Source organism: Eublepharis macularius, chromosome 3 (genome assembly GCF_028583425.1).
Source record: "Eublepharis macularius isolate TG4126 chromosome 3, MPM_Emac_v1.0, whole genome shotgun sequence".
Classification (NCBI taxonomy): Eukaryota; Metazoa; Chordata; class Lepidosauria; order Squamata; family Eublepharidae; genus Eublepharis; species Eublepharis macularius.
In genome coordinates this window covers 188,606,076-188,732,492 of record NC_072792.1, presented here as the reverse complement: position 1 = coordinate 188,732,492, position 126,417 = coordinate 188,606,076, and the positions used below count along the sequence as shown (strand labels likewise).

The 126,417-nt window shown below is 56.9% G+C and overlaps 4 protein-coding genes across 7 annotated transcripts; 3 read left to right on the top strand and 1 right to left on the bottom strand.

The window, feature by feature from the left end:
• Positions 1 to 6,183: 6,183 nt before the first annotated feature.
• On the top strand, positions 6,184 to 26,599 carry TRIM3 (tripartite motif containing 3). Of its 2 annotated transcripts, none has more exons than XM_054973648.1 (12): positions 6,184 to 6,376; positions 7,186 to 7,367; positions 11,490 to 11,733; positions 12,076 to 12,227; positions 12,313 to 12,493; positions 17,073 to 17,796; positions 19,071 to 19,174; positions 19,315 to 19,482; positions 20,574 to 20,742; positions 22,568 to 22,638; positions 25,458 to 25,598; positions 26,255 to 26,599. In XM_054973648.1, exons 2-12 carry the CDS (start codon positions 7,237 to 7,239, stop codon positions 26,405 to 26,407), a joined length of 2,238 nt encoding a protein of 745 aa, XP_054829623.1. In that variant the 5' UTR covers positions 6,184 to 6,376; positions 7,186 to 7,236; the 3' UTR covers positions 26,408 to 26,599. The 2 variants fall into 2 exon arrangements, with proteins under 2 accessions (XP_054829623.1, XP_054829622.1); XM_054973647.1 differs by having other exon boundaries at positions 20,574 to 20,754.
• Positions 26,600 to 42,284: 15,685 nt separating this feature from the next.
• HPX (hemopexin) lies at positions 42,285 to 53,137 on the top strand. The gene is made up of 10 exons (XM_054973529.1): positions 42,285 to 42,390; positions 42,840 to 42,913; positions 44,481 to 44,561; positions 44,851 to 44,993; positions 45,333 to 45,486; positions 47,013 to 47,225; positions 48,538 to 48,654; positions 48,911 to 49,041; positions 51,981 to 52,125; positions 52,756 to 53,137. Exons 1-10 carry the CDS (start codon positions 42,335 to 42,337, stop codon positions 53,022 to 53,024), a joined length of 1,383 nt encoding a protein of 460 aa, XP_054829504.1. The 5' UTR covers positions 42,285 to 42,334; the 3' UTR covers positions 53,025 to 53,137.
• A 12,187-nt stretch (positions 53,138 to 65,324) lies between these two features.
• Positions 65,325 to 87,208, top strand: APBB1 (amyloid beta precursor protein binding family B member 1). 2 transcript variants are annotated; one of them, XM_054973411.1, is made up of 15 exons: positions 65,325 to 65,390; positions 65,933 to 66,026; positions 66,392 to 66,984; positions 69,856 to 70,037; positions 79,887 to 79,943; positions 80,022 to 80,104; positions 80,846 to 80,909; positions 81,395 to 81,532; positions 81,705 to 81,832; positions 83,117 to 83,231; positions 83,989 to 84,073; positions 84,539 to 84,622; positions 84,802 to 84,917; positions 85,852 to 86,028; positions 86,547 to 87,208. In XM_054973411.1, exons 3-15 carry the CDS (start codon positions 66,411 to 66,413, stop codon positions 86,712 to 86,714), a joined length of 1,971 nt encoding a protein of 656 aa, XP_054829386.1. In that variant the 5' UTR covers positions 65,325 to 65,390; positions 65,933 to 66,026; positions 66,392 to 66,410; the 3' UTR covers positions 86,715 to 87,208. The 2 variants fall into 2 exon arrangements, with proteins under 2 accessions (XP_054829386.1, XP_054829387.1); XM_054973412.1 differs by having other exon boundaries at positions 65,377 to 65,390; positions 65,944 to 66,026.
• A 915-nt stretch (positions 87,209 to 88,123) lies between these two features.
• SMPD1 (sphingomyelin phosphodiesterase 1) lies at positions 88,124 to 100,555 on the bottom strand. 2 transcript variants are annotated; one of them, XM_054973511.1, is made up of 6 exons: positions 100,259 to 100,555; positions 92,590 to 93,350; positions 91,262 to 91,433; positions 91,007 to 91,083; positions 89,339 to 89,484; positions 88,124 to 89,251 (listed from the first exon to the last, which is right to left on the bottom strand). In XM_054973511.1, the coding sequence occupies exons 1-6, from the start codon at positions 100,481 to 100,483 to the stop codon at positions 88,842 to 88,844; spliced, it is 1,791 nt and encodes a 596-aa protein (XP_054829486.1). In that variant the 5' UTR covers positions 100,484 to 100,555; the 3' UTR covers positions 88,124 to 88,841. The 2 variants fall into 2 exon arrangements, with proteins under 2 accessions (XP_054829486.1, XP_054829487.1); XM_054973512.1 differs by lacking the exon at positions 100,259 to 100,555 and adding an exon at positions 96,013 to 96,758.
• Between the last annotated feature and the right edge of the window lie 25,862 nt (positions 100,556 to 126,417).

The window sequence follows — 126,417 nt, the reverse complement described above, 5'->3', positions numbered from 1 at the left end:
CATACTAATCTTATGCCTTCCTAAGATGGGGCAGTTGCTGGTCAGGCCAAATGTCTGGTGCCAGCAATCACAGCCGGAGGCGACCGAAGGGCAGGTGCAGCAAAGGTGCCAGGCTCCTGTGTGGCTGGCCCAACAGTTCCTCCTGCTCACGGGGCATGCAGCTGGAGACGTGGCTGGTCTGTTCCAGCTGAGATGACCATGGTCCAGCAGCTGCAGGAGAGTGGCTGACACTAGCAGGTCCGGAGAGTGAGCAAATGGCCGAGCTGCCAGCAGCCCTCTCTGGTCCCTGCAACAGTACGTGGTGAGTGGCAGAACACGGGCAGGGTCAATGGCCTGTTCCCCTTCAGACTCCAGGAAGTGGGATGTTTTGAAATGCTCTTCACGTTATAAAAGAAGAGAAACCACCATCCCTGCAAATAGAAAACCAGCACAACAAACCAAGACAGTGGAGCAGAATCTTTCACCCTGCTGTGCTCATTTTCTATTTGCAGGGAGTTTTTAAATCATAGAATCACTAGAAACAAAGCCCATTGTGGGAAAAAATACAACGGGTTCTAGAAAGGGGCTCTAGAAAGGCAAGCATTCCCTCCTCCTCTGTCACTGATCCTGGCCAGAGAAGGAGGGGGGTGGGCATTGCTGCCTGCTCCGCACCTGATCTCAGCAACGTGAAGGGGTGGTGGGCTTTGCTGCCTGCTGCATGCCTGATACGGGTAAAGTAAAGGGGGACAGGCATTGCCACCTGCTCCACGTCTGATCCCAGCCGGGTGAAAGGAAAGTGGGCATTGCCTTAAGCTCTGTGCCTGATTATGGCTGGGTGAAGGGGGATAGGCATTGCTAGCCTGCTCCAAGCCTGATCCCATCTGGGTGAAGTGGGGTGGGCACTGCCACCTGTTCCCTGCTGGGTGAAGGAAGGAGCAGGCATTACCTCCTGCTCCTCGCCTGATCTTGACAGGCAAAGGTGGGTGGTGGGCTTTGCTACGTGCTCCGCTCCTGATCCCAACTGGGTGAAGGGGTGCGGGCATTGCCACCTTCTCTGCTCCTGATTCCAGCAGGGTGAAGGGGGGCAGAAATTGCTGCATGCTTGGCGCCTGATTCCAAAAGGGTGAAGATGGGGTGGGCATTGCCGCCTGCTCAGCGCCGTATTCCAGTAGGTTGAAGGGGGCGGGCATTGCCACCTGCTCCACTTCTTATCCAGGCTGGGTGAAGGGCAGAAGGGAATTGCCTCCTGTTCTGTGCCTGATCTCACCCAGGAGAAGGTGCTGGGCAGGCGTTGGCACCTGCTCCACTCCTGATCCCAGCTGGGTGAAGAGGATGGGCACTGCCATCTGCTCTGCTCCTGATCCCACCTGGGTGAAGGGGGATGGGCATTGCCACCTGCTCTGCTCCTAATACCAGCTGGGTTAAGGCACCGAACAGACATAGCCACCTGCTCCGCTCCTAATGCCAGTCGTGATAAGGAGGGTGGTGGGAATTACCACCTCCTTTGCTCCTAATACTAGCTGGGTTAAGGTGGGGAGTGGGCATTGCCGCTTGCTCCACTCCTAATACCAGCTGAGTTAAAGCAGGAGCAGGCATTGACACCTGCTCTGCTCCTAATACCAGCTGGTTTAAGGTGGAGGACGGGCATTGCCACCTGCACTCCGCTACTAATACCACCTGGGTTAAGCTGGTTGTGGGTGTTGCCACCTGCTCCACTCCTAATACCAGCTGGGTTAAGATGGGAATGGGCATTGCCACCTTCTCTGCTCCTATTACTGGCTGTGTTATTGCAGGAGATAGGCATTGCCATCTGCTCCACTCCTAATACCATCTGGCTGAAGTGGGCGGGCATTACCACCTGCTCTGCTACTAATACCAGCTGGGTTAAGGTGGTGGTGGGCATTGCCACCTGTTCTACTCCTAATACCAGCTGGCTGAAGGGGGGGTGGGCATCGCCACCTGCTCCGCTCCTAATATCAGCTGGGTTATGGTGTGGGGGGGTGGGCATTGCCACCTGCTCCGCTACTAATACCAGCTGGGTTAAGGTGCAGGGAGGGCATTGCCACCTGCTCTGCTCCGTTTCCCGGCCTGGGCTTCCCACCATGGCATGTTTTCTGGAGTGATATGGTGAGTTACCTGGGCTTTCCTCTGTGGCATCGCCCTCTGGTGGTGAACCAGGGTATAAAGTGAGTTGTCTGAAACACGCTTACTCAATTATATAGTAAGATAGGGTTGGACGGGACCTCTTGGGTCATCTAGTCCTACCCCCTGCCTAATGCACAAAATTCACAACTACCCCCCACACCACCAGTGACCCTTGTTTCATGCTCAGAAGGTGGCAAAACACCTCCGGGATCCCTAACCAAACTGGCCTGTGGAAATTGCTTCTTGATCCCAAAGTGATGATCAGCCATAGCCTGGGCAAGTAAGAAGGGGGCATGCACTGATGTAGCCCATTCTCTAGCAGGACTCAACCTCTGCCATCTGTGGGAGGGGGACTTCTGCTGGGCTTGACGGGGCTGGACACATGGCAGGTTTTGATGCAGAGCGGCAAAGCAGCAGAGGGAGGCAAACAGAGAAACAAAAGGCATGACACTGTGGAATTTGATGGAAGGGGCAGCAGAGAGGAGCCCTCCTGTCTCCAAAGGCAGCCCACAAAGCTCTTTAAGGAAGTCGTACTCCAAAAAGGGAGGCTGAGGAGCTCAAGACGGGGCACCAGAAGTGGTCAGAGAAAGCCAGCCTTTGAAGGACTCCCCCACCCCACCCCCCTATCAATGTTTTGTGTCATTTTAGTGGTTTCAAAGAACAAGAGAAGAACAGAACATCAGAAGCCCGCTCAGTTCAGCCTCTTGTTTCTCACAGCAGCCACCCAGTTGCCCTGGAGAGAAGGGCCGACCAATGGAATGGGGCACAGCGGTCGGCCGAGGCCGTCCCCAGAGGCTAGCGTCCTGGTGGCTTTGGGTGGTGGTGGTGGTGGTTGTGAGCCGGCTTGGGGGCTCCTGGCTGAGGGAGGGGTAGAGGCTCTGCTTCACCTGCTGCTCAAGGGGCAGGAGGCACAGTCTGTGAGGTCACGGGGTCTTTGTGGGGGGCTCAGGGCAGGAAGAAGGCCGTTCGCAGGACAAGGGCTCAAGGAAGGGCCCAACACAGCTTCACAGCCGGCCTTCGTGCTGTCCTGACTCCTGACCTGGGCAGGCCCCAGGTTTTGGGGGGAGTGGTCTATTTGCTTCACAGGGCGGGGCAGGATAGGTGTGTGTGTGTGTGTGTGATGTGCTGTCAAGTCACCTCTGACCTATGGAAACTTTATGAATGGAAGACCTCCAAAACATCCTGTCAGTAACAGATTTGCTCAGATCCTGCAAACTGGTGGATGGGGCTTCTTTTATTGAGTCCAGCCATCTCATTTTGACTCTTCCTGGCAGACAGGTTATTCAGTGGGGAGGGGCTATTACCTGACCTTCATGATAAAGTGATGGTATTGCTCTACTCTGCTCTGGTCAGACCTCACATGGAGTACTGTGTTCCGTTTTGGGCTCTACAATGTGTCCAGAGGAAGGCAACGAAGATGGTGACAGGTCTGGAGACCAAGTCCTATGAGGAAAGGTTGAAGGAGCTCAGAGTGTTTAGCCTGGAGAGGAGACCGCTGAGAGGTGATACGATAACCATCTTCAAGTACTTGAAGGGCTGCCATACAGAGGATGGCGCGGAGTTTTCTCCTGCCCCAGGTCAGACCAGAGGGAGGCCAGAATGGGTGTAGCCAGTTTGGTGTGGTGGTTAAGAGCACGAGACTCTAATCTGGAGAGCCGGGTTTGATTCCCCACTCCTCCACTTGAAACCAGCTGGGTGACCTTGGGCGAGTCACAGTTCTCTGGAGCTCTCTCAGCCCCACCCACCTCACAGGGTGATTATTGTTGTGGGGTAATAATAACACTTTGTAAAGCGCTCTGAGTGGGCATTAAGTTGTCCTGAAGGGCGGTATATAAATCAAATGTTGTTGTTATTATTATTATTACATCAGTGCTTAGTTCTCCTGGCTCCTTCTTACATGCCAAGGGTACGGCCGATTGCCATCTTGGGGTCAGCAATTTTCCCCAGGCCAGTTTGGCCAGGGATCCTGGAGGTATTTTGCCATCTGGGCATGGAGCAGGAGGGGGTAGGAGGGTAGTTGTGAATTTCGTGCATTGTGCAGGGGTTGGACTAGATGAGCCAGTCAGTCTGGTGTAGTAGTTAAGAGGGGCAGGACTCTAATCTGGAGAACCAGGTTTGATTCTCCACTCCTCCACTTGAAGCCAGCTGGGTGACCTTGGCTCAGTCACAGCTCTCTTAGAGCTCTCTCAGCCCCACCCACCTCACAGGGTGTGTTTGTTGTGGGGAAAACAACAACATACTTTGTAAACTGCTCTGAGTGGGTGTGAAGTTGTCCTGAAGGGCAGAATATAAATCAAATGTTGTTGTTGTTACGACCCTGTCAGTCACTTCCAGCTCTCTGGTTCTACGTGAGAGAACCACCGGAGAAGGAAGAGAAGTGTGGGTTGGAAAGGAGGGATGGCCGGGGCAGCGGGGGGGGGGGGGGAGCAGCTGCGGGGGATGCCCCCGAGTGTCTTGTGCTGAGCACGATGCTCATACATTTGCTGCCTTTCAGATGTCCCGCCTCATGACTGTGGCAGAGAAGCAGGAGGGCTGATGACCCAGGGGTCTGGCCACGGCATGGTAAGGGTGTGGGGGGATGAAGAGAGCAGCCCAGATGCAGGCCTGATGCTGAGAAGCGTGAAGAGTCTTAGAAACTCTGGACAGAACGACTGGGGTGTGTCCTGGGGAGGCTGCCATCCCATCTCTTCCCATAAACCAGCCTGCAGTGCAAGCAGTTGGCTTGGGGGGAGGCAGGCCCTGCCGTCCTGCCCGGGAGACTCCCCTGGCGTGGGGCCAAGCGCCTTCTTGGCCTCTGTGCTCTCTGCTGGGCCAAGCAGCAGGGCGGAGCAGGCGAGGCTTCACTTGAGGGGGCAGAAGGAGGCAGAAGGAGACTCTTTTAGGCGCCTGTCTAAAACGTGTCCGTTTCCCCAGGCTTTGGATTAAGGGGCGGTGGGGAAATGGCGGAGGGGTGGAAGATTGGCCCCTGCCCACCAAAACACCAGAACTCGGGGCTCCTCTGCAAAGCCAACTGACATTCTGCCCTCTGCATAACCTGTACTTACGGAACTCAGTGCCACAAGATGTGGTGGTGGTGGTGGTGGTAATGACTTTAAAGTAACAACTGAAGAGGACTCCTGTGCTACCTTCAAGACTAACAGAATTTTTTATCCCAGGATCAGGGTGCTGGAATAAAACACCGCTGGTTTTCAAGGTGCCACAGCAGTCCTCTGTGTTTCTGGTGTAGCAGAGAAACCCCACGAGCCCTCTGGAGCCACCTTTGTGAGAGGACCAGACAAAGGCCCGGGCCGGAGAGGGGCCCGGTAGCGGCTCCCGGCCGCCGCCAGATCTGCGGGGCACATCCATGTCCGGGGCGGGGCGGGCAGTGGGCGAGGCCGGCGGCCTCCCCTCCCCTCTGGGGCCAGCCAGCCCGGAGAGCGGCGGCTGAGGGGCTGCGCCGAGCCCGCCTGCGGGGCGCCGGCAGCCCCGCCCCCGCCCGCTGCGCCAGCGTGCCCCGCAGGGGACACGGCAGGGGCGGGGAAGCCGCGCCCCCCCTTCCCTCCCTCCGGCCCGCCACTCCCCTCTCGCTGCAGCATCTGCCGCGGGTACCCTGGGCCGGGATGCAGTTCCCATAGCAACCGCCCTCGCCGGCCCTCTCCTCGCCCCCGAGCGCGCTGCGCTGCGCTGCGCTGCGCTGGGCTGCGCTGCGCTGGGGCCCCGGACCCCACCGCCGCGCCTCCCGGGAGGGGAGCGGGGCCCGCCTCCGCCCGCCGGCCCCTCTGCTCGCGGCTGGGCACTGCGGAGGGGCGGCGGCGGGGGCCGCGGCTGCTGCGCCTCCGATTCAGCGGCCCGGCCGGGCTGAGCTGAGCTGGGCTGGGCTGCGCGCGGCGGGCGCGACCATTCCGGCGCCGGGGGAGGACGCCGGCGGAAGGGCGGCGCGGCGGCGCTTCCTGGCTTGCCCAGCGGCGGGGTTCCCGGGCCGGCCTGGGCCGCAGCGGGCGAGGGCGCCGGGGTCGCCAGCTTAGCCCCGCGCCGGCTCCGAAGGGCGGCGGACCGAGGTCTCCGGCTCCCCCCCCCCCGCCCGCAGTGGTTCGCTCCGGCCCCGGCAGCTGCGGGGATGCGGTGAGCCCGCCCAGCCCGGATCCAGCGCCGCCGCCGCCGCCGCCCCGCCTGGTGCGGCATCCCGGGCCGTGCAGGGCCCCGAAGGCAATGCCGTCCCCCGCCGCCGCTCGCTAGGCAGCCGCCTCGGCCTCTGCCTCCGCCTCCTCCTCCGGTGAGTGCCGCCGCCGCGCCATCGGCCCCGCCGCGCCGCCATCCCTGGCCGGGCGAGGGCTCCGGGCGGGCGGCGCGCTGGTGCTGGGCGCAGGGCGCGGGGCCGGCCGGGCGCGCTCTCGGCCCCCTTGGCAGGGTCGGGGCGCGGGGCGGCGTTCGGCCGCCGGAGCGCGGGCCAGCGAGGCGCCCGGGGGCGGCGGCGGCGGCGGCGGGCTCCGCTCTGCGGCAGATGCGCGGCCGGGGGCGCTGCGGCGGTCCCCTACGCACCCCGCTCCCCTCTCCCCGCTCGCCTGCCCGGCCCGCAGCCGCCTCGCCTGGCCTGGCCTGGCCTGGCCTTCCAGGGGAAGGGGAGGAGCCGGCTCGGGCGCCCGGCGCGGCCCGGCCCGGCCTGCGCTGCAGACCCGGAAGGTCTCCCGGCAGCTGGGCGGGGGGCGGCGCGGAGCCTCCCTGGCCGCCCGCGGGTCCCCTGGCGCTTTCCGCCCGCGCCGCCGCCGCCGCCGCTGCTGGGCTGGCAGGTGGCGGCGCCTCTCCGCCCCGGCCTCGCTGTGCTGTGCTGCCGGCCGCGGCCCCGCCTGTCCGGGCCCGAAGGCGAAGCCGCAGCCGCCTCGGCCCGGCGTTGGTTGTAGCGTGGCCGGCAGGGGGGCGTGGCGCGCCCGCCCCGCGTATCCCCGCAGCTGGGCACGGGCGGCCGAGAGCCGCGGGGCTGCCGGGGAGCCTCTCTCTCCGGCGCGGGCGGGCGGACGGGCGGGCGGGCGCGGGGCCGTGGCGCTGGGGTGGGCCGGCGCCAGCCTCCGCTCTGCTTCCCCGCAGGCCAGCAGCAGCGGGCGCCGCGCAGGCCGCCGCCCCGCCCGGGCGCGCAGCATGGCGAAGCGGGAGTCCAGCTCCAGCCCAGTGGTGCGGCAGATCGACAAGCAGTTCCTGGTGTGCAGCATCTGCCTGGACCGCTACCACAACCCCAAGGTGCTGCCCTGCCTGCACACCTTCTGCGAGAGGTGAGCCCCCCCCCCCCGCGGCCCGGGAGGCCCTGCGGAGCCCCGGCTTCCGGCACGGCCCTGCCCGCCTGACCCAGGGCGGTAGTTTGTCCAGCAATGCCCAGAGAGGGAAGGAAGCAAGCGCTGGCTGAAGGAACCGGGTTGGGTCACCTTCGCCTAATTCGTGCCTTGGGTTAGGGAGATGGAGAGTGGGCTATTGGTGGTGGTGGTGGGGGGGTAATGGGATGCCTGCCCTGTGCCCCTCGGAAGTCAGTGGTGGAGTGGCACCTCCTGAGGAGGGTGAAGGTGGGCATCCACCGGATCTCTCCGAAGCAGTGGGATCTCGGGCCTTAGAAGCTGTGGTGGGCAAGGCTGAGCTCCTGCTCCGTTGGGCTTCTCCGTGTTGTGATAGTGTCAGGGGGACGGCTGTGCTGCTCTGCAGTAGACGAGCAAGACCCGAGTGCAGCAGCACCTTAGAGACCAGGTAGATTCCCGGGGGTGAGCTTTCAAGGGCCAAAGCCCCCCCATCAGTTTTGTGAGCGTCACTGAAGGCATGTTAAGGGTCTGGTATGGCTGTCGCTAAGGCATCTTGGCATGAGTGGGAGGCAAAGGTCAGGAGCAGGGACGTAACTGGGGTGGCCTCACGAGCCAGAGCTGCATTCTGCCGCCTGCCATGGCTGGCCCAAGAGAGAGAGAGACCCTCTCCCCATTCCCAGGGAGCTCAAGAGAAGGGGTGGGGGCAGCTGTGTCTGCCTCTACTTGATCAGGGCCAGCGTCTGGCAAAGAGAGTTGCCCTCTGAGCTCTGCTGGGATGGCCTCTGGCCTCTCCCCAAATTGTGCCCCCTTTCCTTGAAAAGCTCCAGAGGCTGGGGGTGTCTTCCCCATGGAGAGGGGCTTGTGAGGTTTCCGCACTGCCACTGCAGCTGTTGATACAGCACAGAGGCACCAGAACTTCTCATGGCAGGTTTCTCATGGCAGTTTCCCTGCCCTGGTTGTCCATAGCAGTTTTTTCAAAAAATCAGATTGTCAGTTGACATCGCGCTATAGCGATATAACAGACCAGGCTTTCTGACTTGCCAGGTTTCATTAGAAAGAGTAAGTCTAGCTCCTTTTGTTGCCCGAATATAAGGGGAAAGGCATATCCCCACAATGAGAGGAGTACTGGCTGTTTTAAAAAAATGAAAGTGGAAAGTCAGAGAGCCTAATAGACACATTGTTATAACATCATAATGCTGTTCTTTGCTGATTACACATGCGCACAGTGGTGCCGGGGGCGGGGGGATGACTGATGTGGGGAACTGAGGAAGGGGGAGAGGAGGGAAGCCTGCCATGTGGAAGCTCGCTTGCTGCAATGAGTGCCTTGTGCTTCTCCCAGGGGCTCTGCCCTGCCCTTTTCTCCATGCTGGTGAAGACTTCCGTGGGAGGGGCTGTGCCTCAGAGGCAGAACATCTGCTTGACAGGCAGGCTCAGTTCCCAGCATCTCCAGCTGAAAGGAGCAGGGAGCAGGGGACCCTGCAGAGCTGCTGCCAGTCAGCCCTGGCTGCGATGGGCCGAGGGTCTGACTCGGGAGGAGGCAGCTTTCTGTGTGGCGGCGGCGGCGGTGGCATGGTCGGCTCCCATGGCGTGTTTGCAAGCCGTGACGGTAACATCCTGACTTCCTGGGGCATCCATTGCCTGTGTGCTTTGCGGAAGCTTGAATCCTGCATGGGTTGAGGGCTTGGGCGATGGGAGGCAAGCCCATCACGGAAAGTTTCTGAAGCTGTCGGCAAGTTGGAGGTTCCACTGAATTGAGAGGGGGGCTCCCAGGGTCCCGCATCCCATCAATAGGAGTTTGGGGAGGGGCTGCAGAATGAGGCAGCCACAGGAATGTCTGATGAAGTTGATTGAAACGGCGCTCCCAGGTGACAGTCCAAATGAGGAAAATGAGACTTAAATGATAACAAAGTAACAAGAGCTAAAGCTTTGAAGTTTAGAGTCTCAGAGAGACACATACGGCGGTTATTCTGGTAGTGGTAGGAGCACGAGGTGCGATCCCAAAAGGACTAACTAAACACCTGAGTGATATCAGCACAGGCAGGGTAACGACTGGCCAGTTGCAAACAGCGGTGCAACCTGGAGCGTGCCACATCCTGCAGCAGTGTCTCGCTGACTCCTCCATTCTTGGACAAAATCCAAGTCAATGAGAGACCAAAAATTCCAGCCGAAATATCTGGTGGACTGTGGAAAAAAGAAATGTCGTTATTGTTATTGTTGTTATTAGAGCTTAGGGCAGCAGGCCTCCGGAGAAAATCCCACAGCTGAGAGGCAACCGAACAGGCAAATGCTTCGGCTGTCCTGGTTCCTCTCAGGTAGGCCTGGGAGTGTGACCTAGCATGTACAGGAAGGCTCCCAGAACCCTTCTCCCCCCCCCCCACACACACACACGCAGAGGAGAACGATAACTGAATCGTTGCAAGTGAGATGCCCCCTGAGCTCAGGCCTCTCAAAAGGCCACGGATGCTGCTGGGAGACATTGCCCGCTCTCCCCCACTGTGCCTGACTGTCCCTGGCAACAAGAGGTGCAGTGCAGAAGAGCTTCTCCTGGGCACACCGTTAAAAAGAGCCCTCCCGGACGGTCTGGGGCTCCTGCCACAGTTTTGTCAGACATTCTGCTAGAATAACCACGGAATGTTTCTCTCAGAGACACTGAACTTAAAACTGAGATCTTATTGTTTTGTTATCGTCTAAATCTCTTTTTCCTCATTTTGATCGTCACCTGGGAGTGCCACATCAGTCAGTCTGACCTTATTTTCAACCACAGTAATATCCAGAGTGTGATGTCCTAGCTTCTTATCAGTTTAGATGTTTTAATTCCACAGGGTCTGAACTTCTTCATTTCTATCCGCTTTCTTGGACTTACGTTTCCACCAGTATTTCTCAGACAGTAGCTTGTACTTTTTGCATACATTTCAGTGCAGTATTGCAGCTGCTTTATTATGGCGATTTTTATATTCAGTTTCCCAATCTTACTCCACCCACTGATGAGATGGTCAGCTGTTTCATCCACCTCATTATATTATCTACATTAATAACAACAACAAATTTCATTTATCGCCCACTATTCACTTAAGACTCGAGGCAGGTTACAAAATACAAGAAGCCGTTCAGGAAAGACAGCGTGCTAGGAGTCCGGTTCAAGCCTTTGGGATTGTTTAGCCTTTCTGTGGGATGGGAGGCTGCCCAGAGCCTTTGTGAGGGTTCTTTGTGCTTTTGACAGGCTGGTGTGAGCCTTTGGCAAGGGGTGGATTCCAGAGATACCAGGGGAGGTTTTAGGATCAGCTTCCTTGGACTGCGCATGACTGGGCCTGGCTTCTATCCAACGTGATAACGAGGGCTAGATGCTGGCTCAGGTCCTGGGCACTGCTCTTCTGCTGGGTGCCTTGCAGATATTTTGAGCAGCCAACATTTGGGCACCATGCAGGGCATTGGTGAGCCATCTTTTGGGGCACCTGAGGCCTTTGGGGGCCTGTTCTTAAAAGAGGAGCTGGCAGCTGGGGGTGGGCAGGGGCTGGTGCCCGAGGCATGATGTGGCTGGTGCGTGTGCATGGGCTGTGTTTGTGCTGGGGAGGCCGAGGTGGGGTGGAGTTTGAATGGAAGAGCCACTGGACTGCAGGTCAGTGCGGAAGGCCCAGGGTCGCCTCCTGCTCAGGGGTGAATGCAAATCTTGTCAACAGCTGCCTGCTTCTGCAGCCAGGGCTGGCTGGTGCAAGGCATGTGAAGGGACAGGCAGAGGTTGTGGGGAGTGCACAGTTGCAGGCAGGAAGTCCGTGGAGCTTCCAGGCAGGTAGAGGGTTGGTGCCCCCCCCACTGTGTGCAGCTGTGCTTTGAGAGCCAGCTGGGGGGGGAGGGGCTTCCGGCCCTGGAAGTCTGCAGTTCCCGGAAGGTCCCTTGTTTCCACTGCCCATCTTGGAATCCCCTCACCTTTGTGCCTGTCTCCCGCTCCCTTCATTTGCAGGGTGGGCTGTGTGCTGCCTCCCCCTGCTCCCTGGTCCCTCCCGCGCTTCCTAGCTGCGTCCCCCCCCCCCCGCTCCCGCTGGTCCTCCCTGGTCCCTTCCCATGGGCGCTTGGCCACCTGACCCCTCCCTCTTGCCTGCTCTGCCCCAGGTGTCTCCAGAATTACATTCCGCCCCAGAGCCTGACCCTCTCCTGCCCCGTGTGCCGCCAGACCTCCATCCTCCCCGAAAAGGGCGTGGCTGCCCTCCAGAACAACTTCTTCATCACCAACCTGATGGAGGTGCTGCAGCGCCAGCCCGACAGCGCCAGTCACGAGGATGCCGCTGCTGCCATGCTGGACTCGGTCAGCGCCGTGCCCGGCAAGCCGCTTTCCTGCCCCAATCACGAAGGGAAGGTCAGTGGCTCTGCTGCTGCTGCTGGCGGGTGGGTGGGTGGGTGCGTGGAGGAGGCGTGAGGGACGAAAGCGGGTGTGAGGGGCCCAGTGCTCATCCCATCCCAGTGGGGCCCAAAAGCTTGTGCTTGCTAGTTCTGTTGGCGGGGGGGGGGGCATTGGGGCTCAGGCTTCTGAGGGTGGTAAACCCTCCGGCTCGGAGTTCCTCATCTGTCCTGGCTGTGTGTGTGTGTGTGTGTGTGTGTGTGTGTGGCGGGGAGGGAGGGGGGTGGCGTTCCAGGGCCAGTTCTTGCTGGGTGGGGGGTGGGGCAGATCACTCACCTCTCTCCTTCTGCCCTGGTGCAGATGATGGAGTACTATTGCGAATCCTGCGAGACAGCCATGTGCCAGGAGTGCACCGTCGGGGAGCACCGGGAGCACGTGACTGTGCCCCTGCGGGACGTGGTGGAGCAGCACAAGGCGTCTTTGCGGCAGCAGCTGGAAGCCATCAAGAGCCGGTAGTGTCTTGGGCCAAGGGGCTGGGAGCGGGTGGCTCGGGTTGGAGTCGGCCGTCCTGCTGAGGACCCCCCCCCTCTCCTGCAGGCTGCCTCACCTGGCTGCAGCCATCGGGCTGGTGTCTGAAATTAGCCAGCAGCTGGTGGAGCGCAAGAATGATGCCGTGGCAGAGATCGGGAGCACTTTTGCCGAGCTGGAGAAGGCCCTGCACCAGCGCAAAGGCCTGCTCGTCCGGGACCTCGAGGCCCTTTGCGGGGCTAAGCAAAAGGTAAGCGGTGGTGGGATCGGGGAGGAGAAGAGGGAGGGGGGAGAAGGGCCCTTGGAGCCTACGGCTGTCCAAATCCCACAGTTTAGCTTTTCCTTCTGATTTGTTTAAACCTCTCTCAGCTGCCCACAACCCGTAAAAAGGGAAGATGCAAGCTTTACCAAACTGGTTAGTAGTGTGTAAGCTTTGAGTTTCCTATTGGGTTCTTTTTGGTAACCCTAAAAGAATAATACCACACTTCACTGTAACTTAAGTATAAATCCCCGTTTCCCAGCTGTGCTGATTTGACAGAAAAGATGCAGATGGAACTGAACAACAAACGTTTGTTTACAGAAAGTAAGACGTATAGCAAGTTAAAAGTTAGTGTGGAACAGTCGGGATCACAGAATCATAGAAGAGTTGGAAGGGTCCATACTGAGACCATCTAGTCCAGCCCCCTGCCCAGTGCAGGATCAGCCTAAAGCATCTCTGACAAGTATTCATCCAGCCTCTTCTTGAAAACTGCCAGTGAGGGGGAGCTCGCCACCTCCCTAGGCAGCTGATTCCACCTTTGAACTACTCTGACCATGAAAATTTTTCCCTAATGTCCAGCCGATACCTTTGTGCATGTAATTTAAGCCCATTGCTTCGGGTCCTACCCTCTGCTGCCAACTGGAACAGCTCCTTGCCCTCCTCCAAATGACAGCCTTTCAAATATTTAAAGAGAGCAATCATGTCCCCCCTCAGCCTCCTCTTCTCCAAACTAAACTTTCCCAAGGCCCTCAGCCTTTCCTTGTAGGGCTCAGTCTCCAGACCCCTGATCATCCTCGTCACTCTCCTCTGCACTCTCTCGATTTTGTCCACATCCTTTTTGAAGTGAGGCCTCCAGAACTGCACACAGTACTCCAGGTGTGGCCTGACCAAGGCAGTATAGAGAGGGGCTATGACCTCCTGCGATTTCGACGCTATGGCCCCTTTGATACAACCCAGGATTGAATTAGCCTTTTTTGCCACCGCGTCACACTGACTGCTCATATTTAGTTTACAGTCCACTCTTACCCCAAGATCCCTTTCACATATACTACTGCCCAGAAGTGTATCCCCCATCCAGTATTTGTGCTTCTCATTTTTGTGGCCCAGATGTAATACTGTGCACTTGTCTTTGTTGAATTGCATCCTATTCACAGCTGCCCACTTCTCCAGAGTATTCAGGTCTTGTTGAATTTTAATTCTATCTTCTTGGGTGTTTGCTACCCCTCCCAATTTGGTATCGTCAGCAAATTTAATGAGCAGCCCTTCCACTCCTTCATCCAGATCGTTGATAAAAATACTGAAAAGTACCGGGCCCAAAACCGAGCCCTGCGGCACCCCACTGGACACCTCCCTCCAATCTGATGAAACGCCGTTGACCACCACTCTTTGAGTGCGGTCCTCCAACCAGTTCCCTATTCACCGATCTCTCCTATAGTCCAGTCCACAGTCTTCCAGTTTGCCCATCAGAATGTCATGGGGAACCTTATCAAAGGCTTTACTGAAATCCAGATAAATCACGTCAACAGAGTTCCCCCGATTCAGTAAGCTGGTCACTCGATCAAAGAAGGAAACCAGGTTGGTCTGGCAGGATCTGTTTGGAACAAAACCATGCTGACTTCCCCGGATCACTGAGCGTGACTAGCTCTCAGCTGCGCTCCCTAGAAGTTATACTTTCCCCGCACTGAGTTAACAAGTCGGAACTTGATAGAGTGAGTGCAAATAATGTAGTGGAATTATGCTGTGCTGATTAGAGAGGCAAAAAGTTTTATTTGAGGAAGTTACATACTTGAGGGAAAGGGGGAGAGATAGATCCTGGCTATCTGACTACATCTTGCAGAGAGAGAGAAGAAGTGTGGCAGGAGAGAGAAGAAGCAGGATATTGCCCTGTTTAGCCCAATAGGAGACAAGACAAGGAAATGACCCCCCAGGAAACAAGAGAGAGGTGCTGGTCTCACTGCCCTAACTAAGTGATCCTGGCTGCCCCCTGCATGGGAGGCTCTTCTTCCTTCTTGCTGCTGCAGGACACCAGACATTGCTATTTCCAACAGAACTGAGCCTTAGTTAACAAACACCGAGGGGGATTTTTCTCTGGGGGGGGCGGTCCTCAGCATTTCAGGTCCAATGCAGCCCAATGCAGCTTTCGGGCTTTCTGCTCCGGTTCCGGGCCCCTCCTTTTGCTGGCAGAAATGCTGATCACGGAACCTGTACCCAGAAAGCTAGAACTGGCGGGCCCTTCACAGGGTCCCTTGTTCACGTACCTGACCCCAGAGCCCACCTAAATGCCGATGTAAAGGCCTGACTGTGCTGATACCCTTTGGCCAGGACTGCAGTTCCCCCCTCTGAGGGCAAAAGCTCCATTTTCCCTTCCTAAGGTGAGGGTGGCTCACCCCCTCCCAGCCAGCGGCGTTCCAGTGGCTCCGATCGGCTGGCAATCTCTGGGATTTGCAAACGGCTTCAATCACAAGAGCTCTGGGGGTAGGTGAGACTTTGGGATGGTTGCCACATAAGTCTTGCATTTATTTTTATTTCTTTATTTAAAACATTTATTAGCTACCTTTCTACCTTGCAGGCAGGGCTGGATCTAGGGTTGCCGGTGCCCAAAGGCAACTCAAGTCCGGCCCCCGTGCGTGTGCACAGTGCGCGCGTGCTCTTGGTGCTGCGTGATGATGTCATTTCCGTGACGTCATCACGTGGGGCGGAGCATGCCACAAGCGGAGCAGCAGTAGCGCGGGCAGCTGGGAGGCTGCCCGTGCCACTCACCTGCCCCGCTGAGGGGGTGGTCGGCTTGCCGCGCACTCCCTGTCCTGTGGGGCAGGCGATTGGCGCGGGCAGCCTCCCAGCCCTCCATGCCACTCACCTGCCCCACTGAGGGGGCCGCCAGCTTGCCGCGCGCTCCCTGTCCTGCAGGGCAGGTGAATGGTGCGGGCGGCTACTCAGCCACCCGCGCTGCCACCAGCACGCTCCCGGCAGCCGCGCCTGGCATCCCCTCTTTGGTGGTGCCGGGGGCAGACTCCTCCCTGCCCCCCCAGCCCTGCTTGCAGGAAATCAAGGCGGCTTCCACTATAAATAAAATAATCCTAAAATGAATAAGAACAAATTTTAAAAAAACAGTTTAGGATTGCCAGTAAACATAAAATCAAAGTTAATTAAAAGCAGTCCTAAATAAAAACATCCTCCGCTTCAGCCAGGCGCACCTCCCTGGGGGCTGCCGTTCCATCATCGTGGGAGTGCCACCAGGTCAGCTTCTCTAGCTGATGGGACGGGCAGGAGGGCCTCTGCCTGTGATCATAATTCTTGGGCAGGAATGCATCGGAGGAGACGGTCCTTCAGGTACCCCATCCCAAGCCACGTAGGGCTTGAAAGGCCAAAAGCGACGCTGGAGATGGGCTTGGGAGGGACTGGCAGCCAGAGCAATCGCTGCAATTTCAGGGCCAGGCCATCCTGAGAGCTGGCCCCGGCCAGCAGTCCAGCGGCAGCGTTCTGCGTACCGGCTGAGGCTTTGGGACGCTCTTCAGGGGTAGCCCCCGGTGAGGCTTATGGCAGCAGGAATATTCTACTGTGAGGGAGAGCCAGCGGCTGGGCATTCGGTCTACCTGCAATTTTGCGTTATTTTCAGGGTTTCATAAGCTGGGCTTGGCACTATAGCAGTCTTTAATTATTTGAATTAGGCTGTTGCTTTATTGTGATTTTATGGAATATATTATATTTTAATAGGTTTTTAATTATTGTAATAGTTGTGTACTGCTTTGAGATCTTAATTGAAATAAAGTGGTATAAAAAAGTGAATAAATAGGGCTTCTGCCAAGGGTTTAAGAATCCGTCTCGAGGGACTCCTAGTTCTGCCCCAAAACTTCCACCAGGTGCCTCTGTGGATCCTAAGCAGAGCATGAAGTGAAATCCCACCCCCCCCCTGCTGCCCCACCCCACCCTCAGCATCCAGAGCTTAAGGGATACATTTTCTCTCTGCATGGAACTGTTATTTAAATAACTGCTGATTCCCTCTTTTCTGAATGTGTCCAGTCTAATTTGGAAGCACCCGAACCAGGCAGTGAGTTCTGCCAGTGAACAGACGTCGCACAGCATTGTGGGAGGAAATATGTTCATGAATGCCACGCTGATTGATTTGGGCGGCGGCGGCGGGCGGGGGGGGGGGGGGCTCCAGTAGCAAAAGAGGGAGGATGGTTTTCTCTCAGTCCACCTGCACCTTGCTGCCCATAATTTTATAAACCTTTTCTTTCCTGCACAGCTATCGTGTTTTTCAGTGTAGGAAAAGCTCTTCTACTGGGGCAGTTTCTGCCCCAGCCTGGCACCGTGGCCTCTCCCAGGGCACCGAGGCCTCCCCTGCTGGGGGCTGTCTAGCTGGCTGGCCCCCTTTTCCTGGTTGTGAATCACCACGTGGACTCGATGGCTGGTGCACAGTTCCTTGCATTTGGGGGGTGGGGTGGTGGTGGCTGGGATGCGGTGCCTCTGCTGGGGAAGGGTTAGGGTCTCCTCTCACAACAGGGGGCCCGGGGGAGCCTCCCTGCCCGCTGGCTGCCAGTGCCACGCCCGGCTGTTGTCTCCCCCGCAGGTACTGCAGGCGCAGCTGGACACTCTGCGCCAAGGCCAGGAGAACATTCTAAGCAGCTGCAGCTTTACAGAGCAGGCGCTGGACCACGGCTCCGAGACGGAGGTGCTGCTGGTGAAGAAGCAGATGAGCGAGCGGCTGAGCGAGCTGGCGGGCCGCGAGTTCCCCGAGCAGCCCCATGAGAACGCCCAAGTGGACTACGTGGTGGAGACGGAGGGCGTGCGCAAGTCCATCCTCAATCTGGGCGTGCTGCTCACCACCAGCGCCACTGCCCACAAGACGGTGGCTACGGGAGAGGGGCTCCGCCACGCCGTGGTGGGCCAGGCCACTTCTCTCACCATCACCACCAAAGACAAGGATGGTGAGCTGGTGCGGAGCGGGAGCGCCTGCCTGCAGGCTGAGGTGACAGCCCCTGACGGCTCTGCCGTGGGCCTGGAGGTGCTGGATAACAAGAACGGTACCTATGAACTGCTCTACACTCCCCGCCACGAAGGCGACCACCTGCTCTCCATCCACCTTTATGGCCAGCCGATCCGAGGCAGCCCCTTTCGTGTCAAGGCCGTCAAGGCCTCTGATGTGCCCCCCTCCCCAGACGATGTGAAGCGCCGTGTCAAGTCTCCCAGCAGTGGCCACATCCGCCAGAAGGCAGTGCGGCGGCCCTCCAGCATGTACGGCAGTGGCAAGAAGAAGGAGAACCCCATCGAAGATGAGCTGATCTTCCGTGTGGGTCAGTGCTGGGGAGGCAGGTGGAGCCACCCGGGAGAGGGTGGACAGGCAGGCAGCTCTTGGCTGTTCTGAATATGCTGGGGAAGGGAGCTGAGCAGCCACTCTTTCCCACCCAGCGCATGGGACCGACTCCTGTTGGGCGCCCCTCAAGGGCCAGCTGAGCATCAGGGCTCTGCACCGAGCCAGCTGGGAGTCCAGGGACTGAGCTCTGTACTGCAGATGGTGGAGCCAGCAGAAGGCCAGACGAGGAGGGTTACGAGCACTGGAGGAGCGTTGCTGCCTGTGGCGTTCTGCCTCCTTTATGTGGCCTGTGCATTGTAACTCTTGCCACGGCACCTCACTCCATGGGCCTGAAAAGGCCTCCCTTGTGCCACCTCCCGGCGTCTTGCTCCATTTCAAAAGGGTGTTCGCTCCCCCCCCCCCCCGAGGGCTCTTGCGTTCGTCCTCTTTCAGTTTGCCTTGTATTATAGGGAGGCTTACTTTATAGAGCAGTCGGCCTTCTCTAAAGGCTTACTCTGTGGAACAGTCAGCGCACAGGGGTGGCGGCGGCGAGATAAAAGGGATTCAATATTCTAGATGAGACAGGACTTTTGCTTAACCAGAAGTAGAATTTACGTATCAGAACCTAAGCGGGACGGTTGCAGAGTGCTGGTCAGTGTATTGGTTTCAGATTAGGGTCATGAGCCTGGCGGTTTCGAATTAGGGGTAGATTCTTAACTGTTTGTTCACAGACCCAGCCACACAGGCTAATTTTCTGTTCAGGTCTTCACTAACTGAACGGACGCCCCTCAGCCACGCATGTCCTCAGGCTCCTTCCCCCAGACTCCCGCAGCCTGACAGACTCGGCTCCACTGACCAAACTGTCTCTCCGCACTCCCACCAAAACCTGCTGCTCCCTCCGGCCCTCGGCTCAGGCGCACCTGCCGTCCAGTCGCAGCACGCCTCTCTCGCCCACCCAGCCTCCTCTCCTCAGAGGCCTGCATTTGAAGCCACAGTAACAAATATTCCACCCCCATCCCCACACACATTAAACAGCAAGATGGACAGCCCTGTTAGTCTGTCTGTAGCAGCAGAAAAGAGCCAGCAGTCCAGATCTGCAGAAGGGAGCTGTGGCTCACGAGAGCGCCCGCCCCGCCACGAATGTTGTGAGTCTTACCAGTGCTGCTGGACTCTGGCTCTTTCCCGCATTAAACAGCAGAAGCTCTTTACACGGCAAGTCGTTGTGCTGCCTGCTCATACATGGCCTGAGTTCCTTCTCCTGTGCTTTTCTTGCAGGAAGTCGTGGCCGGGAAAAAGGCGAATTCACCAACCTTCAGGGCATTTCCACCTCCAGCAACGGGCGCATTGTGGTGGCCGACAGCAATAACCAATGCGTGCAGGTAGGGGACCCCCGCCCCGCCCTGCCCCCCCCCGCCCACCCCCACCCCCGGTGGCCCCTGCCTGGGGAGCTCTTTGCACGACTGCTGAGGCCTCCCTGCTTCTCTCTCTGTGTGTGTGTGTGTGTGTGTGCGCGCACCAGGTCTTCTCCAACGAGGGCCAGTTCCGCCTGCGCTTTGGCGTGCGGGGACGCTCCCCTGGCCAGCTGCAGCGGCCGACGGGCGTCACTGTGGACCTCAACGGGGACATTATCATTGCCGACTACGACAACCGTTGGGTCAGCATCTTTTCCCCTGAGGGCAAGTTCAAGGTAAGGAGCAGAGAGGAAGGGAGCGGCCAGACTCTGGCCGAGGGCAGGGGCAGCGCGGACCACAGGCCTTTGTGAAGGACGCTGCTTGTTGAGCTGGGGCGGGCTTCAGGGGCTTGCTGCAGCAGCATCTTCCAGCCCAACAGGACGTCTGGGAAGGCAGGGGCCGCAGCTCAGGGGCGGCGCCTCTGCTTTGTGTGCGGGGGGTCCACGAACTCAGTCCCTGGATCGGGCAGGAGGGGATGGGAAAGAGCCCTCTCTGCTTCCTGCCACGTCTTCTTGAGTTTCTGGAAAGGGGCAGCAGTGCGTTGTCCCCTGGCTGGAGCAGAGGCTGGCAAGACAAGGAGATTCCTTCTGCAGCTTTGCACAGGCCGCAGGCTGGTTTAAACAACGCCCCGAGCACGTTGAAACTGGGAGGCTGATTCGTGGCCACGGGGCCCTGCCGGTTTGGCACTCCCAGGGGCCTTGAGCAAGGAAACCCTGCTGAGTGCCATGTGGAAGGCCGCTCGGGCAGCAAGGAGGCTTCTGGCCAACCCGTTCTGAGGCCAGTGGGGTCGGTCTGTCCCTGTGAAGTCCCTGCCAACTTCCTGATCTGAAGCAGGAAACTGCGGCCAGTCCCTGCAACTGGCCTGTTTAACAGTCCCAGTCAGATTCGAGTGTGCCGGTTTTGCACAAATGGTTCGGGGATGAGGGTAGTGGTGGTGGAACGGCAACACTGCAGGGAGGGTGCGCATGTGGAGAGAGGCTGAGCCACAAAGCCAGCCTGTGCCTTGTCCTCTGGGCCCCCCTGACTGTGCAGCACCTTTCCAGGGTTGCTCTTTTGTCCCCCCCGGCCTGGATGGGTGCGCTGCGTTCTTCCCCGACGTGTCTAGCCCTTGGTGTGCTTTTTACCCTGCCCTTCCACCAAGGAGTTCAGAGCAGCGCGAATGGGCCCCCTTTCTCCAGAGTACCTTCCCAGCCGTCCTGTGAAGGGAGGGTTGGGCTGAGAGAGTCCCTGGCCCAAGCACGTCTGGCCAGTTTCATAGCAACATGGCAACCTGCACGTAGATGCCCCCATCCGTAACCACGACATCGCACTGGCTCTTTCCTCCCAGACAAAGATTGGGGCCGGCCGCCTGATGGGCCCCAAGGGTGTGGCTGTGGACCGCAATGGCCACATCATTGTGGTGGACAACAAAGCTTGCTGCGTCTTCATCTTCCAGTCCAACGGGAAGCTCGTGACCAAGTTTGGGAGCCGTGGCACGTCGGAGCGGCAGTTTGCAGGTACCCTCGATGGTAATACAGCCACAGGTTCCGTCTTGTTACTGCATGCCGTTGGCTTCTGCCGGGGCCAGGCCAGGACTGGGCAGGTGAGTACTCTGGGGCTGCCCAGGCCACGGATCTGGGGGGCTGAGAGCTCCTTCTGCTTCAGGGCTCCTGGTGGATCAGTCCTGGAAGAGGTGGAGGGAGAGCTGGCTTATGCACTCTGCCTCCGTATTCGGGGCTCTGAATTGCCTGCAGGGACTTCTCACGCTCTGCTCTTTCCCACTCGACTAACGGTTCTGCTGGCTGATGTGATCACTAACTGGGCTCCACCTCTTAGGGCTCCTGCCCGTTTCCCTTTCATGGTTAGCATTGCACTTAGGCTGCGTCGACACAGTGATCCTTTACAGGGAAACTTCACTACAAGGCCACAGATATCTGCAAGGCACCCCTGTGGGTGAAGCAGAGAGACAACTTCTTGGCCCCTCCCTGTGAAAACAGTTTCTTGCCCATAGTTGTGCCAAGACCCCTTTGAAACAGGGAGTAACATGCAGAAGAAAACCACAAGGATTTTTATTCACCTTGCAGTAAAACGGATGACACTCTGGATGGCAAATGTTTGGGGCGCCACATTGTGAATGGAGTCATGATGGAGGGCCAGGGCCCCGATTCCCAGCCTCTGGAGCACCCCCTTGCCGCGGGCATCGCTCCTTTCTTGCGCATCCTTTGCTGGCTTAGCAACCAGGGCTCAGGTAGCAACCAGGGCTCAGCCCAGAGGTCTGGCTTGCGGCTCCTTAAAGTAAAACCACAAGTATGGGGGGAAACCACTTTATTCCAGCCTCTCCCATGCCAGCACCACACGACCAGCACCCGGCTGGATTCTGGTTGCATGGAAGAAGGGCACGCTTTGGGGGGAAAGTTCTCAAATGCAGCCATTAAAGGAAGCTTTACTCACGCTCTGCTAAACACATTTAGGACTAGTCAGCAGAGAGGTAGCTGGAGGCAGAATACTAAGCAAAATAACTGCAAGATGAAATGCCAGCTTAGACTGTATTCACACAGAGACTTTAACGTTCCTCACCTTTAGAAAGGGTACAAGGAAAGAGGAGCTTGGCAAAGACTGCCCCAGAAGCTTGGCACGGACTTCAGTCCTCGAACACGAGCTTCCCTTCTTGGCTGGTGGAGCCGGTCTGGGCAGACAGTCTTATTAGCCCTTTCCCTACAGCTTGGAGATGCCTCCGGGAGAACGATCATACTCTGCAGGGGAGGCGAAAAGCTTCCTGCCTGCGGTGCTGGCCAGTCACCCCAAAGTCTTTGATTAGTGCTGTAAGGTGTTCAGGATGGGATACTGAAAACCTTCCCTCTGGGCTGCCTTGAAGCTCAAGCAAATGGTGAGGTGTCATTGGAGACGGACTCCCTCCTAGGCCATCCGTTATCAGACGCGTGACTGTCCTCTTCCTGGATTTACCTTAAGGCTCATTGCTGCACTCACATGCGGTGTGCGTGTTTTTCTGAGGCACATTTTTTCCTCTCATCGCAGTGTAAACTTCCTCAAAGTTTTCCTGGAGTGAGTGTTCTAGGGGGGGCCTTCTCTCCAAGGCTGCCAACCAGGGTGGGATAAATTGTGCCCTCCTGATGCTAGGGGAGATGGAGTGCGCACATGCGCGCGCACGCGCCCCCACCCGCCCCCACCCTCTGTGCTGGTCTCTTCCTTCTGCCCCCCCCGCCCCCTCCAAAGCATCTCTCTCACACCGGCCGGGCCTTCTCCGGTCCTGCTGCTGCTCTTCCTGGGCTCCCCCCTGTCTCCGGAGTCAGCGGTTCCATCCTCCCCGTTGTCTTTCTGCAGGACCTCACTTTGTTGCCGTCAACAACAAGAACGAGATTGTGGTCACTGACTTCCACAACCACTCTGTGAAGGTAAGAGCAGAGCACGAGGCCTCTGGAGCCCGGCTGCCCCTTGGAGTGGCCTGGCAGGGGGAGGTGGGGGGCTGCCCTCTGGGACTGCAGGCGTTGCCCTACGCGCGCACTGCGGTGTGTGTGCATGGGGCGGGGGGTGAGATTGGCACAAGGTGCAAAGTTTCATTCCAGAGAAAAGGGCAAAAAACCTGACTCTGTGCTAAGCTACTTTTGTGGGGACTGGTTTTAATACATCCCATAATAGCTCGATCAGGAAACGTTCCTGAGAAATAATCACCTCTGACCTGAAGCAGTGAGCCTCCCCACAAAGGACAGCCTTGAAGACTGAGCGAGAATGGGGAGCTGGGGGGGGGGGGCAGGTGCCAGACTCTGCCGGGCAGCCCCGCCCTGACCCAGGCTGCCAGTCAGTTCGTAAGTTCGTCTGTGTACGGCGGTTTTTTAAAATGTATGTTGAATAATTTTCATGTTATGTTCAACGCATGTACAGCTGAATGTGTGATTGAAACCCCGCGCTGACTCATGTACTGGTCCCCAATTTTCTTTGTGAAGTGACCTCACGTTGGCACTTCCTTACAAACAGATATATATGTGTGTGCATGCAGGCAGGATGTGTGTCTGTTCGCTGTGTCGTGTGAACAGGGTTTCTGCAGGGCGCCAGAGAAGCTCTTGTGTGTGACTTTGCCCCGGCATCTGCTGCAGTGCTGAGAAAGTGTGACTCGGGGCTTGCAGAGTGCCAGACACTAGAGGGGACGTGAGATCCTGGCTGCCCGTGGCAGAGCAGCCGCCTCGTGCATCTCCCCCCCCCCACACACCGCAAAACGCATGGGGCCAGTTCCACTCTTGGCCGTTGGGAAGGTAAAAGCCATTAAAGCAGCGGTCAAGCGTATGGTCCAGCCACTCTCGACAAGGGTGGTGGACAAGCTCTTTCCCGGCCAGTCAGAGGACAGGGTCGTGGGCTTGGTGGAATGGGGCATCTGGCTTGGCCTAAGGCGGCTTCCTGTGTCCGGAAGTGTGTCCCGGAAACGCTGCCGCTGTGATCGATAATGGTGCAGAGAACTGCACTTGAGAGCTGCACTTGGGGCCTGCCCTCCAGGGGATAAACGTTGCCCAGCAGGACAGTGCGTAGGCCAGCCAGATTCCTGAGATGCAGCAGCCCCTTGTGGTCAGGCCAGACCGCAAAGCTCCCCAGCCCCAGGCCCTTTCCGGCTCTCTCACACAGAGGAGTTTTATTTTGACAACCCAATGCATAAGAACGAGCCCCTTGGCTCAACGGTACAAAGGTCGGGATGAGGCCTTCCAATGAAGCCCGTGGGCAGGGAGGGCAGGCGAAGCTGGAAGATCAGGTGCACAGAACGGGGACAGTTCTAAGACTGCCAGAGTCAGCTGAGAGACGGACAGAAATGTAGAAACGTAGTGCTGGAAGGGATCCCAAGGGTCATCTAGTCCACCCCCCCCCCCCGCACAATGCAGGAAATCCACAGCTATTTCTCCCCCAGTGACCCCTGCTCTAGGCCCAGAGGAAGGCAAAAAACCTCCCCGGCCAGTCTGGCCTGGAGGAAAATTCCTTCCTGACCCTGAACTGGTGATTGACATTATCCTGGGCATATAAGGAAGGGCCGTGGGAGCCGAGCGCGGGCTCATCCCTTCACGCCCTCCCTCCTGATCTGAACTATCATTACTGTCAGGTGGCCTGTAAGGAGCAGGCCCCCTTCCACCGTAATCAGAGTAAAACTTGGGTTCAGGCTTCACGCCTGCAAGAGATCTTCCTAGGCCTGTTTGCGGAGAGAGGCGCGGCCACCGTGAATGAGCTGCGCCTGCATTCCCATCCTTTCCGGGGAAAGGGGCCTCGAGAAGCCCAGTGCCTGTCTAGCGCTGCTCTCGGGCTCTGGCCATCCTCCCTAAACTTTCACACTTCGGTAACGTCCAAATAAGTAACGAGCCCTGATTGGTTCCTTGGGTGAGCTGATGGCCCCCACCACTGCGAAGACGCTGCACTGCTTCTGGGCGGTTTATCTCTTTCCACCATTCTATTCTGCCTTTGGACGCTGTTCAGTTCAGTTGTGACCAGCTATGCTACCTGGTAACCACTGCCAGCAACCAGCAGCCGAGAGCAGCGCTAGGCTCTGGGCTTCTCAAGGCCCCTTTCTCAGGAAACGATGGGAATGCAGGCACAGCTCATTCACAGTGGCTGCGCCTCTCTCCGCAAACAGGCCTAGGAAGATCTCTTGCAGGCGTGAAGCCTGAACCCAAGTTTTACTCTGAATATGGTGGAAGAGGGCCTGCTCCTTACATGGCCATATAACCTCTTCTCAAATGCCTCCAAGTAAGGGGAGTCCACCACCTCCCCAGGAAACCAGTTGCACTGAGGAACTGCTCTTGTTCGTAATAAAGATGGCCAAGAGTTGCAGGAAATAGGGCTGGCTACGAGGGCTGATGTGCTGCCACTCAAAACCCTGACGGAGAGAAGACTCAGGATTCTGCATGAGAATGCACGGAAACCAAACCAGCTTTCCCAGCCCTCCCTCATCAAGCCTCTTCCCTGACTCAGATCGCTGTCTGCAGAAAGGGAATATCTGTAGAGCAGTTGTTACCCCATCCTGAATTGCACGTGTGCTATGAGATGGAAGAACAGTCCGGCACCCCCAGAACTCCCTTGCACGAGCGCTCGGGCACGGACTCAGGAGCCCTTGGGGGGGGCAGTCTGTGCCTGGCTGAGCCGCGCACTCTCCTGCTCCTCTTCCCAATGCTCATTGCATGGGAAGGGGAGGAGGTGCTGGGCCGGAGAGTGCTCCGCCAATCATGCTTGTCCGCTCCCCCAGGTGTACAGTGCTGATGGAGAGTTCCTCTTTAAATTCGGCTCCCATGGCGAGGGAAATGGGCAGTTCAATGCCCCAACTGGTGTGGCCGTAGACTCCAACGGGAACATCATCGTGGCTGACTGGGGCAATAGCCGGATTCAGGTACTGAGCTGGGCTGGAGAACCGGCTTGTGCTGACCTGGGGAGAATCTCTCTGCCTGCCCGCCCGTTTGACAGGTTGTGTCTGAAGGAGGAGGGGTTAAGGGTCTGGCGATCAGGAGGGCAGCCAGTGGCATCACCCCGTGCCATCACTGGCGATGAGGAGCCTTTGGCAAGGGCCAGGAAGCCCTTGCTCTGGGCCGGAAGCTGTGCCCGGGCCATGGGGTAGCAAGCATACCCGGTTCACTGTATATTGTGGAGCCCTTCCTTTAGTCAGCTCCGAAGTCCACCCAGGGGCCCCACATTTTTATAAGAGGGGGAGAGGATTTTCTCTGTCCAGCCTCTCCTCTGAGTTCACAGCTGTGTCAGTCTCTGGAGTCCTCCCCAGAGGTGGTGTTTTTCTGAACAAGAGCCCCCCCCCCCGTGTGTAGCCTGTCCCCCACAGGGAGGGTGTTCCCTCCTCTGCCCCCTTTCCAGCTTTTTGAGACAGAGTGGCCGGAATTATACGGTGCGTTCAAAATGCAGCCGCACCGAAGGCGTTCCCGCCCCTCTTCTCCAGAACGTTGGCCAGGGCAGGAGCCGTGCCACCTGGGGCAGGAAGTGTGGCGGCACGCCATGCCTTTCTGCCACGATTCCTCACTCCAGTTCCTCTCTTTCCAGGTTTTCGACAGTTCTGGTTCCTTCCTGTCCTACATCAACACTACAGCAGACCCCTTGTATGGGCCCCAGGGCCTGGCCCTCACCTCTGATGGACACGTGGTGGTGGCCGATTCCGGCAACCATTGCTTCAAGGCCTACCGATACCTGCAGTAACCCTGGGGCTCAGCTGGGTGGAGGTGTGGCCAGGGGGTCCTCCTGCATTCCCTCTCCTCTGCCCATCCGCTGGCATTACAGGGGATGGGATTGGGGGTCCCCGGAGTGGCTTGAAGGGGCCCTGGCAAGGGTGTGTGAAGGTGCCAATTGCTGATACCGAGGCAGCTACACATTTGAGTTAAGGATGCTTCCGGGGGGGGGCAGGGGCGGGGGCGGGGGGCGGGTGTGTGTGTGTGAGGGAGCGTCATCCGCTTGGCTTCTCCTGCAAGGTGACCTTAATTTTGCAGTCCCCCCGGGGGTGGGGGGTGGGGGGGTGGGGTGGCTGGTTCTCGTGTGGGTGTCGCAGCAGCCTGCCGGCACAGGGGTCCGTGCTTCTTCTTTGCCTCTCCCCCCCCCCCAATGTCTTTTCCCAACCTGGCTTTTTTCTGCACTTTATTTCTGTCTGGGGGTGGAGCTGAGGCCCTTCCGCTCCTGCTCTGCCCTGCCTGGCTCAGGCTTGCTGAAGAGGCCCCATCATGGAAGCCAGGTTGCTGCAGAGAGGTTGCAGGGTGCGGCCCCTGGTCCAGGGGCCGATTCTGGGCTGCGTTCCCAAGATTGTCTCTCTAGAAGTGTGGGGGGGGGGCAGGTTTGGCAGGCTGGTTGCTTGCCCTTTTTTGGGGGGGGGAGGCAGGATTCCAGCTGGGCCTTCCTGACAGATACCCGCTTCATATCAGCTACACTAGGGGTGAGACCCCCCCCCACACACACACACCAGCGTTCCCGAGGAGTTGTGCTGCCGCAGGTGGGTGGAAACCCTGCTGCGTGCTCCACTTGGTGGGGGGCTTCCAAAGTCTCTCTCTCCTTACCACCACTGTGAGCGAGTGCGGGGCTGGCGCCCTGCCTCTCCCTGCTCCGCCTGGGCAGCGTGGCTCATTGCCCTGTGCAGGCAGCACTTCCAGGGGGCTCTGCTTTCCCCTCCATCGGCCAGTTCTCCCTGTCCCTGGGCCAGAGCAATCCTCCCGGGGGGGGGGGCTCTGAGCCAGCGGAGAGAAGGGCGGCCTCCAGTGACGCACTGAGGGTGCAGCCAGAGTGCCTGCGCAGGTGGGGGCTCGGGTGCGCTTGCTACCTCCTGGAGGCACCTTCCCTTTCAGCATTCTGCGGGGGGGAGGCGTGTCGCTGTGTCTGTTTTTTCCCTTTCTTCCCCGGATCTGTTCCAAGCCAGCCAGCCTTGGGGTTGTCGCCTCAGCACTGCTAGCCACTTCCCCGTCGTCCTCCAGGCTGCTGCCGAGACACAACCCACGACCCTCTGCTCTCTGGGCCTTCGACACACACTCCCGGCTGCCTGGGCTGGGTTAGGCAGCCCTCTGCAAATGAAATGTATGTAAAAATAATAAATAAAGTATTCTGAAATTAATTCTGCGTTGCCCTTGGGGGTGTTGCTGAAGGGGTCTGGGGGTCTGGCGTTGTCGCCTCTCCTCCGTGCCTCGCCCTCCAGCCACTTCCTCCGTTTTGAGCAGGGGGCCACATCTCCCGTCACGGCCAGGCTCAGGCAGCTCCTCTCGAAACACGAGGCAGAGGCAAACTCGCTCGTTCAGTGCCTCTGTGCCGCCACCCCCTCCCCGCATACCTGGCTGGCACTGGGGAGGGGGGCTGCATCCTGCCCTTCCAGGTGACGGCTGAATGCCCTCAGTCGGGAGTGGCAAGGCCCTGCCCAGGGAAGGGTGGCACCTGCTGCTGGTGCGCCGGGCTCCTTTTGCAGCACGCTTTTGCTAAAGGAGGCTGGAGCGCGTGGGACCCGAGGACTGCCTTCCCAAGAGGTGGCACAGCCCGCTCCCCCTGGGCAAGTGTCCTGGTGGGTGAGGTGGCTGGCCGGTGGCAGTTCTTGCTCAGCAGCCTCCCGCCTTTGCCTGGCATTCGCTGCCTTTGGGCTGCTGCTTGAATGCTGTCCTGGGGAGAACTTTAGCAGTAATCTTAGAAGGGGCCTTCCTGTATGAATTCCCCTTTTCTCCTGGGAGGGGCCTCGCTCCATCCACATCACAGGCTCGCTTTCCTGGTGCCAACAGGACCTTTCCTGTGGTGGCACCCTGGTGGTGAGCCTTGTTGTTCTACGATGGAGCCTAAGAGGGAAGGTCGAAGAGCTGGGCCTGCGTACCTGGAAAAGAGAAGGCGGAGGGGCAGATCCAAGCACTTTCCCAGGCAGCTGGGTGGCTGTTGGGCTGGGGGCTGGGAGGCCCAGGTTGGAAACCCCCCCCCTCCGCCATGGAAACTCCCTGGGTGGCCTTGGGCCAGGCCCACTCGCCCTCGGCCTGCTCTACCTCACAGGGTTGTGGTGAGGATGAAGAGGGGACTGATGGAAGCCGCTTTGGGCCCCAGTTCGGGAGGGGGGAGGCAGGGGTATGCATGAAATAAACAGTTTGTTGACAGTTTTCCTTTCTCATGGAGACTCAAGGTGGGCTGCAGGGTCTAAAGCTACAATCAGACAGCATCAGACGACCAGTGAGCAATGCAGTAGGACTAGGATGACAGAGTAATAATAACAACAACGACGTTCGATTTATATACCGCCTTTCAGGACAACTACTCAGAGCAGTTTACAAAGTGTGTTGTTGTTATCCCCACAACAATAGTCACCCTGTGAGGTGGGTGGCGCTGAGAGAGCTCCGGAGAGCTGTGACTGTCCCAGGCTGGAGAACTATACAAGCAACAGACTAAGGCAAGGTATACTGTAAACAACGCAAACAGTGGATTGCAAGGTGCAAGGCAATGCAGTAAAAGCAGGTGCCCTCTGCCGTTGTTACTGCCCTGAACTGCAGTCCTGTTCCATGGGAAAGGTGTCCTCCTGGACTGTTGGTTCCACGGCAGCTGCATAAGAATCCAGATTCCAGAGTGATCTCAGCGGCAGCGTTTCATTCTGCAGGACGCACAAAACAAAAGCGTGGAGGAGGCTCTCTGCATAGAGGGATGAGGGCAGAAAGAAGGGGGTGGAAGGAAGGAGCCCTCAAGCTCTTGGTTTTGTTAAGGAGTGGCCAAAGCAGGACGATGGTTGACCCCCCCCCCCGCACTCCCAAAATGGTGACGGAATGGGAGCGGAGCTGGGCCGGTTGGCCACAGGCGAAGCGCCCCTTTCAGGGACCTCTTCCTCCCCACGCCCACCCTCCTTCCCTCTTGTCCCCTTCAGGCCTGGGGCAGGCAAGGGCCTTAACTGGCTGCCACCCTCTGGTCCTGGGGCTTTACTGGGGAGGACCCAGAGCCCTCCCTGGCCCAGGCAGCCCTCTCTTTGGTCAAGGTGGGCCTTGATGTATGGTCGAACTTGAGGCTTGAAGAACTCGGGGAGAGTGAACAAGGAGTGACTACATAGGAGAAAAGTTAAGAGAAACGGGGCAGAACGAACATAGGGCAAAACGCACACAGAAAGAAGCCAGCCAGAAAACAACTGAGCTCCTTGTTGTGCCTGCCTTACTTCGGCCCTACACGATTGCGATAGCTGGTCCAGGAGGCCAGACTGGCCCTGCTGTGGGGCGAGTGATCAGCTCCCTCCCAAAGTGTTGCTCAGAGTTATTCAGGCCGGCTTTCGGGCAGAGGGCAGAGGGCTGGGCTGATCAGAAATGGCTCAAAGAAGTGCTTCGGTGAAGGGATAGGGGCTGGAGACCTTTGCTACTCAAAGGGGCCGTCTGTGGACCAGTGCCGGCCCCGAGCCTTCAGGGGCCGGTCTGCGGTGAGTGGCGCTGGTGTGGGTGCCGCTGCCACCGCCTGCCCTGGCCTTTCCGCCCAATGGGAGCTGCTGTTGAGGCAAAGCCTGCTCTGGTACTGCGGGGCAGGAGAGCCCCCCCCCCACGGCCAGAGAGTAAGTGAGTGAGCCAGAGACCGAGCGGCTAGTGCCGGGAAGGAGGCTCCACAAGGGTGGCTGTGCCGCAGCCACCACAGCTTCCGGGCCTGTGTGTTGGCAGCAGCAGCACCAGGCAAGGGTCGCCAGCCTCCAGGGAGGGCCTGGAAACCTCCCGGCTACTTAGCTCAGTTCCCCTCAGAAAACGGTGGCTTTAGAGGATGGATTTTAAGGCATGCTAGCCCGCTGAGGCCCCTTTCCTCCCCAGCCCTGCCACCCACAGGCTCGGCTCCCAGATTCTCGAGAATTTCCCAGTCCAGAGTTGACAGCTCCACAAGCCCGGGGGAGGGCTGGGACCCACCATCCGGCCTGCTGCTCCCTTGCAGGAGGCGGTGATGGGTCCGCCAGCCGCTGGTGAGCTCAGCGTGCCAGACAGGCAGGAAACCAAGGGGGCTGGGCTGGATCCACCTTCCTGTATGGGGAGGGAGGATGAAGCCCCTCCGGCCTCCGGCTAGGGTTGTTTCTCTTCTGCCCACTTCTCTCTCCACCGAGGCTCCTCCTTTGAGAGAGGTGGGTTAGAAAGGTTTTCAATCAGACAGGATTTCCCTTCTGAAAGTTAGCTCTTCTGCCCTGTGCTGCTTCCCCTCCCTGTTCTCTACGTTTCCTGCTAGTCCTTCCGCCATTAAGAGCCTGAGAGTTTAAACCATGGAAGGCAAGTTGGGAATGGGACCCTCCTGGCACCCGAAGCCGCCTCATACCGAACAGCCGGGTTGGCACGGAGAGGAAGCAGCTCTATAACAACAACAACATTTGATGTATATACCGCCCTTCAGGATGACTTAACGCCCACTCAGAGCGGTTTACAAAGTGTGTTGTTGTTATCCCTACAACAACAAAACACCCTGTGAGGTGGGTGGGGCTGAGAGAGCTCTGAGAGAGCTGTGATTAACCCAAGGTAACCCAGCTGGCTTCAAGCGGAGGAATCAAACCAGGTTCTCCAGATTAGAGTCGCGTGCTCTTAACCACTACATCAAACTGGCTCTCTGCGTTGGCTCCGAGGTTTCACGCACCATTCTTATCCCTGATCCTTTTAGATGGAGATGCAGGGACTGAACTCAGGGCCTTCTTGCATGCAAGGCACATGTTCTGTCGCAGAGCCCCAGTCCCTCCCCGGCTAGTTCGATTGTGGAGTCCGGTTCCTAAGGATCCCAGTGTATGTTTGAACACTTATTGAGCTGCCACACTCGAAGCCTGCCATGGAGTCCATGTCGTGTGTTGTGACCTTTTCCACAGTCTGTTCTCTTCTTGAAAAGGCTCTCTTCATTTCTTGAGTGTTGGCGTGAGGCTCACACCTGAAGATGTCAAGTGTGCATGGGACCAATAGGGTTCTGCAAGCCCAGCAGGTATCCTTGCTGGAGAGCAGAGAGCAGTCGCAGCTCCCTGGGGAGAGCTTGCTCTGGGTAATGTGTGAAGCAGCCCTTTCCCTTCTGCATTCTGTGGCTTTCCCTCCCACCCACCCCATTTTGCTGCTTGCGCAGGCTCGCTGCCCTGTCCCCAACAGGCCGGTTTGCCTGCCTCTCAGTTTCTTGAGTCAGCTCAGGACTCTGAGAGCCAAGCTACAAGTGACGCCTGACACAGGTTGGACACTTGTCAGCTTCCCTCAAGTTTTGGTGGGAAATGTAGGCGTCCTGGTTTTACAGCTCAGCTCTCCATTACAGCTGCAAGACCAGGATGCCTACATTTCCCATCAAAACTTGAGGGAAGCTGACAAGCGTCCAACCTGTGTCAGGCATCACTTGTAGCTTGGCTCTCAGAAGATGTTCTGCCAGGCTTATGAGGGCTGAGGCGGACGAGCCACCCAACCGTCCTCACCCAGATAGGGGTTGATGTGTGCCAACTCTTCACTGGCTGAGTTTTTAACCACCCTGCCCTGTGGGCCCGAGGGGCTATGCTATGTAGAGCGCAAATATGAGCTGCCCTGTTATGTTTAAACAATGTATTTTATGGTTGCTACCAATGTTTTTGAATTGTTTTAAATTTTTGATGTAAATCCACTCTGAGCTTGCTTGCGGGGAGAGCGGACTATAAATTAAGTTAATAAATAAATAAGCTCAGTGGTGGGGGATGAGCTACTCATCAGCAGAACGTGGTGCTGAAAGGAAAAGAAAATTTCCTAGCTAATCATAAATGGAGACAATTCGACTTAAGAATGGCTATGGAAAGAACCACAGAATTGCAAGAGTACATTTTGAAAGTGGTAGTACCAGGGTTTTTTTTCAGCCAGAAGGCAGTGGAACAGAGTTCCGGCACCGCTTGAAAATGGTCACATGGCTGGTAGCCCCGCCCCCTGATCTCCAGACAGAGGGGAGTTTAGATTGCCCTCCGTGACGCTGGTACAGAGGGCAATCTAAACTCCCCTCTGTCTGGAGATCAGGTGGCGGGGCCACCAGACATGTGACCATTTTTGCTGAGGGCGATTTAAACTTTTAAAAACTATCCCCTTGTTCCAGCTTATCCAAAGTGACCTCATTGGCCCTGGGAGCATGCATGCACTTTGCGCGTGCACATGTGGTACCAGGGGCACCACTTCTTGCCAAGAGTTGCCCCCTGTGCTGACAACCCACTGAGTTCCACCACCTCTTTTCCCAGAAAAAAGCCCTGGGTAGTACGACATAGTTGCGCTCCTCTTTCTGGAGGGTGGGTAGGTACCGTTGAAGAATTCTTTCTGTTTCTTCAATTGCTGCCAAAGTAAATGTCAAGGGATCCATCCAGAGAGGAGCAAATCTGGGCACCTCCAAGAACTGTGGAGAGTTTTTTTTCTTAGGAGACCTCTCTAACTGTGACAGATCAACGTGGGAGACTTCCAATAACCTTCAGTGAGATTTTAAATATCAATGAAATGTGTGGATAAAAAAAATTCATTCAGCAAGCAACAGTCTTGCCCCGGTGCTGATTCTGAGTGCGAAGGAATTGGCCCTGGCGCAGCACCACTGCTCCTGGGTAGCGCCAGGAATGACATCCTCAGCTGGGGACAGGATGGCACGTGTGCCAGTCCCCCCAGCCTGCCTCCTGGGCAGAGGCATACGCATTGCTGGGAGCGTGCCTGCTATAAAGATGGGCAGCCGTGTTAGCTGCGTCTGAAGAAGTGAGCTGTGGCTCATGATAGCTCCTACCCTACCACTAATTTTGTTAGTCTTACAGGTGCTACTGGACTCTTGCTCTTTCCCCCCCGGCTATAAGTGCGCCCCGGGCAAGGCTATCGATAAAAAGACCTTTTGTCTCAAGCCATTAGCACTCACTTACACCTCGGGTTGCTTGCGAGGTGGAATCTATGGCCATATACCCTGCTGAGGTCCATCTCCTCCCCGACACCCCCCAGATCGCCAGGAATTTCCCAACCTGGAGTTAGTAATCCTACTCCAACCTCACGGATGGTCTACTTCCTTGTTCTCGTTGAAATCACTGAACTCTCCTATCTTGTACTTTGCCCGTCTCAGCAGGTTACTGGATCATATCTATTACTCCGACCTCGTGGTTCCTCCGCTTCCTTAGTCTTGCTGAGCTCACTGAAGCTCCCTGTCTGGGACCAAACCCCTTCAGCCTCGCAGCAGCTGGTTTTCTGGCTCCATGTCTGCCTCCTCAGCCTTAGGGCTGGCTCACTTTCCAGGCCCCTTACCCCTTGGCTGAGACCTGTTTTGGGGGGGCAGCTGTGTTGGTCTGCAGGAGAACAGCAGGTTTGGAAGTCCTCCGGGGCACCTGAAAGCCCACCAAGATTTCCAAGGTAGAAGCCTTTGTCAAATATGGGTGGGGGAGTGGAGATCCCTGAGCCTTGATGTCCCATCCAAAGGAGGGCAGAGCATTACAAGGGAGGGTGTCAGGATGTGAAGGTCCAATGCAGCTTGATTAGAGCAGAAATAAGCGTCTGCAGTGAGAGAAGGGCCCTGACCTGGCTAGCCCAGGTGAGCCGAATCTCATCCGATCTCAGAAGCCAAGCAGGGTCCGCCTTGGTTAGTCTTTGGATGGGAGACCTCCAAGGAAGACCAGGGTCGCAGGGGCAGGCGATAGCAAACCACCTGTTAGTCTCATACCATGAAAACTCCACCAGTTAAGCCAGCTGTGACTTAAGTGCACACACACACACACACACACACACACACACACACACACACACACACACACACACACACACACACACACACACACACACACACACACACACACACACACACAGAGAGAGAGAGAGAGAGAGAGAGAGAGAGAGAGAGAGAGAGAGAGAGAGAGATAAGGATCCCAGTTCTCTACTCATCCTAAGTCTCTAAACCATTGTCGAGTAATGACTTCCTCACAAAAGGAATAAATAACTGGACTTAAGCATATGCTTAAGAGACATATCTTGTAAGTTACAGTGCCAACAATTATAACATGATTTTTACTGAATATATTGCAGCTTAAGATCCATAGCCGCAGCAGGCATAAGGGGTACGAGGCTTAACACAGCGCCCCGTTGCTTTGGCAGAACTGGACGCTCTGGCTCACTGTTCCATTCACCTCTCAGACTCTGCGCATTGCGTTTATTAACCAGCATCAAAGAAGTATCGTAGTTCTCATTTTCTGTGTTGATTCAACGAGAGTTTCCAGAAGTGAAGGAGATTCTGAAACACTCAGAGCTGCATATCTGAACATCAACAAATGTTGCAATTGTAAATATTGCCATTGAGCAAAAGTTGGGAGTTGATTGGTTGAACCTGAGCCCAAGTTAACAAAAGAGATGCCCAGGGGAAAATCACTGCCTTTCCCCCAGGCCGGTTCCTCCGCATTCCAGGTTCCTTTGTACCTCTTCGATTACGGCCCACAGGTGTCCACGCAAGACCTGGGCTGCTCTTTCAAACTCTCAGAGAATCTGAGAGTACCAGGAAGTTAGCCTTTGGACAGGTGTATGAACCAGGTCCCCCAACCTCCTAACTCTGGACGCTGGTAACAGCCCCCCCTGCCCCCCCCTCCACAATCAGGCAGGAGGGAAGTACTTGTCCATTGAATTTATGAGCCTTTTCAGTCACTGGGTTCGCTCTGAGGTGTCCCCACGCTCAGGCTATGAATTCCAGGCACAGGTTTAAGTAAAACTCAGTGTATTGACTTAAGAGTGTTGCCAAGCAGAAAGCCCTCCAACACAAGCAACATGTATAAAACAAATGAACTTTACCGTTGCTGGCTAAAATCTGCTTACCCAAACATACAGGGCTGGCTACCTAGCTTCTCTGACTGGCATCTTCACTTGTTTTTCACCTGGCTACAGAATGCAAGCCCCCTCTCATGCCATGCAACACGCTGAGGCATGCTGAGACCATGAGGTAGCCTGCAGCTTCCAACTTCTCTCTCCCCTGATGGGGTGGAGTCCGTCAAATGGAGTAGAATCGAAGGGAACTGGGTGGGCTGAGCAGCCATTTTTTCAGGCCATAACTCAGGAGCCAATCAGGGCAAAGCTGTTAACTGGCATTTCAGTGGGTACGGGGAAACTGGGGAGTGCAGACAGGGCTCCCTTAGAGCCTCCCCAGGTCGAATCTCGAGGGAACAGAGACTGCTCCGCAGGGGTTGCCAATCGGCTCAGCCATACGCTTTGCACTAAGCCAGAATCCCCAACACTAGAGAGGCTCTGGACCTGAGTTCGGCCATTTGACCAGAACCTGGGCTTGGAAATAGTGAGTTCCTTACAACGGGCCCTTGTTTGATTCCTTAAAGCAAGGCCCCTGCCCTGCCCTGACCCCAACCCTAGTTCAGAAGCCCCCCCCCCCAAAAGCCTCCATGGTTATCCACAACCACCCAAGGTACCGCTTCTCCCCTTTTTAAAGCGAAGGCTCTCCCCTCCCCGTCCATTAGCGCTCCAGGGGCTCTGATTGGCTGGCCAATCTTTGGGCTTGCTTGAGGCCAAGATCCCAGGATGGGTTCAGAGGCCAGGAGACAGGTGGGACTTTGGGCTGACTGCCACTCACCCTTCGAGCGGGGGCTGCTGGCCACATGGGTCAAAGGATTTTCCCGTCACATGGCTGACGGAGCGGGCCAAGTTGTTCTCACAGGAGGGGCAAAGGGACACGGCGAGCAGGTGCGGCAGTCTGGGAATGCACCTCTGGGAGTGCCGCCCTCCGAGCGGGACTTCAAGCGAGTGACCGGTGGGCTCTCCTAAAAGAAGAGCTCTTGCAGGCTCACGTGATCACCATTTCAGCAGGACGGAAGTGCAGGAGAGGATCTAAGAAGTGGACGTGGAGAGCTCTGTGATGAACAAAGGAGGAAAAAGGAGATGTTCAAGAAACGGAGGGAAGGGAATGCATCCAAAGAAGAGTATCTAGGGGTAGCTAGGCACTGTAGGGCAGCCATCAGAGGGGCCAAAGCTCAGGCTGAGCTGACAACAGCCGGGGGAGCTTGCCCCAACAAAAAGACGTTCTTCAGATCGTGAGAAGCAAATGAAAGGTGAAGGGGGGCGATACCTCTATTGCTGGGAGAAAGTGGAGAAACTCTGTCAGAAGACGCAGAATGCAAAAAGCTCGCTGCCTATTTTGCCTCAGTTTTCTCCCTGAAGGAGAGACCAGGCCCAGCAGAGACGGTAGGAGGCAAAGCATGGCTTTGGGGATGCTGGCTGAAATGGGCAGAGAAGTTGTGGAGAAGCACCTTGCTGCACTAGATGGGTACAAATCCCCTGGGCCAGATGGGGTGAACCCGAGAGAGATTAAAGAACTTTCAAAAGAGCTCGCAGACCCTGTGCCAATCATCTTCCAGGCCTCTTGGGGGACAGGTGATATGCTGGAAGACTGGAGGCGGGCAAACATCACCCCAGTCTTCAAGAAAGGGGAAAAAGACGATCCTGGGAACTACAGGCCAGGCAGCCTCCCCTCTGTCCCAGAGAAGACACTGGAGCAGATGTTAAAGGCATCAAGCTGCAAGCACCTGATGGACAACATGGAGATACAGGGAAGTCAGCATGGATTTGTCCCCGACGGGTCCTGCCAGACCAACCTCCTCTCCTTCCATGATCAAGTGACAGGCTTACTGGATAACTGTCGACGTAGTTCATCTGGATTTCAATAAAGCCTTTGACCAGGTTCTTCATGATGTCCTGATGGGTAAATTGGAGGACTGTGGACTGGACTCTAGGATGGTTAGATGGGTAGGGAACTGGCTGGGTAACTGCACCCAAAGACTAGTCGTCAATGTATCACATCTGATTGGTGACCGGTAGAGTGCCGCAGGGCTTGGTTCTGGGCCCAGCGCTTTTCAACATCTTTATGAATGATCTGGACGAAGGTGTGAAGGGATTTCTCATAAAGTTTGCAAGTGACACCAAGCTGAAAGGACTAGCAAACACCCCTGAAGACAGGGATAGAATTTAACAAGATCTGAACACGCTGGGAAAATGGACAGATCTGAATGAGATGTGATTTAACATGGATAAGTGCCAAGTTCTCCACCTGGGTATATTGGTGGAGAGGAAGCTAAATATGAGCACTCAGTGTGATGCAGCATCAAAAAAGTCGAATGCAGTCTTGGGCTGTATCAACAAAGGGATAACCCCCAAATCACTGGGTGCCATTATCCCATTGTATACCATGTTGGTCAGGCCCCAGCTGGAGTATTGCGTGCAGTTCTGGAGGCCTCACTTCAAAAAGGACGTTGACAAGTTGGAAAGGGAGCCGAGGAGAGCAACCAGGATGCTCAGGGGCCCAGAGACCAAGCCCTGCGAGGAGAGACTGAGGGACCCGGGAACGTGCAGTTTGGAGAAGAGGAGGCAGAGGGGAGACAGGATTGCTCTCTTCAAGTGTTTAAAAGGCTGTTGCTTAGAGGAGGGCGGGGGAAGCAGTTCCTGTTGGCAACAGAGGAGAGGACTCGAAACAACGGGTGTAAACTGCCGGAGGGAAGGTGCTGGCTGGATGTTAAGGAAAACCTCTTCACCTTAAGAGTAATCCAGCAGTGGAAGCAGCTGCCTGGGGATGTGGCGGGCTCCCCCTCATCGGCAGTCTTCGAGGAGCAGCTGGATGAATCCTTGTCGGGGATGCTTTAGGCTGTTCCTGCACTGGGCAGGGGGTTGGACTGGATGGTCTCTGAGGCCCCTTCCAACTCTAGGATTCTCGGATTCTATGACTTTGAAAAATCTCCCAGGCAAAGAAAAGGACTGGTTGGCTTGGAGTCCTTGCTCGAATGTCATCAAAGTGCCACTGGGCATATTCCCAATGCAAATGGGTAATTTTACCCCAGGTAGAAGAAATTTACCTTTGATAGAGGTAATTTGAAATGTGGCTGCTAGGCTAGTATAGTGCCATAGCTCAACACTTGAATTACAATTAGATAACTCCCCCCTCCCCACAATAATCTGGGACTTTGAAGGTGAGGAGCGCCCCCCCCCCATTTGGGGAAACCACCACTGGGGGGGGCTATATTGCTCTGGCCACGCCTCTGGCCACGGAGTGTTGCCTGGCATTGCCGGGATCCCCTAATCGCTCTCACAGAGGGGGCTGGCTGAGGTCCGACTCCACTGCCCATAAAGATCTGGGAGCTCCGGACCTTTTTTGTCCCCTCTTTGAAACAGTGTGATATCTGGAAACCCTATCTAGGTAGTGCCCAAACTAGCAGGCACTAATCAATAAATACCTATGATCCCTGATTCGGGCATTTCATGCCAATACAGCTGCTGGAATTAAGGTCAGCCCCACAGGCTCTTTAACAGAGGAGTGGGGGGTTTGACAAACAGGGATGTGTTTCGGCCCCTTTGCTCTTCAATCTGTTATTTAAATGACACAGTTCCAAGTTTGTCAGGCCCTGAGTTCTTTCCACCATCTTGCGGGAGGGTTTTTTTTGGAAAGTATTGATTCTCCTACATGCAGATAACATGCTGTTCGTGCCGGGGGGGGGGGGGGCGGGGAGCCCTTATTTCTGAAAATGGTCTGGCAACACTCCAACTGCTGGCGATCACTTTCTGCCTGCCCTCCCTAAAGCAGCTCCTTTTCGATGGATGAAACCCACCGGGTTGGGATTGCTGAATACCGGCGTGTGGCTGTGCCCATTTTCTAGACCAGAAAGCTGAGCAGGTCCAGCGGTAATCCTGTGGCAGCCTGGAAGATGCCCATGGCAGGCAGTGGTGCTCCCAGTCCGTGCAGTGCCCAGGCCGATTCGCGAGAGCGCAGGAGTCACCCTCGCGAGCCGTCTGCTGAGGGGCGTGTCTCGTGTCATAAAGGGAGTCATGACAAGTGCTGCTTTGGGGAGGACTTTGTCCTTTGGATGTTCAGAGGAGCGTTTGCTTGGGAAGAGAACAGATAACCCTCACAAAGGCAAATAGTTCCCCTTTCAGCACGAACTAACATTACTGAATTGATCAAGGAACAGTGTCAGAAGTCCCACAGCATCTACTTACAAAGATGTTGGTGTAGCATGCCAGCAAACAACCAAAAAATCAAAAATGGGGGGAGGGGGGTGAGAGTTGCCGTTGGCTGTTCCCGTTGGGGGCAAGCCTGCCTCAGGGGCAAGCCGGGGGTCCTGGGAGCCAGAGAACCATCCCTGCATACTAAGCAAGGCTGTGTGTGGCCCACCCCTGGAATGGACCCTCCAAGTATTCATAAGACACCAGCAAGCGTGGTACAAGAATCGCACCAACATTCATATAGACAGATGAAGCAGAAGTTTCATTGTTCCCTTAAGAGCAGTTTCTGGTGGTTGCATTTGTTCTTCTGCTCTTAGAGACGGCTTGAAATAGGGGCTAGACGGTTCATGGAGGAGAGATCCCTCAGCAGCCGCTAGCCAAGGCGACTCAAGGGAGCTTCTGTATCTGGATGCGGGGCTGGGTGGTGGCAGCAAGGGAGGGTCTCGGCCTCTCTGCCCTGCTTGTGGTTGGCCGCTGGGTGAGGCAGGATGCTAGACCAAAAGGACCCCCTGCGGTCTGACCCAGCAGGGCTCTTCGGATGTTTGAAGTCCAGGACTGAGATTCTGTAGACATCTGGGGTCCTTTGGGGTCTTTCAGGCCATTTTAAACGTGGGCCTGTCTTTTGTCATGCAAGGCGTCTGCTGCGCACCCAGTAAAGGATGGCCCAAGAGGAAAAGACTCTGGCTTGGGGAGGGAGGGCAGCTTCCCAGGGGTGAGTGACATGCAGTGTGGTGAAAGGTGTGTCCTAATCCCCCCCACTGACCAAAGAGCAGCCCCCCCCACTCTGTCCATGGCTTTCCGGAAGCCCGTCCTTCTGGGCAAGGAACCAGGGCAGGGTCAGGGACAGCGTGGCCATGGGAGAGCTCCCTCTGCTATTATCCTGCTTCCACCAGTCCCTTGGCAACCCTCCAGCTTCTCCTCGGGTCCTGCCCAGAAATGTAGCTCTGGCCTGTGGGTGCAAGGGAGGGCATCCAGCCTGCCCCCTTCCCTTCCCCTGCAGCTGCAACAGCATTTGCATTCAGGCTTGGGGGAGGGGGACCTTGCATGTAGAAAGGGTTACAATAGATCAAGTGCAATACAGACTGCTTAAGATATGTTTTTATTTTGTTTTTATTTCACGGACACCCTGCTTTTCTCCCCAATGGGGACACAAAGCGGCTTACATCGTTCTCCTTTCCTCCATTTATCCTCACAACAGCCCTGTGGAGTAGGATAGGCTGAGAGTGTGACTGGCCCAAGGTCACCCAGCCAGCTTCAGTGACAGAAGGGGGATTCGAATCAGGCTCTCCCAGATCCTAGTCTGACACTCTAACTCCACACTGCCCCCCTTGTCATGCAAGGCTCTTGATGAGCACCAAGCAAAGGGTGCCCTGAAGAGGGAAAGACTAAGGATGTGCGCTTTGGGATTCTGATTCGGGTATAATACCCGAATTGGACCCGATCCGTAAAGATTCGGAAAATCTGAATCGGGGCCAGCATGATTCGGAAATCCCGAATCAAAGCTTTCCGAAGCATTTGTAATGCTTCAGAAAGTTTCGGGGCTGAGTTTAAAGGGCCCCACCGCTGCTTGCAAGCAGCGGCGGGGCCCTTTAAACATCAACCCACCACCAGCCCGGGAGCGCCCCCACCCGCACTTACCTTGCTGTCAGTGACAGCGGTGGCTCCGGCCCTCCCCACGGCCCTGAGGGGCCGCGGAGCGGCGATGGAGGTGGAGAAAGCCCTTCTTGCCCCTCAAATGGCCACGGTGCTGCGGCAGCCATTTGAGGGGCAGGAAGGGCTTTCTCTGCCTCCTCTGGCCCTTCCTGCCCCTCAAATGGCCGCTGCGGCAGTGCGGCCATTTGAAGGGCAGGAAGGGCCAGAGGAGGCAGCTCTGGTCTTCCCCACTGCCCTGCAGGCTCAGGAGGTGGTGCGGTGGCAGAGGAGCCAGCTGGCTCCAGGCTGTCGCAGCCTTGTGCTGCCACCGCTGCCCAGCTGATGACCCTCCCGCTCTCCCTATGGCCAGGTAAGTGGGTGGGGGTGGAGGGGTTGCCCCCCCTCACTTCAGTATGCTCTAAATATTTATGGAGCATACCAAAGTGAGTAAAATACCATAATTCTGAAGCGGCTTGCTGCTTTGGAATTATGGTGTTTCCGAATCCCCCCCCCGCTTCGGGTAAACCCGAATCTTTTTGGGATGCACAACCCTAGAAAAGACTCTCGCCTGGGGAGGGGGCGAAGGTAGGCAGGCAGGCAGACAGGCAAGGGCTCCAAAGCAGCCAGCATCAATCCTATGGTTGTGAATCTCTTACTCCCGAGTTATCCCAGCCCACTTGGTCTTCCTTCCCTTCCAGCTTCATGTGTCGCTGCTCTCTGGGATCTCCTCTTTCAGGCCAAGTCCAAATATTTGCCTTCCAAGATCAAGGGCTTCTCGGAGTGTGCCTGGAAGAGCCGGGAGTCCCGTTGGTCCCAGCCAGTGCCGCTCTAGCAGGGAAATCACAGCCAGATTTCTTTGCGCCGCCAACAAAGCTGAAATGGCATGAGGAGACCAGACCCCCCCCCCCAACCCCTCTGGTCTGGTGCCCTCCCCCCACCTGCCAGCCCCACCTCCAGAGAGAGCAGCGAAAGGCCGTTAGCACACAACGGGCTGCCCCCCAGGTGGATTGTGAAAGAGGGGGTTGCGCAAGGCCTCTCGCTCTCCCTATAAAAACAGCAGCCCTTGCGGAGACCTGCCTGCTCAGCTGGCATCATGCTTGGCGCTCTGTGCTTGGCCTGGTCCTTGGCCCTGGGGCTCTCCTACCCACAGTGAGTTCCCTGGCAGGGGCTGTGAGCGGGGGGGGGGGGCTGGGCTGGGCTGGGCTGGGCACTGCGGCACGAGTGAGACTGAGCTCCAGTGCTTGAAACCCGGGGCGCACCTGGCTCTGTGTGCCCAGCTGCAGAAAAGACTCTGGCCAGCCTCCAGAGGGCAGGAAGGCAGCCAAGGAGGAGGAGGCAGGGAGGGCAGGGTGGGGAGGGAGCAGCAGAGACCCCTTGGGACAGCGCAGTCCAGTGACTCGCTTCCCTTGCCCCCCTGGAGCCTCTGCCTGCCGTTGGCCCGTGTGGGTGGGAGGGGCTCTGCCTCTGGTCAGGGAGGCCTTCGACCCCCGCCTTGCCCAGGGGAAGCAGCGGCCACAGACGAGGTGCGGGGGGGGGAGGGGTCTGAAGTGGTAGAAGCCAGATGGGCACAGCTGTAACCGGAGAGCTTCCTCCGTCAGGAGCCATGGCAGAAACCTCAACGCCACAGGCAGTTGGCACCACCTGGGCTCAGCAGGGACACTCGATGAAGCAGGTAAGCCCCCCCCTCTCATTTGTATCCCATTTCCCCCCCTTGGATGTCAGATACGTGTTTCTGGAGCTCCTTCTCCCATTTATCCTCACAACCACCCTGTCCAGTATGTCTGAATGCGAGCAATCAGTGTGAGATTACCCAGCAGAGGATGGCTTTCTGCTCTGGTCTCCCAGCCCTCTAACCACTGCCCCATACTGTCTCACTAGGGACCCCCCCCCCCCGCCCCACTGCAGCCTGTCCTGGACAAGCTGCGCCCTCTTTATTTCACAGCTAGATCTTTGTCCTGCCCTTCCTACAACTGACCCCCCCTGCTTGTCCTCTCCTTCGCTACTCCTTCATCATATCCCTGCTGGGATCTTCCCCCCCCCCCCCGGGCCTCGGCAGGTGTAGCCCCCATGCTCTAACTGCTACTCCCCCATCCCCTTGGAGTAGACATGGCTAGGCTAGCAGTGACAATGGTCTGGCTTCCCCTGAGGCAGCAGTCATATTCTCTAACGTTACGTTGGTGACCATATGGAAGAGAGACAGCATGCACCACCATGCGCCACAACTCAGAGCCAAGCTACAAGTGACGCCTGACACAGGTTGGACACTTGTCAGCTTCCCTCAGGTTTTGGTGGGTTTGTAGGCATCCTGGTTTTACAGCTTGGCTCTCCATTACAGCTGCAAGACCAGGATGCCCACATTTCCCATCAAAACTTGAGGCAAGCTGACAAGAGTCCAACTTGTGTCAGGCATCACTTGTAACTTGGCTCGAATCCCTCTGATTCTTGGGAAGGGGGGGGGCTTCTTGCCATGGTGTATTGTGAAAGACCAGCACCCCCACCAATGTGGAAAGCTCTCCTGTTTGTGGGCTCCTTTGGGGGGGTCGCTTTTGCCCTCCTCACAGGTTTGCAGACCCCATTCCCCCAGCCCAGCCCAGCCCTTCCTGGAAGAAGGTTTGCAAATTGCTCTCACTCTGTTTTTTTGGAACAACACGTCCAATGGATAGTAACAACAATAACAATAACAACAGCATTACATTTATATACCACCCTTCAGGACAACTTCACGCCCACTCAGGATGGTTTACAAAGTATGTTGTTATTATCCCCACGACAATCACCCTGTGAGGTGGGTGGGAGCTCTGAGGGAGCTGTGACTGAGCCAAGGTCACCCAGCTGGCTGCAAGTGGAGGAGTGGGGAATCAAACCCGGCTCTTCAGACCAGAGGCCCACTGCTCTTAACCACAACACCAAACTGGAGAGAAGAAGGGGGGCTTGGCTGGTGCCCAGGCACAGCCATCGGGGGTCCCCATGCGGCACCCATCCCTGCTTCTGACCTCCTCTGCTCGGGCCCTTCAAACTTTGCTTGGCTCCACTGGGAAAGAAAAAAGTGGACCCTCTGGAGGCACTGTGGATGTGCGTTCTCTTTGCACTAGTGTAGAAGATAAGCCCTCCCCCTATCTCCTGTGCCAAGCAGGCACATTGGAGAAAGGAGGGAGGGAGTTTGGGGCGGGGGTGGGGGGCGCTATAAGTGCAGCAGGGGGGGGGGGACGTGGCGCAATTCTGACCGGCCACTTTTCCAGAGGTAGCACAGCGCTGCGCAGACGAAGGGGGTTTCGATGCAGTCACACTGGACGAGACGGGCACCATGCTGTTCTTCAAAGGTAACAGGAGGACAGTGGGGGGGGGGGGAGGCACTCTTACTCTGACCCCCCCCCCCTTCCTAGCACAGCCCTCCCTTCCCTGGGGTGGCTGAGAGGTGTGGAAAGCTTGTGCCGAGGCTGCAATCCGAAGTGTTTTTTCCTGCGAGGAAGTCCCCTTGAGCCCCGTGGGGCTTGACTCGGAGGGCCCTTCAGAGCCTGTGTGTCGGAGTCGAGACTAGAGGGCAGGCGCTCCTGGGCACACGCCTTGGCACTGGCCGCCTCCCTCCTCACTGGCCCCCCCTCTCCCAAGGGGACGTCGTCTGGAAAGGGTTCACCGGCCCAGCCGAGCCCATCAACGCCTCCTGGCCTGAGATCCACGGCCCCGTCGACGCTGCGCTGCGGATCCACCGCCTGGACCACCCTGACGTCCATGACAACGTCTTCCTCTTCCGGGTCCGTGGTCCTCTTTGCCTCCTGCTCTTCACGGCCGCAGGGTCTTTCCCCGTGATCTTCCTCGGGACAGGAGAAGCCTCAGTCCCCTGGGAGGAGGGGAGGGGTTGACGCTGGGCTGCCCCCACAGCCGCCGCCCCGCCTTGCTGGGCTCCAGACGGGCCTTGGGCTCAGCCGCCTGATGACCACACCGGCCAGCCTTTGCAGGGAGGGGGCTACAGCTCCAGGCGGGGAAGCGAACGGGATTGGTTCTCCCGTGCTGAGCTGCGTGGTGCGTGAGTGAGTGTGTGCGTGGGGGGGGGGGGGCGATCCATGCTGACCGCTGGCCTGGCTGCCTTGCAGGGCAAGAGGGTCTGGGCCTATGCCCAGGGCAAGCTGAGGGGCGGCTATCCCAAGCTCATCGAGAAGGAGTTCAAAGGCGTGCCTGGGGACCTGGACGCAGCCGTGGAGTGCCACCCCAAGGAATGTGCAGCGGAGACAATCCTCTTCTTCAAGGGTAAGGAGGAGCACAGGAGGAGGGGAGGCCCACAGGGGCTCTTCTTTGCCCTGTAAGGCAAGGGGGCGGGGGGGGTGGGGGAGGGCGGAGCTCAAGCACAGGGTTCTGGCAGTGGGACCCAGCCAGGCAGTGCCAGGGCAGCCGGCAAACCCAGGGACTGGCCTCCGTGGTGCCACAGCATTCCCCCTACAGATGGCCAGCAGGGGTCCTACATCTGTAAGTCCAACGGGGTCAGGCAAACGGAGGAGCCAGTAAGGTCCCCTCGGGCCCTGTAGGTCAGCTGCCACCTATCTGGCCCGCCTGCCTCGGCACCTGCTCACTCTACGCCAGTGGACCCACCATGTGCTGCCTGGGGCTTCCTCCCTGTCAGGCCACTGCAGAGGCATTCATGGTGACTCTGGGGCCCTGGGCAAAAGTCCAAGGTGGGCCCCAGCACCATTGCCCCCCTCTACCGCTGCCCCTCCCTGTGCCAGGTGGGTGGGTGCTGTCCCTAGAAGCTGCCAGCCTGAGCCCCGGGTGGGGCAGGCACAAGCAGTGGGAACCTGCTCTTTTTCTTCTCTTCCCCAATGGAGGTGGGGGGGGGGGGCGCCATGGGCAGCTGGTGTCCCCCCAAGCATGGTGCCTGCGCAGCTGCCACTGCTGCCCCTTAGCTGTTGTGGCCCCTCAGCTGTTGCCTTGGCTGCCGTCTGTGAGGACAGCCATGCGAGAGGAATGGAGCCCCCGTGCTCAGAGGCAGCATGCCACTGACTGCCTCTTTGCCCTGCTTGCAGCCTTCCCGGGGTTGGCCAGCCAGGGGGACAGCACGCTGGGCTGGGGGGCCTTTTGGTTTGATCTGGCCAGACTCCTCTGAGGGTCCTTGTCCACCCCCTGGCTTGTCCCAGAGCACAGCAGAAAACGTTCAAGGCAGGCACATTTCTCAGCTTCCTCAGCTGCTCCTTCCAGGGCTGAATTTCTCATGCACTGGCCCTTTAAGTGGCCCGAGGGCGGTTGCGGGGGGGGGGGGGAGGCCTAGTCACAGCAGTGGTGAGCGGCTCCTTTGGCACTGCCGGCACCGTGGCAACCGCGTGGCTCCTCTGGCTCCGGGGTGGCTTCTGCCCCAAGGCAGCACTCGCAGCTTCCCCCCAGGATCCTGGGATTTGTCGTGTCCTGGGTGCGCTCAGCATTCCCTGGGGAGTTGTGTCCCCCCCGCCCCCCCCCCCGGGCCACTGCTTATTCAGCCTGTAGTGCAGACGGAGCCTGGAAGAGATCCCCACTGCAGGGGCTGTCAGGCCCAGCGCGCCCCTTGAACACGGGACCCTGCTGCTCTGGGATTTGGGTTCGCTGCCTGACCACCTGCCTCGTATTTCTACCTGCACCGGTAGAACTCAGTCCACACTCCTCCTTGCCGGGCCAAACGGAGCACTTCCTTGGGTGCTTGAGAAGTCCAGACTCCCTCACCCATCTGAAAACCCTGGAGAGGAGGAAGGGGAAGAGGAAGGGGAGAGGGAGACGACTCATGCCCGGGTTTGTCCCCTCCCCTTCCGCAGGCTCCCAGGTTCTCTCCTACGACCTGAAAACGGGGGTGCTGAAGGAACGGGAGTGGCCTGCGGTTGCCAACTGTTCCTCCGCCGTGCGCTGGCTGGAGCGCTACTACTGCTTCCAGGGCATCCGGTTTGTACGCTTTGACCCTGTCACAGGCAGTGTGCCTCCCCGCTACCCACTGGATGCCCGGGACTATTTCATGCGTTGCCCGGGGAGAGGTGAGTCATGGCTGCGTGTGGTGCTTGGCCAGGGAGTGGGCGTCCGCTCGGCATGCAGAAGGTCCCGGGTTCAGCCCCTGGCCTCTTTGTTCGAAAGCAATATGGCAGACCTCTGTCTAAGACCCTGGAGAACTGCTGTCAGCCAGAGGAGACCTTGAGAGGCCAAAAGAGCCTGGCCCAGAAGGCGGCCGCTTCAGGTGCGCATGTCTTAATGCGCTCCAACGCATCGCTGCCCTTGGGTGCTTCTCCTCGGCATCTGGCCTTGTGTCATCCGTAGCTGCAGGTGTGCCTGCAAGCCCTCCTCCACCCCAAGCGGCAGCTGCACGCATGCACTGGTGGGGCGGCTGGGTTCTCAGCCTCGGGATCCAGCCCTGCTCTCCTGCTCCCATCTTGTGCCAATGACATGCCACGGCCATCCTCCGTGACAGGCCAGGGGATCTCTTAGAATGACCCCTGACTCCAAGGCCACGGAGACCAGCTGCAGCAGCTTTGGAGGGCGGACTCTCTGGCGCCATCTCCCTGTTGAGCTGCCACCTCTCCAGAAACTGCACCTTGCAAGGCACCCCCCCCCCCCGAATTTCCTGAAGTTTCCTAAAGTGGAGCTGGCCGCTGGATGCTGAAGTGCTTCCAGGCTCCATGCAAAGCGCTGCTGCTGCCGCCAGGGCTCCAAGTGGCTTGGGTCCGGGGTGGGCCACGTTTGCCCGTGCACATCAGCTGGCGTTCTGTGGGTGGCTGAGGAAGCATCACTCCTTGCAGCCCCGCTGGAGAAATCTGACCAGGAGGAGCCACCCGAGGGCTGCCCCTGCTCTGGCTGACCCCCTTACCCTGGGGAAGGTGCCTCCTTCCTGTATCCACGGAGAGCCGTTTTATTCCCTTTTTATGTCTGGATTGTTATGGCTTCTTGATTTTCATATGTTTATGCTGTTACAATTTTATCAGGTCTTCCTTTGTGAGCCGCCTCTAGGCAGCATGCATTTTTTTCTAAATAAATAGATAAACAGCCTTTTGAAGTTAAATTTTGTCACCAGTGTGGTAAGTTTTCAATGGCTGCTGCTGTCCATTTTTAACTGTTTCATAATACTGTAAGCCGCCTAGAGAACAGGAAGGTTCTCGGTGCCCAGATAGATAAGGCATTGCACAAGGGGAAAGACGGTGGGTTGCTGGAGCCACCGGCCGATCGCAAGGGCCCCTTCCGGGCGCCTGTGGAGGGAGCTCTTTCTCCAGGACCCTCTCTGGGGCGGGCTCTGCTCCCTGGAGTCTGGGACGTCTCCAGAAAGGTCTCTGTCTCCAGCGCCTCTTTCCACCCTGACAGGCCACGGCCATGAAGTGCGTCCGAATGCCACTGTCAGGGCTAGGTATGACCGCTGCAGTGGACAGCCCTTCCAGGCCTTCTCCTCGGATGACTCTGGCCGAATCTACGCCTTCCGGGGTAAGCAGCGCAGGCACATGGGGCAAGACACCAGCCTGACAGTGGCAGCAAGTGACTGTGTGTGTGGGGGGGGGAAGGGAAGTGATGCCTGCCCTGGCAGGGGGTGGGGTTGAGCCATTTTCTCCCTCCCAAATCTCTAGTCTGGTGTGTTGGGGGTGGGGGGTCGCCTGCTGCACTCACCATCACTCCTATGCGTGTGCGTGCAGCCCAGCCGTCCCTTGTGGCTGGAGGCCCCCATTTCTTTTCCTCCTTACAGGGGGGCTGTATTTCCGCCTGGACTCCCACAGGGACGGCTGGCATCCTTGGGCTCTGAGCCACACCTGGAAGGAGATGCAGGGCGAGGTGGATGCTGCGTTCAGCTGGGAGGACAAGCTCTACTTGGTCCAGGTGCCTGTTCGGGGGAAGCGTATGTGGGGGTTCTGGGGGGGGGCAGGAGGTGGGCCGCGCAGGCTGGCTGGCATCCGAGGTGAGCAGGAGCTGGCGCTCTTGAGAGGGGAGGGGGCTCACCCCAATGTTTCATGGCGCAAACCGTCCCGTGACAAAGGCCTTCTCTCCCGGCAGAGGGATTGCTAGGACTTGGGGGCTTCTTCGCATTTTTTTGTCGTTTTTTCCTCCATAGTTTGAAACACTTGCTCCCCCCCCACCCCCCCACCCCCCGTGGAAGGCAGGGTGGCCAGGAGGGCTTGGCATTGGCCACTTAGTGTGGGGAAGTGTTTGGCAAAGTCAAGGCCGTTCGGCAGCTACAGGCCTCGGAGATGAGTTCCCAGGGGGCCACGGAGGGTCCTTGCAAGGGGTAGGACGAGGGCGGAGCCGTGACTGAGAGGAGAACCTCTTTTGAATTGGCCCCCCTGATCTCAGGAAGTTCTGGCCAGTCTCCCGCCTCCCATTCTCGGGCACGGAGGCAGAGCGTGGGGTGGCTTCTCAGCTCCAGGGGCCCTTGGGAGGGCCTGGACTTCTGGCCCCACGTCCAGCCGGCTTCAGGCCAGGGTCTGGGGCAGAGGCTGCCGTGGCCACCTTGGCTGATGGCCTCCCCCAGGAACGAGGGCGGGGTGGCCCTGCCGGATCTCCCAGTGGCCTTGGATGCTCTCCACTACAGCATCCTGCTGAGCCAGCGCTCCACTCTGGGGCCGGGGGGGGGGGGTTTCCATGCAGGGGTGGTTCGAGTCCTGCCTGGGAGGTCTGTCTCAGCAGCGGATGCGGGGGGTGGGTGGGATTCCAGCTCTGCCCCTTGGCCATTGGGGGGTTCTGCAGAGTTTGATCTTATCCCCCATGCTAGTTAACATTCTTGGGGCGTCAGTGTCACCAACATGCAGGTGATACCCAGGTCTATTTAATAACAATAAGATTTGATTTATATACCGCCCTTCAGGACGATTTAACACCCACTCAGAGCGGTTTACAAAGTATGCTATTATTATTCCCACAACAACCGGTGAGGTGGGTGGGGCTGAGAGAGCCGTGGCTGACCCAAGGTCGCCCAGCTGGCTTCAAGGGGAGAAGTGGGGAATCAAACCCGGCTCTCCAGGTTAGAGTCCTGCCACTCTTAAGTGACTGGCCCAAGGTCACCCAGCTGGCTTCAAGGGGAGGAGTGGGGAATCAAACCCGGCTCTCCAGGTTAGAGTCCTGCCACTCTTAAGTGACTGACCCAAGGTCACCCAGCTGGCTTCAAGGGGAGAAGTGGGGAATCAAACCCGGCTCTCCAGGTTAGAGTCCCGCACTCTTAACCACCACACCAGACCGGCTCTCTATTTTTCTTTCCCACCTAATTTCAGGGATGCTGCTAATGTTTTGAACTGGTGCTTGGAGTCAGTAATGGGCTGGATGAGGCGAACAAGCTAGAGCTGAATCCTGCCATGACGGAAGTCCTCAGGATTAGTGGAAAGGCAGGCCAGGATCTTGAGATCTCTCCTGCCTCGGATGGGGTTATATTTCCTGTGAAAAGCCGGGTTCACAGCTTAGGAGCGCTGCTCAGCACATCAGCTGGCTGTGGTGTTTCGGGGTGCTTTTGCCTTGCTTTGGCTGTGCTCATTCCCGGCTCAGTCAGACCTAGCTCCAGTGACCCAGGCTTTAGTTACATCTAGGCTGGACTACTGCAATGCACTCTGCTTGGGGCTCCCCTTGAAGTGTAGTCGAAGGGTGTAGCTAGTGCAGAATGCTGTGGCTACACTGCTGGTGGGGGCCCGTTACAGGGAGCACGTGACACCCAATACCACAGCAACTACAGCGGCTACCAATCCGTTCCTGAGTGCAATTCAAGGTGTCGGCTTTGGCCTTTAAAGCCCTACGTGGCTCAGGAACAGGTTATCTAAGGGACCGTCTTCTCCCATACGTTCCCGTCTGGGCGTTAAGATCAGGGGGACGCCTCCTGACTGCCCCATCAGCTAAGGAAGCTCACCTGGGAGGAACGCGCGGGAGGGCCTTTTGGGTGGCCGTCCTCGAGTATGGAATAGAATCCCCGGGGAGATGGGCCTACCCCTTCTGTCGATCTCCAGGAGGCAGCGGAAGATGTTTTTGTTTAGGATTGCTTTTAATTGTTTCTATGTTTGTTAGCAGTCCTAAACTGTGTTTTTAAACTTTTTGTTTTATGATTTTTTAAGAAATATCATAAGCTGCCTTGAGTTCCTGCAAAGTAGAAAGGTGGTTAATAAATTGTTTAAATAGATGGAGAGGCAGGCAGGCAGGCGCGCTGCCCCAGGGGCGCTTCTTGACTGGTTCACAAAGGGGCCAAGCAGAGGAGCAGCCGCATTCCCCAGGTGGCTCCAAATGATTCGATTCACAGTACTGAAAACCAAACTGCCAAGGGCTCCAAAGAGAGCCCCCCACCCCACCCCACCCCACCCCGTGGCTGGATAGGCAGCTGCGTGACAAGTGAGATTCACGTATGAAGCAAAAACACCTCGACAAGGTGCCAACATTGGCGGTGAGAAGCCAGGAAGGAGAGACGGGCGCTGTGCCAGCGCATGAGAATATCGACGACTCAGCGTTCTGCCGTAGGGAACAGGGCCACTTCCACGCACAGGATTCATAGGAAAGGGAATGAAAAGACCACAGCCAGGCCCATAATTCGAGGTGCCTCCCTGTGGGCAGTTCCGCGTGCAGTTCTTGCCACCCCGTCACAAAAAGCTTCTTGTTGATTCAAACGAGGCCCCCATTGGAGCCCCTTTGCTGTGAGCAACGACTAAAGCCCCGCAGGCTGCTTCTCTGAGCACCACAAGGACTTGCAGAAGATGCGGCAGGCAGTCTGGAGATGGCGGGGGGGCCGGCAGCGGCGCATTTCCCACTCTGGGGAGCCCCTCTGCTGCCACCCCATTTGCCTTGTCTTGCAGGGTTCCCAAGTGACCATCTACCGATCCGGCCAGGGCTACAGCCTCGTGGAGGGCTACCCCCGGCCCCTGCAAGCGGAGCTGGGGGTGGCAAGTGTCGATGCTGCCTTCACTTGCCCTCACTCCCACGATCTGTACCTCATCCAAGGTACCAAACGAAAGAAGGCGGGAGGGTTAAGAGCACTTCATTCCGAACATGAGAGTGGGGGGGGGGGGTCTGGCCTGCCTGGATAACCCCCTCCAACGAGAGCCCTTCCCTCCCGCTCCAAATGCGCAGGGGGTTATGCAGTGCAGAGGGAGGGGTGCTGGCTCAGGCCACAGGCAACCACTTTCCACAGCGGCCCACCAGATGCCTCCAGGAAGCCCACAAGCAACGTGGGAAGGCCAGCACCCTCCCCTCCACTTTGCCAGCCCCCCCCCAGCAGCCGCCCCTGAACCAGCTACCGTTGCCAGTAGCCTCTTGAAGGCCCAGCTCCCGTGCCTGCGTCCAATCGCTTCTCTGTGCATGCTCAAAGGACAAGCCTCGGCTGGCAGGGCGGGTGCGTTTCCCGGACATGGGGAAGTGGACAGGAAAAATGCAAGGCCAAAGCTGCGGCAGCCCTCCTAGGGAGAGACGTTCCACAACCGACGGTGGCGCCTGGTCACACCAGACCCAGCTCCCCCTCGGCCCTGTCGTCATGGGACCCTCCCTGGTAGAGCTTGCAGAGGCTGGGGCTCAACCACCGGGCTGACAAGGCGCTCCAGTTCCGTGGTGGCCCTGATACGATCTCTCCAACAGGAAGCCTCATGCAGCACGTGGACCTGCTGCAGCGCTCTAGAGGCCCGGACCGCACGCTGACACCCCCCCACTCCCGTGTGGACGGCGCCTTCTGTACCGCCAAGGGGGTGTACCTTTTCCAGGGATCCAGCTTCTACCATTACGCCAGCGTGAACGAGCTCGTGACTGCCGCAGTTCCTGCAGCTGCCCAGGACACGGCTACCACCTTCTTCCAATGTCCTGCCACGGGTGGCGAGGGTGGTCCCCAGCGTCCGCCACACCAGGGTTGAAGGGGAGCCTACCCACATATACATGCACGGACTCCACCCCAAGGCTGGCTTTTAGTTCTGTATCCACACAGAGAAGCCAATAAACCTGGGCCTGTGGCCCGCAAGCAGTGAGAGCCACGGAGAGCTGGATTTTTGTTCCTCCCAGGGCTGAAAGCTCTGAGAGGAGGAGGGAGCCAGAAGAGCGGGGGCGGGTGGGGGGGGCTGGGGGCTGGACCCCAGCACTGGCTGGTCATTTAGGGAAACGGAGTTTATTCTTTCAGCTAGACGGTCTTGGGTCAAAGACCACCAATGTCAGCAAAGGGGCGGGGGGGGGGCACGCGCGGTGGGGAGGGCACAGCACACAGACACACTGTTCAGCAAAAGGCTCTTTTATTGGGAGGGCTGCCTGGCTCCATGCCCTACAAACGCCAGCTGTTTCTGCCGGGCACTCCTTGGCTCCACAGGCGCTCAGCCAAAGAGGCAGACGGTGCCGGAGGCCAGGCGATGGCGGTACTCGTGCTGCAGGCTAGCAGCTGGGGGGAAGCTGGTCTTCATGACCAGCTTTCCAGGGACCACCAGGAGGGTGACGTTGGGCCCCAGCCCTTCTGCCAGCTTCTGCAGCATCCGGCGGGCGAGATAGCCAGAGGCACGGGCAGGCTCGGCCTCCAGGCTGGCATAGACCTCGGGGGGCGGGTTGGGCAGCTTCCACTCCAGTTCCCCAATCAGTCGGTTGGTGCGGGGCCTGTCCAGGGCTGAAGGGTTCTCTCCATAGCAGGCCACGACATGGAGGCCTGAAGGGGCCCGGCTGGCCACAAAGTTGCCCTGGGCCAGCACCTCCTGGGTCCCCCCCTGCCCCTCCCCCTGCCAGGACATCACGGCCCAGCGTAGCCAGTCGTAATTTTCCTCCAGCTTCCTCAGCACACTGGCCACCAGATCAGCAGGGCCGGGGGGCTCCGGTCCACAGACAGCCTGGTCCAGGTCTTCCTGGGCTTGCTCTCGGAAGTATTGGGCGCAGTGCGCCAGGGCTTCTTTCATGCGCTGATGCAGGGCACCCACCCGCGCGTCCCACACCCCCAGCAGCAGGGCCGGGTGGCGCTTCGTCAGCCCCGCCTCGCTCAGCAGGCACAAGAGGCCCGCGCCCACCACGGCATTTAGCTTGTGGCACAGCCGGGCCACCTGGGGGCGGCGTGGGCGGTGGCGCTGCACGGCCTGCTCCAACAGTGGGTGCTGCAGGGCCACCACCGAGTTGCCCTGCACGCGGCGCCACAGGCTGAGCAGCCGGCGTTCCAGCTTGTCGCGGGTGCACGACTGCAGGAAGAGCTCTGTCTCGCGGGGGGCGTGGGGGGGCCCTGCCCGCACGGCCAGGCACAGTTGCCCAAACACACCGGCCACACAGTCCTCGCAGGCACCCAGGCCGCCGTCCTCCAGAAGGCCCGGCCCCCCCGCCAGCTCCTGCTCCAGCAGCTCCAGTTCCCGGCAGACAAAGGCCCGCTCTTCAGGGGTGGCGGTGCCTTGCAGCTGGGCCACCAAGCCCAGGCCCAGGGAGTGCACCGACTGCAAGAAGCCGACCGGCTCCAGGCACTGGGAGAAGAGTGCTGCCATGCCAGCGCCTGCAGAGAGAGAAGAGGACAAGCAGCTGAAGGCAGCGGTGCCTGTGGGGGAGCCCCGCAGGAGGGCCCCAGGAGGGGAGAGGAGGGAATCCACCCCCGCCCCCTCTGTCCCCTGCACACGCACGCCTGCACACAAACACGCACACCCTCCCTTGGGCAGCATGGGGAATTCCCAGAGATTTGGGAGTGATGTCTGGGGAAGGCAGAGTTTAGGGGAAAGAGGTAGCTCAGCAGGGATGTGGTGAATCCTCAAATCCTAGAGCTGGAAGGGACTCCAAGGGCCATCGAGGGACAACACAGGCCGTTCACAGCTTCTCCCCCCACTCCCTCAGTGGCCCCTGCTCAACGCCCAGAGGACAGCAAAGAACCCCCAGGATCCCTTGCCAATCTGGCCAGGAGGAAAATCAATTCTGGAACAAGATCTTGGGGTATGGATGGATAGGAAGCCAGTCTGGTGTAGTTGTTGTGGGGATAATGATAGCATACTTTGTAAACCGCTCTGAGTGGGTGTTAAATTGTCCTGAAGGGCGGTATATAAATCAAAATTTGTTATTATTATTATTAATATGAGCATCTGGTTGCATCTGACGAAGAGAGCTGTGGTTCTCAAAAGCTTATGCTACAGTGAAGGTGGTTAGTCTTACGAAAGACTTTTTACGAAATATGAGCACTCAGTGTGATGCAGCAGCAAAATAAGGCGAATACAATCTTGGGATGTATTAACAAAGACCTGGCATACATCTCCTTTTTGGTTTTGCCACAGCAAAAGGACTCCTTTGAATTCACTTGCTGAACGAGTTCTGGGGCCAAGCCTCAATGCGCAGCTGCTCAGGCAAGGCCACGGTTTCCAGGAGCCCTGCGGCAGAAGGGGGGACTTGGGAGCCAGCCAGGTGAAGCGGCCCGAGTGGCGGACGAGCGCCTGGAGACCAAATCCTGCTCAGCCACGGAAGCTCACCGGTGACCTTGAGCCGGTCGCTCCCCGTCTCAGCCTGACCTGCTTCGCTGAGTGGTGGTGGTGGTGAGATTAGGGAGGAGGAGGAGGACTCAGGCCCGTTTGGGTTCCCCACCAGGGAGGAAAGTGGGGCATAAATGAAGTAAAATAAACTCCCCCCCCCCGCAAAGGAGGCGAAGGGAGGCACTGGCTTGGGTGGCCTTTAAAGCATTTCATTTTCTTGACTTCATTTATAGCCCCCCTTTCTTGCTGAGGCTCAAAGTGGATTATAAACTAAAAATAAGCAGTACGAAGTAGAAAAACAGCTTCCAACCAGCAGTGCAGTCGGATGAGAATTACAGCGCCGGAAAACAAAGCAGCCGGGCTCTCCTCCTGGCCATGCTGCGTGTTTTCAGGACTGGGCCTTTGGTGTTCCTGTTGTAAGCCTTGGGTCTTCCTTTAGCATGAGAGAAAGGCGGGGAAGAGAGACTTCAGGGCAGGCCTCTCAATAGCAGGTGCTTGGAATCACGAGCGGGGAAAGAGAAGGCGAGAGGAACCTTGGAAGTGAGGCCAGGGGCCATGAGAAGGGGTTTTTCCAGGTGTGTGTGTGCGGTGTAGGTGGGTTAAGAGAGCTTCATAATCCTGCGTGACCAGACATGGGCCGTTTCCACACGGCTTACTGGCCACGGAACGTTGCATCGAGCTCCCGGAACGGCAGCATCTTCCTGGCATGATTTCGCACGAGAACCGTTCTCACACAAAATCGCGCCCGGAAGACGCTGTCGTTCCGGGAGCTTGGCACAATGTTCCATGGCCAGTAAGCCGTGTGAAAACAGCCCTGATGGGACGGAACTTTGGGGCAGCCAAGTTTGACTCCCCGGCTCTTGAGCAAGCTGGGATGGTTTGGCGGGGGTCCCTGCTGAGGCCTGCTTCCACAGACCCCTGGGCTCGGGCACAGCTCTGCCCCTCTGAGGCATTGCCCTTCAGGGCAGGTGCTACTGAAGCTTTCCGGGTCTTGAAGGTGACTCTCCGGTTCTTCAAGGGCACAGGCTCTGGCAGGGAGCAGGTGCTGGCGCCAGGCACAGAATCCAGCCTGGCGCCGGGGGAGTCCCTTGGAATGGAGTGGACCAAAGGCAAGAGAGGAACAGAAGGGCTGCCCGGGTGGAGCGTTGCCTCAAGTCACCTCTCTGGGAACGAGGTGCAGAGCGGGCAGGGCCCCTCGCAGAAGCTGCACCAGGCCAGCAAGGAGTCTCTCCGGGGCAGAGGGCAAACGTTGAAGCCAACAGCCAGAACGGCGTTCTTTAGTACAGGGAATGGGACTACGGCGATGACCACGTGCGTTCCGCCTTTCCACCCAAGTATGCAAGGCACCTTCAGCAGACCTCCCAAGGACATAAACAGCCGGACAATCCCACAAAGTCCAGCAGGCCGGCACCACTCAGGGGAACGCCTGCGGGTCTCCAAGCAAGGTCTGACCAGACCCCTAAGGGACACGAGGGATGGGGAGGGAAAAGGGAGCCCCCCAAGATGACCCAACCTCCCGCTGCCCTCTGCCTAGCCTCTGGAGGAGCACCTTCTTGGTGACCCCACTGCCAGAGAAGCCCCCCCCTGGGAAGTCATGCCCAGCTGTGGCTCTGGAGGGCAGATGCTGGCCCAGAGTCTCCAGGAAACAAGAGCACTGAGATCCAGGAGGAAGCCAGGCACCTGCGTTTCCCTCTGGAGCCAAAAGTGTGTGTGTGTGTGTGTGTGAGAGAGAGAGAGAGAGAGATCCAGTTGCTCTCTTCTTACCCTCCCCATCTGTGAAAGGGCAGAACAGAACTGGATCCACCGGTGCCCCCCTCCCCAAGGCCAAGCTGCAGCGCTTTGGAGTACCCCCCCCCCCCAGCCGAGACTTTCTCTACCCCTGTAAGGCAGATGCAGGCCTGCATGGAGGGGCTGCCTTACCTGACGCCACGGACCGTCCAAAGAGTAGCAGCCTCCTGCCTCCGGCCGGACTCAGATGCCTGCCTGCCTGCCTGCCTGCCGCTGTGGCGCTCCCCCTGATATGTCTGCCCTTATCTCTGCCCCGCCTGTGGCAGGCGCCTGCACGTGTCCCTGCAGGGACAAGCTCTGCCCCTTGCCAAAGAAGTGAAGGGAGGACTGAAGGTCCTGGCCTGGGCCTGAGCACCCTTCCGGTGGACTCATGGGCAGGCCACACCAGGTGCTGATCTTGGGGTGGAGCCCTGGGCCTTTCCCCTGATCTCCGCCCAGGGTCTTCACCCTCTTGCCAGCAATCGAGGGGGCTCAGTTCCTCCCGTGTGTTGCAGCTCCCCGTTACGAAACCCTTTCCTGAGGTTTTGGGCCCCCCCACTCAAGGCCCCCCTAAATCCCACCCCGCCTGTGTGCTTGGTGTTTGGCAGGGGGGTTTTTTCTGGGTAAAGAGGTGGTGGAACTCAGTGGCAGAACTCAGGACCGCGCAATGACATCACTTTGGGTCAGCTGGAACAAGGGGAGGAGTTTTTACAAATTTAAATCGCCCTCAGTGAAAATGGTCACATGGCTGGTGGCCCCGCCCCCTGATCTCCAGACAAAGGGGAGTTTAGATCACCTTCCACGCCGTGGCGCAGAGGGCAATCTAAACTCCCCTCTGTCTGGAGATCAGGGGGCGGGGCCACCGGCCATGTGACCAATTTCAAGCAGTGCCGGAACTCCATTCCACTGCGTTCCTGCTGAAAAAAAGCTTCGTATCACCAGGTTGGGGCGGGGGGGATGCTTGGGTGTTAGTGTTTGTGCGAATGGTTGGCAGCCCAGTTTCAGCCCAGTCACAGAGCACTTTGCCAGACAAGTTTTATTAACTAGTTAATATTAATTAACTTATTTTATTAACTAGTTAATATTAATTTAATTTGTTACCTAGCATACAGGAAAACCAACACAGATAACTGGGAATTAATCAAAACTTGAGACGTTATAGAGCACTAGAAGAGAGCCAGTTTGGTGTAGTGGTTAAGAGCAGCAGGACTCTAATCTGGAGAGCCAGGTTTGATTCCCCACTCCTTCGCTTGAAGCCAGCTGGGTGCCCTTGGGTCAGTCACAGCTCTCTCAGAGCTCTCTCAGTCCCACCCACCTCACAGGGTGTTTGTTGTTGTGGGGATAATAATAACATACTGTGTAAACTGCTCTGAGTGGGTGTTAAGTTGTCCTGAAGGTCAGTATATAAATTGAATGTTATTATAGAAATAGGTCCCAAAACAGAGTAGGAGCTTCAGCTGACCTCGACCTTCCTCTTCTGTGGAATGGGCTCAAGGGCAGCAGACACTTCACAAAGGGGCTTTCCAGCTTGGATCAGCTTCAGGCTTTGCTGCTCCGCATCTCCTTGTCCTTCTCGGCCCGCTTTCCCTCAACAAGCTGGCTGTTCTAATCCTTCGCCTCCAAGCTGGGATAGACTCTTTGGGACCAGTCGTAAGTTGGGGGGCTAGCACTTCCCATTGAACCTGCACTATCCAAGCCCCCAGGTCTTGCGCTGAGTGTGCGTTCTATGACGGCAAGTTGCTTCCTAAAGCCAAAAGAAGAGAGTAACTCACTAAGGGATCAAAATTCTTTTTTTTTGAAAAAAATTTTTTATTGGGTTAGAACATTATTTTTACATTTACATTCAATTTTCCCCAATTTTTTCATCTCTAACCCCCTCCCTTTCCCCCCCTTTTTGTTGACTTCCAACAGCTTTCCCACCCTTTGTCCCCTTTCCCTTATTTTTATTAGCTTCCTCTATCTAAAACAAATATATATTCTCCATTATTCTAAGCAGTACATCCTTGACTATTTTTAACATTGTATGTCCAAACTGTAAGTCTTTGTTTCCATCTTAGATAAACAATTTATCCCATTTTTCAATTTCAAATATTTCTATATATCATAAACCATATAGATCATACATTCATTTATATCAAACAATTTGACTTATTCTCTATATATTACTCATTCTATCTTTTTGTAATAATTCTATATATCTCTCATCACGTAATCAATCAATTTGACCCATCTATATCTTCAGACATTCAGTTTGGTACAAAACTTACCAAAAAGAAAGAAAATATTGTTAGTTAATCAATCCTTATATTTAATCCTTATAGTTAATTATTTTCTCTATGTTCTATTTATTAACCTGTATATATCTATATATATATCAATCTATTAATCTGACTGCTTATTAATTCACATTTATCTCTTCTCCCCCCGGTAAAGTCTCCCCCCTCTACTTCAGTACTTCAGTAGTTCTCAAACTGCCACAGTTTTCCTCCCACCTCCCATTTCTTCTCCAGGTATTGTTTCAGCTTCTCCCAGTCTGTGTTGAACTGCCCTGAGTCCAGATCTCTCAGTTTTCTTGTCATCTTGTCCATTTCAGCCATATACAGCAATTTGTAAGTCCAATCTTCAATAGTTGGCACTTCTTGTACTTTCCATTTTTGCGCATACAAAAGTCTAGCTGCTGCTGTCATATAAAATATCAACATCCTGTGTTGGGCTGGAATTCCCTCCATTCCCAAGTTCAGTAGCAGGAGTTCTGGGTTCTTATTAATTTGAAATTGTAAAATTTCACTCATTTCTCTTATTATTTCCCCCCAGTACTGCCTGGCTACCTCACACGACCACCACATATGATAGAGGGAGCCCTCATGCTTCTTACATTTCCAGCATTTATTAGAAGTATTCGAATTCCCTAGCGCAATCTTCTTTGGTGTCATGTACCAACGATAGATCATTTTGTAGATGTTCTCTTTGATATTAGTACATGTCGTTATCTTCATTGTAGTTTTCCACAAGTATTCCCATGCCTCCATTGTTATTTCTTTATTAAAGTTTATAGCCCATTTCACCATTTGTATTTTAACTATCTCATCCTCGGTATACCACTTCAACAGTACTTGGTATACCTTGGATATTCTTTTCTTATCTTCTTTAAGAAGGGTCTGCTCTAGTTCCGAATTCTCTATTCGTATACCTCCCTTTACAGAGTCCGAATTATATAAGTCTCTGATCTGTCTATACTGGAACCAGTCGTAGTTAGGTGATAGTTCCTCTTGTGTCTTTATTCTGAGTTTGGATGCTTCAGTTTTAGTTATTTCTTTGTACGTTAAACATTGTTGTTCATTATCAACAGCTCTCGGGTCTATCACCTCATACGGAACCACCCACAAAGGAGTTCCTTCTTGTAAATAAATCCTGTACTTCTTCCAGATTATGTATAAACTTCTCCGAACAAAGTGATGCAGGAACATCGAGTTGACCTTTACTTTGTCATGCCATAAATATGCGTGCCATCCAAATATTTTTTTATATCCCTCTAGGGCTAGTAGTTTCTTGTTCTTTAATGTCATCCATTCTTTCAACCAAACTAGGCAGATTGCATCATGATAAAGTCTCAGATTGGGCAGTTGCATTCCGCCTCTTTCCTTTGCATCTTGTAAAACTTTCACTTTCACTCGAGGCTTCTTGCCTGCCCAAACAAAATCTGATATTTTCCTCTGCCATTTTTCAAATTGTTTAGAGTCTCTGATGATTGGTATTGTCTGTAGCAAAAACATTACTCTTGGTAACACATTCATCTTAACTGCTGCAATCCTGCCCAACCATGACAAATTCAGTCTATTCCATTTAATCAAGTCTCTCTCTATCTGAGTCCATAGTTTTTCATAATTGTTTTTGAATAGATCTATGTTCTTTGCAGTTAATTCGACTCCCAAATATTTCACTTTACTTGTTACTTCACAATCCGTTGTTTCCATTAACAATTGTTGTTTCTGCTTAGTCATGTTTTTGCATAGTATCTTTGACTTCTTTTTGTTAATGAAGAAACCTGCCAAGTCTCCAAACTCCTTGATCTTATCTATCACTCTTGGCATGTTCTCCAATGGGTCCTCTAAGTATTCTAGAGGACTAAGGGATCAAAATTCAATTACTACCTATGTAAACTTTTTATGAAGTGCAATAGTGCCAAAGTGCTAATCTTATTACGTAATTGGGTGTGTTCGAGACGACTGACTAGTTTATTCTGGCGCAGGCTGAGTCAGGGCAAGTCTTTGTGGCCTCTGAAGGACCCACAGGTCGGCTCCACTCTCCCCAGCCCCAACTGGGCCGGGGCCAGTGACGGGCACGCCTGGCTGGCCTGCACTCCGCCTCCTAACCTTCCCCCCAAGCCTCCATCTGCTGCAGGGGGTGAGGGGGCGCAGGGGAGGCAGCGTGGCTTGCCTGCTCTCCCCCCCAGCCTTCCTCCTCCAAGCCCTGATCTGCCGCAGGGGGAGCCCAGTTCTACGCGATATGGCTTTGCAAGATGAGTAAACCTGGCCTCTGGACCCAAGGAGCCCAGGCACTGCCACCTACTCTGCTCCTGATCCCACCTGGGTGAAGGGGGGTGGGCATTGCCACCTGCTGTGCTCCGAATACCAGCTGGGTTAAAGCAGAGAGGGGGCATAGCCACCTACTCCGCTCCTAATGCCAGTTGTGATAAGGAGGGTGGTGGGAATTACCACCTGCTCCACTCCTAATACCAGCTGGATGGGGAAGTGTTGTTTACTGTTCACGCACCTTGTTGTTTAATATACTGTAAGTTTTTGTATGTAAGTTTTGATATACACTAGGAGTCTCATTGTATAGAATATATTTTTGAATATTATCACTGGGTGATTTGTTGTGATTACTTCTCCGCAATTTTTCTTTTGTTGCTAGCTTGCTTACTGCGGAGAAAGCCCCCCCTTCTCTTCCCCACTCCTAATACCAGCTGGGTTAAGGTGGGGAGTGGGCACTGCCACCTGCTCTCCTAATACCAGCTGAGTTAAGGCGGGGGTGTGCATTGCCGCTTGCTCCGCTCCTAATATCAGCTGGGTTAAGGCAGGGGCAGGTATTGCCACCTGCTCCGCTACTAATATCAACAGGGTTAATATGGGGGGTGGGCATTGTCACCTTCTCTGCGCCTAATACCAGCTGGTTTAAGGTGGAGGACAGGCATAGCCACCTGCTCCACTCCTAATACCATCTGGCTGAAGGGGGCGGGCACTGCCACCTGCTCCACTACTAATACCAACTGAGTTAAGGTGGTGATGGGCATTGCCACCTGTTCCACTCCTAATACCAGCTTGCTGAAGGGGGGGATGGGCATTGGGTTGAAGCTGGCTGAAGGGGGGGGATGGGCATTGGCTCCTAATATCTGCTGTGTTAAGGTGGGGAGTGGGTATTCCCACCTGCTCCACTCCTAATACCAGCTGAGTGAAGGCAGGGGTGGGAATTGCTACCTTCTCTGCTCCTAATACCAGCTGGTTGAAGGGGGGAGGGCACTGCCACCTGCTCCACTCCTAATACCAGCTGAGTTAAGATGGGAGTGGGCATTGCCACCTGCTCTGCTCCTATTACCGGCTGTGTTAAGGCAGGAGATGGGGATTGCCACCTGCTCCACTCTGAATACTGGCTGGGTTAAGGCAGAGTGGGCATAACCACCTGCTCCACTCCTGATCCTAGCTGGCTGAAGGGGGCGGCCATTGCCACCTGCTCCGCTCCTAATACCAGCTGGTTGAAGGCGGGGGGGTGAGAATTGCCACCTTCTCCACTCCTAATACCAGCTGGTTGAATGGGGGAGGGCATTGCCACCTACTCCGCTCCTATTACCGGCTGTGTTAAGGCAGGAGATGGGGATTGCCACCTCCTCCACTCTGAATACCAGCTGGGTTAAGGCGGAGAGTGGGCATAGCCACCTGCTCCACTCCTGATCCTAGCTGGCTGAAGGGGGCGGGCATTGCCATGTTCTCCGCTACTAATACCAGCTGGGTTAAGGTGGTGGTGGGCGTTGCCACCTGTTCCACTCTTAATACCAGCTGGCTGAAGGGAGGATTGGCATTGGTGGGCATTGCCACCTGTTCCCTCTCGTAATACCAGCTGGCTGAAGGGAGGATTGGCATTGGTGGGCATTGACAAGGAATAGAAGGCTCCATCCATCTCCAGTAAGTATATTAAGGTTATTAATCTCTTGGATGTTTTCTCTTCACAGGTGGCAGGAACACAGCAGGGCACCAACCCCAACGACCTGCCCAGGGGCTGGCTAGTTAGGAGCGTGTTTCACGGAAACCCTTCACCAGGAGTCCACCATACATCCACACAAACACGAATTCTCTTGAGTGTCTGTGTTGGCTTCCCATTCATTACACCCCTTGGAGCAAGAGCTGTTTGGAGCACACCCAAGGGATCCAATTCACACAAATTGCCCCCTTTGCCATTTTCATGATTAGCAACTGCAGCCTGGGGTGGGTGGGCTCTGGGCAGGCGAGGGACCTCGGTGGTCTATAATGCCCCGGAGTCCACCTTCCACAAGAGCTATTTTCTCCAGGGGGAACTGAGCGCTGAGGCCTGGAGATCAGTTGTAACTCCAGGAGATCTCCAGTCACCACCTGGAAGTTAGCAACGCTGACCCATTAGCCCTTAAGAGGCGCTGAGGACTCGTATCCAGAGGGCAGAGCCAACTACTGCAACTTTGGACAGATTCTGGGGTGCAAGGCGTCCCCTCGGTCCTCCGGGACCAGGGCCCCTCGCGCCCAGGCGGCCGCCTTTCCCTGAAGGGACCTGCGCACGCGCTGCGGCGCCCCAGCCGCGTCCCAGCTCGCTGCTCACTCGACGGTCTCTGCTCCCGCCCGGTCGTCAGTGAAGCCCCCTTGCTCAGCCCCGCGGGTCGCCCAGCCGCCAGCCAGTGGCCCTGGGGCCGAAGAGGCAGGCGCCGCCGCCCTCCCAGCACGGGCACCCGGAGGGGTCCCTCGCCGCCGCCACTGGCGAGGGAGGCCCCCGCCGGCCCGGGCCTCTCCTCCGGGCGTCTGCGTCGCCCCCGCGCCCGTTGCGAGCGCTCCCTGCTCGTGGCCGGCGCCCCTTCCGCGGACCCGGAATAGAGGCGGAGGGTCTCCGTTTGTCTCGCCGGGGCTTCTTCGTCTAGAAGCCCGAGTGCAGAATGGTATAAGCCGCCTTGTCGCTGGCCCGAGGCCCAGGCGCAGCTTCAGCCCTGCCTTCTAGGAAAAGGGCCGCTGCAGCCCGGCGAGGGCCCTTCCTCGGACTGCCGCCACAGCCGCGCAGCTTCAGCCAAGGCCGCCGGGACGCTGTCATGCTCCCTGGGGGAACCTTGGCGGGCGCCCGGGCCTCCCTGGGCACCGCGGGAGGCCTGGCCTGGGGGCTCCTCCTGGCCCCTGAGGCTCGAGGGGCGCCCCCCGAGGAAGGGCCCACTTGGCTGGCAAACGCCCTGCCCTGCGCGGGCGCCCCCCGCAACCCTGCCGAGCTGATTCCCGGGCCGCGGTGCGCGGGCGGGAGGGCGGCGGGAGGCTCCCCCGCTGGGCGCTGCCCGGGGCCGAGGAAGGCGCCCGCCGAGCGGCCCCGGCGGTCTGCTCCGGCGGCGTCCCAGCTGCCACATGCCTCGCCCGCCCTGACCCGCCCCGCCTGCCTCGGACCTGCCGCCGCCGCCGCCGCCCGGAGCGTCAGCGGGAAAGGCGGCCCGGCACAGCGCAGCAAGCCGGCAGCTCCGCGCGCCCCCGAGCCGAGCCGCACCTCAGGCCGGCCGCAGAGGGGCTGGGCTTGGACGGGGCGCGCGGCTCCCCTCGCCCCCTTGCCGGGGCGCGCCTCTCGCCCCCGGGCGCCACGGCTGCCCCGCTCCCGCCGCCCTCCAAGCCCGCGCCCCTTCTGCCCCGGGGGCGTCTGCAGGCGGCGGCAGCGGCGGCTCCTCCCCGCGGCCCCCTCCCTGCCGCCGGGCGGGGCTCGGTCGGTCTCGGAAGCGGAAGCGACGCCTCCCCCCCCCGCCCACAACTCCCCAGCCTCGCAGCAGCCCCGCCGCCGCCGCCGCCGCAGGTACCGCGATGCGGGGGGGGGGGAGGGGAGGGGAGGGGGCTGCGCTTGCATCGGCCTCGACCCCCTCGGCCGGCTCCGGAGAGGAGCCCCGGCCTGGCCCGGCCCGCGGAGGCCCTGCGGCTGCGACGTCGCCCGGCCAGCCCCGTCCCCCCGCAGCTGGCAGGGGGGGTCCCCTCGCAGCCGCCAGCCGCGGGGTCCGACTGGGATCGCAGCCCGGGCGCGGCGCCGGCGGGGCGGGGCGGGGCGGGCTGCTCCAGCTCCTCCGGAACGCGGGGCTGACGCGCCCGGGGGCTCCCGCGGGAGGGGCGCGCGCGGCGGAGGCTCCGGGGCCCCCAGGCGCGCGCCCCCCCCGCTCCGAGGCCTGCGCTCGCTCGCGCGCCGTTGCCCTCCGGGGCCGGCGGGCAGGGCTGGTGCCGGGGGGGGGGGGGAGGAAGGGCAGCGGGGGCGCCGCGGCCTGAAGGCGGCCGGGCGGGGGCGGAGGAGGTGGCCCCGCTTGGCCCCCCCCGGCGCGCTGACCCTTCGCCTCCCGCCTTCCTCCCCAGGCCGCCTCCAGGCCGGCCCTCCCGCCTCGCTGCGCTTCTGCCCGAAGCATGTAGCCGCCTGGCCTCCTCTCCAGCTCCAGCCCCCCCAGGACAGGTAAGCGCCGCAGCCGGGGGGGGGTGCGAGGAGGGGGCTGCAGAGCATGTGCAGAGAGCGCCTGGCCAAGCCCTCTGGAGCCAGGGGGCAGCAGGGCAGCGGGAGGCGGGCAGCTCTGGACACAGCCTGCTGCTCCTCCTCCTGAGGAGGGTGGCTCAGCACAGCCTGTGGGCGGGAAGGGCCAGTTCTGAGGCAAGGGAGCTGGCCTTGGCCCAGTCACAGGCCTCCGGAACCTGCTTTGGCTCGTGGGAATAGTGCTCCTGAGCATGTGCAGAATGCCTGGTCCCCCAGCTGTGAGCGTGCGAGAGTGCGCAAAAGCGTCTGCTGCAGGCCTGCCCACAGGTGCCTGCTGTCCTCCCCCGCAGGGCCGGTGTCGCGCCCCCCATGTCAGGCTCTCTGAGCAGGAGGAGTGACCTGGCCAATGACAACAGCCGCCTGAGCATGAGCCTGGCCTTGGCACCGCCCGCCGGAGAGGGCCTGCCCCATAAGGGGCACTGCGGCTACACTGCCTCCGAGCTGCACAGCGTCCTGGGCCTGCCGCCCCCCGCCGAGGAGCCTGCCAACACCAAGTGGGTGAAGGACGGGCAGAACCAGCTGCGGCAGGCAGCAGAACGTGGCCGCGACCAGAACCGCAATGAACTGAGCCTCCCCACGAAGGAGTTGAGCACCCTGCTCATCCCACTGCCTGACGAGGAAGAGAAAGATGGAGAAGACGAGGAGGAGGAGGACGAGGAAGAGGAGGACGAGGAAGAGGAGGATGAGGAGGACTCCACGCCCGTCCAGAGCGAGCCCGTCACGGAGTCTGAGCAGAGCTCAGAGCGGGCTCTGCCACGCGGGGAGCAGGCGCGCAGTGCCAGCCTCCTCTTTGGGATGCGCAACAGTGCTGCCAGCGACGAGGACTCCAGCTGGGCCACTCTCAGCCAGGGAAGCCCCACGGGCAGTTCTCCGGACGAAACTGGTAAGCGCTGGCTGGAAGCGGCTTTCTGCAGGCGTTGCCAGGGGAGGCAGGGGGTGGGCAGGGGTACGCAAGTGGCTGAGCGGCAGGGAGGGGCAGGGGTCTGAGGGTGTTTAGTTCCCTGGAGCTGCTCCCTGGGGAGGCCCCCTGGGCAGTGCGTCCAAGCTCCGGAGCTGGGCCCTCGGGATCCCAAACGCTCCTGGGCGTGCGGCTGCATAGAGCCTGAACTAGGCCTTGTGTTTTCTCCTGCCTTCTGCCCACCCCCCCCCAGAGGATTTGCGATTGATGCTGCAGACGGAGGCATAAATGGATCTCCTGCTCTGTCGAGGCCTTTCCTCCTTGGGGAGGGGGCTCCCTTTCGCCCTCTAGCCCCTTTCTGTGGGCAGAGCCTTTCCTAGCTCCACCCGCCCCTCCTCGTTGCCGGTTTCAGGCCCCTCCCTTCTCTTCTGTGCTGTGGAGCTCCTGGCACACTGCTGGTATTTGCCCCCACCCGCAAAACATCATTCGCCCACCCAATGGCTGGATCCTGGCCGGGCTAGACAGGACTCCGCCTACCTGAACTGACGCCCACTTCCTCGCAGCCAGGTGGCAGCCGTGGAGAGCTAATTTCTCAGGCACCGGGGGACTTGATTTGGATCTTGATCCCCTGGGCAGGGGAATGGGGGCTTCCGCCTTCCCAGCATGCTGGCAGCCCCACCTCAGAAGAAACAGGGACCTCTCTCCACAGCACGGCAGGAGTGGCGGTGGGGCAGAGGAAGGCGGACCTTCCCTCCTCCTGCGGTCCCAATCCAAATCAGGCACCTGCGGCACCTGGAGGGTTAGTTGCCAGCCGCTGCCCTCTGACGGAGTGGCCGGAGAGTGCGGACAAAAGGCCAGGAGAGAGGGGGAGGCAGAGACCTTTTGCAAAACAGCTGGCTCCGGGTAGCTCCTGCAAGCAAGCCAGGTTGCATGAGGCAGGGGGAGGGGGAAACTCGCAGCCAAGTGAGCCTGCCTGGCAGGGGGCCCGTTCACCTCCCCAACCACCAGGAAATCGCTCCACCTAACCCAGCTTGCAGGGCTTTTGAGAGAGAGAATTGGGGAGGGGGCACTGTGTACTCTTCCTTGGACTCTGGGGGGGGGGAGGGTAAACATGTCATCCGGCCTTAGGGCAATGGAGGGGAAACTGAGGCTGGCCAGCAGGCGACAGATGTTAAGGCATTCTTTGTGTGGGCAGCACATGCCTGGTCAATGGCTCTGTTTGTGCCAAGGCCTGTGAACGGCGCCAGGGTGAGGGGAAACCGCTGCCTGGACGCCCCAGCTGCCTCTGGGGAGCTTTCCCGGGAGGGCCTGTGCCCCCCATACCCCTCCCCTGCCTTCCTGGGCTGGGCACAGAAGAGTCAGCGTTCCTCTCTGCCCCGGCAGCTGCAACGCCAGCCTGGGTGCCCAGCTACAGCCTGATGCCCCGTGGCGTCCTTCCCTCTAGGGAGGGTCTGCTGAGCAGGGGTTCTCCCCTTTAGCCGCACAAGCCCCAGCTGGATTTATGGCCCCCTCCTGGCCAGCTCAGCCAGGTGCCCCGCTCTCTCCTCCCTCCTCCCTGTCCTACTTGGTCCCGGGGGGGCGGGGGGGGCGGGTGCTGTGCGCCTGCGCAGGCCTCTCTTGTCCAGGAGGCTGTTTAACCTGGACCTGGAAGTGGCACCCAGGTGGTGGGGACAGACAGTTGGTAAAGAAGAGCCAAGGCTGGGTGAGCTGGGGAGGGGGGGCTGTGTTGGGCGTAGGTGCCCCTAGCAGGGTCCTGGCAGAGAGGCAGGAGAGGAGGCACTGTTCCTGGAGGTGGGGGTGAAGGGAGGCAGAGCCCTTGGGACTCGGACCCCAGATTGAGAGCAGCAGCCCCCCTTTGCTGAGAGGGGAGCTGCGGCGTGGTTGAGAGCGTGGTTGTCCTGTACCTGTGGCACTGCCCCCCTCCCCCCCCCCCGATCTGGAGGCAGTGAGATAAAGAGCGTGGCGGCTGGACTGGGTCTGGAGAGGGCGGTGTGGGACGAAACGGGTGTGTGTGTGTGTGGTGAGGCGGGGCCACGGGCCTCTGGGTGGCGCAGTGCACGGCAAAGACCTGTTGCTGGCTGTTCTCCTGCTGGACTCCGGCCCCGGTAGGCTCTGGGGGCAGCTGGTGCTTTAGAAGTGTGTACGGGGTGGGGAGGGGGGTCAGAACTGCCGAAGTGGAGATTTGGGTTAGATTCTAGCAGGACTTCAAAGAGCCTCCTTGGTGCTGGAGGGGGAGGGGGAGAGAGGCCGGGCCCAGGGTGCGCTTCTGGCCTCTCCCTGCCTCCTGCTCCCCTGCCAGGCCTGTCGCCATGGTGGCGGAGGTTGGGTAGCAGCAACTCCCCAGGCTCGGAGCGAGCGCGCAGCACCTGGTCCCGGGTCTCCACGGAGGAGAATCTGCAGGTTGGGGCCAGGAGGGGAGAAGCTTCCCCCCCCCTCCCAGTTGGAAAATCCAGAAGGCCCCCCCCCAGCCCTCTCTGCCCCTCAGACATGGCTAGGGGCTGCCTGTCCTGTTTTTCAGAGGCATTCGATGCCTGCAGTCTGTTCTCGCCCTCCAAGAGAGCTCCCCGTACCAGTCTCTTTCAGAGTTAACGCAGCGGGGGTGGGGAGCAACCTGTGGGACCCGCTGAAGCCACGAGGGCTGGCAGGCTCACGCGAGAGCGGGGGAAGTCCCGTGTTGTGGGGAGTGGGCACCATGGTCCCGGCTGTGCAGAGCAGGAAAAGACCCTGCCCCATTGCTTTCCCTCTGGTCTGCCCCAGGGAGTTGGAGGGAGCAGGCAGAGGGTTGCCTTGAGTCGTGAGTGACCGGGGGGGGGGGCGCAAAACACACCCCCAGCCATGGCTGCTTTCTCTCCGCAGACTCCTTCTGGCTGTGCAATTCACTGGAGACGGACTCTGATCTCCCGGCAGGATGGATGCGGGTGCAGGACACCTCTGGCACCTACTACTGGCACATTCCAACGGGGACCACCCAGTGGGAGCCTCCCGTAGGGAGTGGAAGCAGCGACTCTTCGGCAAATACCCCCTCCAGGGAAACGCAGGTGAGGGGAAGACCCGGGCCCTCCCCGTTGGTCTGCGGACCAGAGGGCCCCCCCCCCTCACAAGGCTGTGGCCTCTGTTGCTTACTTCCTTGAGGGGGAGCGGAGGCCGCAGCTAGCAGATCGCTGGTGTGTGCCTGTGGGTGTGCAAGTGATGGGAGGGGTGTGCCCCATGGGCCCTTCTGCCACCCTCCCAGGCTCTGTGGGAGGGGCTGTTTTGAGCCGCTCCTGAGAAGCAGCTGCCTCCCCTGTACCCCCAGATCCTGCCCCAGTGCACGAGGAGCATCTCCCGAACTGAGCTGCCCGTGGGCCGCGGGAGGTTAACACTCGGGCTCTGGGGTCCAACAGAGTCTGAACTTGAGCAGGCTTTTAACGTGGTTGGGTTTTTAGAAAATCTCTGCTCTGGGGCTAACAAAAATAATAGTTCTCAGCAAATTATCCAAGTGAAAAGAAAGCTAAAAATATAAACCAAAACTGAATTCCTAAGTAGAAGCTTAGTCCCGAGTCCCCCCCCCCAGTCCCCCCCCCCGAAGGCTTGCAGCCCTTCGGAAAGGTGCTTGGGCGAATCTGGCCGCAAGGAGGGCCTGGAAGGTGGTCATGTTGGGCAGGGCACCCTCTGCCTCCCCAGAAGAGCTTCCCCTGGCGTCCGTGCTCTGGCTGCGGAGTCCCAGTGGAGGTCGGCAGCCGCCATGGTAATGGGCAGACATACTCCTCGAAGTCCCTGGGGCTCTGGGGGGCGGGGGGAAGGGTGCCAGGCCCTGCTGTTACTGGGACGGGACTCCTTGGCGGTCGGCGCACGGTAGAGCTTGCCGGACCTCAGCACAGAAGACCCGGGGTGGTTTGGGATGAGGCAGGAGGCGGGGGGGTAGAGGTTGCCAGGTCCAGGTTGGAAATTCCTGGAGATTTGGGTGGTGGAGCTAGGGGAGGGGCCTTAGTGGGGTTTAGAGCCCCACCTCCAAAGTATCACTTCCTTTCAAGGGAAACTGAGGATCACCAGTAAGTCCGGGAGATCTCCAGCCACCGTCTTTGGACGTCTCCCTACTTGGGGAGTTCAATCTGTTTGCTTTCGGGGCTTACTCGTGGTGTAGTGGAGAAGGGCATACATGCACCCCCACCCCCAAATAATAATAAAAAAATAACAACTGCACAAAAGAGAGAAGGGTTTGCGGGGACTCGCCTCAGGGAGGCATGGCCACCTCTGGGCACGGTCTGGAGTGGGAGGAGTAAGTAAAAGGAAGGAACCAAAGGGTCAGTATTCTCTCCCCCTCCCCTCTGAACAGCAATATTCCCCCCCCCCCCGCCCCTCTGAACTGAGAAGAGGGAAGGGGGACGACGGGGTCCTGCAGGGGACCAGACAGCTCCAGAAGCTGAAAATGGGACAAACAGACCCCACACTTGTACAAATAAAACTGAATTCCGTGGTACTCCAGGGAGCGGGGCCACCCCAGGATCCAGTTGGGTCTGACTGCTGAAGTAGACCCACGTCCCATCTAGGCTAGAAGTGGATCTCAGGCGAGGTTCCTTATAAAAATTCACACACACCCCTATTAATGTAGGCTAGTATTAGTTGTTGTAGATTTCCCGGGCTGTATGCCGTGGTCTTGGCACTGGTGGTTGATATGCTAATCTTATCTGTAGGGCTATTGTAAGATGTTGGGTAATTAGTTAGCCTGGTGTTTTTCAGGACTGGAAACGATGCCGTATTCATTCTTAAACTCTCTTCTTTCCTGTTGAAATTGTGCTTGTGCTTATGAATTTCAATGGCTTCCCTGTGCAATCTGACAAAGTGGTTGGATGTGTTGTCCAGTAGGCTGGTATTCATTGTGCACTTCGAGCCTCAGGGCCCTAACCCTTCTGAATTTTTCCCTCTAGGATGCATTTAAGGGGAGCTTGCATGGTGGCTCCACCCCAGAGCTAAGCACACCTTTGCCAACTGGATGTAGAAACGTTTAGGCATGTCTGGGTGAGCTAAAAGCGGGAACAGAGCTAGCTGCGCTTTCTCACGGCTGGCTTTAAATGGATTTCAGACTCTGCGCATGCTCAGAGGCTGGGGCAAATTCGTAGCTCTGTGGCAGGGAAGCAGGGTCTCTGCTGCTGCCCTGAACATTCAGTTGTGTTTCCTTTGCTTAGAGGACCTCAAAAGTTCTATCCTTTGGAGTCTTATTACACACCACACTCGTGTTTTTTCAAACTGGCATTTGACAGGGCTGTCTTTCTAGCTGGATTTGCACCTTACATAAATTCACTCAAGGGTTGCTCTCTGTTTCTTAGGGAAGTTTCTATTTTCAACTCCTGATTTCCTTATCAAAACCTTTCTTTCTTTCTTTCTTTCTTTCTTTCTTTCTTTCTTTCTTTCTTCCTTCCTTCCTTCCTTCCTTCCTTCCTTCCTTCCTTTCTTTCTTTCTTTCTTTCTTTCTTTCTTTCTTTCTTTCTTTCTTTCTTTCTTTCTTCCTTCCTTCCTTCCTTCCTTCCTTCCTTCCTTCCTTCCTTCCTTCCTTCCTTCCTTCCTTCCTTTCTTTCTTTCTTTCTTATTCTTATTAAAGTTCCATGTCCAATGTAGGCTTTTTACTTGTTCTCTTTTGTTCTGCCAATTTGGGGAAGTCTTTGGTTTTGGGTCCTGGGTGCGAAAGACGATCTTTCCCTTTTCTCCTTTTAAGCTTCCTGGAGGTTAGAGGCTAAAGCCTCCGATCTTCTCCATGTCTCTATCACTAGCATTGGCTGTGACAAACAGGAGCGGAGAGGGTTAACACAGTCACTGGGCTTTAAGGTGGGACAGGATTTGACTCTCTTAAGGAGGTCTGGGGGAGGTCAGAAGTGAGCCATGTCTCTTAAAGATCTCTTTGGGTCCTGATTAAAAGACTTTGTTCTAATTTTGCCAAGTTCCTGGCTCCCTTTTGGCAGCCAGTCAGTTACGCCTGTGAAGTGGCCCCCAGCCACCGCGAAGTCACAGTCCCCTGGAGAAAGAGGTCCCAACTGGTCTGTAGTTCTCCCAGGCGTCAGTGACAGACCAATGCGCAGTTTCTCCAGCCGTCTGGGGCCCCTCTGTTATTTTCCTTGGAAGATGGTGTTAAGGGGAGCTACGGGGGCATTTCCGATATTCTGAATCATCAGAGGGGGCAGTCGGTTAAGGCAGGAGTAGACATGCATGTCAGGAGAGCGAGCGAGCGAGAACTGGCAAGTCGCTGAGAAGGATGGGGGCGATCAACCCCCCCATGTCAATCCCAGAGTACTTTCTAGACTCTCCAGCCAAACACAGCGTCTCTCCTGATACCCCAACTCTTTGCACCTCATTTTTGGGGCAGCCAGAAATTCAGCTTCCTACCTTGCTTCTAGGGCAGTTACTCTATCATGGGTGGCCCTTGGCAGTAACATTGGAGCCTAGCTTTCCTTTCCCCGGTCACTAAGTCATTTCTCTCAGTATGCATCCTCTCAGCCTCTCTGCTGCATGCGTCTGTCTCAGCGTTACTCCACCCAGCTTCACACACACACACACACGCTTACACCTTCATTCATACACACAATCAGCGGTCACATTCAAGTTCATCCACAAATCTCTTACAACACAGACATCCTTCTCTCTCTCTCTTTTTCCCTATATTTTTTCTCTGCATCTAAGTTTATAATCGGATAATACCTTCCAAATTGCTCCATTAAGGTGTTCAAGGGATCAAGCATTCTAAAGGATGAAAGATCCCATGGATTTCCCCTTTGCTTGTTTTTGTCCAGTTGCTTTACACTGGGGTTGTTCCTCAATTCTCCTTCCATATTCTAATTTTCTCTTCCTGTCAAGTTTACCTTTTGCACTAGATATTCTAAAATCCAGGGCACTTAAACTTCTTTAGGGAATTCTACGACCCGTTAGGTGTGAACTTAATTAAAACATGTTTGCCCACAAGCACATGAAATATTTCTGCTGGCAACCTCTTTGGCTCCTGTGCTTGCTCATCAAACCCCCAAGCCTATTCTGTATATACGTATATTTTCTTTTTCTATCCATTTCTCAGATGCGTTCAAGCTGGGCTGTGCCTGAACATTTCAAAAACAGGTCTAGATGGGAGAGGATCTTCCCCCCACTCTCTCTACGTGGCTCTGTTCAACCCTTGGGGCCCTTAAGTCACCCACGGCAGCCTCCTGGCCAGCGAACCTAGACAAACAACCGTCACCCAGGGACTTTTTAACTCTTAATGTCACTGTCCCGTAATCTTACAAGGGGGGAAGCATGAACTTACGGGAACTTCGGAAGGAGGAAGGTACCAGACTGAGAAACTTGTCCAATCAAAGGGGTAAAGAACTCACTTCCCAGGGTTTCCAGTCCCTGGCTACATACAGAATCACAGAATTGTATGGAAGGGGCCATACAGACCTTCTAGTCCAACCCCCTGCCCAGTGCAGGATCAGCCTAAAGCATCCCTGACCAATATTCATCCAGCCTCTTCTTGAAAACTGCCAGTGAGGGGGAGCTCACCACCTCCCTAGGCAGCGATTCCACCTTTGAACTAGATAGACCTATTTAAGTGGCCCGTCAGGCAAGATTTACCTGGAGCAGGCAGCTTGGAGCAGACCCTCCCCGACAGCTAGCTCAGTATTTCTAAAGGGAACCAGCAGGATTCTTTAGTGTGTGTGGGAAGCAGGCCTATTCCAAGCCTGTTCAGATAGAGATGGTTCTAGCAATCAGGATCATATATGCAGGAGGCAATCCATGCCACGGCAAGTCGCCACGCCCCAGGGCTTCTCGCAGCAGCACTGCCCCTATTGCAGCATTCTCTGGCCAGGGAGGTCTATCAAGAGCAATCCAGGCTTACAGGACCCTCGAGGAAGGGATGTACGCACGCACGCGCACACACACACACACACTTATTGGGCTGTTGCTCTCAGAGCACTGCCACTGAAGATCATAGAATAGAATCGTAAGAGCTGGAAGGGGCCATAACAGACCATCTAGTCCAACCCCCTGCCCAGTGCAGGATGAGCCTAAAGCATCTCTGACAAGTATTCATCCAGCCTCTTCTTGAAAACTGCCAGTGAGGGGGAGCTCACCACCTTCCTAGGCAGCCGATTCCAGCTTTGAACTACTCTGACCGTGGAAAAGTTTTTCCTAATATCCAGCCGGTACCTTTCTGCATGTAATGTAAGCCCATTGCTTCGAGTCCTATCCTCGGCTGCCAACTGGAACAGCTCCTTGCCCTCCTCCAAATGACAGCCTTTCAAATACTTAAAGAGAGCAATCATGTCCCCCCTCAACCTCCTCTTCTCCAAACTAAACGTTCCCAAGGCCCTCAGCCTTTCCTCGTAGGGCTCAGTCTCCGGACCCCTGATCATTCTTGTCGCTCTCCTCTGCACCCTCTTGATTTTGGCCACATCCTTTTTGAAGTGAGGCCTCCAGAACTGCACACAATACTCCAGGTGTGGCCTGACCAAGGCAGTATAGAGAGGGGCTATGACCTCCTGCGATTTCGACGCTATGGCCCCTTTGATACAACCCAGGATTGAATTAGCCTTTTTTGCCACCGCATCACACTGACTGCTCATATTCAGTTTACAGTCCACTCTTACCCCAAGATCCCTTTCACATAGACTACTGCCCAGAAGTGTATCCCCCATCCTATATTTGTGCTTCACATTTTTGTGGCCCAGATGTAATACTGTGCACTTATCTATGTTGAATTGCATACTGTTCACAACTGCCCATTTCTCCAGAGTATTCAGGTCTTGTTGAATTTTAACTCTATCTTTTGGGTGTTCGCCACTCCTCCCGATTTGGTATCATCATCAAATTAAATGAGTAGCCCATTTACCCCTTCATCCAGATCATTGATAAAAATATTGAAAAGCACCGGGCCCAAAACCAAGCCCTGTGGCACCCCACTGGACACCTCCCTCCAATCTGATGAAACTCCATTGACCACCACTCTTTGGGTGCGGTCCTCCAACCAGTTCCCTATCCACCGAACTGTCCTATAGTCCAGTCCACAGTCTTCCAGTTTGCCCATCAGAATGTCATGGGGGACCTTATCAAAAACATACCCACTTCTCGATCTTGCCAAGACCGGGACTTTGCTTGAACATCTTCTCACCATAAAAGGCATCTTTCTGCAACACGAGAACTCTAGACAGAGGGCGGATCTGCACTCCCGAGCCCAAGAGCTCTCCCCTGCACACTGCATGACTTGTTAGCTCCAGCTTAATAACAGTTCTAGAGCCCTTCATAAAACCCATGTCCCAGGGCCTGGCAGTTGGATCGAGACAAATGGTGTTTGTGTACACAATTTGTAGTAAATACTACATTTTAATACTTTTATAGGTTAGCTTGACCCTCTTAGTTCATTCTCCTTTGGGGGTTGAGTTTTAAAACCCTTTTCCTTTTGTTTTCTAGACAAGTGGACCAGGCCCAGGGAAGGGGGCCTAGTCCCGGTCTACTACTCCTTGGTCCTCCTCTCCAGGAGGGCGGCAAGGGGGAAACGAACTTGAGGGAACTTCGATCTGCAGCTCGGCTGGGGTTTGGCAGAGCGCAGGGGAGAGCGGGCTTTTGGGAACCAAACTGGACTTACTGGTCAAGTATACTTAATCCTGGCTAGTTTTTGGAAGAGAGGGGCTCCTCCTCTATGACCGGGATAATTGCTAACCCTGTTTAAAACAACACTAGGCAGCTCGGTGGTTGATTTCAAAGTTAAGCGGCTCCGCAACTGAAATTCAAACTCTTGCAGCTATGAGAGAGGCCTGTGTGGACCTCTGAGCACCTGGAGAAACCCTGACCCTGACTCCTAACAGCTGGGTCTCTTAATTTCTACAACGGAGAGGGCTGGGGAAAGCTTTTCCTGATTATTCCCACCCGTAAGATAGACCGAAAGGGAAACGTGGGAACAATTTCCAGGGAGTCAAATGGGTAACGGTTCCCTCCCCAATCGAGGGATGCTAAAGATGCACGCACACAAGAATCACAAACAGTCTGGAGAGCGCCTGCGGGGAGAGTTCCCTACAGCTGTACATTTCTAGAACAGGTGCTCACAACACAGGGGTGCCAGAAAAGTACAGGACGCTGCCCGTGTTCCCACCATTAATCTGTTACTGGAATGGGACTCCTTGCGAGTAAGAAGGGGGAATTAGTGGCCAGGAGTAAGGCTATATGAGAGGATAACAAGCGAGACCTACACCAATGTCTACGGGGTCCTCTCCCCAAAGAAACTGTGACAAGACAGATGTTCCTCCAAGCAAAGAGTAACTTTATTCAGAGGAGAAAATGCATGCACGCAAGAAGCAGTAAACTGTTGGCACAGGCACACACAGAGTCCTAGGAAGTTAGCCAGAAGAGATTGGACTAGAGGGGGTGGGGGGGAGCAGTCCACGGAGGAAGAGAGCTTCAGACGTCTTGCATCTTCGGCCAGGGAGGAGGGCTCTCCGCTGGAGGAACGTGTAGAGTTTGAGTGTGGCAAAGCCCTGGTTCTTATAGGGCAAATCATGTTTTGGGGCTGGGGAGCCCCTTCGGCCCGTTGAGACAAAAGACCGTAAATGTCAGTTCCTGAGAATGACAAAGGTTTTAGCACCTTTGATTGTTGCTACCCGGAGTGACGAAAGAGTAAGATTGGGGTTTCCTGTTGTTTGACAAAGAGACGATGGCTCATTAATGTCCCCGGAGCTGGGCCATATGAATTTACATGTCGCCAGGAAGAAATTCACAACTTGAATCACTCCCGGCCCTCGGCCTTTGCATTCGCATTCCATGCATACTTTATTCTCCTGGGCAGGACTCGGAAACGGCTTTGTCCATCCAGCTGGAATCTCCCTGATACAGACCACGCTGTATTCATTCAGGGGCTCTCTGGTTTTTGTATCACGGGCTGTATTAAACATGGCGGAGGCTGGGGTCGGCTGCTCACCCGCGCCTTTCCTGCCTTGGCAGTCTGGTTTCTCAGGCGGCCTCCTAGAAAATCCAGAACTCTCATCTTACTAAGGAAGTTTTTTAGTTGGTGAAGCACTGTCTCCTAACTTGATCGAAACCTCAGTTATCGGGGCTGGTTTTCCACCCACATTCTGCTTTGGCTGGCACAATGAGGATGGCATCAAAGTGGCAAGTGAAGGGACTGGCATGGCCCCGTGGATCTGCCCTCGTGCCAGCCGGCGGGCAGGCCTCCTTCACGTGGGACAGCCCTGCCAATAATCAGCACCTTTTTGTGTGTGAACGGAAGTGCAAGAGAAGCGAACAAGTCCGGGCTTTCCCCTTCTTTCCCCAAATAGTCTGAGCAGGCAGGCGTGCCCGTGGGTGGCGTGCCCGTTCCGTGCCACTCGCTGATGGATTCGTCGGAGCTGGTCTCTCGCTGAGCAGTATTGCCCAGCATCAGGGGCTGAGATGAAATAGCAGGTGGGCGGATTACTGGATTAATCTGGGGGCAGGATCAGGCCACCCCGAATCCATTTGCCATCCTCTGTTGAGCGCTGGAACAGGCGGCAGCTGTTTCTAGAGCCGGCGCTTGGTGTGATGGGCGGCTTCCCCTCTCACAGAGCGTTCCTGCTCTGGGGGCCTCAGAGGAAGTTTGTGTCTTTTGCGGAACTTGCCATTCCCTGCCTCCCATACAGCGTCCTTTGTCCAGTCAGAGTAGCTGGGCTGATCGTGGCTCTGCGAAGGCTTGTCTTTCGGCATTTGAGAGCGCCCTCCAATTCCCTTGGGTGGTAGGACCGAGGATTACTCTTGCAGAGACACAACGGGCCGATCCCTCTGAGAGCTGGTCATTCGGCAGTATCGTTGCCTTGGGTGGAATGAGACGGTCAGTGCAGAATCACTTGCCTATAGAGGCTGATTGGAAAGCAACAAGACTGGACCAGTTACTCATGCAGAGATCCAGTGGATGGGCTCTCTGTGGGAGCTTTCATTGTGTGCTTTATTTATTTCTTACATCTGTTAGTTTGGCATAGTTTCTCATAGTCTGATAATATTACCCTGAAGAAGACAACATATGTTCGCTAGTTGTCAGCCAGTGGCAGTGGGTTCCAAAGGACTTCGGAGCCAGGCCAGTCATGCCTGCTTCCTTCGGGTTAATGCCATTTAATGACAGAAAACGGAGGTCCCCTGGCTGTTCTCCTGGCGAGTTGCAGCATGTCGCGGGGCTCTTGCTTCTGCCGACTTGGAGCCGAGCCCTGCTGCGCCTTTTCGCGGTCTCTCGTCAGTCAGTCTTTCCCCAGCAGGCTCTTGGCTTCTGCTGGCTTTTGGCTTGAGTGAGGCCCCTCCGCTTTCCTACAGCGTGTTGTTCTATGACTGGCTACTAGCAGTTGCCCGGGCAATCCTGGCGAGAGCCCGTAAGGTGGGCCAGGGCAGAGGAGGCGGCCTGGGGCTGATTGCAGGAGAGGTGGGCTGAGGCAGAGGCCCTTCGCCAGGGAGGTTTGCCTGCCTCTCACTGCGGTGGGGACGCCCCCATTGAAAGCATCTGTGCGCGTTGCAGAGGGAGAATATGAGCTGCTTTGCGTGGATGGTGGAGTCCTTTCGGTAAGACCCTGCCTGTGTGCAAAGACCCATAGCAGTGGGGGGAGCGCTCTTTGCCTCGCTGAAGTTGAGTGGGGGAGAGGCATCTCTGAGGACCTCTGGTGGGCTCATTCCTTGGGGATGTTTGAACCCTGGGCTTTGTGCTGCAGCAGCTCCCGGCTGTGAGGGGTATGAGAGTCCAGCTCAGTGTCTGCAGTGTCTGAAGGAAGGGAGGAACCACTCCCTGGGGGAGGGAGGTGAGCACCCCCCCAAAAAAACCCTCCTCTTAATCCACATGTGCGCAGGCATTCCGGTGGGGAGTGGCGGCAGGGGTGGGGCTGCCTCTTGGTGCACTTTTCAACTGACCTCCCCCCCCCTTTCTCCCTCTGCACATCTTGCAGCTGACTTGGATGGATTTTGGACAGGCTGGGCACTCTGAGGACCCCCCCTTCTGGAAGGTGAGCTGCTGACACGAGGGGTGGGGCACGTGCGTGTGCCACCCTCTGCTCATCTCCTCCCCTTTGTGCTTGTCCCAGGATGTCCCATCAGGAGAGGTGACCCCTGAGCCCCAGCTGGACAAGAGCCAGCCCCCATTATGCTTGGGGTCTCCCAGTGCCAGGTGAGTGGGGGGCACAGGACACGGGCCTGGAACTGGGGACCCACGCAGACTGAACCCAGCTGTTGTGTGCGTGTGTACATACATGCGTGTGCACGCACGTGCCTGGCGTCTCAGGAGAGGAGGACACAGCCATTCATCGGGGGAGGTTTGGGGCTTGTAAAGGGACGTGGGGTGTTTGTTCAGTGTTACGAATGCAGCCACGGAGGCCATTCCCTAGGTGGCCACTGGAGGGTGCTGCTCTGCTTTCCAGGACCCGTATCCTGCCACCTCATTTGGAGCATTCAGGCCCAGAGGCTGTCTGGGGTCCCCAAATGGGGGGTTCTTGCAGGGAGAAGTGGCTGTGTCTCCTGGGACTGCCTTGTGCAAAGGAGGAGGCATCCAGACCGGGCAGTTCCTTGCAACCGGAGGCCGCGTGCCCTTCCTGGAGGCCCTCAAGAAGATGCGTCTCCACCTGACGGAACAGGAGCGGGGAGGTGGCGGGGGGCCCAGCAGCGCCACTCGGCGACCCAGTTGCCGAGTCAGCTGGATTTGGGGCTCTTCTCCCTCCCTCCCTGAGTTACCCCAAGGGGCTTCTCAAGAAACGGGGGGGGGGGGTGTCAACCAGCTCCAGAAATGTTGAGTGTGTGGATAGTTGGGGGGTTGCTGCTTAGCAGAGAGGGAACTGCTCTCTGCACATGGTCTGAGGCAATTCTGGTGGCCGAGCCTGGTGCAAATGAATCTGCCTGTTCTCTTGTCCCCCAGCTCTTTCCTGGGAGAGGAAGGTGACACAGCTGCCGCATCCCTCGGCCTCAGCCAGGGGTCCAAGGTAGGGGGAGCTGCCTGCCCTCTGTGGCTGTGCCGCTAGGAGGCAAAGCCCCCAATGCCGTGCCGGTGCGCGTGGTCCAGGTCCCCCACCAAACAGCGGAATACTGAGACAGCCCCAGGGAATGGGCCGTGCGCCCCCTGAAGGAGAGGAGGGGGTGTCCTGGCCAGGAGCGGGGGGCACAAGGCCCTGCGGCCCCTCCCCGTTTCTCCCAGAGGCCCAACGATGCTCCCTCCCGCTGGGGTTCACTCTCCCACATTTTCACTCCACTCTCCCTTCAGGGGGAGGCACGTGGTGCTCCCACCCTGTTTTATTCTCCCAACATCACTTTGGAGGTGTTGCAGGCCCCCTGAGCTCCATGGCTGGGCGGGGACTTGAACCTGCGCAGAGGGGGCCGAGTCTCAGTGCGGCCCCTGGGCCTCCGTTCGTGGGCAAAGAGTCCGTGCCCCGCCTGCCTCACCCTTGTCCCCCGGCCCCTCTTCCCGCAGTGCTTCTCGGTGTGCTCTCTGGGCTGGGTGGAGATGTCTGAGGAGGAGCTGGCGCTGGGCAGGAGCAGCTTGGCCGTCAACAGCTGCATCCGGCAGCTCTCGGCTCAGAATCGGGATCTGACCGGCTCCTGGGCGAAGGTGAGCTGCGCGTGGTAGGGGGCCGCAGACCCCCCGCGTTCCCATTCCCCATCGGCAAAACTGGAACGATTCTCCCGCGCTGTTCCTGCGGAGGCCTGCTGAGGAGCAGCCAGGGCTCTGCTGGGGAGGCCCCGTGGCTTCCCTCTCAACGCCCCCCTTCTCCTCCCTCCAGGGCAAAGCCATGCTCCTGCTGCTAGAGAAGGAGGCCCTGCAGCTGCTGGACCCCGAGGGGGGCACCGTCCTGCACAGCCAGCCCATCAGCCACATCCGCGTCTGGGGGGTTGGGCGGGACAGTGGCAGGTCTGTGTCTGTTTGCGGCTTGTGGGAGCAGCGCAAGGGTGGGGGGGGGTCTGCAGGGAAGACTTCCTGGGAGGGAAGTTGCACGGGGGGGAGAAGTACCCTTCCGCCACTGCTCTTGTGCGGTCCACGACAGAAGCCACGCAGTCTGGGATATTGTCTGGCTAGGCCCCCCGGCCCCTTGCACCGCTCCTGGCAAGTGGGAAGGCTGGTGCTTTCGGTGCCCTTTGGGATTCTTCACTCGGGGCTATTGGAAAGCCCGGCTGGACCAGACTGTCAGTGGCCCAAGCAGTCCAGGGTCCCATTTCCCCGCCACCAGCCAGTTGCCTGGAGGGTGCAGAGGCCGAGACCCTCCCCTGCCGCCGCCGCCACCTCCTGCGCGGGTGCTCAGAGCTTTGCGGCCTCTGAAGATCTCTCCGTGGGCAGCAGCCACTGCCTGCCCGCCCCGCCCCGCATGTATTGCCCTTGCATGGCCATCTGTGCTTGTCATCAGCGCCATGCCCCCCCGCCCCGCCCCTGCAGTGAATTGCACAGTTCTATTACTCCTCGAGTAAAGAAGCGTTTTCTTTTGTCTGTCCCGAATCCCCTTCTTTGAGTGCCCCCAAGCACTAGTTTTTGGAGAGGGAGGCAGCCCACCCTCAGTCCGCTTTCTCTACCCCAGCATGTAACTTTCCAAACCTGCAGCACGGCACCCTCCGCTGCGTCTTCTCCCAGCCGAAAAGCCCCGCGGCCCCTCAGGCTTTCCTCACAGGAATGGGACTGTGGTTTCCAAGCGCTGTTTGGGACGCGATGAGCCAAGCCCCCCCCTTGCAGATGTCTCCGGGAGCCCTTGCCGAGGCGTCCCCACTCCAGTCCTCTCTGGGGCAGAGGGGGCTTGGGAAGGGGGGGGCAGCCTTGGCCAGAGGGTGAGCTTGTGGGGGCTCCCTGCGGTCTCCTGCTAACCGTCTTCTGTGTCATCTTCTCTCTCTTCCCCTCTGCTTTGCTTTGGGACTCAGGGAGAGGTACGTCTCTGGGCGTGCAGCTGGAGGGGTGTGTCCCCTGAAGTCTGGGGAACGGTGGCTGAAGTTTGTCAGTATCACAGCATCTCCCCCCGGTTTGGGCCCAGCTATGCCAGAAAGGGCGCGTCAGGGGGGTGGGGGTGGGGGGTGGGGGGTGGGGGTGGAGAGTCTTAACCTCCTTGAAGTACATTCGGTTGATCCCCATGTTCCCTCACTGGGGGGTGGGAGGGGAGGGGTCCCTCCGGCTGCTGTATGTTTCTGAACTGTGCCACCTTCTCACCCTGCCCAGGGATTTTGCCTACGTGGCACGTGATCAGCTGGCCCAGATGCTGAAGTGCCACGTCTTCCAGTGTGACACGCCCGCCAAGAACATCGCCACTGCGCTCCATGAGATCTGCTCCAAGGTGACGTTCAGCCCCTCCCCTCGCCCGCCTCCAGCAGCTGCTTGGCCCCCACCCCCAGGAGCCTTTGCCCCCCTTCAGCCTCACAGTGAGGGCCCATCCTGGGGCAGGGGGCAGGGCGGGGGGCAGGCGAGGAGTCTGCTTGAGGACTGACCCTGAGAGCCCCTTCCCAGGGCGGACGCCTGGGCAGGGAGCTTGGGCCTCCCTCCCCCTCTCTGTGAGAAGGGCTGGTTGAGTCTGGTAGTGGCGGCGGCAGTGGCAGCAGCTCCGTCTGCTGCCCGTCAGCTCCAGGCTCCCCTCTCGGATTCCTTCCCTCCCGTCCTGCTGCTCCAGCCAGGTGGGGCCTGTTGGTGTGGGGAGGGCCCGGTCTCCTGCTGCCCTAGAGCCGGTATTACTGAGTGGGTTGTGTGGTCGGTGGGACCTGATCGTGTGGGCAGGGCCTTTGGAGGTGCCAGGCCTGCTGGCATCATGCTGGACCCTTGCCTCCCCTGCCAGAGGTGGGGTCGGCTGGCTGGGAGATGCCGCCTCCGGGGCTTTCCTGGGCGGCACCTTCTTGCACCGGGGGTATTGGTTACAGGAGCGGCTCGTGAATCGCTCTGCTGCTGGCTTGTCCTCCGTTGCCTGCGGATTCGCCCTTTCTGGGCGCGTTGTCGTAATTACGGTTTTCAGCTTTTGTGGATTTGCCACTGTGAAAACTCTCACAAAAAGCAGGTTGTTTGTATTTCGAAACTAAAAGGAATCTGTCTGTTGCTCTCCCAAGATCATGAGCGAGCACAGGGGTGGCCATGCCCCGCCCAATGGGCTGTCGCTGGATCACTCTAAGTTGGTGGAGGTCCCCTTCCAAGGTAGGGGGTGCTGGGCCTTGAGCGGAATGGCTGTGCAGCGGACGGCTGGGGTGGGGCAGGGACAGCCCTTGCCTGCCTCCCGAAGGCTGCAGAGCCCACGTGGAGAGCAGGGGAAAGGGGCTCACCCTCTCCCAGTGGGCTGCTGGGGGTGGGCCGAGTGGGCAGCCTCCTGTGGGACGTTCGGGGGCTCTTTAGGGCTGCAGGTGGACTGGCTGCCGGGCGTTCTCGCTGCCCCCCACGTGTCTTCTGTGGAAGGCTGTGCGATGGGATGAGCATTGCATGGGCTGGTCGGCGCCGAGGGGGCTGTGTGGATCTCCCCATCTCTGGGCCCGTAGATGCTTGCGTGGCTGATCGGGGTGCCAGGGGAGGGGGCGGCGACTGTGCCGAGGTGCGTGTGTGTGTGTGTGGGGGGGGGAATGCTTTTCCACTCCTGCTCATGGCTGCCTTCCCCCCCCCTTCCCTCAGTTGAGTTTCCAGCCCCCAAAAGCGAGTTGGTGCAGAAGTTCCAGGTGTATTACCTGGGCAGCGTCCCAGTGGCAAAGCCTGTCGGTAAGTTGAGTGCCTGTGAGAAATGGGGGGAGGGGGGGCTGCAGTTTGGATGACAGGCAAGGGCTCAGGGGAGGGAGCAGGCAGGAGGCTGCCGGGAGACCCCAAAGGGGCCCCTGAGAGCTGTGGGGTGGGGGCCCTCAGTGGCCCCGCCGTGACCCTCACTGTGATTGGCTCCCCAGGCATGGACGTCATCAACGTGGCCCTGGAGAGGGCTCTGGCAGTCGGCCGCAGAGAAGAGTGGACACCCAGCCAGGTCAACGTGGCTCCGGCCACCCTCACCCTCCTGCACCAGCAGGTGAAAGGGGCCCTCTGCTGCCTGACCCAGTGGGGGGAGGAGCCCCCTGGCACAGTGAGGGTCAGGGGTCAGGTGCCATGCTCGACAGGAGGGGCGACTGTCGGCCCATGGACCCTCCCTGGCAACTGCTGGAGGGCATCAGTGCATGCCGTGGATGACCTCTGTGTGTGTGGGGGGGGCCCCGCCTCCTGGGCTGCTGCTTTGATTGACCCTCGCGCTATCCCTTTTCTCCAGCGCTTGCCACTGTGGTACAGCGACACTATGGAGTCCTGTTTCCCAGCGCTTACAGAGGTCCCTTCCATTCTTGGGTGCGGTTGGGGCGGTCCTTTCCTTGGGTTCGTTTCTAGTGCCAGAGCTGGGCTCGCCCCCAGATTCCTTCCCGAGTCCTCCTGGCCTTGGGATGGGAAGGTGCCTTTGACCAGCCTGGGGGCTGTCGTGGCCAAGAGCAGGAGGGGGAGCCCCCCTCCCTGGCCGCGAACTGGGAGGCAGCAGTGGCTTCCCCGGCAGAATCGCCAGAGGTGGCCACGGTCACACCAGAGAATCTGGCGCAGCTCCTTTCGGCACTCTTTGCCGGGTGGCATCACCAGCCTTTTGGCTTCCCTTTTCTGGGGTTTCGGGGCCAAAGGGGGATGCAAGTTCAGAAACACAAACGCTGCCGCCCCGAACCAAAGAAAAATGAAAAAGGGCCCTACGGTTCTGCTCTGTGTGGGATTTGGGTCGAGGGCAAGCCCCCTGGGCTGGAGAGGAACCTGGTTGCGGAGGAGGAGGGGCTGTGGGCACACGATCCTTGCTAGCCGGGACTGGCCGTCTTTGCACGGGCGCCCGGCGTGAGGATGTGGGTTTGGGCCTGATCTTTTGCTGAGGAATGGCGGGGTGGGGCCGTCCCCTGCCTGCGCCTGCCTGACTCCCCTCCCTCCCATCTCGCTCCCTGCAGACAGAGGCTGTGTTGTGTGAGTGCCGGGTGCGATTCCTCTCCTTCATGGGCATCGGGAAAGACGTCCGGTCCTTTGCCTTCATCATGGCTGCTGCGCCTGGCAACTTCCTCTGCCACATGGTGTGGTGCGAGCCCAATGCCGCCGGCCTGAGCGAGGCGGTGCAGGCAGCCTGCATGGTGAGTACCCCCCACGCCTTCCTTGGCCGCGAGCAGCCCAGTCGCCCCGTGGAAGCGGGGCGGAGACATGCCCTTCCCTCCGCAAGGGCTGTAGACTCAAGCTGGCTGCTCTGGCGATTTATTTCTGCAGCGTTCCTGGTGTGTGGTGAGACCTGCCAGGGTGTAGTGGCTAGACGGGGGTCTGGAAGACCCGGGTTCGAACCCCACTCTGTCATGGTGACCTTGGGCCATCTCTCTCCCTCAACCTCCCTCACAGGGTGAGGAGAAGGCTGCAAGCTGCTTTGAGTCCTGGCTGGGGAGAAAGGTGGGGTCTAGACAGCAAAGTAAGACACAGAAATGTAGAAAACCCTGCTCTACGGTCTCTAGGAGACAAGGCCACGCTCGTTTGTGTGGGGGTAAAGATTGTGGCGCCTGTGCCCACTTATTCAGTGACGGTGGGAAGGGGGCTGGCCCGGAGCAGCCGTTTCCACTCTGGTCTTGCATTCAGCCAGCCCCCCCCCCCCCGCCTTCTTTTGCAGCTTCGGTACCAGAAGTGCTTGGATGCTCGGCCCCAGTCCACCAGCTCCTGCCTCCCAGCGCCCCCTGCTGACTCTGTGGCCCGGCGCGTGGGCTCCACCGTCCGCAAGGGCGTCCAGACCTTGCTGGGGACCCTGAAACCCAAGCACCAGGGGGCTCAGACACCGTGAACAACCAGCGGTGGAGCTGGCGCCCCCCGTACTGAATCCCTGGATGAGGCCAGCACAGTTGGATTGGCTGGGCAGCCCTCCCCCCCCCCCCGCGTGCTCTCTCCATGTGGAAGGATGTGTGTGCAAGGTGTATATTTATGAGGTATGAGTGTGTCTGCGCAAGTGAGAAATGTTCATGCTACCTGCTGTGAACGGCTGCCCCCCAGCCCCCGGCCCCCCCCACAACATCGAGGGCGTCTGTGCCACCTCCTAGGACACCTCTGGGCATCCTCTGCTGGGCCTGACCCCCACCCTTGCTGTGGGCACCTGAATTAAGCTGAACAAAGTGGCATTGGGGCGGGACGGGGGGGAGAACCTCTTCCGTCCTGGGCTGTATGGCTAACACAGAACGGAGCCCTCACCAGGGGCGGGGGGGGGGGGGAGCTGCCCCTCTCTCTGCTGTAACGAGAGATCTTGGTGTTGTACTAAAACCATCAATAAACTCGGTTCCCTTGCCTCGGCTTGCTGCCTGCAGTTATGCCACGCTTTTGTTCTAGGCATACGGAGATCATCTCCTTTCGGCAGGGCACCCGTGGGTGGGGCTGTTTGCAGGAAAAAGGTTTATAGGATTGGGGTAGTGGGGGGTTTGCAACTTCTCTCCTCGAGACAGAACTTGGATGTAGTTGATGGGGTGAGGGGGGGGTCACAGGCGGGCACTGCAGCATCCGTTTGACCTCCAGCGCCTCCCCCTCAAAAGGCGCCCAGGAAAAGCTCGTGGGAGAGCAGTTGGCAGTGGAAGCAGACCGCACGAGGCCAAGGGTTGGCGCAGACACTGGCTGTGTTGGTGTTGTTACAAAGCGCGCCCTTGGTGGAGGGCAGGCGGCATGCTCCTGGCCACTGGCCTCCCAAGGCCATCGGGCTAAGCCATTCTGCACATGAGAGCGCCAGGCCCAGCACACCTCTGGGGCCGCTGCCCCCACAAGTCGCCTGGCTGGTGAACTGGGTGCCCCTTGGGCCTGCCCCTCCCAGCTGGGCATCCTGCGTAAAGGGGGGGGGGGGAGAACAGACTTGTGCAGTGAGGTGTGAAATTGTGAAGATGCGCAGCAGAGGAATTGTCCGCAAGAAACAAGCCCGCCAACTCTTGAGGAAGCGTGTGGGGCTGACGGAGCTCCGCGAGAGGCATTCCCTCCTCCTCCAAATGCTGGGAACCTTGTGTTGTGCTCAGTTGGGGGGCAGCGTGGTTTGACAGCCAATGAGGAAGGGCCAAATCGCTGAAGAAGGCAGCCCCACTGAACTTGGAGCAAAATAGCTACATGGTGTGAGCGATGGGACGGGGGGAGGGCATCTTGCCAACTTTCTAATTCCGAAAACAGCTGGAAGAACGCGAGACTAAGTGTTGTTCCCACAAGCAGCCACAAGTGAACCCTCTCCAGTTTGGGGACATGGATTTATTATAAATACAGAGGGATCGATCGCTTGGGTGGCTGCTCACTTGTGCTGGGAAAGAAGCAGCCACGCCCTGTACATGTGCAAAGAGTTACGGGGTCCCACACTAGCAGGCTCCACAGATGTGGGGCGCAGCAACTTCACGGGGTCCCAGAAGCCACACGGAGCGAGGGGGATTCCTTAGACCACAGGATGGTGACTTTTGGGCGAGTTGGGGGGGGGGGAGTCCATTGCTTAGCCAAAACCAGGCAAGGACTGCCACAGGAGCAGAGCCGGACCACGTGACGGGGCCCCACGGCCACCCGAGCTGACCAGACACGGTGCTCCCCGAGGCAGACGGAACGAGGGCTGCGGGGTGTGTGTGTGTGTGTGTGTGAACCTAATGCAGCCAAGGGCCCTTCCTCCCCTCCGCTGGCTGTCTCAATCAGGCCAGACTTCCAGAGAGGAGTGGACGTTCTCTCTTGCTCCGCTTTGGTCTGGGGAAAGAAATACTGCTCTAGGAATGCCGCAGCCCATTCATTCACTGCGCTGCCAGCTATCGGACAGAAGAACTCAGCGAGCCCTGACTCCCTCTGGGGGTGGGGGTGGGGGTGGTGGTACAGGCTCCCCCCCATTAGGAACGGGGCACCACTCCAGGCGTGGCCCTCAGGCAGGTGTCGTCCATTTCCTGCTGCTCTGAACAGGCCGAGCAGCTCCCTGCCCTTAACAAAACTGCCGCAGCCGCCACCGTGCCTGTATTTCGTGGAAGGGCAACTCGTGGCTCAGGGACTGGCACAATCGAGGGTCCCCAGCCCGCCCCGTGCGGAGGGCACACAGCAGGGCCACTTTGCAGGCATCACGGCAGGGCTGACGGGGCGGGTGGCCCTTGTACATCAGGTACCAAAATCGCTGGAAGAGGCGCTCATCAACCTGGAACCGGCGCACCAGTTGATCCCAGTCTGCGGGGAAGGCGGCAGAGAAGCCGTAGGTCTCCCGGGCCCCGTAGAGGCGTTGCCAGCGGGGCACAGCGCCTGGGGCATTGGCCTCCGTCAAGTTCAAGATGAACGTTTCGTGATCCAGCACCATGTGGGAGCTGCCTGGGTAGACGCCATCCAGCAGGTAGACCCGGTACCCTGGAGGGCAGGAGGAGGCGTGAGTGGGACCCCTTTAGCAGAGGAAGCCCCTCCCCACCAGAAAGGAAAGGGCAGCCCCGCCCTCACCTGGGTTCAGGCTGACGAAAGTGGTGACGCTTGGCGCCACAAAGGCCACGCCCACTGGCCGGCTGAGCGTCTCCTCATCATAGAACATCTCAAATTCATCGACATGGGTGTGGCCAAAGAACTGCCCAGCCACAGTGCCCTCGTACCTGCAAGGGGGACAGGAGTCAGCCGGGCCCAAAGGCCCTTCCCCACCAAGCTTTTTGCCCCAGCATGGGAAACTGAGGCAGGACTGACAGCCCACCTACTCTTACTGGGGGGGGGCGTGCTCATCGCTGGGGTGCCAGGGGGCATCTGGCTGCAGGAGGCAGTGCCTGTGAGTGGGGAGATACGCAGCTAACTTGCCCCAAATCTGCTCCAGGCTCTGTGCTAATGGTGGTTTGCTACAGAGAGTGTAGGCTTAATTTTCCAGAGGACTTAACGTGGATTACAGGATTTTCAAGGCCATTGATTGGACGGACATGCATGGACATGCAAGCCCCGCCCCTGGCGACATGGCCGTATTCAGATAACGCCCAGACCAGGCCCCAGTCCGGAAGCCAACAAGGAGCTCTGTGCTCCTGCCCTCAGGGGTTCTCTGCCTACTCTGCTCCTTTTAATTGGTTTTAATTGCTGCTTTATGATTTGACGGATGGCTCAGCCAACCCTCAGCAGAAGATTTTCGGCTAAACATGAGGAAGAACTTCCTGACAGTGAGAGCGGTCCCTCAGTGGGACAGGCTTCCTCGGGAGGTGGTGGCCTCTCCTCCTCTGGAGGAGATTAAGCAGAGGCCGGAGGGCCACCTGACAGCAGCGCTGATCCTGGGAACCTGCTGGGCAGATCACGTGAGAGGGAGGGCTGGAAGGGTCGCGTCAGTCCTGAGTTCTCGCGGCCCCTTCTTACACGCCCAGGGTGAGGCCGATCATCACCTTGGGGGTCAGGTAGCCATTTCCCCCGGGCCAGTTCGGCTGGGGATCCTAGTGGTGTTTTGCCGCCACCTGGGCCTGGAGCGGGGGGGTCAGGGTTGCGTAGGGGAGACGTCTGTGGATTTCCTGCATTGCGCAGGGGGGGTTGGACAAGATGATCAGCCCCTATGATTCTAAGATACGCGGACAAATGAAACTATTTTCAAATTGCCGCAGTTCACTGTGCAGGTGGGGGAATCCCACACCTGAATGCTGCCCCACAGAACACTCCCAGGACTCCCACGTGTCCAAGAGAAGGGTTCTGGCCCAGGGCATTCGGCAAGGCATGTCCTCCCCCTAGGCTGCAGTCTGGAGCGGTAGAGGCCAGGAACGCTTCCACCACATCAGATCAGGGCGAGAGAGCGGGCCAGCCCCTCCGACCCACAGACCTTCCTCCGCATCGTCTGCTTGGAGAACGGACACCGTGACCCACCCCTGTTCCGTGGGCTGGAGGTCTGCGACTGCTGCCGCCACATTTCCCAGGCTTGCTCTTCCAAGGGCAAGTTGCAGTGAGCTGGGCAAGAGGGTCCTCTCCTCCCCGAGAGCTCAGGAACCAGGCGGGACCCTCCCCGCTTCCAAGATGCTCCCGTGTGCTTTGGGGCCAAGCAGGGCTTTGAGTCTTGGCCTCCTGGCTCCTGTAGCCTAGAGGAATAGAGGGAGGCTGCCACCTTGAAGGGGTCGCCGTACCCCCTGCCCAGCCCCACACTGCGAGCAGAGAGCTCCTCACCTGTTGATGATGCGGTAATAGTTCCAGCCCCAGCTGCGCATGCAGTGAGAAGGGGGGATGTGTCCAATGATGTGAACCTGCAGCAGACAGAAGTTGGTGAGGAGGGGGTGGGGCGGGAGGGGGGGAGCAGCACCCCCCCCTCTCCTTTTGGAGGCTGAGCCCCCTTCAACAGCGATCCTTCCCGGCCCCTCCCTGAGCCAGTCCAGCAGCCGCGGCCAAATCGCTGGCCCCGTGGAGGAAGGGAGGGGGCCTTACCTTCTCGCTGCTCTCCTCTGCCCCCTGGAGGATGTTCACCAGCCACTGCAGCTGCCCAGCCGGGTCCGTGGAATTGATCAAGAGCCAGAAATTCGTCTCGGAGCAGAAATTCATGTTGAGTGAGACCAGGCGGAGGCCGGGCTGGATCCGGAGGGTGTAGAACCCCCCCAGCCTGTCGCAGGAGAGCCAAGACAGAATTAGGGGCCAGGGGCCACGCAACTATCCCTCGCCCCTCAACCTGGCCAGCCTCTGAGGCAGAAAGCCCTCCGGAGAAAAGGCACCACACAGACCACTGCTGATCTCTCCGGATCCCACCGAAACGACGTCAGCATCCAACGCTACGTCTCTCCCGCCACAAGATGACAGCAGCAGCACAGGGCACGCGAGTCACTCCACTGCGCCCCAGCCTGCCCTGGTTACGGGGGACAAAGGGGGTCCCCATCTGGAAAGACCCACACGAACAAGCCTCCCTTGCGAGCTGCCACGGCTTGCACGCTTATCCCTTGGTTACGGGAGCACTGCAGGGGCAGCCACAGAGGTGATGCCGTGGGCTTCAAGAGCGTCGCAGGCTCCTTGTCAATGAGGGCAGCTCAATGGAAAGACAGACCACCCACCTCGCCTGGCTTGCAAGAGTTTTGAGGGGGCTTCTCTCAGGACCACGGAGAGCGGCTGCCAGGCAGTGGAGGCCTCCCTCACAACGGCCCGACTCCTTCACCCCTTACGAGGCTTGGCTTCCACCTGTGTCAGGGCAGCCCCCCCCCGCCTCCCCCGCCCACTCTAGCCTCACCACCGGGCTCCCTTCTGCCAGGGCCGTCCAGGCGGGCAACCGCCTTAGTCTGTCGCAGCAGAACAAAATTCAAGCCCAGGAGCACCTCAAAGACCAACCCCATTCTTGCAGGCATAGGCTGCCCCGACCCAAAGCCCACTTTGTCAGATCCAAATGAGAGCGAAGGGCCGCCAGCCCTGCCGTCCAAGTCAGCAGGTAAGGGGGGGGGAGCTCCAGAGGCCCTTCTTTGTAATGACCATCCCCACTTCCGACCTGTACAGAAGAGCTGACCGATCTTCGTTCTTCTTTGTATCTGAGGAAGTGAACTTTGACTCACAAAACGGGTATTACACCCTGGAGATTTCTCTTGGTCTTTAAGGGGATCCTGGGCTTCAAACTTTATTCTTCCACCTAGACACGCCTTGCACAAGGGACGACCCCCCCCCCCGTCCAACTCTGTTCTGCGCAAAGTGCCGTCCTGCCGTATTCCCCTCCTCCCCCCCTCCCTGTAGAGTGCCACAAGGGCCCCACCCACGGCCCCTACCCAGCGCCCACAGCTTACCTCAGCGTTGCCAGGGCCTCCGGTGGCAGCCACGCACTCCAGGCAAGGGCCATGGCATCGTACAGCCAGGCAGAAGACTGGTTCCCAGACACGTATGGGGGAGGGAAGGAATTCACGGGCACGGACTCGTGGTTGCCCACTGCTGGGTAGACAGGCAGCGGCCCCAGGTACTTCTGGATGAGGGCAGTGACCGTGCGGAGGGCGTACAGCTGGTCTGCCCGGCTCTGTTGCCAGACATTGTGTGCCGGGATGTCTCCAGTCCAGTAGGCCATGTCGTAAGGCCCGGAGGCTGCGAGGTGCTGCAGCAGGTTCTCCAGGGTGTGGAGGGGCAAGTCACACCTGCTGTAGGTGCCCCAGAAGCCGGCCCCTGCCCCCCGCGGCTGTCCCCCCCGGCAGCACAAGGGGTCTTTGCAGGTGGGGTCGCTGCCGGGCAGGTAGGCCTGGTCCCAGTGCAGGTCGGTCAGGAAGAGCACCCGGGCGGTGGGGGCGCCGGGCGGTGGGGGCGCCGGAGGCTGCACAGGGGGCTTGGGCACGGCAGGCAGCGTGACGTTCCAGTCGGAGTAGATGTCCCAGTGGCCACAATGGGAGCCCACCAGCAGCCCACAGATCTCAGCCGGGCGCAGGATGGAGCGGGTCCAGGCGGTCAGCATGTCCTGCTCAAAGAGCTGGATGATCTCCTCACACACCTCCGTACGAGCCAAGTGCAGGTCCACGCACACACTCACGGCCAGGTGCTGGATGCGAGTCATGCTGGCTTCCAACTGCAATGCAAAGCAGGGGGACGGGAGAACCGCACATGAGTGCCAGGCAGGAAAGTGCGCAGCAGAGGATCTTACCGGGGGGGGGGGGGAGAGAGCCTCTGCGCACACGGCACCCCCATGGCCCCAGCTCTCAAGCGCTCCGGCAGCAAGGGCTGGGAAGGAGGCCTCTCTGCCCCAGTCCCTGGAAGTCAGCCACTGCCAGTCTGTTTCTAAGAAGAAATCAAACCCCCCCCCCATTTCTAAGAAGAGTCTTGCTGGCTCAGACTGGTGGCCCCGCCTCAAACTGCAGCCTCCCAGCACTGGGATTCAGCGGTTTCCCTTTAGCCACCATGGCCAATAGCACAGGGAGCTCTCTCTTCTGTAAATCTGTCCAGTCCCCTTTGGAAGCTGCCCGTGCCTGAGGCCACCACCACATCCTCTGGCAGTGAGTAAAGAAGCATTCCCTTTGGTTTGGCCTGAGGCTACTGCCCAGTGGCTGCACTGGATGCCCTCAAGGTCTAGTGCTGTAGGAGAGGGAGGAAAAAAATCTCTGTCCACTCTCTTTACCCCATGCAACCTCTACCATGCCCTGCCCCCCCCCCGTCGTTCCTTTCCTAAACTGACTCTTCTACAGACCCTTGCAGGAAAGGGGCTCCAACCCCCCCGCCCCCCGCCCCCGCCATCTTGCTTGCTCCCTTCCGTGCTTCTTCCAGTTCTGCAATGGCCTTTTTGAGATACGGTGACCAGAACCACACCCAGTATTCCAAGCGAGGCTGCACCACACCGGGGCACTGTGATATCGCCGGCCCTTTGACTTCCCACCTTTCCTAATAATCCCCAGCACAGAGACGGCCTTTGTCCCTGCTGGAGCGCACGTGGCAGGCGCTGGCGCTGAGCCATCCAGCAGGACCCCGTGCGTCCTCTCCCTCCTGGTCGCAGCCAGTTTGGGCCTCTGGGCCTGGGGCAAAGGCGCACTGCACGCTCCCCTCCTCTGGGCAGCTCCTTTCCTAGGCCCCCACTTTTGGGGGGCGTGGCGCCTGATGGCCTCCACTGTGCCATGGTGTGGGTGGGAGGGTGGCAGTTCACCTGCCCCCCCTCCCCAAACACCAAGGGCTGCTGTTAAAACACACCCAGGCCCCTGTTCAGCTGCGGGGGTGGGAAGGGGAATGGCTGAGCACCCACTGGACGGTGCTGATGCCATCACAGGATGGCAAGCTGCAAGTAGAAGAGGAGGTTGAGGGGGGACATGATTGCTCTCTTTAAATATCCGGCAAATTCTTCTTCCATTTTCCCTTTTAATATTATTGTCAGTTTGTCCATTTCTGCTGTTTCCATAATCTTCCCCACAAAATCGAGAGGGTGCAGAGGAGAGCGACGAGGATGATCAGGGGTCTGGAGACTGAGCCCTACGAGGAAAGGCTGAGGGCCTTGGGAATGTTTAGTTTGGAGGTTGAGGGGGGACAGGATTGCTCTCTTTAAGTATTTGAAAGGCTGTCATTTGGAGGGGGGCAAGGGGCTGTTCCAGTTGGCAGCAGAGGGTAGGACGCGAAGCAATGGGCTAAAACTACATGCACAAAGGTACCGGCTGGATATTAGGAAAAACTTTTCCACGGTCAGAGTAGTTCCAAAGTGGCATCAGCTGCCTAGGGAGGTGGTGAGCTCCCCTTCACTGGCAGTTTTCAAGAAGAGGCTGGGTGGATATTTGTCAGAGATGCTTTAGGCTCATCCTGCACTGGGCAGGGGGTTGGACTAGAAGGTCTGTATGGCCCCTTCCAACTCAGCAAGTCCTCCAGTCCAACTCTAGCCTTCCTGTCTTGAAAGACCCCCACCCCGTCCCCCCAGGTCAAAGAAAAGTGAACTGACTTGGCCAAGGGGCCAAAGGGGAAGGCCGGGGGAGGCGGGGGGCGGCGGGAAAAGAGTGCTTGAGATGGATGCCGTTCCAGCAGCGCGGCTCCAGCCTAAGGGCCACTTCCTCCCGAGGCAACAGGGCTGGCCTGCACAGCCTCCTTGGAGGCTTGATGCCAGGGGGCATCAAGAGGGAGCCGCCAGCGGCTGTGCCGGGCATACAGGGATCTTGGGAGGGGGGGGGGACGCTGGTCCTCTGCAGGCCAGTGGGGTCCTCCCCCCAGTTTCTAACGAAAGGAGGAGCTCTGGCTCTCGAAAGCTCCTGCCCTGGGAACCTCGCTGGTCTTTAAGGGGCTGCTGGAGCCCAATCCTGCTCTCTTGCCCGTGTGTTGGTCTTCCATCCCCTCCCTAACAAGCTTTCTTTAAAAAAATCTTTTTATTCGTAGGGGGTTTGCCTAAAAATATGGAAAACAAGAAGCAACAGGAAAATTGGGAAGAGGTGAAAGGTCAGGGGCAGCGACCCTTGCTTGGCACGCAGAAGGTGCCAGCCTGGTGCCAGGACTGACCGCTCTCTGGCGGAGACCCTGAAGCACTGAAACAAGTCCATGGAAGCCATACCACACGGGGGGGGGGGGGGTTGGGCCAAGGCTTTGGCAGGGCACAAGGCGGCTCGGGAGGGAGGGAGGGAGGGAGTCCAGCACGCGGGACAGGAAGCAGCGCAGGGAGGAAAGTGTCGCACAGAGGGAAGTCTGCGCTTTGAGGTGCCAGTCAGAGGAGGGACTTCCTGTCAGTAGGGAAGTGTGTGCGTGACGGGGGACAGGTCAGGGGCGGAAGAAACCTGCATGAAAACGAGTTGCTTCCTTCGTCCTCCTGGCTGATGCATCAGATACGCAATTCTGTAAGGCAGTCGGTGGCCTTGAATCATTGCGAAAGCGCAAGAGTAGCACACGGCGGGTGTGGCGTGGCAGCAATTATCCCACTCTGATGAAATGCGGCTCCGGGAACAAGTAGCACGAGGCACTCCCCTCCCAGCACAGCTGCACCCCCTCCCCGGTCTGCAATCTCAGCGGGGGAAGATGCCACCACCCAGCCCAGGCTTCAGGGAACAGCTCTGGAATCTCAGCAGGGAGTTATTTCCACGGATCGGCCTGGAAGGACCTTGCCCAAGAGCGTGGGCACCTTCCCCACAGACAGAAGAGAAGCTCTGGATCAACATGCCAAGCGTGCCACGGGCACCAACATTCCTCCCCCGGACGGGTGCAACAGAGCTGGTTTCCAGAAGTGGGCAGAGAGGCAACACGTTAACCAAAGAGCCTGGGACAATGTTCCTAGCAGGAAGGGCTTGCGGGGGCAGAGTCCCTTTGCATAAGCAGGCCGGCAGGAGCTGGAGGGACAAAGTCCCCCCTTCCCCAGGAGGCCTCTGTCCACAGGCTGCTGCCCGCCTCCCACCTGGCCAGCCACCAGTTGGGGAGTCCAGGGAGCAAAGCCCTCAGCCCTCCTCACTTTCCGAGCAGCACAGCTGGATGTATAGATGGCGAAGCTAGCCAGGCCACTGGCCTCCGGTGCAGTCCACCAGTTGCTTCCCGGAGGACCAAAGCCAGGGCAAGTCAGTGAGTGCCCCCCCCCCCCGCCAGATGTCCACCCCTACTCTGCAGAATCTGGTGGCTGCCCTAGTCCGGAAACGGTGCCACCCACAGCCACCACGTCCTGTGGCAATGAGTTCCCCTATTGCACCAAGAGATTTTCCTTTACTTTGCCCTGAACTTACTGGAAGATGCTGGTGCTTTGAGAGAATCGACATTCTCTCTATTCCCACACCAGGGCGAATCTGAGCCCCAAGACTGGGCCACTCACACAAGACCGCTGGGAAGATAGACTGGAGGAGAGGAGAAGGGAGGGGGCCACCCCCGCCCCTGCCCTGCCCTGGCAAAGAGCCAAGAGGCATTTGAGCTGGTCCCTCCCACTCTCTCTTACGCGAGGGGAGCCTTCCCTTCCGAAGCAAGAAAGGCACGACCGGCTCTTGCTGTCCAGAGGCCCTTTTCTCTCTCTCTCTCTCTCTGTATATATATATTTACATTTATATATTTCTCTCTGTTTTTATTGTGCTTTTCAAAATTGTCAGCTGCCTCGGTGACCCAGATTGGGCAGAAATGCTGTAAATAAACCCATAATAAATGACAGAGAATGCAACCAGAACTGTACTGCCTCATTCCAGTGACATGTGTGAAATTCAGCAGACCCTCACCGACCGTGCAGGGAAAAACAACAAGCGGAGACAAACAGAGGAAGGTCCAAAGTCTACTCCACACCAAAGTCCTAGGAGAGGCTGGGCAGGCCTAGTGGATTTCCAGAGGCTGGAAAGAGGCCTCGCTGCTGAGGGAGGTGGGGGCCTCCTTATTTATCAGAGATAAGGGGGAACATGAAGTTCTCTCGAGTGGGGAGGGGGTGGAGGCTGCAGCCATCGCCCTCCCTATTTCCACGAAAGGATATTTTTTCAAGGGGGACAGAGGGTGTGAGATGGGGTCAATGCCAGGCTCTGCTGACAAGCCACAGTCTTTATGGGGCCACCCCCTGACGCGGCCTGTTTATCCAGCAGAGCGCCCTGGAAGAAGAGGAGGAGGCCCTGAGTGTCCACTTGCTTGGGGACAAGTCCTACGGGCAGGAAGGAGTTGAAAGAGGCCCCTCCCCCCCAGGTGTCTCGGTGAAGGAGGCAGGTAGAGCCCAGCCCACGGCAGGCAAGGCAGGCATGTTTGGGGAGATGCCGAAAGCGCCGATAGGAAGCCGTGCAAACAGGCGGAGGAGTCAGAGCGGCAGGCAGCCGCGGGAAAACCTGCCCAGCAGCAATCCTTTCCTACTCCTAACTCTTCCCTGCCCTGGAAAGCCGGTGATCCTGGAGAAACCAGACTTGTGCAAAACAAACACAGCCTCTTGCCAAACATGCTGAGCCACACTCCAGAGCCAGAGCTGTGGGGCGCAAGTCACACTTCTTGCGCAGCACATCAGTAAGCAGAAGTCGTCAGCAGGGACTGAACAACAGAGGGCTCTGCAAAAGGCCACAAATATTTACTTACTTAGATACTTCTACTCCACCTCTCTCCCCAAACCTGCTTACAGAACTTCTCAGCTCCATTTTATTCTCATCCCCCCCCCCCCGGAAGTAGATTAAGCTGAGAGCGCATGACGGGCTCAAGGTGCCTGGATTGCTTCCGTGTCAGAGGGGAGCTCTGGACCGACATCTCCCAGATCCTAGTCCAGCGCTCTCATCATTACCCCAGACTGTCTGTCACTGGATCCCATCCTATCAACCCCTCTGAGCCAAGCCTCTTCAATGGCGCCGCCATATGCAGAGGACACCCAGTCCCCGAATACTGATGCGGCAGGCGGAGAGCTGTAGCCTCCAGGCACGTTGTGCGGTCTTGCTCAGGTTAATTACTTTTCCACAACTTGTATATTGCTCCGAATTTACTGCTTCACTGTGATTAATATTAAGCACCTTGCACTTTAAACGTCCAAAGAAAAATAGGAGTTTTCTGTTTGTTAAGAGTTAAGAGTGTTTCTTTGACTGCACGGTGCTCTTTAAGCTATTTTTGGTTTGTCAGGCCTCCTCCGCAGTAGCTTTTTGTTCTCCCTCTGGCTTTACTACGCGGAGCCCCTCTCCGTATTTCGGCCTCCAGGCACCTGCCTGCCTGGCTGCTGTTTGTTTGTTTGTCTGGCTGCTGTCGTCAACATGGTGCTGGCCCGGCAGGGCAGGGCGTGCCTCTGAAAGCGGCACCATGGCAGGAGGCCGGAAGCCCTTCTGCGGTCGCTGAATGCAAAGAGAAGTGGCTCACAGCGAGCCTGAAACCGAAAGAGGGAGGAAGGAAGCGTCACAGGTAATTAGCAGTTTCCTCTCTCTCACACACACACACACACACACACACACACACACACAGCGGTTCTCCAGCTGCAGCAGCCTTAATGGAGCACTGGGGAAAACCAAAGGCTGCCCCTTCCTCTCTCCCAGCCAGCAGCACAGCCTGGCACACGGTTAGCGAAGCTGCTTCCCATCAGGGCCCTCCTTCACGCCAGTGTGGGGTGGGGTGTGTGTGTCTCTTGGTGGGGGGCACTGATCCCCCCCCCGCCCCCCCGCTTATGCCTGGCCCCGGCCAGCCTCGCCTGCGTGGCTGCTGTTTGCAGGGCGCTCCCCCCCCACCCCTGCCTCCCTCCCCCCCCGGCCTTGTCTGCTTGGCAGAGAGATCTGCCACGCCCACCTCCTCCCGGCAGGAGCTGCCCGGCTGCTGCCACACTCCGCCAGTCGGTTTCCCTGGCCAAAGGCACTTCTGCTGCTGACGCGGCCCCGGATTCGAATCCCTGCCTGCCAGCAAAAGCGCTCTGCTCGGCGGCAGGAATGGCTGGCACCGGCGCGGCCCGACGCCTCCCCAGCGGCAGGCCGGTGCCTTGTGGGTAGTGACGGGGAGCCGCCAGAGGTGAGCAGGGAGAAGCATCCCGGCCAGGCTGTTGGGAGGGCCCGGCGAGAGGGGTCCCGCTTGCGACCCGGCAGCCGGGCACGGTCCCCTCCGGGGGGCGCCAGTCTGCCGTGCGGCCTCGCAGGGCTTGCCTTGACAACCGAACCGCGAGACCGCGCCGGGAGCGCCCAGCGGCCCAAGTCAGCCCCCTCGGCCACACCGTCCTCGCCCTGCCTGCCCCCGCTGGGCTGGGCGCGACGGGAGGGCAGCGGGCTTATGCCGCGCGGCGGAACCCGGCCCGCTGGGGCCGCAGAGCCCCTCCCAAGGCGGGCTGGACGAGGCAGCCAGGGAGCCACCCGGGCAGCGCGAAGCGGAGGCCCTTGGCGGGACCGGTGTTCGGCTGGCGGAACTCACCGCCACGAGGGGCGGCGGGGGCGCTAGAGGCCGGCCACGAAACGGGAAGCGGGACGAGACGGACTCGCCTCGGCCAGAGCCCGCGGGGCCTCCGGGGCTCCGACCCCGGCAAGCCCCGCCAGAGCCCCGGGCCAGCGGCGCCCCCCTCCCCGGGCCAGGCCCTCCCCTCCTGCGAGGCAGGACGCGGCCCGGGCCCCTGCCGGCTCCCCGCGAGGGCTCACCCACCTCCATGCCGGCGTCGATGGCGGTGAAGATGAGCTTGCAGGCGGGGCAGCTCAGGTTCCTCCAGCCGAAGCGCGCCCCGGCCAGGGTCAGCCGCCGCTCCAGGGCCGCCGCCGCCGCCGCCGCCGCCTCCGGGCCCCGCCCCGCCAGCGGCCCGGCCAGGGCGGCGGAGAGCGCCAGCAGCGCCCCGGCGAGCGCCAGCAGCGGCCCGGCCCCGCGCGCCTCCATCGCCCTCGGCTCGGCGCACAGCTAGCGGCCGCCGCGCTCCGTTCCGCTCCGCCGCCGCGAGTGGCGCTGCGGCCGCGTGACCCGCCGAGCCGGCCGCCCGGCCGCAGACGCCGCCTCCGGGCGGGCCGGGCGGGCCGGCGGGCGGCGCCCTTCCTCCGGGCGGCGGGGCGCAAGCCGGGAGGCGGCCGCCCAGCCCGCCTCCAAGATGGCGGGGCGCGCCGCCTCCCTCCCTCCCTCCCTCCCTCGCGCTGGGCGGGCTGATGGGCGGCCGCCCCGGCGGGAGGGTCGCCACAGGCCCCTGGGAGCGGGGCGGCGGCGGCGGCGGCCTCCGGGCGCTTCGCAGCCTGCAGTCGGAGGCGGCCGCTGGAGCACAGCTTGCCGGAGGCCCTTGCGAGCGCCGGGCCAGGGCGCCCTCCAGCCCCGTCCTGCGGCGGCCCGGGCCGGGGCCTCTCCTCGGGGTTTCCCTGCTGCGCCTTTGACTGGCGGGGCGGGATTCCCCCTCGGAACGGGCCGGCCGGAGGGTCGAGGGGCCGCGGGAGGGGCGGGCGGAGGGGCTCGTGCTGGTCCTCGCCCCGGGCCTGGCCGGAGACGCGGCCGCGGCTGGTCTTTGCCGGCCGGGAAGTGCCGCAGAGCCGTGGCGCTCTCTAGCGGGCCCTGGGCGTTGCCAGGAGAGGCGGCCCGAGGAGACCCGTCTCGCTCTCCGCCGACGGGCTGAAAGGGCGAGCAGAGCTGCCGGCCGGCCTGGCTCAGGCGGCTGGGAAGAGCCGGCCGCGCGGCCTTGGCCTTGGGAGCTCGGGGCCGAGGGGCGCTCCCCGCCGGGCCGCACGCCTGCCGAGGCAGGAAGGCACACGCGGGCCCGGGCCTGGGCCTGCTTGGTGGCGGCGGGCGCGACTTCTTTCGCTCGTCCTTCCCAATTGTTTGGCGTCGTTTCCGCGGCGGGAGAGAGGAACGCGCTTGAAGGGACGTGCAAAGTTGCCGGCCTCGCCGCATCCGTCTCGCCCCTGTTCGGAGAAAGGCTCCGGCCTGCTTCAGTCTTTGCTTCCTTTGTTTCCATAGTTTATTTTTCCTTTCCCTTGCACACCTTTGCTTGTGCAAGTCAGCTGGCGGCGGGTAGAGGAGCCTCGCCCTAGGCTTTCCATTGGCAGTTGTATTTTATTTGTAGTTTTACTCAGTTGAGTTCATTTTAGTTTGGAGATATTTTTAAAGAAACTGATATTAAATTAATTAGGCGTATTAATTGTCAACTAATTAGTTACTGATATAACTATACTGTATTATATTTAGGATAGGGAAGGAGGCTGCCCTTTTAAGAATATGGCCCCTCTGAGCAAGAAAGCGGAGGCGAAGGCCTTTTACCCGATGGCCTGTCCTGTGCTGTGGCCGATACAAAGAGATTCCAGAGCCTTTCCAATGAAGCCCCTTTGGCAACTAGTCATGTTTCTTTCTGCCTAAGATCGTGTTAAGGAAGCTTCAAATATCAATTGCCCTTTATTCCATAGATCCAGAGGAGTTAGCCATGTTAGTCGGTAGTTGCAAAACAGTAGCGTCCAGTAGCACCTTTTAGACTAACCAACTTTACTGTAGCATAACCTTTCGAGAGCCCCCTCCGCTAGAGGGGAAGATGTGGGGAAATTCTTTTTATGTGTAACTTGAACTTTATCAAACCCCCCTCACCCACCCCCCACATTGTTTAAAAAATGTCTGAGAACAAGTAGGAGGGGAGAGGAGAAGCGAAATGCTTTCGAAATCAGACCCAGCCATGCAGATTGCCCTTTCTGCTAAAAACTGCCCCTTGGGGAGGGGAGGGCAGCGATCCGGAGGTCTCAAATGCCAGGGAGGATTCGTCCTGCGGCTTCAGGAGGTGAGGTGTCCGGTGGGGTGCTGCAGGGCTCGGTTTTGGGCCCGGTACTTTTCAATATTTTTATCAATGATCTGGATGAAGGAGTGGAAGGGCTGCTCATTAAATTTGCTGATGATACCAAATTGGGAGCGGTAGCAAACACCCAAGAAGATAGAATTAAAATGCAACAAGACCTGAATACTCTGGAGAAGTGGGCAGCTGTGAATAGGATGCAATTCAACAAAGACAAGTGCACAGTATTCCATCTGGGCCACAAAAATGGGAAGCACAAATACTGGATGGGGAATACACTTCTGGGCAGTAGTATATGTGAAAGGGATCTTGGGGTAAGAGTGGACTGTAAACTGAATATGAGCAGTCAGTGTGATGCGGTGGCAAAAAAGGCTAATTCAATCCTGGGTTGTATCAAAGGGGCCATAGCATCGAAATCGCAGGAGGTCATAGCCCCTCTCTATACTGCCTTGGTCAGGCCGCACCTGGAGTATTGTGTGCAGTTCTGGAGGCCTCACTTCAAAAAGGATGTGGACAAAATCGAGAGGGTGCAGAGGAGAGCAACGAGGATGATCAGGGGTCTGGAGACTGAGCCCTACGAGGAAAGGCTGAGGGCCTTGGGAATGCTTAGTTTGGAGGAGATTGAGAGGGGACGTGATTGTCTTCTTTAAATATTTGAAAGGCTGTCATTTGGAGGAGGGCAAAGAGCTGTTCCAGTTGGCAGCAGAGGGTAGGACACGAAGCAATGGGCTAAAACTACATGCAGAAAGGTACCGACTGGATATTAGGAAAAACTTTTTCACGGTCAGAGTAGTTCAAAAGTGGAATCAGCTGCCTAGGGAGGTGGTGAGCTCCCCTTCACTGTCAGTTTTCAAGAAGAGGCTGGATGAATACTTGTCAGAGATGCTTTAGGCTGATCCTGCACTGGGCAGGGGATTGGACTAGATGGTCTGTATGGCCCCTTCCAACTCTATGATTCTGTGATTCCGGGAAAGCCCCTCTCACCTGCCCCTTTGACCTGCTCGGGGGGGGGGGTGTGGGGTGGGCAAAGGAGATGGCACAGGGAGGGGGTCTCTGGTGGATTTGAGCTGGAGGCTGAAGGAGCTGAGCGTGGCTCCTGAGCAAAAGCACAGCCATTTTTTTTGCTCGCTTGAAATTCTAAACAGCTTAGTTGCCTGTCCTGGAATGTCACTGTGTAGAGAATAGCTTAGACAGCAAGACAGTAGAAGCAGTAAACACAAACTGGCTGAAGCTAGCTAGATGAGGGAGGTGGGGAAGTTCCACGGGAGCGGACAAGCAAAAGGCTTGCCTCTGAACCGAAGGAACAAGGTGGGAAAGATCCTCCCACTGGACAAGTGGAGGCTGGAGGCCTGAACCATGACTAGAAGGTGGGGGAACTTCCTAATAAGCCAGGGCTTACTACGTTAGAGAGCCTGCCTTAACAGGGGATCTAATTTAGGCACGTACAGAGAGAGGGACAGAGGAATGGTGTTTTGACACATTTCTTTTGGGATCCCTTGCTCAGATCTGTTGTTGTGCTTAAAAGTAGGACTGTGAACATTTTTTTAATCAAAAAGAGTCCAGTAGCACCTGTAAGACTAACCAATTTTATTGTAGCATAAATAATAATTTGTACAATAAAATTGGTTAGTCTTAAAGGTGCTACTGGACTCCTTTTGATTTTGCTACCACAGACTAACACGGCTAACTCCTCTGCATTTTTTTTTAAAAAACCATTTTTAAAAATTCTTAAATGCTGGTCGTTGTTCTCTGTACCACACAGGCGTCCATTGCTCAACCAGGCTATCTATAATGGCCACCACAGGTAGGGGGTGCTCTGTAGGCAGTTTGCCTCAGTGGTGCATGCGCGTCAGGCAGTCCTTGGGATAACCAGGTGCCGAGTAGCAGGCGTCTGGGGCAGGGTCTCAGAGCGGCAAGCCTGCATGGGGGAGTGAGCAGTCTTGGCCCTCCCCACAGGCAATTCCCACAAAGGCCAAGTGGTGGCAGCAGGCTACAAAAGAGAAGGAGTGAAAGCCCCTCTGAGGCTGGGGGCACGGGGAGGGCGGCATGAGCCAGAGCCTTCCACTGATTAACCCCAGACACCCAGAGGGCAAGAAGGGGTGGTGCTCAGAGGTCGATGGGGCTGTTCCGCCACAGTGGTCTAGAGGCGCAAAGATCGTGCTTCAGTGTGCCAAGAGGAAAGGCAATCATAGCAAGGGGACTCACTGCAATTCACTTTCTGAGATGCTCTTTCAGAGACCAAAAGCTCCGAGCTCATAGTCATGTTCAGTTCCTGGGGCTGGCTGCTGGCACCGCAGAGAAACCCCTTCTGAGGATGTCGTAAAGGAGACTGCACCTCTCTTCAGTATGCACAAGGCGGCACGAAACAGTAAAGGGACGCATATCTTGGGCATCAGCTACTGGGACAGAGCACTCTCCCGTCCAGGCGAGGGCGGAAACAGGTTGCAGGCACTTTTGCTGCAGATGGTGTCCAGGCCAGCCAGCCGTGGAAAGCTGCACGTTCTCTGGGCTGAAATACCTTCACTTACTGAATTCAAATATTTATACTCCACCTTTCCTTATGGCGTAAGGCAGCTCACAAATTCAAATTTAAAACATGCAGAATACGATAAAAACCTCACAAGCCCACCCCCTCAAAATTCTTGCATTTTGCAACCCTCTCTGGGGGTTCTCTGCCTACTCTGCTCCTTTTAATTGGTTTTAATTGCTGCTTTATGATTTGACGGATGGCTCAGCCAACCCTCAGCAGAAGATTTTTGGCTAAACATGAGGAAGAACTTCCTGACAGTGAGAGCGGTCCGTCAGTGGAACAGGCTTCCTCGGGAGGTGGTGGGCTCTCCTCCTTTGGAGATTTTTAAGCAGAGGCTCGATGGCCACCTGACAGCAACGCTGATTCTGGGAACCTGCTGGGCAGATCACGTGAGAGGGAGGGCTGGAAGGGTCGCGTCAGTCCTGAGTTCTCGCGGCCCCTTCTTACACGCCACTTTGAGGTCAGGTAGCAATTTCCCCCAGCTTGGCTAGGGATCCTGATGGTGTTTTGCCATCTTCTGGGCATGGAGCTGGGGTCACTGGGAGTGGGTAGGTGGGAGGGGGGAAGGTGGCTGTGAATTTCCTTTATTGTGCAGGGGGTTGGACTAGATGACCCTGCAGGTCCCTCCATCGCTATGCGTCTATGATTTTGAGGTTCGTTACTGGGAACTGGCTGCAGCAACAAAACCAGGCTCAGCTGTGCAGAAAGTGTCGTTGGCTGAGGGCTTGTAAGGAGGGAAACCAAGAACGGAGCCCCCCCGGCACAAGCCTCTCTCTCTCACGGGGGAGGGAGGGAGGGAGGGCAGGCTGGGAGGGGCGGGCGTCGCTACAGGAGCCTGTTCCAGCCAGCAGATGGCGCTCTCGGCTGCAGGATACAGGGCGGAGCAGGCCCCGCACTTCCTCTGTCACCCAAAGGCAGGCTGGTTCGGCCCGGGAGTGGGATCTCTCCCTTGTGGACTGGGGCAGGGGCGGAGGAAGGCTCCTGAAGCAAGAACCGGTGCTGGGCAGCTGCTGTGAGTCCCACGGCCCGCGGCAGCAGAGCGTCTGCAGGGCCACCGAGCCTGTGCCACCAACGTTCCGATGCCCCAACAGACTGGAAGGTGCCTCAGGGTGCTGCACTGCCCACAGCTGGACTGGGCGTGGCACCTCAGTGGCACACTCGTCCAGATTAGGGGCCGGCCCTGTGGAACGTTTGCCCACTTGAGCAGGCTCTGCCCATAAACATCTGCCCTTCTCTCATCATGCCAAGCCGGGGTGTTTTTTCCCGGGGTGTTTTTCCTCAGCCAGCTCAGAAAGCTCTACCCGTGTATTTCCTGAGAAGTCGCCACTGGAGAAGAACGTTGTGGCCGGTGATCGTCCGCTCCCTACTGGGCCCTTTCCGGGCAGGGCAGTGGGGAGGGGGGTGGCAGAGCAGCTCCGGGTCTCCCTGCTCTAGAGCCCCTTTGGTTGGGCTTCAGGCCGGGCTGTGGGTCGGAGGCAACGTGGTGGCATTCGTTGTTGATCTCCCTTTGAATGTGGACAAGGGCTGTGCTTTGTTGCTGTTGCTGGAGGTGGTGGACGTGCCGTCCTGCTGAGACATCTGGGGATAGAAGGAGCTATCAAGGGATGTGCTCTGGAGTGGTTTAAATTGTCCCTTGTGGGTTCGACTCAGAAGGCTGGTTGTGCAGGAGACCCGTTGTCAGCGCTGTGGGGACTCACAGACTCCAGTTTCATGTCTTTGAGGTTGGGAGCCATCAGTAACTTGACGACACGCAGCTGCTTATTTCTCCAGAGGTCCTGAGCCACCGCCCGGCTGCTGTGTTTAGATGGCTGAGGGTGAACAAGCTGAAGCTGGATCCTGACAAGGTGGTGGTGGTGCTGGCTGGGAAGGCCTCGTGCAGCCTGCATTTGGTGAGCTTCCGCTAAGCCTTGCGAAGGCAGTTCCAAGACTGGGAGCTAGACAGGACACACAAAACGAAAATACTAGAAAGGGGGACCACAGTGGGAAACCAGGATTGCCAAAACACACACTGTGAATGTGAGACTATGACAATTCGTTGACATCACCAGCTTCCTTAGTTTGTTACACAAAGAACTAAGGAAGCTTGTTTCGGTGTCTGTGTTAACACATTACAAACCCGAAATGGCATACAAAGATATTTCATAATCTGCTGTGATCCTCAGCCAGAAAGGTGGGCGAGAAATGAAGTAAATGAGTAAGTAAATAAATGTGGAGGGGAAATGCAAGCAGGGGTGTCCCTTCCACGACCTGCCGCCTCACCCCACACGCCTAGGCAGCGCACTCCACTGTGTGGCTGGAACAAATTCCCAGCTCTCTGGAAAGCTCCCCTGCCTGGGAGGCCACAGCTTCTGGAGCCCACCTACTGGCAACGGCTGCCTCCGGCCTCCGGCCAGGCCAGTCAGGCCTAGAGGCCTCGCCACAGAGAGAGTTTCGCGGGCTGGAGGGGCCAACCGGCCCTGGTGGTTGCCCAGCTCAGCCGCCTTGGCTGGGGTGCTCTTCTCTCTTGGCAAGTCAGTTTGCGTGGGTGGGAGCCGTGGCCACTGCAGGCCAGAGAGCAGCACATCAGAACGTGAATGACGAGGGCAAAGAGGCCCCTGTAGAGGCGGCAGGGTTGCCAACAGGCCAGGAGAAAAATGCCCTGTGGCTTGAGGGGTGGAGGCAGGGAGAGGGCAGGGCCTGGCAGCAACACCCCAGCCTGCCTCTCCCGAGGAAGGGCCAGACCTTCCCCTCCGATGCCCGGGAGCTGCTTGGGTTGCCGCCTTGGAGGTCTCTGCTGGGCACTGCCAGGCCGGGGGGGGGGGGGGCGTTCTCGGGGTGGCTGGCCACAGGCTTCTTCTGACTCCCCGGGCTGGCTGGCCCCGCGCATGGTAGCCTCTGCTCCTCCTGGAGGTGGTGCTGGTGGGCCGTGGCCGCTGGCCTGCAGTGGGATCCCCCCTGCGCCGCCGCCACCCCAGTCCTTTCTGCCTCATGTGGAGAGATCTGGCCCATTGCCCCCCCCCCCGCCCCCCCAAGCCCTTGAGAGGAGCCAAGTGGGAAGCGCCGGCAGGCCAGGAAGGGGCACCGGGGCAGCCCCTCGGCCGACACAGTCACTGCTGCCTCTGGCCCATAGCCTGCGGGGTGGGGGTCCAGAAGGGCAGGGGGGCCCTCTTCCCAGGTGCCACTGCCCAGCCCATGCACACCTGCGCAGTTGCCAGGGCCCAGGGCCAAGGTGCTTCCATGCCACCGTCTCCCAGGAGCCCTTGGGCCTGGCAACCCTTCAGGCTGGCTGCCTTCTTTGGCTCTGGTGGCATTTTTCATTTTTACAACATTTCTGTCCGGTTTTCCTCCCTGATTAGGACCCCGGCAGCTTTTCAGATTGTTCTCCCCTCCCCCCTCCCGTCCTCACAACAACAGTCTTCTAAGGTAGATTAGGCTGAGAGGGTCACCTAGTGATGTCATGGCAGAACAGGGATTCGGGCCCAGTCTTCCCACTCTGGCCACTGCACTGCAGGTCACCGGGGGGGGGCACGGGGGGAGTCTCTGGAGCCAACAGCCAGGGCTTGGCAGTGGTGCTGCCACAGTGTTGTTCTGCAGGCCCTGTTCCGGGCAGCCTGCTGCCTCCCCTACCCACAGGAGCTCCCGTTCATGACCCCCAGCAGGCACAGTGCCAGGAAGCCTCCGGGTTCTTTGCCAAACACTGGCCAAAAGAGGGAGCAATAGGAGCTGGTGAGGACTGCAGGCTGGCGGGGGGGGGGGGGGGCGGGGGGAGGTAGCCCTTCAGGTTAGCAGCCCACCGGGCATTTCCCCAGCGACTGCCCCCCCCCCCCCTCCGCAGCTCCTGGATGTGCTGAAGTTGCGCCGGGAGTCAGGGAGGGCCAGATCTGAAACTGGACCCGGGCCACGCCAGAGGTTCTAGCAGGGCCAGCCTCATGTGCGTTTTGCCAATACCCCCCACCCAACCCGGCCGAGGGCTCAGAGCAAGCCACGCCCCAGCAATAGATGGGCACTGCTGTGGCAGGGGGCAGCTTGGGCTAGCCCACTGGCCCAGGCTCGTGGTGAGGAGCATGTCCAAATTGGGGGGGGGGGGCGTGCATCTGCAGCGTCTGAGTGCTCCTGGCCCCGTGGCCACTCCTGGGCAGCCAGATGGCAGCCGTGGGTGCCTCTGACCAGCTGGGGTTGGTTTGCCCGCTGCGTCCAGTCCTGGCTCGGAAGGAGCAAGCCACAGTTACACCCTGGTAACATCCAGAGTAGACCACTGGAAGCTGCCATGTGTGAATCTGACTTGGAAGTGTGTTTGGAAGGAGGAAATGGTTCAAAATGCAGCTACCAGGCTTGCCGAGGGTGGTTGGTTGGGAGGGCACGGCTCTCGTTTCTGGGCCCAGTTCTGAGTGGTGATTGCAACCCAATTTGTGTGGGATCGGGGCAGCCCCTCAAGGATTTCCTTTCACCCTCAGTTGCCCAGGCAGGCCCTGAGAGTCACTCTGAGTGCGCCTCTCTCAACAGAAGTGCACTTTGTGGTTCCAAGCGTGTGTGTTTGGGGGCAGGGAGTGTCCTCTGTGGCTGTGGAATTCTTCTCCAGCATCCCTCCCTCCCTCCCTCCCTCCATGGAAATATATACAGCCTGCCTTGCCTTGTGGCTCCAGGAGGCTCACATTTCACAGGTACAACATTACAATGTAAAACTAATAGACTAACTGCCCCCCCCCAATACCCATTCCCACAAAGATGGCTGCAATTTAAACCCTAAGAGGAACGGCTGAAGAGCCTGGGACTTTTCAGTTTAGGAAAGAGGTAACTTAGTACGGACATAACAGGTTTATAAAATGTTGCATGAGCTAGAGAGAGTGGGCAGAGAGCACGTTCCCTACCTCTCCCAAAATACGAGACCTCGGGGGGGGGGGGCATCCAATGAAGCTGACGGGCAGGAGATTTGGGATGGACAAAAGGGAATACTTCACATGAGGCGGATGTCCTGATGGCCCCAGGCACAGACAGCTTTACCGGGGGTTAGACAGATTCATGGAGGAGAGGTCTACCAGGTCTACAAGCACCTCCGCATTCAGAGGCAGCAAAGCTCTGAATCCGCGTGCCAGGAGGCGACTTCAGCAGAAGGCCTCCGGAGGACCTGCTTGGCCTCTGCTGGACGGAATGGACCACTGGACTCATCCAGCAGGGCTTTCCTGAGGTTCTTGCGCGGGATCTCTTTCTGCTACGTGCTGCAGCCCTTTGGACATCTCTGACCCCTCCAGACAAGACTGATGCAGAGGAGTTAGCCGTGTTAGTCTGAGGTAGCAAAATCAAAAAGGTGCTACTGGACTCTTTTAGACAAGACTGAGACACTCATGGTTGGGGCGAGTGCTGAGGGCAGCCCCCTTGGTGGTGGTGGAGGGGGGGTGCTCTCCCTGAACAAGCAGGTTCCCATGGGGAGGGGGGAGGCTGCTGCATGACCCAAATCTGTCCACAGATGCTCGGATCCCCTCTGCAATACACACTGATATTAACCACTTTTCCAGCTGTGACCCTTTCTCAAAAAGTGTGGCCTGGCCAGAGTGATCCATGCCCTGGTTACCTCCAGAGTAGTTGCTGTCGAGTGCTTCTGGGCATGTAGGCAATTGTTCATCCGCAAGAGGACTAGTCCTCTTATCCCATGACTGCGAAGCTTACCCAACAGTCTTTGATGAGGGACCCTGTCAAAAGCCTTTTGGAAATCCAAGTATATCATGCCTACCAGGTCACCATTATCGACGTGCTTGTTCACTTTCTCAAAAAACTCCCCCTTGGCAGAAGCCGTGCTGATTTCCCTCTGCAGGTTTTGTTCCTCTCTGTGCCTTTGATTACAGCTTCTGCTAATTTGCCGGGAGCAGATCTCGGGCTCAGCGGCCTGTAATTGCCTGGTTCCCTTCTGGGGCCCTTTTTAGATACCGCTGTAATCTCTGCTACTCTCGTCTTTTGGTGCTGTGGCAGGTTTGCGTGATGAGTTATATACCAGGGCAGTTAGCCCTGAGGAGGCTCCTCCGCCGCAGGGGAGTGGGCAGGCAGCCAGGGGGATTCAGGACAGTGGCGCACGGGGTGGGGGTGGGGGGAGAGGTTAATGAGCCACAGATTTTCCCAGGGCCCGGAAGAGTGGATAAGAGCACCGTTAGAGACGGGAGTGCCCCGCAGTCCGTGGCACCAGCACCAAGCTGGTGGATGTGAATGTACCTCTGGGCTCCCTACAGCAGAGGGGGCTTGGCCCCACACAGCTTTCCCTGACACTTCCTCTCTGAAAAGGGATGCGGACTCTGCCTGGGGGAGCACAAGTGCCCACAGGCCCCCCCCCATATTTTCTGCCCAGCTTTGCTTCCACAATCTGCTCTGCTGCTTTTTTGTGTCCCAGCCAATGAAGGATCCTTTACTGAGCCTGCTGATGCCGCAGAGCCACGTAGCCACGGGATCCACTGTCATGCCACACAAACGAGGCCTGGCCAGTTGGGACTTGTGTGCGTTTCCCAGGCAGACTCCTTGTCCTGCCACAGGCCCAACGCTGGCTGCCCACAGGGAAGCATAAGGGGGCAGAATGTGGGCGGCGATGGGCATCTGGGCTGAGGACCCTGTCCGTGCCGCACACGTTCAGCGGGTGCATGTTTGGAGTCGTGGAAGGCTCGCCTGGCCCACATTTGGCCCCATCCAGTCAACTAAGCGCACCTCGCTTGGGACAAGAGTGCATGAGTCCCATCGTCAGCAAGAGAGATGCGTTCAGCCCCCATCTTGGGACAATTTCACGTGCTTTTGTGTGGGGATGGAAAGTCACTGGCAAGAGGCCCAGTTCTGCAGAGGGTGGGAAATGTTCCTGAAATGTTGTGGCTGAGCACTAGTGTGTTCCAGGGCCTTTTTAAAAATCGTGCAAATTGTCATGTGGAGACTCAGATGATGATGGGCTAAGAACCCCCCCCCAAAAAAAGATATACCATTATTCCCTTTGAGAAGCAGACCCTGTGTCAATCATCATCCAGGGCTCTTGGAGGACAGGCGATGGGCCAGAAGACTGGAGGAGAGCAAACGTCATCCCAATCTTCAAGAAAGGGGAAAAGGATGATCCCGGGAACTACATGCCAGGCAGCCTGACCTCTGACCCAAGGAAGACGCTGGAGCAGATATTAAAAGCGTCAGTCTGCAAGCATCTAACGGACAACATGGTGATACGGGGAAGTCAGCATGGATTTGTCCCCAAAGGGGCTCTGCTAGACCAATCTCGTCTCCTTCTATGACAGATTGACAGCCTTACTGGATTGCGGGAATGCTGTCGAGGTAGTTTATCTGGATCTCAGTAAACCTTTTGGCCAGGTTCCTCATGATGTTCTGATGGGCAAATTGGTGGAATCTAGGCTGGTTAGATGGATAGGGAACTGGCTGGGTAACCACAGCCAAAGCGTAGTTGCCGATAGCATCATGTCTGATTGGAGGGAGGGGTCCAGTGGAGCGCCACAGGGCTCGGTTCTGGGTCCGGTGCTTTCCAGTATTTTTATAAAAGAGGGTGTGAAGGGATTGCTCATCAAATTGGCAGGTGACACCGAACTGGGAGGAGCAGCAAACACCCCTGAAGACGGGGATAGAATTCAAGGAGGTCTGAGCATGCTGGGAAACTGGGCAGATTTGAATAAGATGCAATTTTACATGGATAAGTGCCAAGTTCTCCACTTGGGAAACAAAAATGCAAAGCCTGCATACTGGACGAGGGATACACTTCTGGGCAGCAGTGTGTGGGAACAAGATCTTGGGATACGGGTGTATCCACAAAGGCATCCCGTCCAAATCACAAGGTGTCATTATTATCCCACTATATAGCGTGTTGGTCAGACTCCACCTGGATTGATAGTGCAGCTCTGGAGGCCTCACTTCAAAAAGGATGTGGACAAGTTGGAACGGGTGCCGAGGAGAGCAACCGGGATGCTCAGGGGCCCAGAGACCAAGCCCTGCAAGGAGAGACTGAGGGACCCGGGAACGTGCAGTTTGGAGAAGAGGAGGCAGAGGGGAGACAGGATTGCTCTCTTCAAGTGTTTCAAAGGCTGTTGCTTAGAGGAGGGGGGGGAAGCGGTTCCTGTAGGCAACAGAGGAGAGGACTCGAAACAACGGGTGTAAACTGCCGGAGGGACGGTGCCGGCTGGACATTAGGAAAAACTTCTGCACCTTAAGAGTAATCCAGCAGTGGAATCAGCTGCCTAGGGAGGTGGTGAGCTCCCCTTCACTGGCAGTCTTCAAGGAGCGGCGGGACGAATCATAAGAACATAAGAACATAAGCAAAGCCATGTTGGATCAGGCCAGTGGCCCATCCAGTCCAACATTCTGTCACACACAGTGGCTAGAAATCCAGTGCCATCTAAAGGACTGTCAGTGAGGCCAGGACACCAGAAGCCCTCCCACTGCCTTCCTTCCAGCACCAAGACAACAGAGCACCACCTCCCCACAAAGAGAATACCATCTATCTCCTGTGGCTAATAGCCACTGATGGACCTCTGCTCCATATATTTGTCCAGTCCCCTCTTGAAGCTGGCAATGCTTGTAGCTGCCACCACCTCCTGTGGCAACGAATTCCATGTGTTTATCACCCTTTGTGTAAAGTAGTATTTTCTTCTATCTGTTCTAACCCGACTGCTCAATAATTTCATAGAGTGCCCACGAGTTCTTGTATTGTGAGAAAGGGAGAAAAACACATCTTTCTCTACCTTCTCTAACCCGTGCATTATCTTGTAAACCTCTATCATGTCTCCCCTCAGTCGTCTTTTCTCCAGGCTAAAGAGCCCCAAGCGCCTCAATCTTTCCTCATAGGGAAAGTGTTCCAACCCTTTAATCATTTTAGTTGCCCTTCTTTGTACTTTTTCCAGTGCTATGATATCTTTTTTAAGGTGTGGCGACCAGAACTGTACACAGTACTCCAAATGAGGCCTCACCATCGATTTATACAGAGGCATTATGATACCGGCTGATTTGTTTTCAATCCCTTTCCTAATAACCCCTAGCATAGCATTAGCTTTTTTTATGGCAGTCGCACACTGTGCTGACGTTTTTAGTGAGTTATCTATCATGACTCCAAGATCTCTCTCTTGGTCAGTCTCCGCCAGTTCAGACCCCATCAACTTGTATTTATATTTTGGATTTTTGGTTCCAATGTGCATTACTTTGCACTTGGCTACATTGAACCTCATTTGCCACATGGATGCCCACTCTTCTAGCCTCGACAGATCCCTTTGGAGTGCCTCACAATCCTCTCTGGCTTTCACCACCCTGAACAATTTCGTGTCATCTGCAAATTTAGCCACTTCACTGCTTAATCCCAATTCCAAATCATTAATAAACAAGTTAAAAAGCATTGGACCCAATACCGACCCCTGTGGCACCCCACTGCTCACCACCCTCCACTGTGAGAAGTGCCCGTTTATACTCACTCTCTGTTTCCTATTAATTAGCCAGTTTTCGATCCACAAGAGGACTTGGCCCTTTATCCCATAGCTACTGAGCTTACTTAGGAGCCTTTGATGAGGAACTTTGTCAAAAGCTTTCTGGAAGTCAAGATAAACAATATCTATCGGGTCTCCCTTGTCCACTTGTTTGTTCACTCCCTCAAAGAACTCTAACAGATTGGTGAGACAAGATCTTCCCTTACAGAACCCATGCTGAGTTTTCCTCATCAGCTTTTGGTCATCAATGTGCCCACTAATTTTATTTTTGATAATAGTTTCCACCAACTTACCCGGTATTGACGTCAGGCTGACTGGCCTGTAATTTCCCGGATCTCCCCTGGAACCTTTTTTAAAGATGGGGACAACATTAGCTACCTTCCAGTCCTCAGGAACAGATGCAGAGTTTAATGACAGATTACATATTTTTGTGAGGAGATCTACAAGTTCACACTTGAGTTCTTTCAGAACTCTTGGATGTATGCCATCTGGGCCCGGTGATTTATCAGTTTTTAAATTATCTAGCAGTCGCATAACCTCCTCTCTCGTCACCTCAATGTGACTCAGGTCTTTCAAAACCCCTCCCAAAGTCAGTGCTTCCGGAGTGGGCATGCACTTCTTATCTTCCACAGTGAAGACAGAAGCAAAGAACGCATTCAGCTTCTCGGCCATTTCCCTATCACCCTTTAGTAATCCTTTTACGCCTTGGTCATCCAAGGGCCCCACTGCCTCCCTAGCTGGTTTCCTACTTCTAATATATTTAAAGAATTGTTTATTGTTTTTCTTTATGTTCTTTGCAATATGCTCCTCATATTCCCTTTTTGCCTGTCTGATCACAGACTTGCACTTTTTTTGCCACAGCTTATGCTCCTTTTTATCAACCTCACTCCGACTAGTTTTCCACTGCCTAAAAGAATCCTTTTTACCTTTTACAGCTTCTATTACATTGCTTGTTAACCATGCTGGCCTTTTCCTAAACCTATTTGTGCCTTTCCTAACCAGCGGTATATATTTAATTTGAGCTTCCAGGATTGTAGTTTTAAATAGTCTCCAAGATTCCCCAAGTGTTTTGACCTTTTTTACTTTCCCTTTCAGTTTCTTCTTCACGTACCCCCTCATCTCAGAAAAGTTACCCCTTTTGAAGTTAAACATGGCTGTGTTGGTCTTATTTGGCAATTTCCTATTTATACATATGTTGTACTCAATAACATTATGGTCACTGTTCCCAAGTGGTGCAATCACATTTACATCTCTCACCAGGTCTTCAGCATTACTGAGGACCAAATCCAGGATCACCTCTCCCCTAGTAGGTTCTGTAACCATCTGTTCCATAGCACAGTCATTGAGACAGTCTAGAAACTCACTTTCTCTCCCCCGATTCGAACACCCATTGGCCCAGTCAATGTGTGGGTAGTTAAAATCACCCATTACAACACAGTTTTTTTGTTTAGCAGTCATCTTTAATCCTGTCATCATTTTATAATCCTCCTCTATTTTCTGATCTGGAGGGCGATAACAAACTCCCACAGTTAAGTTTCCATTTGGGCCCGTAATTTCAACCCATAGCATTTCCAGAAGCGAATCTAATTCAGTTACCTTCTCAATCTTACTGGAATGTATACCTTCTCTGACATATAGAGCCACCCCACCACCAACCCTTCCCTCCCTATCCTTCCGATATAATTTATATCCAGGAATCACCGTGTCCCACTGATTTTCCTCATTCCACCAAGTTTCTGATATGCCCACAATGTCTATGGATTCGCCCAACACTAAACATTCCAGCTCCCCAATTTTACCTCGGACACTTCTAGCATTTGTATATAAACACCTGTAACTTCCCCGGCACACTTTGCCTCGAGACGTAGTTAGGTCATCTGCACTGTTTGTCTCCATCTCAGTTGACAACTCTAATCTATCTCCCTGTAGAAGTGTTATACCTAGCCCTTCATCTCTCTGAGATGAACCATCCTGAACCAGAGACACTTTATCTCTTGTCGGCTTTCCCCTAGCATTTAGTTTAAAAACTGCTCTGCCACCTTTTTGATTTTAAGTGCCAGCAGCCGGGTTCCTTCTCGGGACAAGTGGAGACCGTCTCTCTTGTACAGCTCCCGCTTGTCCCAAAAAGAATCCCAGTGCCTAACAAACTTGAACCCTTCCTCCCTACACCATCGTCTCATCCACGCATTGAGACTCCTGATCTGCGTTTGTCTCTCTGGCCCTGCGCGTGGAACAGGTAGCACTTCTGAGAAGGCTACCTTGGAGGTCCTGGCCTTGAGTCTCCTGCCTAACAGCCTGAATTTTTGTTCCAAGACCTCACGACTGCATTTCCCAACATCGTTGGTTCCAACATGGACCACAACCGCTGACTCTTCCCCAGCACTATCTACCAGCCTATCTATAACACGCGTAATGTCCGCTACCTTCGCACCAGGCAGGCAAGTCACCATACGGTCAGAACGCGGTTGTGCCACCCAGCTATCTACTTGTCTAAGGATCGAATCACCAACTACCAAGAGCCTCCCTCCCGCCCCACCCAGGGATGGTTCCTTGATGCGAAAGGAAACCTGCTCACCAACTGAAGAAGAGGTCCCTTCTAAGGGCATGTTCCCCTTATCCTCAGTACGGTGCCCTGATTCCACAAGATCCTCATTCTCCTTGACAACAAGAACGCTGCCATTTTTAGAGTGGGACACATCTATCCTGTCCCTGAGAATCTTGTCCTCGTGCCTATCTAACTGTCTCCGCTTCTCCAGGTCAGCCACCTTGGCCTCAAGGGTACGTACTCGTTCCCTGAGAACCAGGAGCTCCTTGCAGCGAGCACACATCCAGGACTTCTGACCAGAAGGCAGATAGTCATACATGTGACACTCAGTGCAATACACTGGAAAGCCCCCAACCCCCTGCTGGCATTCTGACTTCATTATTCTGTTTTAGGAATAACACACTAAGAGGAAAGAAAACGGCTATGATCCCCCGGCTAAGAGCCACAGGCCAAGAGCCCTTTAGCTCTCGCCCTTCGGCTCGCGCCAAAGGCTCGCGCCCCTGCCCAGCAGTTGCCTTTTCAATGCAAAAGGTCACTTCCTGCTAAGCACAGGAGGTGAGCACAAAGGGGGGTGTGTGGCTTGTACTCCAGCAACCCCCAGCAGCCTTACAAACACACTCACCCTCAAACACAATCAAGCCCAAACACACTCAGCCTCAAAACTACACTCAAATCAACACAATCCTTGTCAGGGATGCTTTAGCTGTTCCTGCATTGGGCAGGGAGTTGGACTAGGTGGTCTGTGAGGGTCAGAATCCCTCCCCGCTCTGGGATTCTCGGATTCTGAGCCCTGAAAAAGCTCTCCAGGAAGGAGCTGAGCCAGCACTGCAGCTAGCCCGGCAGAGCAAGAGGCCTGACCTGCCTCCCTGACACTCCTAGGCAGATGGAGGCATGCCCAAGCAGACCCTCTTGCTGCGGCCCGCACAGCTGGGCTGGGGCTGCTTCCGTCATGCTCCGGGGCATGCTTACAAGCCCTCTCCTTGCCTGCCCGCCTTCGCCTTGGCCATGTCAGATACCAGCAACCCCATTCCACTCTGGGGGCAGCTCCCAGAGGGATCCCCCAAGGTTTGCAGAGCCCACAGCTAAAAGCATGGTCTCTGTGTGTGTGTGTGGGGGGGAGACACACTCTCCTGATGTTAACAACAACAACAACAACATCCAATTTATATACCGCCCTTCGGGACAAGGGGCTTGGAGAGTAGCTTACAACTTGTGTTGTTGTTATCCCCCACAACAATCCCTGTGAGGTGGGTGGGGCTGAGAGAGCTCTGAGAGAGCTGTGATTGATCCAAGGTCACCCGGCTGGCCTCAAGTGCAGGAGTGGGGAATTAAACCCGGCTCTCCAGATTAGAGTCCCACTGCTCTTAACCACCACACCAAACTGACTCTCTTAATTTTTTTACTTCCTCAGTCCACGTTTTTTTGAGAATGCTGTGGCGGCTCAGCTGGGCACAGAGCTGGACTGGACCAGCAGAACTCACCGGGCGAATCCTCGGCAGGCGCAGCCCTGCCCGCCCCCAGCCACGCAGAGCCACGCAGCCCTTCCTTGCTGTGCTGCCACTGTGGTGGAGGCCGCTTGGCTTGGATGCTGATGGCGAAAGGTGTCGAAACAGAAGGATGCAAGAGGAGCTCTGTGGGAACAGGCTGTCCATGGTCAGAAAATCGCTCCGCGGGGGGGGGCAGCCAACAGGGGAGAGAGGCCTTTCCATGCCTCTGATATGGAGGCTCCCTTTGTGCCCCTGTTGCCTTCGTTGCTGTGGCCCGGGAACCACATCTGGGGAATGTGGCCATTCCTCCAGGAAGAGCCCACAGACCGTTCCTCTCGGTGGCTTTCCAAGGACTGCTCTTGGAAAATGGAAGGGAGGGCGGCTGTCCCGACAGCCCCCTCTCCAGCGTCTGGATCTGCCCCCAGGCAGGGCAGGGGCTCTTGGCCCTGACCTGTGACCCCAGCCTTGGGCCCCAAGGCTTCATGGACCCCTCCTGCCCTCCAGCCAGCCCTTGGCTAGCTGCTGGCAGTCCCATAAGCCATATGGAAGGGACGGTCTGTTGAGGGCACCTCTGTGTGCGGGTGATCCAAACAGCTCGTCTTCGGTATTCTCCATTGCAATGAAAAGTTAATTCATGGGAATTACCTGGGAGGTCAAGGCAACTTGGAAGAACCAGGGATGGGGGTGCAGTGAGAAAGCACCCGCCTGCCTACAGGAGGTGCTTCTGGATCTGAGCCCAAGAACGCCCCCCCCCGGGCCCCTTGGAATGCCTCTCCTGGGAAGCCGCAGCTGGCAGGCTGGTTTCCACCCAGGCCCTGTGGCTGTGCAGGGAGCAGTGGGGAAGGCAGCTCCCACCAGGGGATGGGAACAGGCTCCTCTTCTCTGCTCCAGCCAGGACGGAGCTGCTCATTCAGACTCCAAGGCCAGGCATGAGGACGCCATGGAGACCACCCAGGTGCTATGGCAACTGGGGACTGCCAACGGACATCCTTGGGAACAAGGCGGGGGATGAAGGCCGTTCCCCCCTTCCATGCCTCCAAGGGGGAGGAAAGATGCCTCCACACAGTGACTCCTCCGAGGCCAGGGACAGCAGGGGGGGGGGGAGGCTGCTGGGCTCAGGTGTTCAGCGGGGCACTCAGAAGGGCAGACGTTCATGGGGGGTGCGTCCGGTGCATCACAAACACGCTACGGAAGAAGCTTTTTCGGTGTACTTTGGAAGCCTCCTTCCAGCCCTTTGAAGATGCATTGGCTTGGGGGGTGGGGGTGGGGGCTCAGTCTGGACCTTTATCCTGCCCTGCTCACTTCTTAGGAGGCTTCTGTGGCTCATGCATCGAGTCGCTAAATGCCAGCCATGCTCCAGGCAGGGCAGGAACAGGCCCACGGGGCCATCCCAGCTCTGGGGACGTTGGCCAAGGAGAGGGATGGCTTCTCCCGTCTGTGCCTGGAGTGGGAGAGGGGAAGCGCCCCTGGGCAGGGCAGGGGCAGGGCAGGGGCAGGAGTCCGCGTGTGCCTTTGTTTCTGATGAGAGTGTATAAGCCTCCTAAAGTCACTGAGGCTGCTATGCCAAGAATCAAGTGAAATATTAAAGAATGGAATATGCCGAGATCATCTAGGGAAAACCTTGGGCCAGGGCTGCAGCAACCCCAGGGCCAGACTTTAGACTGAGAGGATGGGGCCCGGGCTCAGCGGAGGGCCCCATGCAGGACTCCAGGGCACCTCTGTATGGGGTGTGTGTGTGTGTGTCTTCCAAACCTGTACATTCTGTCCTGGGCAGCCGGGAACGACAGCTTGGGCAAAGCTGCAGTCCATATGTCTTGTTGTCCAACCAAGAGCACACCAAGAGCAGCTCCACACGTGAGCGGTCAGGAGGCAGCCACAATATGGCAATCACAGCAAGGGGTTTTCAAGGTAAGAGGCGTTCAGAGGTGGTTTGCCATTGCCTGCCTCTGTGGAGAAGTTGAAAATATATCTTTACATCTCGCAGCAAGTGGCACAGGCTGGCTATTTGTTTCAGCGCTCCGTTTAAGACACCAGGACAGAAAATCCCACAATTAATATAACGCACAAGCAAGAAATAATTACATGTAACTATGTCCATCTATGGCAAAAGACCTGAGATACTGGTGTGACCCTACGTGGCTAAAGGTCCTGGAGAGGAAGATAGAGGAGGGAGAGAAAAGAGAAATGAGGTCAGACTAGAGGGGCCTGAAGCAACAGCAGAGACCCTCCCTCGAAGCCCCTCTCCAGATTGATCAACGTCAAAGAACTCGGCCTGGCCAGCCCTTTTGGTGGGAGTGAAGCCTGCTTGTGTTGGTAGGACAGAAATTTGTAACCAAATTTGTTTCATTTTCAAAGTGCCCTGCAGTCCCTTCCTTGTTGCCTGTGTGGCAGGCTGACAACCAGAGACTGAGCAACGCTGGCAAGTCAGCCAGCCTCAGCAGAACTTATTTCTGACACATCTCGATTAGATTACTGCAACACGCTCTACTTGGGGCTGCCCTTGGAAAGTGTTCGGAAACATCAATTGCTGCAGAATGCTGCCGCCAGCAGGCTGACTGGAGAGGGCTGCAGGTGATATTTTAGTTTGTATGTTTTAAATTTGTTAGCCACCTTGGTGGTAGGGCTGCCAGTCCTGGCTGGCGGGAGGGAAAGGCATGGGGGATGGGCCCAGGAGCTCGAGAGACTTCCTTGCCGCGTCCGGAACGACGTCATTACTGGGGCAACAAAGGAAGTGAAGGCTCCCGCGTGGGGCTATTTTGCTTAAGATAAGAACTCCAGGAGCGCCCCCACCCCCAGCCCCCCAGTTATAAGGCTGGAGGACTTGGCAACCATACTTGGTAGTCCTATGATAACAGAAAGGCTGAGTATAAATGTTAATAAAAAATAAATAATAACAACACATGGCCGGGGCCACTTTGGGAGACCTGTTGCCCACATCTGGGATTTCAGCTGAGCAGGGAAAGGTGAGCAAGCTGGGGAGGGGGTGTGGCGGAAGGGGCGCTGGCTCTCAGTCCGGGCAACTGAGCCGACGTCAATGGCCTGCTAGCCCTGCTATCTGCCTCCCACCGTCCCTGGTGGGCGTGGCTCACCCTCTTCCTCGCTGCCACCACTCACTGATTTGTACACTGCCTGACTGAGGGGCAGTGAGACCCCTCTGGCTGAATTTCCCTACTGGGAAGTGAATTCCCCAATCTTTGGGTGGGCCCTGGAGAATTGGCAACCCACCAAGGTCTGGCCTGATCAGTTCTCCCGGGCTCCCTCCCTTCCTGTAGCGTGCCAAGTGGGGGAGCTTACGTAGTCAGAGCACCACAAGGTCCTTTATAGTCCAAAAAAGTATAATTTATTAACTATATACAGAGCACTATATACAAAGCAGGCAAAGGCACAACACACAGGGGTAGACCCCCCTGTTCAGAACTCATAGGGCAGAAAATCAAACCGAAGAGAACCACCGTCTGCTTTCCCTTCCACACTGTTCCCTACTCTGCCTTAAGGGGTGGGGGTCTCAGGGAAGGTTCACCTTTTATTTCCTTTCTGCTGCCTCCCAGGCCCTCCACATTTAGGGCCCAGGCAACCGGGTTTCACCCAGCAGCAGGAGCCTCTCCTTCCTCAACCAAGAAGGGTGACTCCCAGCGTTCCCGCTAATGTGAGCACGTGAGCAATTGCTCACAGATTCTGACTCCTCTGCTCACAGCTTCTCAGATGTAGCTCACAGATACTAACCCTCAGGCGGCCCCGCCCTCCCACTCAGCCAGCATCTGCAGGTGGGCCCTATAGGGATGGAGCAGGGATGGAGCCTCATCCCACTTCTCTCCTCCCTTCCTGGCTGTGGCTGGCTTGGCCCCCAGGGTGGTGCCAGAGAGCGCCTCCAGCCACTGCTGGCTCTCTAGCTGGGGAACAGAGCAGATCTGAGTGATCTGGTCTGGCCTGACCTGTGCAACCTGAAATCGCTAGGATCCCCTCAGCCCCAGAGAGCGGTGGAGAGGAGGTAGCACCTCAGCCACCACCATGGTGAAGGCGTCATTTAACTTGGCCTTGGTGCAGAAGGAGGCTGAAGAAGTAAGCACTGACTCACAAAAGCTCATCTTGAAATAAACATGCTAGTCTTTAAGGTGCCATTGCGTGTCTGCTTTATTTTGCAGCAACAGACTAATACAACTACCCCTTTGTAATCAGCACGAACATATCCATTTTTATACAGAAATATACTCTGATTTTTGTGGCCGTTTCACCAAATGGCTTTTATTTGTTTCGGCTCACAAAGTAGATTTTTAGCTCACAACACTGCAAAGCTTAGAGGGAACATTGGTGACTCCCTTTTATTCCCTTTCTGCTGCCTCCCAGGCCCTCCACACTTAGGGCCCAGGCACCCGGGTTTCACCCAGCAGCAGGAGCCTCTCCTTCTTCAACCAAGAAGGGTGATTCTCTTTATTCCCTTTCTGCTGCCTCCCAGGCCCTCCACACTTAGGGCCTAGGCACCCGGGTTTCACCCAGCAGCAGGAGCCTCTCCTTCTTCAACCAAGAAGGTGACTCCCTTTTAGTCCCTTTCTGCTGCCTCCCAGGCCCTTCACATTTAGGGTCTAGGCACCCGGGTTTCACCCAGCAGCAGGAGCCTCCCAGTGGTGCCAAAACAGGCACGGGGAAGAGGCTGAGTTTGAGTGCTGCTTCCGCCATCCACGAAAGCAGGGCGCCAGAATCCAGGCTCTCCTCTGACTTGGACCTCCTCCGAACGCCACACACAAGAACTGGAGAGAAAAACACACATGACCGGAGCAGCTCCCGTGCTCCACCAGGTCTTCCCTCAGATCCAGGGCTGCCACGGATGTGCCTGAGGGAAACTGTCCAGCCCCTTGCATGTGCTGTCATAGGCGACTCAGCATGCCTGGACATGCGAGGGTGGGGGTGGGGGTGCTTCACCTCGCTGTGTTTGCGATACTTTCCTGACTAGCAAGATAGCTGCCCTTGTCCAAGGTGGGGATGCGCCCCCCCCCGACTCCTCCTCCTCTTCCTGCCTCTATTGTGAGAGATTCTCCCTTTCCTCATACTCCTCCAAGGAGGAGATGCACCTTTCCAGAACTCTTGCCATGGAGGCCTAATCCACATACCCGCATGCAAGTGTGGTGCCGGACTAGCTGGCTGTGCCCACTAGGGGGAGCTCCCTTTAGATTCGGATTCTGTCTTCTGTCTCCTACAAGGCAATGCTGTGAATGGAACCTGCCTGGATAAAACGTGAGCTCTATCTTGTTCTCAATTCCGTTGCGTGGAGATTGACTTCCCTCCGTTGGGTTCCTGCTTCCCTTGACAAAGTAGCTCGGCTGTGTCGTGAACAGGCCTGCTCTGGGCCAAACTGATGCCCAGCTTTCGGCCTGCTTGAGCGGAGCTGCACAGCTTGCTGGGCTGAACTGTTGGGCCGTGCCTGTGGGAGAAAGACCAGTCACTGCTACGTGCATTGCGAGGGCTTTATCTGTCCAGGGGCTAAGGAAAGGGAGCCCCGGCACCAAGGTCAAGGCTGGCTCCCTGGAAACTGCTCCGGGAGGGGAGTCCAGGCACCACGTTCGCCTGGCCCAGTTACATTCCATCTCCCGAAGCTTATCTTGGACCCTCCCTTCGCTCTCCTTGGGCCAGCTGCAGAGACTCAGGCCCTTGCCTCACGGCCCCATCTCCGGATCGGTCCCCCCCTCTTGGGCTTTTGGGAATAAAGGCTGCTTCAGCCAGCTGCACCTTCACTCTGGGACGGGCATTCGGAGGGCGTGTCGGCCCTTGCTTGCTTTGCTCTCCGGGGCTGAAGCCTGGACGGGACTCCTGGGTGGCGGCTTTTTGAATCTACCACCAGGCTGCGATGCTGGAATCTTTGAAGCAGGACTTAGCATCGCTGAACAGCCGCTCTGGCAAGGGCGTTAGCATCCAGCTACTCAGCACTCTTGTTCTATCTTTCCTTTTGTGTTTGAAAATTTTTATATTGGATGGTTCAACATATACATTTAACACTTTAATAAACATTAACTCTTTGCTTTATATATCCCGTCCCACCCTTTCCCTCCCCCCTTTGAGTGACTTCCAACAGTTTTCCGTTCCCCATTTTAATCCTACCTATCCCTTAAAAACAATTATTCAAATAGATCACCTATCACCTATCCTTATCTAAGATAACGTATCTACTTACATGCTAAACTATATAATTCCAGTACCTGTAAATAACATCCAACATTTCATCTTTATACGTTATTTCAGTGTATTCATTCTATTAAAAATATGGTAGAGCTCTAACCTCCCCATTAATATCTATCCAAAGACCACACATTGCCCTTCAAATCTCATTTTTTTCCTACATATTTCTTAAATTTGTCCCAGCTTCTCGTGTATTCTTCTGTTTCTTGTTCTTCTAATCTTCTTGTAAGCCTGTCCATTTCCGCCATACTGAATATCTTTAAAATCCATTGTTCCACCGATGGTATCTCTTGTATTTTCCACATCTGTGCATACAACATCCTAGCTGCAGTAATCATATAAAAAACCATTGTTCTATCCATTTTGTCAAACTCCTCTAGGTTCATACATAATAACAATAGTTCTGGGCTTTTAACAACATTTTTCTGTAAAATATCTGACATAACATTTACTATATTACTCCAGAACTGCTTAGCTTTTTCACACGTCCACCACATATGATAAAATGAACCTTCATGATTTTTACATTTCCAACATTTGTCTGACATTGAACTGTTACCATTAGCTAGTTTCTTCGGTGTTAAATACCATCTAAAAATCATTTTATATACATTTTCTCTTACGCTGGTACACGCTGAAATTTTAATAGTATTTTTCCATAAACCTTCCCAAGCTGACATTGGTATATCTTTATTACAATGTATTGCCCATTTCACCATTTGAACTTTAACTACTTCCTCTTCCGTAAACCATTTCAATAAAACCTTCTATGCTTTAGATATTTGTTTCTTCCCCTCCTGCAGCAATTTCTCCTCTAACTCTGAATTCTCTGCTCGAGACCCTGCTGTTCTTATGTACATATCATATAAATCTTTTATTTGTCTATATCGAAACCAATCATATTGAAAGTCCAGCTCTTCTTCCAATTTAATGTCATACTTATTCTGCTCTACTTTAAGAATCTCTTTATACGTCAGCCAATCTTCCCCCCTATGTCTCGTAATAGGATTTATCGCTTCCGCCGGAGTAATCCACATTGGAACCTTCTCTTCCAAGAATTTCTTGTATTTAGTCCACATTGTAAACAAACTCCATCTTATAAAATGGTGTAAAAACATAGGGTCTGCTTTGATTTTTCCATACCATAAGTATGCATGCCAACCAAAAATTTTATTATCTCCTTTCAGAGCTAAAAGTTTATGATTTTTCAATATCATCCATTCTTTCAACCAAACCAAACATATTGCCTCATGATATAGCTTCAGATTTGGTAATTGTAGTCCACCTCTTTCTCTAGCATCATATAATACTTTCATCTTAACTCTAGTTTTTTTCCCTGCCCATATAAAATTCAAAATTTTTCTTTGCCATTTTTCAAATTGCTTATTATCTCTCACTATTGGTATTGTTTGCATAAGAAACATTATTCGAGGCAGCACGTTCATCTTAATTACTGAAATACGACCAAACCACAACAACCTCATCTTATTCCAACTTTGCATATCTTTGTCCAATTGTTGCCATAGCTTTTCATAGTTATTTTTGTATAGGTCTATATTCTTTGCTGTTAGCTCTACACCTAAATATTTTATCTTATGGACCACTTCACATTTCATTATTTCGATTAACTCTTGTTGCTGCTGTTTTGTCATATTCTTACATAACAGTTTCGATTTGTCTCTATTAATATAAAATCCTGCTAAATCTCCAAACTTCTTCATCTTCTCCCTATCTTTCCTTTTGTGCACACTCTCTAGTTCAGTAATTGAATCACTTCACTCCTCCTCTTGAAGCCAGCTGGGTGACCTTGGGTTAATCACAGCTCTCTCAGAGCTCTCTCAGCCCCGCCCACCTCACAGGGTGTTTGTTGTTGTGGGGATAATAATGACATACTTTGTAAACTGCTCTGAGTGGGTGT

Coding starts and splice junctions, on each gene's coding strand:
- TRIM3 (XM_054973647.1), top strand. CDS start 7,237: ATGGCGAAGCGGGAGTCCAGCTCCAGCCCAGTGGTGCGGCAGATCGAC. Junction 12,494..17,072: donor TTTGCGGGGCTAAGCAAAAG/GTAAGCGGTGGT, acceptor TCTCCCCCGCAG/GTACTGCAGGCGCAGCTGGA. Junction 19,483..20,573: donor CCCCTGAGGGCAAGTTCAAG/GTAAGGAGCAGA, acceptor CTTTCCTCCCAG/ACAAAGATTGGGGCCGGCCG.
- HPX (XM_054973529.1), top strand. CDS start 42,335: ATGCTTGGCGCTCTGTGCTTGGCCTGGTCCTTGGCCCTGGGGCTCTCC. Junction 42,914..44,480: donor AGGGACACTCGATGAAGCAG/GTAAGCCCCCCC, acceptor CCACTTTTCCAG/AGGTAGCACAGCGCTGCGCA. Junction 52,126..52,755: donor CGATCTGTACCTCATCCAAG/GTACCAAACGAA, acceptor TCTCTCCAACAG/GAAGCCTCATGCAGCACGTG.
- APBB1 (XM_054973411.1), top strand. CDS start 66,411: ATGTCAGGCTCTCTGAGCAGGAGGAGTGACCTGGCCAATGACAACAGC. Junction 79,944..80,021: donor AGGACCCCCCCTTCTGGAAG/GTGAGCTGCTGA, acceptor TGCTTGTCCCAG/GATGTCCCATCAGGAGAGGT. Junction 80,105..80,845: donor TTGGGGTCTCCCAGTGCCAG/GTGAGTGGGGGG, acceptor CTTGTCCCCCAG/CTCTTTCCTGGGAGAGGAAG.
- SMPD1 (XM_054973511.1), bottom strand. CDS start 100,483: ATGGAGGCGCGCGGGGCCGGGCCGCTGCTGGCGCTCGCCGGGGCGCTG. Junction 93,351..100,258: donor CCATCGACGCCGGCATGGAG/GTGGGTGAGCCC, acceptor TTTGCATTGCAG/TTGGAAGCCAGCATGACTCG. Junction 89,485..91,006: donor TATTACCGCATCATCAACAG/GTGAGGAGCTCT, acceptor TCCCCCTTGCAG/GTACGAGGGCACTGTGGCTG.